The sequence below is a fragment of the Muscardinus avellanarius genome (assembly GCF_963383645.1).
Source record: "Muscardinus avellanarius genome assembly, chromosome: 1".
Taxonomy (NCBI): Eukaryota; Metazoa; Chordata; class Mammalia; order Rodentia; family Gliridae; genus Muscardinus; species Muscardinus avellanarius.
Genome location: NC_137786.1, coordinates 174,731,043 through 174,848,246, shown reverse-complemented (window position 1 = coordinate 174,848,246; position 117,204 = coordinate 174,731,043). Strand labels below are relative to the sequence as shown.

The 117,204-nt window shown below is 38.1% G+C and overlaps 1 protein-coding gene across 9 annotated transcripts; it reads left to right on the top strand.

Annotated features, from left to right (window-relative positions):
* Positions 1-12,402: 12,402 nt before the first annotated feature.
* Positions 12,403-90,782, top strand: EMSY (EMSY transcriptional repressor, BRCA2 interacting; the record flags this gene model as incomplete). 9 transcript variants are annotated; one of them, XM_080696635.1, is made up of 21 exons in its annotated part: positions 12,403-12,472; positions 20,398-20,497; positions 23,527-23,601; positions 24,885-24,926; positions 28,192-28,367; positions 29,983-30,135; positions 33,637-33,896; positions 43,920-44,196; positions 49,165-49,419; positions 53,640-53,789; positions 56,421-56,591; positions 63,142-63,278; positions 66,433-66,606; positions 68,457-68,655; positions 75,963-76,127; positions 78,030-78,185; positions 79,716-79,757; positions 82,780-82,931; positions 84,711-85,274; positions 86,222-86,722; positions 90,588-90,782. In XM_080696635.1, 21 exons carry the CDS (start codon positions 12,403-12,405, stop codon positions 90,780-90,782), a joined length of 4,014 nt encoding a protein of 1,337 aa, XP_080552761.1. The 9 variants fall into 9 exon arrangements, with proteins under 9 accessions (XP_080552761.1, XP_080552764.1, XP_080552762.1 ...); XM_080696638.1 differs by lacking the exon at positions 24,885-24,926 and having other exon boundaries at positions 29,986-30,135; XM_080696636.1 differs by lacking the exon at positions 24,885-24,926.
* Positions 90,783-117,204: the final 26,422 nt, after the last annotated feature.

Genomic DNA, 117,204 nt, shown 5'->3' with positions numbered 1-117,204 from the left:
AATGAGCGCCTGGAGTGCCTTTCTGCTCATTTTCCTACAGAAGCTGGAGATCCAGAATTTTATGTGAAATCTCTCAATGTTAAAATGGTAGCCAAACAACAACCACCAAAGTAAAAAAAAAAAAAAAAAAAAAAAAAAAGTCTGAAACAAAGTACTTTTCCGAGGCAATTTGTCTTGATAATTTGCAACCTCCTCTATTTTGCTGAGTCAGGCCTGAGCTCCTTAGTTTGGAACTGCAGTCATTCAAGACCTGCCACCTGATCACTTCCCAAGTCTGTCATCATGCGCTGCCCACCACACCAACCTGCCTGAAGTCTTCAAACTCTGGTCTCTCCTTTCTCCATGCCTCTATATTGCTGCTCTCTGTCTGCAAGGCATGTCCTCCCTTTCTCTGCCTGGGAACTTTCTATGCAATTTCTCAAGACTCAGGTCACACAGCACTTCTAAGGGCTACCCTTCTCTCTGCAAGGTCTAGTGCTCTTCATGTTCTCTATGCTTCTACAGTACTCTGGACATACTTTAACCAGACTTTTACACACTGTCCTGGAGCTTCTGGCCTCCTGGCCAGCTGCTCACCAGCCTGAAAACACCCTGAGGGCAGGGACTTTTATAGTCTGATCTGAGAACCTATGGTATGGGGTAGGAAATATGCCTGCAAAATAAAAATGGTTTATTGGAGATGAAGGGGAAAGAAAGTTCAAACAACTTAGAGAGCCAGGGGTCTGAATATCCCAATTAATAGGTCTAGGAGGTTAGGGTGCATCATAAACAGAAGATAAGCCCAGAAATCAGGAGTCAGGATGATTAAAATGGGTTGGGAAGTAAGATGCAGTGAATGGTTTAAGCTCTGGACGGGTGAGGCGTCTGGAGGCTGTTTTCACAGGGTGCTAAAGTGTGACAGGCACAGACAAAGGCCTTTATACCTTCATGTCTCCTTAATGGGTTCCACTACCAGCTCAATAGTCTGATGAGTTTCTCTTCTCAGTTTCAAGGACTCATTGTCCCTCATTGTCCCAGTAAACATCTATTTGGCATCTATTTGACATAAATGTGCCAGACACTGTTATGCACCATATCTTTGTGCTTGAACTTATTATGGTCTAGATGGGGAAATAGACACATAATGAATAATGACAATAAAGTAGAATAAATTCTACAACAGAGAGAAGCACAGGGACTAGGAGAACAAAATAAGGGCTCCTGATCCACTGAGGCCCAGAAATGGAATTTACCCATGTTTAAATTCCAATACTTGAGAGGCTGAGACAGGAGGATTGCAGGTTTGAGGACAGCCTCAGTAAGTAGTGAGACTCTCATCAACCTAGAGAGACCTTGTTTCAAAATAAAAGTGAAATAGGGCAGAGGAAGAATGCTCCTGGGTTCAATCCCCAGTAACACACACACACACACACACACACACACACACACACACACACACACACTCCAATCTATTTCCACTGTAGAAAACTGGACCTGGGCACGGTGGAACATGTCTGAGACTTAGGAGGCTGAGACAGAAGATTGCAGGTTTGAAGACAACCTCAGAAACTTAGTGAGATCCTGTTTCAAAAATAAAAAATGGTTGAGAGTGTAGCTCAGAGGTAGAATGCCTCTGGGTTCCATCCCCAGTATCAAAACAAAGAAGAAGAGAAAATTGGAGAAGACAGAAATAACTTTATGGTTTATGGAGGAAATTTATGTGTGGTCAGCTTGGGCAAGCTGCAACTGTCTGGTCCTTGGTTAAAGTTGGCTAAAAGCATTAGTTGCTTGAGATGTGGGAAGGAGAAGTGAATTGGCAACCACTGCTCTCTGATAATCTTGGGAGTTCCTAACAGCAACGGAAAGAAGGTGCAGGTTTCCGCTTGTCCTCACTCCCTTCCACTCACCCAGCTCTTCCAGATTACTGACCTGCTGACCAACAGCAGCCTCAAGCCCACCACCGGACACTTGGCTGTGGACCCAGAGACTTCTCTAGTTGTCTCCCTCAGCTCTTCTTTCACAGCCCCTTAACTGCAACGGGGAATGCTTGGCTTCTGTTAGGACTGCCTGGCTGGTGACTCCATTGAGTCTTGCTTCCCTCTACCTTCAGAGCAGGACCTCCCCAGCTACTCCCATAATTGCAAAAGTTCAAATCACTATAATAAGTCTCTTGTCCTCATAGTAGTTCTGCTTGTCTAGTTGAACACTGACTGAAAAACACTGCGCTTTTTCCCAATGAGTGGGTAATGTGTGCATGTATGTCTACACAAGTGTTTTACCCCATTATGATGTATGAATATAATGCACCAATAAAAATTTAAAAAAAAAGAAAGTAACTGAGTGCACAAAACAAAAGATTAAGGGTAGAAGTCCCTTTCCAACAAGTCCAGTGCCCTGAACGTAGCATTTCAGAAAATATTTGTGGAAATGAAATTTCAGATTACTTCCAGTTTAATAGTATAGAATGGCTTTTGAGAAAAATTTGGGTCTTTTATTTTGCTTGTTTCTTTTCTTAAAATCAATTCAAGGGCATATGGCTTAGGCACTAAAGCTTTGGCAAAGGACAATATCTATTGTATTGGCTATATATATGTTCTTCATCTCCTGGGGTATGACTGATTTTCTTCTATTTCTCACTTTCTATCTTTGATAAAAATATATAAAAAAAACTAAAAACTTTGCTCTTGTTCATTTTCTCCAAAGAAAGTATTTCACTGTATAATCAGATCAGGAAAAAAAAAAAGGTTAGATTGGGTTACTCTCTGGCCTGGCTAGGCTGAGGTGGGGGAAACAAAGACATCTGGAAATTGAGGGGCTCTGCTTACTTGGTCTAGATAGACAGCAATCAACTCTGAACCACTTAATTGCAGGAGAATTTCCTTCTTGCTACTTAGACCATTCAGCACTTATTGGGGAAAAACATGTTACATGTTCATGTGCCTCATGAAAGGCAGGATTAAATGTTATTTCAATTAAGCAACCATTTATGGAATGTCTGTCCTAAACTGGCCTCTATGTTAGTTGTTGGAGATACTGCCCTTGAGACATTTCTAGTCTACAGTGGAGGGAAACGCAGTGAGTTATGACATGTCAGCTTATAATAAGTGCTAGAAAAGAGGTATAAAAACAAGGCACTACGGAATGGTGGAGGGGGCAATTATATCTTATAAAGGAATGAAGTGGAGGGACCAAAGAAAGGAGTTAAAAATGTATAAATAGAGGGGACCTATACTTATTAAACACTGAGATGAGCTTCATAGAGGAAGATGAGCAAGGCTAACATTTATTCACTGGCAATCTATCCTGAACAAGTTACTAAATGAGATGTTTTACATACTTTATCATATGCAATCTGTCATTTAAAAAAGTAGCTGGGTACACATGCTTATAATCCCAGGATTTGGGAAGTTGAGGCAGGAGGACAGGGGGTATGAGGCCAGCTTCAGCAACATAGCAAGACCTTGTTTTAAAATAAAATAGGAGCCGGGCGTGGTGGTGCACACTTGTAATCCCAGCATTTGGGAGGCAGAGACTGGAGGATCCCAGTTTGCGGACAGCCTCAGCTACTTAATGAGGCTCTTTGCAACTCAGTGAGAGCCAGTTTCAAAATAAAGAATAAAAAATAGGGCTGGGGGTGTAGCTCAGAGGTATAATGCCCCTGGGTTTCATCCCTAGTACCACAAAAAATAAATGAATGAATGAATGAATGAATAAATAAATAAATAAAGGGCTGGGGGGGTAGCTCAGCGCTAGGACACCACTGGGTTCACACACACACACACACACACACACACACACACACACACACCCCACATACCCATCTGGAGGAAATTCAGGCACAAACAGGTGATGTAACTCATTAAAGAACTTGGAAGTGGTAGAACTGGGATTCAAATCCCAAGCTTTCTGACTTCCAAGGGCATTCCCTGCTCCTATTTGTGTTAAGAGAATTATTTTCTAAGGACAGTGAGCGAGACTATACAAAATGAAGGTTTTGATAGACTTCAAAAGGCTAAGAGGTAGACAAAGGGATGGGTAAAGTTATTTTAGGAAGAGAAAGGATGAAAGAGGTAGACACAGTAGGACATGAAGGTGGGAGGGCTTGTTTCAGGAACCTTGGGCAGGGGGAGGTGACTGGGAGAAAACATCAGCACATGCCAAATCATTGCCCTTTTAGATTAATTTAGTGCTGCTACAGATTCGGAGCTCAGAAAGTCTTGGTCTTTGCTTTTAAGGAGCCTCCAATTAATTATAATCTTGTGGTATAATTGCTATTACCACTGATTGCCTTGTATGCTTTAGTGCAGGATGTGTGTGTATGAGTGTGAGTGCGCATATGTACATGCTAAGCATTATTTGGACCACTTCCTTCCCACAATCACTTCTCAACACATTTACTCCCTGGGCTCTCTTGTAAGTGTGTGTTCCTTTATTACCGCTGCCTTTAGCAAGGCTTGGATTTGAACTGTTGGCCTTAAAGTGATAAGTTTAAGGCCCACAGCATCTCAACAATTGCCCTTTCAACCCAAGAAAGGTCTGACCTGATCTTCCACTAGCTTACTTAGAATATAATGATCAGCTCTAGGGTTGCAAGGGAAAGATTTTAATTGGAACTGACAAGAAAGTGGACACCTTCTACCATTTCTCTGCAGACTTCACAAGTGCTCAACACTTCTTGAAAGAGAATATGGCTCCAAGCCTTTCGTTCAGCTGGCTGGAGCAGAATTTTAAAAAATGCATTTCATCTTTGGCAAATCATAGCAGAACGTCATAAACAGCTGGAAACTCTCTAAGGTGAAGACAAGCTGGATATTATGTTTGGATTTATAGCCCCCTCCCCCATAATAGCTGATTTCCATTTCTGACAGGGTTATTATTTCCATCTTTATGAAATATCTTGGATCTCACCTTGGATAATTACCGATTATCATCAGGTCCTCACCTGAGGCATCTTAGCACTTGGGTGAACCTAACAAAAATGCTTCCTCCCCCCAAAAAAAGAAATTAACTAGGAGGAAACTGAATGTGTAAAAACTATGTCTTTATTTCTATTCTCACTTGCAGTTCTCTTTGGCTTTCTAATAATCATGCCATTAATCAGTGTCAAATCACTGTCCAGAGCACAGACAGGATTTTGCCACTTGGGTTCCAACATGGATAAATGGCAATCACTTGTATTATTATGTCTGGTGCTCTCTCATGAGGTATTGTGGAAATTACAGACCCAGAAACTCTTAGGGTAGACACTAGCTCAGTGGCCATCTAAAGTTTTCCTCCAAGGATGTCCATCACAATCTTCTGACGTTTAGTAGAGCCCCCCAAGTTATTCTAACAAGTATTCTGAATTGAAGACTACTGAGAATCTAACATCCCTCATTTTGCAGTTCGTTGGTTTGCTTTTGTGATACAATGTCTTGCCAACTTGACCACACTCGTCTCTAAGGCTCCTCTTGTCTTAGCCTCCGGAGTAGCTGGGATTTCAGGCACATGCCACTGCACCCAGCTTACTTTGTTTTTTGAAGTTACCATTCTGTGTGTCTTTTTTATGTCTCTGTGCCTTGTATCTCCTATTCCTTTGTCTTGAGACCCTTGCTATTTTCTCCTCACTTCTCTGCCTGTTAAAATCTGATAATCCCATGAGGCAGAGGGTTTCTTCTTGCTCTCATAGCTTTTCTTAAGCACCTTTATGAATATTGTTTCATTTTGCATTCCCATCTACAATGTTTGAGAGTGCCAGTGGCTCCACATCCTCACCAGTATTTGGCACTGTCAGAATATTTCATTTCAACCACTCTATTAGGTGAGTAGTGGCATCACATTGAGATTTTTAATTTGCATTTTAATAACTAATTATGCTCATCACATTTTCATGTGATTATCTGCCATCTCTATATCCTCCTTAGTCAAGTGATAATCTTCCCATTTTTAAATTTGGTTGTTTTTGTCAATTAGTGTTTTATAGGGCTGGGGGTGTTATTTCCATCAAGCCTTCTTGCATTGTACAAGTGCTTTAGGGATGTGTATTATATACATTTATAAAAACATACTTAAATTTTATTGTCTAGATTGCTGTGGTGGCACATGCCTATAATCCCAGTATTTGGCAGGTTGAGACAGGAGGATCACAGCTTTGAGACCAGCCTCAGCAATTTAGTGAGACTCTCAGCAATCTAGTGGGACTTTCTTTCTCTCTCTCTCTCTCTCTTTCTTTCTTTCTTTCTTTCTTTCTTTCTTTCTTTCTTTCTTTCTTTCTTGTGTGTGGTGCTGGGGATTGAACTCAGGGGCAAGAACCAACCAGCTAGGCTACTTTTTTATTTTTTTTTTCAGTACTGGGTATGGAACCCAGAGGCATTCTACTTCTGAGCTACACCCCCAGCCCTATTTTTTTATTTTTTAACAGGGTCTCAATGAGTTGCAAAGAGCCTTAATAAGTAGCTGAGACTGTCCACAAACAGCGATCTTGTCTCAGCCTTCCAAATGCTGGGATTACAAGTGTGCACCACCATGCCAGGCTCAGCTAGGCCACTTTTGATCCCAGTTGCAAAACTGTATGAAATAAAAAATTATTGTTTTGATCTACTAAAGTTTGGAATAACTTATGATGCACTAATGGTTAACTAATATTTTTACCAACATGGGAAAGAATGTAAGGGAGAAACTGATCTGTGATTGAGGGTTGTTTTAGGGTTGATGCAGAAGGACAAATATGGCTGATTGGATTTGAAAGAGCTGATAAGACTGAGTTTGAAATACATGACTGTAATGCCGGGCATGATGGTGCACACTTGTAATCCCCGTGCTTGGGAGGCGGAGACAGGAGGATCATGCAGGTTTGAAGCCAGCCTTGCTGGCTTAAGAGACCCTGTTTCCAAATAAAAAAATATAAAAAATAGGTCTGGGAGTGTAGCCCGGAGGTAGAAGGGTGTCCAGGAACCCCAGTACCACCAAAAAAAAAAAAAAAAAAAAAAAAAAAGAAAGAAATACCTGACTGTGGGGCCTTGGGTACAATGGGAAGGAAGCAAATTCAGCGAAAAGGAACAGACTTGGAGAATTGGGAGCCTGTAAACCTGCAGATCTCACTGAAGTTGGAGAGCAGGTTTGATGAGGGTATAAGGAATAAAAAATCTGAAATAAAATGTCTTGCTTAGAATGTGGAATATTTTGGTTACTGATTTTATATAGTAGAGCAGTTCAGGTGAACAAAATGCAGGATATGGTCACAGAAGTGGGTGGCTAAACAGCAGCAGTAATGAAAGGTTTTTATACTGGTGAGTGAAAGCGCAGAGTGAACAACAGGGCAACTTATGCTGATGACAGCAGATGGTCACAAATCTCCCCTAAAAGTGATGGGATAGAATGGAAATTGAATGGCTTGATGGTGAAAGCTTCAATGTAGAGATAGCTGATCTGGAAGTTACAGTGACAAGTTAGGAGAACACCAGCTTATACTGCTGGCTCAAGATACGGAAGGTAGGAAAGGAGGAAAAAGTCTCATAAGAATTTCAAGGGAAGGAGTGAACTTAAGGAAAAAAGATTCTAGGCAAGAAAGAGGTGGCACCAGTGCTTTAGCAAAGGTAAGATACTACTTGGCAAAGGTTTACTTGTGAAAAAGCTGGAACTTCAATCTGTTGGCAATGGGGAGCCACTAAAAAGTTTAAGGGCTATAATTGGCAGCTAAATCCAATTTTCTTTCTTCTTTTCTGTCTTCCAAATTTACTTATTTTGATCTACTATTTAATATTCCATCTTATTTTGGTTTTGCTATTCTTGTTTTTAGTGCCTACCTTGGCTATATCTGTGATGTAGTAAACCTCCTAAAGATAAGAATTTAAAGGAAATATCATACAGTGGAAAGAACAGTAGCTAAAAGGCCTACCCCCAGTCCTGCCATTAAATTCCCAAGTGACTCTGATTAAATCACTTGACTTCTTAGGACCTTTCGTTTTTTTTGTTTGTTGTTGCTTTTATTTTTATTTTTTTTGGTGTGGTCCTGGGGATTGAATCCAGGGGCATTCTACTGCTGATCTATACCGCCAGTTCTATTCTGTTTTGTTGTGGTACTGGAGACTGAACCCAGAGGCATTCCACCTCCCAGCTATACTCCCAGTCCTATTTTTTATTTTGAAAACAAGGTCTCACTAAGTTGTTAAGTCTGAATGTAAGCCTGCAATCCTCCTGTCTCAGCCTCCCAAGTACTTTAATTTTAAGTGTGTACCACCATGTCTATTGTTTCTAGTGTAGTATATGAATCCCTAAAGTCTCCTCCATTTCATTTTTCTTACCTATGAAATACCATGGGAACTTAACAGATATTTTCATGATAATGTTGAAATCTACTTTCACTAATATAGTATTGTAAGAATGGTAGTTACTAGGCATATTGAAATCTAAGACTAAGCTAACAGAGGAATAAACTTAGATAGGCTATTATACTCCCATAATTTTCCCAGACTGGAAGTAGTTATAATCATTCACATCTAGTAGGATAATTAAGTGTTGGGTTTTCTTCGAGAGTTAACTGTAGGATGACTCTCATTTTATTTATTTATTTATTTATTTATTATTTATTTTTGTGGTACTGGGGTTCCTGGAAGACCTTCTACCTTGGGCTACACTCCCAGACCCATTTTATATATTTTTTATTTGGAAACAGGGTCTCTTAGGCCAGCACGGCTGGCTTCGAACCTGCGCAATCCTGTCTCCGCCTCCCAAGTGCAGGGATTACAAGTGTGCGCCACCACGCCCGGTGTGACTCTCACTTTATTTACTACACATCTTCTGGAGCTAAAATGCCTTTATTTGAAATCATGGCTTTAGCAGTTACTAGCTGTTCTTTGGCACACTAATAGCTTCAATGCCTTTCTTTATCCATAAAATGGGGCTGGTATAAAATTATTACAGGGATTAAACAAACTAATGTAAGTAATATCATCTGGAACAGAGGAAGCACTGGTTAAGTTTTAGCTATGTGTTAGGCACAGGAGTGTGTAGACCTGGTTGGTCCCTCTTCTCAAAAAGAGCTTTTTGTCTGGTCAGGAATTTCCAAACAAATGACCTTAATTCCTTGTTCTGAGCTTTGTAACAAGGTGTGCAGTAATGGAATGGGAGCAGAGACGGGAATGCCTATCTCATCCTACAGAGAATGGTAGTAGTTTAAGTCAGATCCTTAAGGAAGAGATTGTTAGGAACATTTGAGACTATGAAGCAGTAAGAGGCAGGATGGAGTTTCTGGTTGAAAAAAATATATCTATCTCTCTCTATATATATGGTTAGGAAGAAAGGGAAGATGTAGTGGCCAGCAGCACCATCACTTGGGAGCCTTTCAAAAACATAGGATCTAGTACTTAACCAAATCTGGCAATCAAAATTTGCATTTTAATAGGATCCACAGGTGGCTCCTACTAAACTTTAAAGTTTGAGAGCATAGTCTCTGGAGCCAAAGTGCTCTAGTTTAAACCCTGGCTTTACTATTTATTTATGTATGACCTTAGGCAAGCTATTTAACCTCCTTCCTATACCTTATTGCTTTATTTGTAATTAGGGATAATATTTGTAATTAGGGATAATAATAGTTTCTACCTCATAAAGTTGTGGTAAAGGCTGAGTTAATATGTAAAATGCTTAGAGCAGTTGTTCGTACCTAGTAAAGACAGGATTAACCATAATTATCACCCAAATCTTACTTCTCCTGACCTTTTCTTCCCATTTCTCCTCTATTACTTGTTATTTTGATTTTCAAAATCAAAATAGCAGGGTCTCAAAACAGCCTGCACTGGAGGTCATGAAGGCAAACAAAAGCTGTTATTTTTCTCTTCCAAACCTACAGGTCTACTGAAAAACAAGAACAGCCTTCTGTATTTGTGTAGTGATTCAGAGTTTATAAAAAGCTCTGACCTCCGTTGTATATCACAGCATCCTTATAGGGTATTAGTTCTAGTTTTCTCCCTATTTTCATAAAGGAAACTTTGATATTAGTAGAATGCATATTAAAAACTCCTTTTTCCATCACATCCAATGCAGCCTCAAGTACAAAATCTGCTGGAATCTGCATCAACACTAGGCACTGGATTCGATATTGTGGCTGCAAATAACAATATACCGGGCCCCTTTTCTCATTCTTGAAATAGGGGTGACAAGGCCTCCACAAAATTGTTGTGTGATTAAATACGAACATAAGCTGAGGGTGAATCTACCACGTATTAGTGCCTCAAATAAAACCTTTCCCCTCTGATAGATATAGCACGCGATACCACTATTATTCCCACTCCTCATATGGAGGAACCCCAAGTCGAGGCCACTCAGGTTCCCTTCTCCTACGGAGACCAAGGTCGGGCATCGGCTACCCCGATGTCCACCGGGTCGGGTTTCGTAGCGCAGAAGAGCTCTCCTCGAATTGTCGTCTTGGTGGCTTTGAGGCTGCTGATACTTGCCCTCAACGATTCTGAGGAATCGATCCTAATCCTCGACCGCGCTTCAAGGGCGAAACTGCGTTCCTAGCACCCCTGCCCTCGCTGGAGTTAAGATCGCCACAAAGCCACGGCGCCAGCCTCCGGCGCCATCTTGGCGGCTACACGTGACGTCACTCACAGCCAAGCGCGCAGCCGATTGGCTGGGCCGCGGCAGCTGGCGCAGAGGCGCGAAGCCAGACAGGAGGTGTGGAGAAGCCCGAGCCAAGGGAACTACAATCCCAGCCTTCCTTGCGCGTCCGGCGGCGAACCCGGAGCGCGGGGGGCGGAGTTTGGGCTCGGACCACAATCCCCAGAAGCCTGTGCGGCGCCGGCCCTTTCCTTCCAATACGCGGCGGAAGAGCGGGAGAAAATGAACCACAGCCCTTCGGTGGCCTTTCTTCGAAAGGCGGGAAAGGAGAACTACACCTCCCGACCGGCAGCGCGCGGTTGCGCCTGCGCTGTAGCGCCTGTCGCCATCTTGCCCCTTCTGAGGCACAGCAAACAAACCCAATTCCTGGTGTCCCCTAGTCTTGGCGGAGGAGCCTTTTAGATGAGCCCCGAAAAGCCGGGCAGGTGGGTGACGCTCGGCGGCGTGCGGAGGAGAGCTGGCAGGCAGCCAGGGCCGGGAGCGCCGGAGGGAGCCCGGCTTGGGGCGCGCAGCCCCATCCTCCGTTGTCTCCTAACGGGATCGGGGGGCTCCCCGCGGGGCTGAGGGGCGCGGCGGCCCTGGCGGGACGCGGGCGCCGGCTCGGGAGCCCCCGCGTGGCCGCGCTTCCCGGGCTGCAGGGCGAGCGCGCTGCGGGGCGGCGGCGGGCTGGACGCCGGGGTCGGCGCGGGCGCGCGGGGGCTCGCCGCCCTGACACGCGCGGGGCGGGCTCTGGCGGCCCCGCGCCCCGGGTGGGCTCCGCCGGCGGGGGCCTGGGGATGCTGTGACGTGGGCCGGATCCCGGCGCGTGCCGCCGCTCGGATCCCACCGGGAGGCGGGAGCCCAGTCCTTTGGCTCTGCCCCTTCTTCCTCCTCCCCACCCCTTTCTTTATGTCATCTTGCCAGCTGGGCGCGCAGTTCAGCGCGGCTGGCTCTGGGTGGGTTCTGAGCTGAGAGGACTGTGGAATAGGGGGAGGGGGCCTCAACTCCAGCGTAGAGTTGGAGGCGAGCGCCTTGAACCAGGGTTTACAGCATTTATTTCGGTTCAGTGTTTAACTCCTACTCATCCATCCATTCATTCATTTTACTCTCTCCCTCCAAACATTCATTTATACATTTAACAAATGTTTGCAGGATTCGACTGTGCGCTAAGCAAGTATTGTGTAAACCTCCAGAGCTGTGTCTTTGTCTTCTGGACTAGGGAATTCACAATAGGAAGCAAGTTCTGACATCCAAATTTTAGTAAGTGGTGGATTAATGACTACAGAGTCTAAATATTTCATTGCTAAGACTTGAGGAGTTCCATTAACCCACGTGAAGGGCTAGGTGGTTTAACTTGTTCTTATCTCATTTAACTCAGAGAAGTGAAATAACTTGGCCAAGGTTGTACAGGTAGCAGTTTTTCAGTTACACACCAGACACCATGAAAGAATTTGACATGCACTGTTTTTTAATACTCAAACCCATTGGTATTATCCCTGTTTTAATAGATTTGTAAACTTAGGTTCAGAGCGGCCAATTTACCCAAGATCATACAACCAAGAACATGAAAAGCTGTAAACTAGAACCTAAAAGTGTCTGACTCAAAAGTTTGTACTCTGTCCACTGTCATAGGCTTAAATAGTTAACTCTCCAATGGTGATTTAATTTTTTATTTATCAGAAGTTGGAAAGTACTGGAAAATGATTGTGAGGTATCTAATGGTTTTACTTTTTAGCTTGTGGGTGGATCTCCAGGTGAGTGGCCTTTGGAATGTACTTTTGTAATTTGATTTTTTTTTTCTTCTGGTAGGGAGTACAAGCTCTTTGGGGCTACCAAACAGAAGCAGCAATGCCTGTTGTGTGGCCAACCCTTTTGGATCTCAGCAGAGATGAATGTAAAAGGATTCTTCGAAAACTGGGTATGATTTGTGAATTTCTTTTTTCCTTTTTTTTTTTTTTGTGGTGCTGGGGATTGAACTCAGGGGCATTCTGCCTCTGAGCTACACCCTCAGCCATATTTTTTATTCTTTATTTTGAAACAGGGTCTCACGAAGTTGTGGAGGGCCTAAGTAGCTAAAGCTGGCCATGAACCAGTGATCCTCCTTTTTCAGCTTCCCAAGTGCTGGTATTATAAGTGTGCACTGCCATGCCTGGCTATGATTTTCATTTTTGATGTTTTATGCCTCTCTATGTTTTCCCCTTCCTGTTTGGGTCATGATTGTGTGCACGGGTGTTATATCTCATGCTGCATTAGAAATTCTTCAGAGTATATCTCCCATCTTTCTCACTTTTGTTTCCCCAATGCCTAGCTAGTCATTTTACACAGTAGGTGCATGAATCATGATAATGCAAGTAGCCAAGACTCATTGAGAGCTACTTGACTGTCCTGACTCCTTTATACTGAGTATCTTACTTAATCCTCACTTAAGCCTAAAAGGTAGGATGGTGGGCAGGGAGATGGTCCCTCATTTACAGATGATGTTTAGAACCAAGATAATGCTGACAGTAAGTCAAAGAGTCAGTATCTGGCTCCAGGGAATATAATGTTCAGTCTCACTGAAGGTTAACATGCTATTAACCTTCATGAATGCATGTGTAAATTATGTACGTTTCTGAATTCTAAGTTAATACAAGCTATTTCTATCTTCCCAAATTACATTTACTATCAGTTTCCTTTACAACAGCCTTTCTCAACCAGCATCTAAGGAAAAAATTAAGCTGGAATGCCAAGGCATCCCTTATATGTAATGAGCTAACTTTGTTATGTGCATCTAGAGTGGTATTAGTTATATGCCATCCTTGGGATAATTGAGAAAGATTTACTCAAATCATTTTCTGTGTTCTTTGGTTCAAGTAAGAACCATGGTTGAGAAATACTGTCTTAGACACTAGGATCTTGTTTTATTTGCCACTGTAGCCTTAGAATAGTACAGTAAATAAAAATAATATTTTGAAAAGGGACATCAAATGTTGAGGCAGTAGGCATAAGTTAAATTGTTTAGATAAAGAATCTATCATAATGCCTGCAATCTGAGTATACAAAGTATTTAAAGCAGTTGCTTTCAGACATGTATTTATTTTCAGCTAAATCTTTGCTTTAAAGGAAATTTTTGTTGGAAATTCCTGTACGTAAACCAGATAGAATCATAGCTACTTTGGTAGTGCCTGATAATTATTATTATTATTTTTTGGTGTTATACTGGGGATTGAACTGAGGGGTGTTCTACTTCTGAGCTGCCCCCAGCCCTATTTTATTTTTTATTTTGAAACAGGGTCTCACTAAGTTGTGGAGGGCCTCACTGTGTTGCTGAGGCTGGCCATGGACGTTTGATCTTACTGTCTTAGCCTCCCAAGTGCTGGGATTACAAGTGTATGCCTCTATGAGCACTCTGCTAATAACTTTTGCCCTGCTTGTTTCTTCTCAGGCCACTAATCGGATTTCAAACCACCACTTAGCATTGTATTTTGACAAGTTGAGGAGTGTTATTTGGGGAGGGCATGGGAGGTGAAATTTATTTCATGTCTTTTTAAAATTTTTACCTTATCTGGCCGGGCATGGTGGCACACACTTGTAATCCCCACGCTTGGGAGGCGGAGACAGGAGGATCGAGCAGGTTTAAAGCCTGCCGTGCTGGCTTAAGAGACCCTGTTTCCAAATAAAAAAGTATAAAAATAGGTCTGGGAGTGTAGCCCTGAGGTAGAAGGGTTTCCAGGAACCCCAGTACCACCAAAACAAAAAACAAAAAACCTTATCCAAACTTTTTTTTTCTTTTTTTGGTACTAGGAATTGAGCCCAGGGGCATTTTATCTCAGAGCTACACCCTCAGCACTATTTTACTTTTGTTTTAAAACGGTCTTAATAGGTTGATGAGAGCCTCTATGTTTGCTAAGGTTGTCCTTGAACCTGTGATCCTCCTGTCTCAGCCTCACAAGTACTGGGATTATGGGTGTTGGCTACCATACTCAGCTTTATCCAAACCTTTTAGTTCCAATTTGAAGATAGTTTCTGCACACTTGGATTCAATTTATGTAATTTGCTAGCTGTTGATTATAAAGTTGGACTCATTTATTTCATAGCTGAAATAATTGCAGAGAAATTCAGAGTAGATTGGGTTGGGGTTTCTGGGTTTTGGGGGCTTGAATCAAGAGATTATTATTTGTAATCAAGAGATTACTTATCAAGAGATTATTTATGTGTAAAAATAGTAACATGATAACTTTTGTCTAAAATTATTCCTAAGTCGGGCATGGTGGCGCACGCTTGTAATACCAGCATTGACTGGAGGATCACGGTTCGGTTTGCGGACAGCCTCAGCTACTACTTAGTGAGGTTCTCTGCAACTTAGTGAGACCCTGTTTCAAAATAAAGAATAAAAAATAGGGCAGGGGGTGTAGCTCTGAGGTCTAATGCCCCTGGGTTCCATCCCCAGACCCGCAATTAAAAAAAAATTATTCCTAGCTCTTCCCATAAATGGCCTGAGGTGATCTAGGGAAATGGTTTGATATTCACTTGGCGATATTCACTTGACTCCGGAGACCTCACAAAATCATGCCAATCAAAATGTTAAAGTCTTTGTGTTTAAGAATATTGGTGAAGCTGTCAAGGCCATTATAAGGGCATGTATACCTGAACAGCCAACCAAGTATTTGAAAGATGTCACTTTACAGAAACAAAGCCTATCATTCTGTCATTACAATGGTGAGGTTAAATATGCCGGGGCCAAACAGTAGGTTGCACGCAGGTTCAGTAGCCCAAAAAGAATGCTGAATTTTTGCTGTACATTGTTTAAAATGCAAAAAGTAATGGTGAATTTTGGGGTTTTGATGAGATTTTCTGGTCATTGAGCATATCCAGTTGAACAAATCACCCAAGATGCATCATAGTACTTAAAGAGCTCAGGGTCAGATTAGTCCATATATGAGCTCTCCCTGCCACATTAATATGATTCTTACTTAGTGAAAAGGAACAAATTGTTTCTAAACCAGAAAGGAAGGTTGCATGGAAGAGAAAGGTATCACAGAAAAAATCTGAAGAAACAAAATATGGTGCAGAAATGAGTTTAGTAAAAACCCTGCAAATAAAAGTAAAAACATAAAGAATAAATTTATCTCTAATTTTAATTAGAGCTGTGAGGAGAACTGCTTCTATACTAGAGGAAATAGTTTTCCTACATTTTTTTTTTTTTTTTTTTTGGGTGGTACTGGGGTTCCTGGAAGCCCTTCTATCTCCGGACTACACTCCCAGACCTATTTTTACATTTTTATTTGGAAACAGGGTCTCCTAAGCCAGCGCGCGCGGCTGGCTTCGAACCTGCGCGATCCTCCTGTCTCTGCCTCCCAAGCGCGGGGATTACAAGCGTGCGCCACCACGCCCGGCGTTTTCCTACATTTTAATGTCATCTTCTATGACATTTTAGAAGGTGAGCCTGAACTTGCCAAGTACTTCCTCCCTACAAATTGGTTCCTTATCATGACAATGAACCTTTGAATTGCCTTCAAACAGTAGTATTGGTTCAAAGTTTATAAAGGAGACTGTATTTAAGAATTAGTTTTGCCCTTTTAAAATAGTTATAAATCATTATAATGTAAGATGGAAAACATTTTTTCTTACTTAAGGAATTGGGATAGAGAATTTTTTTATGATATATTGAATATACCAGTGATAGGAAATGTTTTTTACTCTGTCCTACTGCTTTCCTGCCCTATTTTTTTTAAATAAACAATCCTGAACTATGACTCTAATATGAGGCTTTATTGGACTGTAGTATAATTGAATGGCTGGTTTGTTTAAATGGAATGGGTTGAGGGCTTTATAAATATAGTTTGGCAAATCTCATTTTCTGACATGATTTTTTTTTTTTCGTTTTACTTATGTTATTAGAGTTAACATTATAGTAGAATGGCACCAAAAATAATTCTACCAGAAATTCAACCAAATTTAAGATATATTAGGATCTAAGAATAACCATAGACGTGATTGTCAACAAATGTCAAGGAAGTTGGGTAGCTAGCAGTACTTTTTTATGGTGAGCGAATTTCTAGAGGAAGTTTGTAGATTGTGTAGCTGTGAAATTGTTCAGAATCCCAGTTTTGTGTGCATGAGGTTACTACCTACTAGTTTTTTTTTTGGGGGGGGGGCAGGAGTACTGCTGGTTGAATCCAGGGTTTTTTTTTTTAACCTCAGAGTTACACTTTGAACCCTTTATTTTTTGTTTTGAAACAGGGAGTCTCACTAAGTTCCTGAGGCTATCCTTGAACCTGTGATCCTCAACTTCTCACTTAGACTTAAAATTGAGGCTTGAAATGTCAGAAATATTTGTCATATTTTTGTAGTTAATTTTTTCTTTGAAGTTTTGTTTTGTGTATGGTACTGGGGATTGAACCAGGGGTAATCTACCTCTGAGCTACACTCCCAGGCATTTTTATTTTTTGTTTTGAAATAGGGTCTCACTATGTTGTTGAGGCTTTAAACCTGCCATCCTCTTGTCTTGGCCTTCCAAATACTGGGATTACAAGTATATACCATCACACCCAGCTTGAGTTAGTATATTGATCACTGTTAAATTCCACAAAAAGAACTTCCTTTTTCTCAAACCATCTTCTCTGTCTGATTGCTCCATTTCTTTTTATGGCATAGCCATTCTCCTAAATGGTTTTTTTTTTTTTTTTTTTTGGTGGTATAGGGGTTCCTGGAAGCCCTTCTACCTCCGGGATACACTCCCACGTGCTACACTCTCAGACCTATTTTTTTTTTTTTAACTTTTTATGTGGGAACAGGGTCTCTTAAGCCAGCAAGGCTGGCTCCGAACCAGCGCGATCCTCCTGTCTCCGCCTCCCAAGCACGGGGATTATAAGCGTGTGCCACCACATGCGGCCTAAATGTTTTGCTTACTGTAAAACCTGGCTCCTTTTCTTCTATTACTTCCGCAATCAATTACTGAGTCTTATTGTATAAGAACTTTTTATACTGGCTTTTCTGTTTGCCCACAAACTACTTGTCTCTGTTTTCTTACATGTGTGAACTACAACCTTTTCTTTTCTTTTTTTTTTTTGCAGGTCTTGGGGTGGAACCCAGGGGCATTCAACCTCCGAGCTACACCTCCTGCCCTATTTTTTATCCTTTATTTTGAAACTGGGTCTCACTGAGTTGCAGAGGCCTCACTAAGTAGCTGAGGCTGTCCCCGAACCGTGATCCTCTGGTTTTAGCCTCCCGAATGCTGGGATTACAAGCGTGCGCCACCATGCCCAGCCAACCTTTTCAATAGTTATTTTTATGTGTTTATTAGTTTCTTGTTGGATTTTAGTCATCTTTAGGATAGGGACTTTATTTTGTTCCTACAGGTATTTCCTGTGGTACCTGATAGCACTTATATTCAGTTAGTAGTTTGAATTAGTGACTATCCAGATATAGACACTTATTTTCATTAGTGCAAAATTCTCAAATGTGGTCATTGAACGTTACTGGATGTTGCTGAAATAATATCTGCTCTTTTCCTCTCTGTTTTATTATGCATTTTTGCATTTTCCCCCTGCTTACCTGGACACAGTTCTTTTTCTGATAAAAGTTTATGCTTCCAGACTAAATGAGGCTTTTCTCCTTTATGCCTTTACCACAGTGTGTAAACTTTATAATTGCCAGATGATCTGTTTCACTGTGGCTGTATTATTCTTCAGTTAACTCCTTGAGGGCATGAATTAAAATACTATTTACCAAGCTAAACATGGTGGCCCATGCTTGTAATAATCCCAGTACTTGGGAGGCTGAGACTGGAGGATATTAGGTTCATGGCCAGCCTAAGCTATTTAGTGAGGCCCTGTCTCAAAGATTACAATAGGGCTGGGGTGTAGCTAGGAGTTAGAATGTCCCTGGCGTCAATTCCCAGTACTGCAAAACAAACAAACAAAAACAAAACAAAAACTTCACTATTTACCACGTGTATGTAATAGGACTCATTATTGATTTGCTGAATAAAATATTCTATAAGTGGAGACATACGCATTTAGAGTATAGTGAATTCTTAATTGGTTAACCTCAGTGCCTTTCTGTACTCAGTTTTTGGTCTGTTTCCTAGAACTAAGTATTTTCTTCATGTTTCCTGGAGCTAAGTATTTACTACGCCAGAGCAGCAGAGCCTTGTCCTTCAAGAGAAACTCTATGAAGTGTCCACACAGTATCCAGTACAGATCTAACATGTAGGGCAATTCAGTTGGATCACAAATTTCTGTCTAATGTAGTGAGTCTACACTTCTATATAAAGCTTTCTTTTGACAGTCAGAATTGTCAATAATATGAACTGAATGAAACTGCTAGTTTATCATTGGTGAAATTACTAGCCTGGAAGCATGCGTCTGTTCCTTTTTTTTTGGTGGTACTGGGGATGGCACCCTTCTACCTCCAGGCTACACTCCCAGACCTATTTTATATATTTTTAAAATTTCGAAACAGGTCTCTTAAGCCACCGAGGCTGGCTTTCAACCTGGGCGATCCTCCTGTCTCCGCCTCCCAAGTGCAGGAATTACAAGCCTGCGCCACTACGACCGGCATGTGTCTTATTCATTTGATGAACAATTTATTTTCTATTTTGTGTCAGGCACTGGCAAATTGAAAATACTTGTAGCAACTTGAGTATGAAAATAACTGAAGTCTGGATATTTATTTCCCACCATTCTATTTTCCTCATACATACTTATTTCATAATATTAATGGCTTAAAATAACTCTTTTAAGCATGCTTGCAATCCTAGTACTTGGGAGGCTGAGACTGGAGGATTACGGTTTGCATCCAGCCTCAGCTACTTAGTGAAGTCCTTTACAATTTAATGAGACTCTGTTTCAAAGTAAAGAATAAAGAAAAAAACTCATTTTTTCTTTTTTACATTCTGTGGGTTGTTGGTATTATCTGAACTCTATTATATGGCTCTATTCAACTGGTAGGGACGAAGCACAGCTGAGATGACTGGGCTTCTCTTTGTGTGTCTTGCTTCATAACTTGGTCATCTTAAGGTTCTAAGAGAACAAGGTCCCAAGTGCAAGTGCTTAGTAAATGTGTGGGTCCTTACAGATTTGGAGTATTATATTTTAACCAGTACTTGGGGCTGATAGTTTATTTCAAAATGGTTGTTTTTGTGGAGAGTGAAATGAAGTCTGGTATTAGGATTCAATATATTATGTCCTGGTTGTTGCAAAAATATTTCTAGTTTTCCTAACTAGTCATTTTGATGGTAGTTTTTGTAGATGCTGAGGATCTTATATCTGTAGGTTACCTACTAAGTACCTTTTAGATAAAGAATTAAGTTCAGAGATGAGAAAGGACTTGCTCAAGGTCATACAACTAGTAAGTGTCAGTGCTGGAGCCAGAATCTTTGTTCTTGTATTTTTTCAGTTGCACAATACTCACAGTACTCAGAACTACCCAGGAGGAAGATGGAATATAGTTTGACTTCTTAGGCAGGCCTAAGGAGTTATTTCAAGGGTTGATCAGTGAAGATACCTTCTAGTAATGCTAAAAACTTATCTGCCATATTATGTTGCATGAGCCCATTTCCCATTGTTGGGTAGCATCTGAATTAAATGTTCTGTAGTGATAATGCTTGAGACAAATTATCTTTTAGATTGTTTTACCTAAACATGTTACATATGACTTCTGTGAGGCAGTAGAAAACAAGTGAAATAAGTTATAAAAGCCACATTTTAATCTTTTATTTAAATAAAATTTTTGAAAGGATTTTAAGAAATACTTACACTTAATTTATTTTAGGTTTCTAGCTCTGAAGTTTTAACTATGCATAACCATAGTATTAAAATATTAAAGGCCTATCTTGATAAAATGATTTTCTTCTTTTAGAATTGGAGGCATATGCCGGAGTTATCAGTGCACTTCGGGCACAGGGGGATCTCACCAAGGAAAAGAAAGATCTTCTTGGAGAACTCTCAAAAGTTCTTAGGTAAATTATCAATAAAAGTTTGGGAGACATGACTCTAGGAATTTTATTTTGAGGGGTTCATTACTTTTCACTCTCAAAATAAGTTGAAGAACAGAGATGTTGAAATTGGTGCTTAAAGAGCCTATCTCAGTTGTGTGCTGTATGAACAGAAAATTATTCAACTTATCCATTTTTATTCTGTAATTTGGTCAGAAAGGATTTAAGGCAGGTTATTTTAGTTTTGGATTACTTGGGAAAGGGAGGTACCTTTTTTTTTTTTTTTTTTTTTTTTTTGGTGGTGGTGGTGGTGGGGTGGGTGAAACCCAGAGGCTTTCTGCCTCCGGGTTATACTCCCAGACCTATCTTTTTATTTGGAAACAGGGTCTCACTAAGTTGCTGAGACCCTCACTAAATAGCTGAGGCTGGCTTTGAACCTAGGCAATTCTTCTGTCTCAGCTTCCCAAACACAGAGATTATAAGTGTGTGCCACCACGCCCGGCTTGATAAGGGAGGTACTTTTTCTTTTCTTTCTTTTTTTTCTGGTGATACTGGGGTTCCTGGAAACCTTTCTACCACTGGGCTACACTCCCAGACTTATTTTCCTATTTTTTAAAATATTTTTTATTTGGGAACAGGGTCTCTTAAGCCAACTACTCTGGCTTCGAACCTGTGTGATCCTCCTGTCTCCGCCTTCCAAGCGCGGGGGTTTGCAAGTGTGCGCCACCACGCCTGGCAAAGGGAGGTACTTTTGAGATAGGTGAAGGAAAGAAGAGCTGGCAGTCACTGCATATGAAGATTTGGAGTGGCATTTGTTGGAGAGATAAAAGGGATACAGAGAAGATGCCTAATCTATTAGTGGGTGGTAATGATGTAGTCATGTCCTTAAGCCTGTCTCTTCAGCTGCACTAGAGTGCCACTTGAATTAAATAAAAAATTCTGCTGAGAAGAATCCCTTGATACTTTGTCATGATCCATTCTAACATCTTGAGCTTTCTCAGAAAGTGTTCTGTTTTAACTGAAGCTTACTGTCTACATTTAAAACCATTTTATCCTATTCTTTTTTAAAGTAAAAATATGGAAGATGCTTTTATTATTATTTAATTACAATTAAGTAAGATAGGAGAATTATTAAGCCAAATTCTTAGTCTTTGTTGCTTGTGGCTCCTCATATATTCTTTTTAGCCCTTTAAATGTTTTGATCCATGGTATAGATTTAGTTTATTTATTTATTTTGGTGGTACTGGGAATGGAACCCAGGGGCCTTCTACCTCTGGGCTACACTCCCAGAACTATTTTATATTTTATTTGGAAACAGGGTCTCTTAAGCCAGCTGAGGCTGGCTTTGAACCTGCGCGATCCTCCTGTCTCAGCCTCCCAAGCGCGGGGATTACAAGTGTGCGCCACCATGCCCGGCTGTATAGATTTAGTTTAAATAGTAAAGAATAAAATTGGAAGAGTGGTATTCTCCCTCTCTCTCTCTCTCTCTCCCTCCCTCCCTCCCTCCCTCCTCCCCCCCCTCTCTCTCTGTGTGTGTGTGTGTGTGTGTGTGTGTGTGTTACTGAGAATTGAAACCTGGGGCATTCTACCTCCATGCTAAACCCCTAGCTCATTGTATTTTTTATTTTTAAACAGGGTCTTGCAAATTGCTGAGGCTTTATGCTTCTCCTGTCTCAGCCTCCCAAGGACTGGGATTACAAGCATGTGCCACCATGTCCAATCTCAATATTTAGGAAATCAAGAAATGTAGTCATTTTTTAAAAAGTTATTTAGTATTAACTTTACATGCACTTTCTAATTATTATTATTATTATTTTTTGTGGTACTGGGGATGAAACCCAGAGGTTTTCTACCTCTGGGTTATACTCCCTGACCTCTTTTATATTTTATTTGGAAACAGAGTCTCACTAAGTTGCTGAGAGCCTCACTAAGTAGCTGAGGCTGGCTTTATATGATCCTCCTGTATCAGCCTCCCAAGCTCAGGGATTATAAGCGTGTGTTACCACGCCCGGCACTTTCTAATTTTTTTTTGTTTGTGGTACTGAGGATTGAACTCAGGGGTGCTCTACCTCTGAGCTACACCCCAGCCTTTTTTCTTTTTTGTGGTACAGGGGATAGAACCACCCAGGGTCATTTTTACCTCTGAGCTACTGAGCTACAGCCCCAGCCCTATTTTTTTATTTATTTTGAAACATGGCCTCACTAAGTAGCTAAGGCTGGCTGCAAACCTGCGGTCCTCATTTCTCAGTCTCCCAAGTACTAGGGTCACAAGAATGTGCCACCATGCTCGGCTATTTTTTGTTTTGAAACAGAGTCTCACTATGCTGAGGACCTTGTTAAATTGCTGCTCAGACCTGTGATCCTCCTTTTTAGCTTCCCAAGTACTGGGATTATAGGAGTATACCATCATGCCTGACTATTTGTGTTTAATATAAACACAGGATCATTTTTACCATTAGTGAGAGAATATAATGTAGAAGAATTATAGCTGAAGTATTGAATAATAAAAAACTATTACTCTGGTGTCATGTTTCATAGCACATAGCCACAGGAAACAGATCATCTTGACAGTCTTATTTCTTTATTGTATTGAATGTAAAATCCTAAGTGCTTAAACTTTAGAAAAGACTTAGAAGACTTAAAATGCCCAAATCCTCTTCTCATACAGCCAGTCAATCAGCAGTCACTCCACAGTCATGATGTGGAGGTCTTTGAGCACCTATTTGCATAGTTAGATAATAGGAAGCTCTGCTAATCTTATCCATGGCCTAACATTTCTGAGTTTTGGAAGTAATGCTTTGATAACAGGCTGAATTTGTCATTTTATGATTTCTGATTTGCAAAGTAATTATTTCTGCAGTTACTCAGAATCAGTTATGAATCCTTTAATGACTTTAAGGCATTTGACGATATTTTATCCTGTCTGTATCTTTTCATAAACCAATCTTACCCCAACCCCAATAAAATGTTGACTTAAACATTAATGAAAGAAAATATAAGAGAAAAGAGCTGCCTGCTTGGCAGAGTTCTATAATGGCTATTTTTTTTCATAGCATCTCAACAGAACGCCACCGTGCTGAAGTTCGGAGAGCAGTAAACGATGAACGGTTAACAACAATTGCACATAAGTAAGCCATTAGTCATACCACCCCTAATTTTTTATGACATAGTGTAAAGTAGTTTTGAAACAGACTTCTTATTTTGTAGCATATTCCTGAGGCTTTTATCTTAAATAACAATATCTCCATACTCAGGGATCCTGGCCATAGTGGTAACTGTTTATTCAATTGGTTATTTTTTTTTTTTCATTTTCAAATTCTGCTACAAAGTAATCTCTAACTAATGATCACCATAGTTTAATAGAAGATTCATTTACTTCAAGTAAAGTTCAATAACAAAATAGTATGCCTCCTCAAATTAAAAGTCACTTAAAGTAATGGTATTTGGTATGTATATTACTTTAGGCATTGTAACTTTTATGATATCTGGTTCTAATTATTTCATATATTTTGAGATTCATAAGATAAAACTAAAATATGTTCTACTTTTAAGAAATATGAATATATCTTAATTTGCCTTAAAAAGCTAGCCAAATAAGATGGTAAAGAACTCTTAATATAATTGTTTTTAGATTATTATAACTATTTGACTGATGGGCAGAGGGTGGTGGAGGACTGAGGGTAGGAATCAAGCATTAATTGAGCATGTATGGAGACAGTGCCTCCTAAAGAATAGAAAGGAATAAATTATTCTTGCAATGTTGATACAAGATGATAGGAACATTTCACAGAATGTAATAGTATTATAATTCATTTGGATTTTTGTTTGTTTTTATGTTTTAATGTAAGATAAAACTAAAGGAAAAAATTCAGTGTATTTTTATAATGTGATAACTTGTATATCTTACCTTAAAGATCCTTTAGTTTTGTATTGTGCTTCACTGCCCCTCATTTTACTTAGCACATAAAATGGGGTGCTATCTTTTTAACAGCATAGCTTCAAAGTTTAGCTGTTTATTCTGGAACTTTGAGATTCTTCAGTGGTAGGTGTGCACTATGGAAATTTGGAAATTTTTCCATTAGACACATTTACTATTTAGTTGTCAGGTTAATATGGTCGAAACATTCGCTTATTGTGTTCCTCCTTTAATTTGCCTCAAACTTTTGAATTGGGATGCTCTAAAAATAATGAAACAAACCCTAGATTCTAAATTCAGAATTGGATATAGGAAATTTATGTACTAGATAATAAGGTAGTAAACAATAGCTTGCATTCAGAGGCACTTATAAAAAATTACTACTTCAGAAGCATTGGAACAATATGTGGGCAACTAGTTGTAAGTTGATGCATCAGTGTCATACTTAAAGGATAACATTTATTTAGTCTCCTTTTCCTTTTTTCCCCTTTAAAGAATGAATTTATCCTTATATTTGGGTGAAAGACCAAGTTACAGGTATGCAAATAGGTTATTATTATTTCAGGCTTCTTCTTGTATTTATTTCCAAATTGAAGCTCTCAATTATTCAGGGGCACATTATTCTATTTATGAATTAACCATGCCCCTTGCTTTTCCTTTTCTTTCCCTCCTCCCCTTCCTATTACTACCCACCCTTTAGCCATTTTGCTGCTTGGGAGTACCTCTAGTCAGAGGGTGGGAAGGGAGAGGAGGTGAAAAATTTAATTAGTCATTTTACTACTTGTTGTTGTGGAAATATTTTATGGAAGAATTTACTAGTATTTAACAAAATACTTTTGGATAACATATGGTTTTCTTTAATCTATTTGACCTCTCCCTTTCCCTCCTCTCTCCATTAGTATGGATAATTGAGAGTTGGCTTTTATCTGCCTGTGTTTCTTTTTTTTTTTCTGTCTCCTTTCTTATTTCTTTAATATATAAATTTCATTTTTTTTAAAACAGTTTACTTCAGTGTATAATTTAAAGCTTCTTAGGTCTTCCTTCTGTTTTAATATTTTATAATGTGCTTTTAGTTTTGCCAGATGTTGTATTTATTTGTTGAGCCCAAAGGTCAGCATGTGGGGAGTTGGTGACTGCCTTCTTCCCCTCAGAAGTAGCAAGGGAACCTAGTTTCAAAGATTATAGGAGAGCTTCGTCCTCCCAGCCTGAAAAAACAGCTAGAGGAATGCATCTGAACTGACTGCATTCCCTTTCTCCTCTGGATTCCCTCCCCCACCCACAATAGCAGTTTAGGCCAGAAGGAATGTGGTTGAAAGGTGATGAGAAAATTGAGAAGAGATTGAGCACAAAGGGAGGGGAACAAAAGGAGTGGGGTGTTAGGATCTTGAAGCATGTTGTGTGTTTACTGTTTGGCACAGGCCACTTAAGTTTGATACTATAATTCAGTTTTGATTTATAAAGAATGTTAAAGCTTCAGATTTTTTAATTGGGCTACTCTTGCCCACATTGTTTCTAGAGTAAGAATTAAAATGGCTGTTTGGAATTTCTGTTCTCTTAACCCTTTCACCATAGACATTCACAGGATACTGTGTTTCTGTGTGAGGATGATTTCTTACTAGTACCCTGCACTCCAAAGGATGGATGTGAGGGCCAAGGTAGTGTCTTAGTTTTCTCAGAATAGCTGCTGGAGTAAAGTTTCCACTCTCCTTTGCCATAATTAATATAGAGGCATACATATGTCTAGACTGAGGTATCCTAGTGAAGCCCTTCAGTAAGATGTTTAAACTTTGTAAATTCAGTTTAGATGACTTATGCAACTAATGCATATTCACACCCTCATTACTAAGCCAGTAAGATTTTTGATCTCATTCTAACATGATATTTAATATTTCACTCCCTTAAGTTTGAGCATGTTTGCATGAGTGGAAATGTGGAAGATTTACAGATGTTTCTAAAAGTTGCAGTTGTGCCTTTTGCACTACAAGTCTGTCTTTCCAACAGCATATATTCATGTGCTTTAAATTATTAATCTTCCATAATTTCTGCCACCATCTAAACAATGCACCAGGTAAGTGTAGACATCACTTTATTTGGATGATAAACTCATACCATGCAAATTTATTAGAAATATTCTAAACCCGACCCAAATGCTGAGTAGCTTTTAGAATTTTTTCCTTTAACAGCTAGTTGTATCTCTTTTCTGTCTTTCTCATTCATACCATTCTTTGTTTCCCAATAGCATCAACATGGAGCTTTTGTAACAAACTTATGAGGGTATGGGGGGTGTCTTAGGAACTCCTTGTTTCCTTGTCTTAGATAGAACTGTTAAACTATGATGGAGTTTATAGATTTTCCACAGTAACCCAGTTGGATTTATCAGCTTCTATAAATTGTTTTCTGAACTGAGTTTAAGTCCTTCTGAAGCTGTAATTCATTCTATTCAGTGAAAATTAGTAGTAGACACCAGTGCCCAGTGAAAATTAGTAGTAGTTAGACACCAGTGCCCAATTGATATAAATCAAAGGCAAAGGTTAGACATAAAAGCCATTTGAAAAATTTTATATTTTCTACTTAAGTGGCAAATAATTACAGTAGTATGATGTATGCTTGTTAATTTTGTGACCTTAGGCAAGTTATTTTACTTCTCTGTGACTCAGTTTTCCCATCTGTAAAATGGAGATATAAGACTTAATCAACTTAATAAGGTTGTTGAAAGAACTATATGAGTACATGTAAAATGCTTAGAACAATGTCTGATATTAAGACCTTAATTGATTTTTACCTATCATCACCACCATTATCATCATCATTGTCATAAATCCACTGTTCACTAAGATGAGCTTTTATATAGTCTCTAAATATGAAGAATCAGTGGATACATAGAATTCTAAACTCTAGGTTGGGTTGGAGAATCTATGGTTTAAAAAAAGTGCAGAAATATTTCTGGTTTAGTGAAGAGATTGTTTCTGGATGAATTTTAAACATCAACAGTAATTATTAGTCAGGATCTTTCATGGAGAAGTGACAACTCTTGGTATTTCAGCCTCTGGTTGGGTTCCTGGGACAGTTTCCTTAAGAAACTTAAGAGCAGAGAGTGATGTCTACTTAGAGAGAAGCTTGTCTAATTGCCTCAAATCCCTCTTAGAGGGAAGGGTGGTATAAATAAATAAAAATAAAATAATGGCAGACTTCTTTAGTATCCTCAAATCTGGTCTGTTTTTAATAGGAAGGGCAATAATAAAATATAGAACATTGTCAAAGACACATGCTGTTATATATATAGTTCGCTTATGTCCTTTACTACTGTGGTTCCCCTCATTTACTGCCTTAGTTTCTGTCACTTGAAAGCCTTTAGAACCTCTGGCCATGCAGGCAATTAGATAATTTTGCAAAAGTTCAGTAAATTCCATCCTTACTTATTAAGGAAAACTGATTTTTAGTATTGTGAGTACTTTTTACTTTCTTGGCTTAATTATAAAATTACATTCTAAAAGTGAATAGAAATAATTTTCATTAGTGAAACCAGACTTAAACCACAACCAGTATTTATTTAGAAGGCATAGAAAAAATTTTTTTGAGTTCCAATTATGTTCATTATAAGATTCAGATTATAGAATAAAATGTATAAAAACCCAAGTGTGTGGCATTCCTTGAATTCTAATTATTCATGTTTGGTTTTGCTTGCTTAAAATAAAGTCTTTTCTATTCATTCAGGGTACTTTTTTTAAGTTTAAAATGTTATATTTGTTTGATTCATCTTTAGTAAGAGAACCCTTGTAGCAGCATTTTCTCTTTTGTTTAGTATGTCTGGACCTAATAGCTCTTCAGAATGGTCCATTGAAGGTCGTCGGTTGGTACCACTGATGCCCCGGCTAGTTCCCCAAACCGCCTTCACTGTAACAGCTAATGCTGTTGCAAATGCAGCTATCCAGCACAATGCATCTCTTCCAGTGCCTGCAGAAACAGGAAGCAAAGAAGGTGAGTAGAAAAATATTTCTGTGTTATTAAAAAGATCACTTTTCTCAGAAATTTCAAGAAAAGATATCTGATTTTTCATCTATTTTTATTCCAGTGTTTAAAGGTTATGAAATGTGAGCAACTAAAATTTTCTAACTAGAAACTGCCAAGTATTTAGTTTCAACTAAAATTAATTCTTTTGTTAAAATTAAATCCTTTGTTAAAAATGTGAGTTTTGTTAATCACAAAATTGCAAAAACCTTGGAGTGAATTTTTATCATCAGCATGTTTTGTGATGTCTTTAATGGATGATAATAGAGAATAAGATGACAGAAGTTACTTAGCTGGGGAAAAGATGCTAAACTGATAGATTTGGAAAATAAAGCTCTGATTTTGTCTTTGAGAATCAATGGTATATGCTGTTTCTCTGTTGTTCTAGTCAATGTGCTGAATCCATTTCCTATCACATGGAAAGACTTTCTTGTTATTTAATCTAGTAATTGACACATGCTATAAAAATCCATGGGTTCTCCTGAGGTCATTAGGAGTAATGTTAAATTGAGAATGTATTTGGGTTGACTACAGTAGCTTAGAGTGGTCTTGCATGATAATAATACTGAAAACAATGTATCAGATTACAAATCGGAGGAATTTCTTTTTCTTAACTAGCAATGGACTGTGGAGCAGAGTGAGACACTTCATATTTGCCAGGCTCTGTTTTAGGAAGCTGGAGGAAGCTATATTTGCAGAGAGGTAGTTATCAGTGTGCAAGCTTAGCTTCCATTCGGTTCTTGTTTTCTTTGTTGTTGGAGAGGCATCTTTTTTTTCCTACTTTTACCTTTCCGCCTACCAACTCTCTAGTAGAGTGGAAAGAATGTAGGGTTTCCAGTAGTCAAATCTATGCTTGAATCTTATTTTGTCATTTCTTAGCTTTGTGATCTTCACTGAGTCTTAGCATCTGTGAAGTTTGGGTTCCTCATCTTTGAAATGAGGATGTGGTATTGTGAGAATTATTGATAATGAATGGAAAGGATTTAGTATAGTGCATGGAACTCAAGTGGTGTCTGAGCGCTCTTCTTGCTGTTGTTGAGCTGTCTCTTCATTGAATGGTAGAGGCCAAAATTTGATGTCATTATTTTAGTTGAGTTATTGTTGGCACCATTTGGATGGCAAGGACTAGTGAGCTTGTTTGTATAAAAGAATATTCTCTTGGTTCTTCTCTGGTATCCATATTGGAAATTGTTCTGGTTAGGGAAGAGTTATTTATCACCCTATGTTTAATGCTATTGGTATTAAATGGTAATAAAAGTATGTATCTATTGTCCAACCTTTGCCATGAATGAAAAGGGTTTTCATTTTTTTCAGTATAGTTTTAAACTTGCTCTCTTTGTAACTATGTTCTCCATTGGCAAAGTCACCTGTAGACAAGCTACTAAACTTGAGAAAAACCCATTTAAGTGATAATTTTTAGGAAAGGTTATTAATACCTTTTAACCTGTGGACCTAATACCTAGTACTGGCCTCTAACTTCTGGTCACACAAAAATGATAAAATTGGCCTGCAATAAAAATATTCTTTCTGTATGCCTGGACAGTTATGGTGAAAGTTAACAGCAAACTTTTTTATCGTTCTTCAGTAGTGGTTTGCTATTCCTACACAAGTACTACGTCAACCCCAACCTCTACCCCTGTTCCAAGTGGCAGCATAGCAACGGTTAAGTCTCCAAGACCTGCCAGTCCTGCCTCCAATGTAGTTGTCTTGCCAAGTGGAAGTACTGTTTATGTCAAAAGTAAGTGATACTCTCAGCGTTATCAGGGCCATCTTGGCTAAATACTGCAATTTAGGCTCTGATTAGATCTGCCTTCCTGGAATAAATCATCTGGCCACTAACTGTTAGCAGTGGTTAGTTTTTGAAGGTTCTAAAGAATTCCTATCTACATGTGACTAGGTATATATTGCATTTTAATCAGTTCTGGGGTTTGAGAAATGACTTCTTTTTTGTTCTCTGTGGGGAATCTGCCTTGAACAGTGTTATCCTTCAAATATTCACTTGTTTTGATTGTCATGAAATAGAAATGTGAATAGAAACCAAAGGAATGTGCTTATGTGATTTATTCAATGTTTATCCTTATAATTGTAATCTCTCTAGTGTTTTCTTAAATTATTTTATATAGCATATCACCTATTAGATTCAGTGAAGCATTCTAGAGAGTCTGTTTTTATTTCTAGTTGGCTATAACTTTTGTTAAAAAGTTTTACTATTTGTGGTTTTTAACTCGTGGATTCTACCCTATGAATCAGTTTGATATCCAATTCTTTTTTTTTCTTTTTTTTCTTTTCTGTTAGGTTGGTGTTCCTTTATATTTTATTTTGTTTTTTACTTCTAGTTTTTCTTTGCTTTTGTTATCAACTGGAGGTCAGTAGTATTTGATTTTCATTTTGCTCGATATAGTTGTAAAGTTCTTTTTAACTTTTAGAGGAGGTGCTTGCTGTTTTAGACTGGGATAATTCTAGGTCATTGTCAGTCTTGTTAGAGACTAAAAATTAAGGTTATGAGGAGTTATATTTTATTAATTCATCAGTCATGCTGTTTAATTTTTGTCTACTTGAGAGATTTTCTATGTAGGATACTACATAGATTTCTCATTTGATTTTAAAAGTCTACAAAAATAATTGAGGTTTTAATACATAAATAAAAAACTAAGACTATTAAATAAGTTTACATCTGATTTTTGTGAATTTAGCCAAGGTGGTCTTGTAGAATAACTCTAGAAGTCTACTTTTTTGTTTGTTTGTTTATTCATTTATTTTTTTGTATTGGTTATTGAACCCAGAGGCATTCTACCTCCAAACTGTACCCCAGACTTCTGTGTGTGTGGGGGTAAGGGTGGGGATTTTTGCTGGGGATTGAACTTAGTGGTATTCTACCTCTGAGCTACACCCCTAGCTCTGTTTTTATTTTTTGTTTGGAAATAGGTTCTCACTAAGTTGCTGAGGCTGCTTTCAAACCAGTGGTCCCTCTTGTTTCAGCCTTCTAAGACTTGGAATTACAGGCATGTGCCACCATGCCTGGTGCCCCCAACCCTTTCTGTTTTTTACTTTGAAACAGTCTTGCTAAGTTTTGGAGGGTCTTGCTAAATTGTTGAGGCTGGATTGGAACCTGCGATCCTCCTGTTCAGCATCCTAAGTACTGTGAATATAGGTGTATGCCACTACACCTGGCTTTGATTTTTTTTTTTTTTTTTTTTTTGCTGGTACTGGGGGTTGGACCCAGGTGCATTCTACCTCCAAACTATACCCCCAGGCCTATTTTTATTTTATTTATTTATTTGTTGATTTAGGAATTAAACTCAGGGCCATTCTACCTCCAAGCTATCCCCAGCCCTATTTTTTAATTCTTTTATTTTGAAACAGGGACTAACTAAGTTGCTTTGAGGCTAGCTGTGAACCTTTGATCTTCTTGTCTCAGCCTCCCCAAGTACTGGGATTATAAGCATGTGCACCATGTCTGGCTCATATTTTTTTAAATTTTGAAACAGGGTCTTGTTAACTTGCTGAGGCTGGCCTTGAACCTGCTATTCTCTTGTCTCAGCCTTTCTGGGATTACAGGTATGTGCCACCATGTTTGGTATGATCATTTTTTTAAACATTGAAGGTGAATTCTAAACAAAACAAACAGTTTTAAATAACAAGCCGGGCGTGGTGGCGCATGCCTGTAATCCCCACACTTGAGAGGCTGAGACAGGAGGATCGCACAGGTTCGAAGCCAGCCTCAGTTACTTAGTGAGGCTCTCAGCAACTTAGTGAGACCCTGTTTCCAAATAAAATATAAAAAAGGTCTGGGAGTATAGCCCGGAGGTAGAAAGCCTCTGGGTTCCACCCCCAGTACCACCAAAAAAACAAAAACAAAAACCAAGAAGTATTTTATTTTATACTCAGCAGTTACACAAACATTAGGATATAAGCAATTATTCATTCATCTAACTTTGTATGTGCAAGCTACTATATCAGGGAAACAAACCAGCAAGACTTAGTCATTCACTTCTGAGAGCTTTTTAATAATGGGATATGTGCAGATTTGCATTACTGTGTGGTAAGTGGTACAGAAGAGAATGTACAAAGTGTTTATAAGCTCAGTGGTGACAAATTAGTTTTGTTTAGAGGAGTAAAGAAAAACTTCACTGAGGAGGTGGTTTGCAGGATGATGATTACAAGAAGATGAAAAGGTATTTGATGGTAGGTGAACACATTCTCCAAAGAACAATACTTTATAGAGACCCAGAGATAGAATGCGGTAAGGTGACTTAGAGGAATGGTTAGTAGTTTAGCATGCCAAGATTACAGGGATGCACAGATCAGGTGCAACAGAGTATTATGTGTTTTTTGAAAAAATATGGGATGCCACGTGTGGTGATGCAGTTTGTAATCCTAGTACTTGGGAGGCTGAGACAGGAGGATAGCAGGCTCACGGCCAGCCTCAGTTACTTAGTGAGACCTTGTTTGAAAATAAAAAATAAAATAAGGCTAGGGCTATAGCTTGGAAGTAGAATGCCCGTAGGTTCAATCCTCAATTATGACAAAAAAAAAAAAAAAAGAAGAAAGGAAGAAAGGAAGAAAGAAAGCAAGGATAAGATGGGGCCTTGAATGATATGGTAATGATTTTGTGCCTCGTTTTATAGTGGGATAAAAATGAATACAGATTATTTAGGCACTGCATTAATATGGTTAGATGTAAAACTTTATAACTGGTAGTAGGATTGAGGTAGAAAGACTGGAAGCACTCATGTTTTAGGAGGTGATTGCTAAAAATACAGGCAGCAGATGGCTTGACATGGAGTAGTGACTATAGATTTATTTGCTTGTTTGTTTATTTATTTATTTATTTATTTTTGTATGTCTGGTACTGGGGATGGAACCCAGAGGCCTTCTATTTCCAGGCTGTACTCCCAGACCTTTTTTTGAATATTTTGTTTAGAAACAGGGTCTTATTAAGTTGCTGAGAACCCAAGTTCCTAAGGCTGGCTTCAAACCTGCAATCCTCCTATCTCAGCCTCCAAAGTCCTGGGATTACAAGTGTGTACCACCATGCCCAACTGGTTATAGATTTAAAGTAAAGAAGAGAAGGTATTCAGAGATAACTCTTCTGAGAGAGGACTGATAGAACTTACTGGCTGTTTGGCTATAAGGTAAAGGGAGAGGATCACTTGATCATACATAGGTTTTTAAAAATGAAGTATGAAATACAATGTTACTTTGGCATAAATATAGCAATATTGTCATTGCCTTTCAGGTGTTAGCTGTTCAGATGAAGATGAAAAACCCAGGAAACGAAGGCGAACAAACTCTTCTAGCTCTTCTCCTGTTGTCCTAAAGGAAGTTCCAAAGGCTGTTGTTCCAGTCTCAAAGACTATTACTGTGCCTGTGAGTGGCAGTCCCAAAATGAGCAACATCATGCAGAGCATTGCAAACTCCTTACCACCCCACATGTCTCCTGTGAAAATAACCTTCACCAAACCCTCAACACAGACGACAAACACAACAACACAGAAGGTACGTGGTGGAGGGAATCTCTGCCTGCCAGTTGGTGGTTTCTCTTTCAGACAGATTAAAAAAATTCAGATAAAAAAAATGTACTGAGTGCTTACTATGTGCTTGGCATTATGCTGGGAATGTTTACGTCTCTAATTCTGCACATAAAACTTGAGGTAGTTATTTCACTTTACAGATAAGGCTTAGAGATGCTAATCGGTATATCTAAAAAGACAGAGCTAGCAAGCAGATCTACTTCTAAGACTTGTGCTCTATTTTATAATTATAATGCCATTTGAAAAAAATTAAAGCAAAAGTTTTTAAAAACTATACTTGAATGACTTTACCTTTAGGAACTCACTTTTTACTTTGTCAAGGTAACAAAGTAGTTGTTTCTTAGAAAAAAAGGAGGGACATAGGTAATTTTTTTTATTCTTTGTATATATATCATGAATTTCTTCTTAAGCTCTTTTCTAGGTTTATTCAAGTCATCAGTATTCTGTCAATTTGATGTTATTAAAATCCTCAGTCTTCCCCACACTAATCTAGACTCTGATGTCTTTCTAGGCTTGTTACACACAATATTTCTAGAATCTTCCCATTCTGTTATTCTGATCTTGTTAGGTTAATCATTTTACTAGAGTACCTGCTCCAGTAGTTTCCTGATGTATGAGTGGATGAAGTGTAAATTTTTTGAGACTTTGCATGATAGTTTGCAAATTTCTTCTGTTGTCTCACTTTCCTAATGGGTTAGTTAGGCAATACATTCTAGGTCAAAGTCTTTTTTTCTTATAAATTTTGAAGGTAACTGTTCTATGAACTAGCTTCCTCTGTTGCTTTTGGGAATCTCAGTGCCATCTTGTCATTATCTTTGAACACTCTTAGTTACTTTTAGATTTCTGGAATATCAAGGTAACATTTCTGATGGGAGTCTTCATTTTATCTATTAGGGTCCTTTCATTTTGGACACTTGTATCCTTTAATTCTTTGAAATTTCTTGAGTTATTTCTGTGATTTCCCCCCCCCCCCCAATTCCTTTTTGGATCATCTGTTATTCAGGATGTTGGATTATCTGAATTGATCCTTTAGTTCTTATTTTTTGTCACTTCTACTTTCCACTAGTTTGTTTCCCACCTTCCCCCTACTATAACATAATAGGTCACAGTTTGGATTTTGGAACTAGACTTTCTGGATTTGAATCCCAGATTTTACCACCTACTAGCTATGTAATTGTGGGAAAACTAAACTCTCTACCTAAGTTTCTAAGTCTGTGAGACAGAGAAAGCACACATTTTATAGGACTTTTGGATATAAATAATGAGAGAATATATGTGAAGCTGTTAAAATAGAGACTAGCATGTATTAAATGCTGTGTAAGTATTATTAGTATTTTCTTTGTGTGGTGGGGGATTGGAACTGAAGATGAACCCATGGAGCTTCTATCACTGAGCTATACTCAGTATAAATATATATTTAATATATTTCATATGTGTGTATTAATATAAATATATTTATATCAATATTAATAATTATATTAAACACAACTATAAACCAAATATTTATTAGACATATAAATATATATTAAGTACATTAAATATACAAATATATTATAATTGTTATATTAAATATATTAATATTTATGTTACATTAATATGAATATTTATGTTTTTATATAAAATATATATATATTTGCAGTACTAGGAATGGAACCCAGAGCCATTCTACCTCTGAGATACATCTCTGGCCCAATTTTTTTTTTTTTTATTCTTTATTTTGAAACAAGGTCTCACTGAATTGCAAAGGGCCCTCACTAAGTAGCTGAGGCTATCCTTGAACCGTGATCCTCCTGTCTCAGCCTCCCAAATGCTGAGATTACAAGTGTGCGCCACCACGCCTAGCTTACTCAGTATATTTTTACTTTTTTTCCCCTTTTCTTTCAGTGCTAGGGATTGAACCCAGGGGCATTCTACCCCAGAGGTACACCCTCAGCCCTATATTTTTATTTTTATAGTGAAACAAGGTCTCATTACGTTGCAGAGGGTCTCACTAAATAGCTGAGGCCAGCCTTGAACCTGTAATTCTTCTGTCTCAGCCTTCCAAGTACTGGGATTACAAGTGTGCACCACCATGCCCAGTTTGTTTATATTTTGAAACAAAGTCCCTAAATTGCTAAGGCCTCAAACTTCCAATCTTTCTGCCTCAGTGTCCCAAGTACTAGGATTATAGGCATACTTCACCATGCCTGGCTTGTATTACTTAATATTTTCTATATCCTTTAGCTTTATCTTGACTACATCTGTGGAATTTTTCATTTTTGTTATCTTAAGTTTCTAAGTAATTCTTTCTTGCTCTCTGAAAGTTTCTTCTTTTTCTTATTTATTTATTTATTTATTTATTGGTGGTACTGGGGTTTCTGGAAACCCTTCTACCTCCAGGCTATACTCCCAGACACCTATATGTTATATTTTTATTTGGAAACGGTCTCTTAAGCCAGGGAGGCCGGCTTCAAACCTGCGCGATCCTCCTGTCTCCGCCTCCCAAGTGCGGGGATTACAAGCATGTGCCACCACGTCTGGCATAACTTTTTTTAATAGCATCCTGCTCTCTCATAAAATCTGATAATATTTATGATAATGTTTTTTTTTGTTGGTGCTGGGGTAGAATTAAGGGGCATTCTACCTATGAGCTATACGCCCAGCCCTATTTTTTATTCTTTATTTTGAAACAGGATCTCACTAAGTTGCAGAGGGCGTCACTAAGTAGCTGAGGCTGTGAACCACAGTCTTCCTGTCTCAGTCTCCCAAGTATTGAGATTACAAGTATGTGCCACCACACCCAGCTATAATTTTTAAAATTTTTTTCATATTTATTTGTTTATTTATGTTTGTGGTACTGAGGATGGAACCCAGGGACCTTCTACCTCCGGGCTATACTCCCAGACCTGTTTTATTTTTATTTGGAAACAGGGTCTCACTAGTTGCTAAGAGCCTCACCAAGTAGCTGAGGTTGGCTTCGAACCTGCACGATCCTCCTGTCTCAGCCTCCTAACTATTGGGATAACAAGCGTGTGCCACCATGCTCGGCTTTTTGTTTTATTTTTTGGCTACTAGAAGTGGAACCTAGGGACATTCTATCTCTGAGCTATACCCACAGTCCTATTTTGGGGGGGGGAAGTCTCACTAAATTGCTTGGGCTGGCTTCAAGCCTGCAATTCTTATGTTTCAGCCTCCCAAGTACTGGGATTACAGACATGTGCCATTACAGCTAGCCTCTTGATCTATATCTTACCTGTAAGCCCCTTTTATATATTTGTTTGATCTCTGCCTTTCATTTCAGAATTTTCCTAAGTGGGAATTAAAAAGATGACAGAAATCTCTGTATCAGTGGGACATGTTGGCTCTTTACTTTCTTGTGGGTTTTCCAAAGCTAGGCTGTTTTGTTAAGAAATATTCACAGCCAGGCATGGTGGCGCATGCTTGTAATCCCTGCGCTTGGGAGGCTGAGACAGGAGGATCCCACAGGTTCGAAGCCAGCCTCAGGTACTTAGTGAGGCTCTCAGCAACTTAGTGAGATCCTGTTTCCAAATAAAGTATAAAATAGGTCTGGGAGTATAGCCTGGAGGAAGAAACACTCCTGGGTTCCACCCCCAGTTCCACCGAAAAGAAAAAGAAAAGAAAAAAAAAGAAAAGAAAAGAAATATGCACTACCCTTTTACCCCCACCACTTGTCCTAGACTGTCAAATTCCTCAGCGAAGCTATATGCCTCTCTGCTTTTTATTTTAACTTTGTTTCTGTGCCTTTTTCTACTTGAAAAAACGATCCCTTCAGTTAGTCACGTTGGTGTACACCTTTAATTCCAATACTCGGGAGGCTGAGATAAGAGGATTGCAGATTGGAGGCTAGCCTCAGCAACTTAACAAGACCTAGTCGCAAAAAATAAAATGGGTCCGGGGATGTGGCTTGGAGTTAAAACAGACCTGTGTTGAATTCAATCTTAGAAGATTACTGTGAGATTCAGTTGTGGTGATGCATGCTTGTAATCCCAGCATTTGGGAGGCTGAAATAGGAGGATCTTGGTTCAAGGACAGCCTCAGCTAGTTCAAGGACAGCCTCAGTTAGTGAGGCCCTTTGCAACTCAGTGAGACCCTGTTTCAAAATAAAGAATAATAATTAAAAAAAAGAAGCCAGGCGTGTTGGTGAACGCTTGTAATCCCAGTACTTGGGAGGTTGAGACAGGAGGATCACGCAGGTTCGAAGTCAGACTCAGCTACTTAGTGAGGCTCTTAGCAGGTTAGTGAGACCCTGCTTTTATATAAAATATAAAATAGGTCTGGGAGTGTAGCCTGGAGGTAGAAAGCCTCTGGGTTCTATCCCCAGAACCCCCACCCCCACCCCCACTTCCACCACACACACACCCAAAATGGGGCTGGGTGTGTAGCTCAAAGGTAGAATACCCCTGGGTTCCATCCCCAGTACCGCAAATTTAAAAAAAAAAAAAAAAAGTTATTGTGAGGATTAAATGAGATTGCATTTTATTCCCTTTTTTTGTGTGGCACTGGGGATGGAACCCAGGGGGATTCTACCTCCAAGCTACATCCCAGTCCTACTCTTTCTTTTTTTTTCTTTTTTTTTTTTTGGCAGTACTGAGGATTGAATCTGGGGGCATTCTGCCTCTGAGCTACACCCTCAGCCCTGTGTAATTTATTTTGAAACAGGGTGTCACTAGGTTGTAGAGGGCCTAAGTAGCTGAGGCTGGCCAGGAACCTTTGAACCTCCTGTCTTAGCCTCTCAAGTGCTGGGACTACCAGCGTGCACCGTCATGCCGAACTCCCCAGCTCTATATTTTATTCTTTATTTGGAAATGATCTCACTCAGTTGTAGAGGGTCTACTAAGTAGCTGAGGCTGGCAATGAACTTGCAATCCTCCTGTCTCAGTTTCCTAAGTACTAGAATTCCCTTTTAGGTATTTCATGGAAAGTAATGTTTGCTTACACTGTTGGTTATGAGTTGTTCCAAATAAGTGAATTCATCAGTTCTCTGAAGCTTATCTTTTAATATGTTGAAATTAAATATTATGGATGATTCTTTAAATGTTATAATTAATAAACACATTTCTGCATTTTTGATGTCTATGATAATCTTTCTGAATATTACTTTTCATATAGTACTGTGCTTCTTATTTTCAGAGCTGGCCCTAGGTTATGTGGTATCAACCTGCTGTACTTTGATTTGCTCTGTCCACTTCTAGGTTGTTTTTACTGCCTTCATTCCTGAATCTTATTTTATCAGTAATTCTTTTCTTTTTCTGCCTTCTCTATTTTTACTTTTATTTTGTATATGAGAAATGAGATAGCAAAGCTATAGCTAAAAGAGTACCTACCTCTCATCCATATCCTCCTCTTCCCTTCATGTGTTTTATTCTTAGTCTTTATAACTAGTTTTCATTATATTGCATACCTATTTCATTTCTCCCATAGACCATTTGCTGCTGAGGGTAGAGATTTTATCTTATTCATCACTGTATTCCTCAGTGTTTAGAACAGTATGTGATATGTACTAGATGCTAATATCTGTTAAATGAATGAATCGATTCATTTATGAATAAATAGGTCTGGTTGTAGTACTAGCTCTGCTACTTCTCTTGAGCTTTAGTTTCCTTATAAAATAAAGATAATAATGTTGCTTTTAGAATTACAGGGAGAATTAAAAGGAATGATTCACAGAAAATAAGATAGTACACATATGGAATGGTCAGTAAATGTCATCTAACATTTTTAACTTTCCAATCTTTTTTGGTAAACTTACATAAAAATGTATATAATAGATGGGGGTTTACCTCTAAGTGATGTCTGTGAACGTTTTTTTAAATTGACTTTATCAAATCTTTTTTTCTTCTGAATTTTTAGTAAGAATAGATAGTTGAGGTTGTCAGACTAGTGTAGTGCTTTTAAGAGGGCATAGTTATCTCCAAAATTATTTACAAGCTATACCCTAAGATTTCAGATTCAGAGTCTTATATTTGTTTTATTGTGTTTTAAAAAACAAATTAACTTAAAAATAAGACTCATTTATTCCTTAAATAATTATTGAGCATACTATGTTCCAGATATAAAACTTCTACTTTATATTTACTCAGTGCCATCAGTTTATTATTTCTCAGACAAGTTGAGTATGGGCAGAACTATAAATATTCGTTGGGTCTTTTATTTATTTGTTTTCCTTTTGCTGGGTAATTGGATTTTCTTAAAATCTATCCAAGGCTGTTACCATTACTGCATTTACCTTGGATTTTTCACAGATCCTGTGTAAGACAATTTAGAAATTACTTTAGGTAAAGTGGCTTTTACAAAATTAAGTACAATTATTAAGTTGTGGACTTTATTCAAATTTAAATAGGTTGTACATATTCAGGGTTTATGTATTTTCACCTATGTTAATATAGTAACTTCATTTTAAATATAACATTGGTACAGCACTGATATAAACAAAGCAACAGAATATAGCTTTATGCTTTCGTGTGCTTGATTGATATTTTTCATTTTGTCCTTAGGGTGCAAGTCCCAGCACTCTTAAGGAGTTTTTGTGAGTGCTAGAAGGTCAGTAATTTGAATTATGGCCTGAATAAACACTGTTTGGTTCTCTTGGTTTCAAAACTCCTTTATTTCCCCTGTTGTAATAAGTAACTAAAGTACAAGTAGATTTCTTCAAGATGGATCTCTAATTGCAGGTAGCCCCTTTACCGATCAGAAATCATCTTATACACTGAAACCTCAAAATACACATTATCATTTCTATCTAAACATGCTCTTAGAGACCAGATTTATTTGGCTGGAATTTTGTTGTCTTAATGTTAGAAGCCTATATGCATACTCTTATTCTAAAATTGCAAATATTTGACACAAGCATAATCACTCCTTTTCCTTTGCCCATGGCAGACATTGCTAATTAGCTGAGGCATAATTTCCTGCCAAGACTTGGTAAATCCTCTTCTGTTCTACAGGGTCACTATAAGCATTCTGCCTATAAGAAGCTACTGCTCTTGGTTCAGAGTTGGCAAAGTGAAACCTAATTGCCATTACTCCTTTAATTAGCTTGGTTATGGCAGTAGCTGTGAGTTCTTTGGATTTTTAAGAGATCGAATTTGGAGTGAAGAGTAAAAAAAAGGGTTTTAGTGAAACAAAAATCAAGTACACTAAAATACATTTCCAGATTGACATGATCTATAATGCCTTTACTGATATCCCTTTAACATTTATTAAGTAGAGAGAAGCTACTAATCGGTACCATGTATTTATTGCCAAGTATTGACCACCTGCTATGTGCCTAGTAGATCCTTCATATGATTATCTCATCTAATCCTTGTAAAGATTTTGCAAGGTAGTTATTATTATCCCCATTTTATAGATGAAAATTGGAACCCAGAGATTTTATCATGTCCAAGGGCCTGCTATTTGTAAGTGGCAGAGATAGGTTCTAAGTACAGGTTTGACTCTAAGCTTGTACTCCTATCACCATATTGGTCTGCTTCTCTGTTTGATGGTTTGTTTCTTGGTTGTTTTCTGATAATACTATGTGTTTGCTGATTAATTCTATATGTAAGTTTCCTTGTCAAGATATATATCTTTTATGACTTTTTAAATAAGCTCCTTAAAGTAATGGATACATACATATATTTTGGAATTCTGTATAACACTGAAAATAAATAACAATATTATAGTCAAAAGCTTCTTTGAGATGTAGGTACCAGATATAAGCATATTCAGGACATTTTGACTGATTTAAATTTAGGCTTTCTTTAGAACCATTATAAAAATGGAAAGTAATTTCTTCTTTAAATTCTTTAGATTCTTCAAAAATAATTTTTCTGTCCTACACAGGTACAAATTCAGTGAATTAGAAGATACTCTATTCCGTCTTGAGTATCATTAAAACATCATTAGAGCACTCAGAGTAAAACTATAATACTATAGATTTATAAATAATTTTTGTCTTCAACTATAAAATGGGGATAATAATAGAATCTGTGTCATAGGCTTGTTGGCAGATTGAAATAAGCCAGTATATATGAGCTCTAGGAACTATTCTTGGTTCTGTTCTTTTTCTAACCCTGCCATTTCCATTCATTAACAAGTTTTATTTTCTTGGCCTTTTAAAATAAACTGAATGTCATCATTTCTGTTTATTTCTAATACCCTCATTGAATCAGCCTGTCATTTTTAGCCTGGTCAACTACAATAGCTTCTTAACTGGTCTCACTCTTTCATTCTTGCCTCTTGACACATAGCAGATAGAGTGGTCTTTTAAATATAAATCACATTTTGTTGTCTGCTTTAAATCCTTCCCTAACTTCTCATCACTTTTAGTATAAAATCAAAATGTTTTACAAATTTGACCTGGCCTCTCCTTACTTTTCTAACCCCTCCTTGCCCTCTATGCTTTTGCTACACTGTCTTTCTGTTTTTAAGTATATCAAGCTAATCTTTTAATCAGTACTGTTCACTTTGTTTGAAATGCCTTGCCCCTAAACCACCTGCAGTGTTCTAGGCATACAGGCTAAACTTACATATCTGTTTCCTGCATCTTTTTCCTTTTTTATATCAACTCATGAAGCAAATTCTATGGTCTTTACTATTAACATATATTCAGAATCTGTTTACTTTTTGTCACTTCTACAACAAACACTTCGGTCATTATTATCTCTGCTTGGTTTATTATAAGAGCTTCCTAATTTGTCTGTTTTTACCTTTACTGCCCTACTCTATTGTCCACCTAGCAGATGGAGTAGTGTTTTTAAAAATATACTTTATTTTTAAAAATAGCTTTAGATTTACAGAAAAAAAATAAGACAGTGCAGAGTTCTTATATCCCCTATACTTGGCATCCCTGTTCTTAATATTTTTCATTAATATGACACAATTTAATTATTGAATAATGCTAATTAGTATTAACTAAAGTCCATGGTTGATTTAGATATCCTTGGTTTTTACTTACTGTATTTTTCTGTTCTAGGATCCTATCTAGAATACTATATACTTACTAACCCTAACCCTCCTAAACTCCTCTTGCCTGAAAGTTTCTTATATTTTCTGACCATTTTGAAGAGTACTAAACAGGTATTTCGTAGGGTCTTCAACTGTCAGGATTTGTCTGATGTTTTTCTCATGATTAGACTAGGCTTTTGAGTTTTAGGGAGAAAGATCAAGAAAAAGTACCATTTTTGTCTCATATTAAAGGTATAAATTGTAATTGTGATCTTACGTGATCGAATTCCCATTACTTCCCTGCAGTTATCTCCTACTGCTCTCTACCTTATAATTTTCCATCATGTTTATTAGACCCTTTAAGTTTCTTGAACATTACCAAACTTACTTCTGTCTTAGGGACTCCTGTGTCATTGGATGTTCTTCAAACTTACTTCTGTCTTAGGGATTCCTGTGTCATTGGCAGGTTTATACCCCTGCCTTCTCCTGTTTCTGCTCAAATATCATCTTGCAGAGAGAGTTCTACTGAATACCTTATATAAAATCATACAGCAGTCTGATCGTGCCTTTAATTCTGTGCCGTGCTTTATAGTCTCTTCCATTTGTCTCTATGTGACATATATTTGCTTTTTGTTTGTTTTTTTCTACCCACTAGAATGTAAACTCCATGAAAGTATAGACTTTGTTTTGTTACATTTTTCTATCCCCAGCATCTCGAACCATGCCTGGCACATAGTAGATGCTCAATAAATATTTATAAATGAACAAGTATCCAAATTGCTTTCTAGAGTGTGCCAATTTATACTCTCTAAGCAGTATATTGAAATTTTTACTTGCTAGCAACATCTTGCACAGCACTGAATATTGCCTGTTAAAATATTTGATTGGTATAATTGTTGCTTTTAAATATTTTGATGATCCTTAGTAAATCTTTCATGTATTTTTAGTTATACATTTCTCTTTTTAAACTTATGTTTCATAAACTTTTTGAGTTCTATATAACCAATTTTAAATACACTAACCGTATAATAGATACATGAAATGACTTATTTTTCTTCTTTAGGTTATTATAGTGACCACATCACCAAGTTCAACCTTCGTGCCCAACATTCTCTCCAAATCCCATAATTATGCAGCAGTCACTAAGCTTGTACCAACATCAGTCATTGCTTCCACAACTCAGAAGCCACCGGTTGTTATAACTGCTTCACAATCCTCCCTGGTCAGTAGTAGCAGCAGTGGCAGCAGCAGTTCTACACCATCACCTATTCCTAATACAGTTGCAGTAACGGCTGTGGTATCCTCAACACCATCTGTGGTCATGTCAACAGTAGCACAAGGTTAGTGGTGATTCACCTCTTCCTATCAGTGTATGGGAATTTTGAAAAAAACAATGTAGATGTTTTTCTGCTTTGTGTAGGAAAGTCTCTAGTGTTAGAACAGTTATTAATTGCCCCTCCATTCTCCTCAGTTTGAGAATGTCAAACTTGTGGATTACTCAGTTTCCTCATTTCTTTCTTTTTTTTTTATTGGTGGTACTGGGGGTAGAACCCAGAGGCTTTCTACTTCCGGGCTATACTCCCAGACCCATTTTATACTTTATTTGGAAACAGGGTCTCACTAAGTTGCTGAGAGCCTCACTAAGTAGCTGAGGCTAGCTTCGAACCTGCACGATCCTCCTGTCTCAGCCTCCCAAGCGCGGGGATTACAAGCGTGCACTTCCACGCCCCGCTTAGTTTCCTCATTTCTATCACTCCCATACTCCTCTGTTCGTTACTGGTAATCTTTTTCTTTTAATTAGTTTTTAATGAATCCTTTCATTTTTAAACATATAAGTATGTATGTATTATATTTTGCCTTTACCTTAGATAAAAGTTAACAACGTATTATGCATATTGTTATACTCCTTAATGTTTTGAAGAGTAGTTTTTGTAGTTTTTAATTTGGTGGTTATAAATCTCGTGCTAGTGGCGGGACTTGTTGGCGCACGTTTGTAATCCCAGCATTTGAGAGGCTGAGACAGGAAGATCACAGTTCGCAGACAGCCTCAGCTACTTAGTGAGACCCAGTTTTAAAATAAAGAATAAAAAAATAGAGCTGGGGATGTAGCTCAGGGGTAGAATGCCCCTGGGTTCCATCCCAGGTACTGGGGGAAAAAAAAATCTGGTGCTAGTAATACAGAAAAAGGTTAACTTGAAAAATGTACTTTATATGTATGTAGAAGTACATAGTTTATTTTTAGATCTTCATATTTGATCCTCTGTTTGCATATTTATCAGTCTAGATGCTATAGTAGTTGTTTTTGGTTTTGGTTATTTCTCAAGTCTATTCTCTATCCACTATTAAGCAAAGAATGGGCTATTGCTTATTATTTATAATGAATCCACTTTCTATTTTGCCTGTTTCTCAGATACATTCTATAACCACTGTCTTTTATTTGGTGAGAGAAATTTTCTTTATCTTTTTTTTTTCATATTCTTTTGTGGGCTTGATAAATTATTTACCCAATACCGTGACAATCTTCTGCTGACCTTTTATTTTCTCAACTTGACTCTCCTTCAACTTAAATAAGTATTGCTTCCAATTACATTTTAATTATTAATACATTGTATCAACTAATATGACTATTTTCTTTAGGCTGGCTCTGAAGAATTTTGTTGTACATTTTTTAGTTCATGAAATCTTGTTTTTGTGAAATTCTTTAATCTCATCAATTTGAATATAATTCCCACTTAACATTTAAACGTATTTTAAGGTTTTGTTTTTGTTGTTATGTTTCCATTCTTATTTTTTAAAGGGGTTTTAAAACCTAAAGTTATTTTTGGCTTAAATAATTTTAGAATATAGTTGAGGATAAAAGCCCACCAATAATCTGAAAATATGTCATGATATTACTTTCCATTTTACCTATTACTGCCTTTTTTTAAACCCATGTTAGTAATATTTTTCACACTTCTGGAATAAAAAGTTCATGTTCTATTTGGTAGTATGCTGATACCTAAATTTACTTGCAAAATTTGGTAAGTAATTGAGTTTTTATTTTTCATATAAATCTTCATTGACTGGTTTTTTTGTTTTGTGGTACTGGGGGGATGGAATCCAGGGGCCTTCTACCTCAGAGCTACACCTCCAGACCTATTTTATGTTTTATTTGGAAATAGGATCTCACTAAGTTGCTGACGGCCTCATAAGCTGCTGAGCTTGGCTTTGAACCTGTGATTCTCTTGTCTCAGCCTCTTAAGTACTTGGATTACAAAAGTATGCCACCATGCCCGGCTGATTGACTGGTTTTCAAACCAGAAGTCTAGGAAGGCTTCAGTTAGGTTAGCAGTAGCTCATTGGAGCCATCAGGGAGTTTCTTTTCACTTTTCTGGTTTCCTTGATGTATCAGCTTTTTTCTCAGGTAACTCCTGTCATGAGCAAGATGAGTACATATCTATCTATGAAAACATCCCGAAAGAAAGAAGAGACAATCCCCTTCTGTGACTGTTTCTTATGAAACAAAAAACTTTCTCAAAAATTGACTAGAAGATTCCCTTTATGTTTGTATTGTCCACAGCTAGCTTAACCTCATCCCTGACAAAAGTAATTGGGCCATCATGACTGTCTTCTATCAGTTAGAAACTGCCCTCTAAGACTGGGCGAGGGCCAGCCTCCTCCTAACATATGTCATTGCCCAAGACAGTGGATCCTGATGGGGGAAGAAAGCAGGATTCTGTTAGAAAGGAGAAAGGGCAAAGGAGAATGGAAATTTGATTGACAACCAAGAATGTGTACTATATTAGATTATTTAATAAATGGTCTTAGACCAATTGACTTTTCATTTGGTCCTTTGTATCTCCAAGAGATTAAATCAGTTGATAGAATTGTTGAAATCTTCCATGTTTTGACTTTATTTTTGTGTGGTACTGGAGGTGGAACCCAGAGATTTCTACATCCAGGCTATACTCCCAGACCTATTTTATATTTTATTTGGAAACAGGGTGTCACAAAGTAGCTGAGGCTGGCTTCAAACTTTTGTGATCCTCCTGTCTCAGCCTCCCAAGCACTGGGATTACAAGTGTGCACCACCACACCTGGCTCTGACTTTTTTTTTTTTTGATCCATTTATTTATGTATTTATTTTGTTGGGTAGTTAGAGAGAGAGAGAGAGAGAGAGAGAGAGAGAGAGAGAGAGAGAGAGAGAGAGAGAGAGAGAGAGAGAACGAGAGATATCTCTAGCTATCGTTGTGGATTTTGTATATTCCTCCCTTTAATTCTGTCAGTTTTTTTTTTCCATGTATTTTGAACTGTTTTTAGGTACATACCTTTAGGATGAGTTGAATTGATACTTTTTTCATAATGAATTGCTTTTTTTTTTTTTATCACTGGTAACCCTTGATGTTAACATCGATGTTTCAATGTCTGCTTTTTCTGATATTAATGTGGCTACTGCAACTTTATCTGGTTAATGCTTGTTTAACATTATCTTTTTTCATCCTGTTAGTTTTAACCCACCTGTATCTTTTATTTAAAATGCAGCTCTTATGAATATTACATAGTTCGGTCTTGCTTTTTAACACATTCTTGCCATCTCTGACTTTAGTTGGAATGTTTAGTCCATTTGCATTAATATTACGTTAATTATCAATATTATTTAGTTTAAGTTTGTCGTTTTTTTACTGGGAATGGAACCCAAGAGGGCATTTTACCTCCAAGCCACACCCCAGCCCTATTTTTTATTCTTTATTTTGAAACAAAGTCTCACTGAGTTGCCAAGGGTCTTACTAAGTAGCTGAGGCTGCCTGCAAACCACAATCCTCCTGCCTCAGCCTCCCAAATGCTAGGATTGTGTGTGCCACAATGCCCTGCTTAAATTGATCATTTTGACAATTGTTTTTATTTGCTCATCTGTTCTTTGTTTCTTTTTTCCACCTTTTCAGTCTTTTTGTAGGTTTATTATGGTGTTTTTGTTTTTGGCACTGTGGATTGAACCCAGGGGCATTCTACCTCTGAGCTATCCCCCAGCCCTATTTTATTCTTTATTTTTTTATTTTTTTGTGGTGCTGGGATTGAATTGAGGGCATTCTACCTCTGAGCTATACCCCCAGCCCTATTTTTATTTTTTATTTTGAACCAGGTTCTTGCTAAGTTGCAGAAGGCCTCACTAAGTAGCTGGGACTGTCCATGCACCTGTGATCCTCCTGTCTCAGCCTCCCAAGTACTGGAATTACAAGTATGCACCACCATGCCCAGCTCTTTATTCGTTATTTTGAAACAGGGTCTCACTAAGTTGTGGGGGTCCTCAGAAGTTGCTGAGGCTGGCCACAAACCTGAGATCTTCCTGACCTAGCCTCCCCAAGTACTGCGATTACTAGCATGCACCACCACTCCTGGCTCTGTTTTCTTTTTTAAAAAAGAAAACGAATTTTCATTTTATCTCTATTGATTTATTAGCTATATATGTTTTTATTTTTTATTAGTTGCTCTAGAGTCAATTTTTCAACTTCCATATTATTGACATTTTAGACCAGGTAATTGTTTGTTATGAGGGCTGACTTGTGCATTGTAGATACCAGTAGCATACCTGCTGTCATGATAATCAGAATTATCATGTAGTGATTGACAAGTATTGGAATGGGAGTAGTGGTCGCAAACTTGCCCTTGCTTGAGAACCCAGCTTTAGGGCTTAAGTATGCATTTTTTAATTTAGCAGTCTATTTTCGAAGCTAGATGTGGCAGAACATGCCTATAATTCTAGTACTTGGAGGCCGAGACAGGAGGCTTGCAGGTTTGAGTCCAGCCTCAGCAATTTAGCAAGACTTGTTTCCTAAAAAAAGAGAGCAAAAGAGAAGGACCTTCAAATAGTATGACACATCATGTATTATGTTAGAATCATAAGTATATTTTCATTTTTTCTCTCATCTTTGTACTAACCTAACCCTTGTCCTAAACATTTGTTTAAATATATAACTGTGTTATGTTATCTGATGCTATGTTTAAAACATAGCATCATGGCTGATGAAAAACGTGAAAAGTAATAAAAATATGTTAAAATGCATTTCTTTTCTTTTGAGAAGTCTATAAGTTAATACTATTTCTTTCTAATTCTTCACCATGGGAAAATAAGTTCTTTTTTTTTTCTTTTGTCTGAAAGCAAAAGTTTGAGGACTAGACTAGGCACTATGTATTATATCTGCCGCTTACTAGGTGTTCAGTAAATCACAGTTTTGAGAATATTTACCTGGACTTTAAACTAAGATCTACAATAGTTACCCAAGATAATTTTAACTATGCTTTCCTATCAAATTCTCTTTACTCTTCTACAGGTGTGTCTACATCAGCAATCAAAATGGCAACAACAAGACTGCCTTCCCCCAAAAGCCTAGTGAGTGCCCCAACGCAGATTCTTACACAGTTTCCTAAACAGCATCAACAGCCTCCCAAGCAACAGTTACATCAAGTGCAACAACAGACACAGCAACAAGTAGTCCAGCCTTCTCCTGTATCTCATCAGCAACAGCCTCAGCAGTCTCCTTTGCCACCTGGTATCAAACCTACGATCCAAATCAAACAGGAATCAGGTAACTGGGAAATGTTTACAGCCTGTGCTACCTCTTCCCCTAATCACCAGTTTTCTGAGTCCTCCAGTTCATGAAAATGGTATGTCTCTTTCTTCATTTAGGTCTTATTTGACTTCTTTCATCAATTTTATAGTTTTCAGGATACACGTGTGCTATACATGTTTTGTTAGATTTATACCTAAGTATTTCATTTTCTTGAAGTGTTAATACATGATGTGATTTCAATTTTAGTTTTTACATGTTTGTTGTTGATGTATAAAAATGATATTCCATTTGTATTCTTTGACTTCACTGAACTCACTTATTATTTCTAGTTTATAGAGATTCTCTGGGATTTTGAATGTGCAGAGAATAATTTTTTAATATGTTATCTGTAAATATGGACAGCTTTTTTCCTTCCTTTTAGTCAGTATGCCTTTGCTCCTTCTTCCCTCCCTCCTTTCCTGTCTTATTCAATAAGATTGGAGAAACAGACACCTTGCCTTGTTTGTAATCGTAAGGAGAAAGTATTGAATCATTCACTGTTAAGTATGATGCCAATTGTAGTTTTTTTGAAGATGCTCTTTATCAAGTTGAGGAAGTTCCCATCTATTTCTACTTTTCTGGGACTTTTTATCATGAATAGGTGTTGGATTTTATCAAGTGCTTTTTCTTTGTTCTACTTATATGATCATATGTCTTCTCTTGTTTAGTTTGTTGATATGCTGGAGTACATTTATACGCTTTCTTTTGAACCAGTCTTGCTTATCTGAAATAAACTCCACTTGGTTAGGGTGTATAATTCTTTTTTATACATTGCTGGATTCAGTTTTTGTGTCTGTTCATCATCAGATAGTGATCTATAGTTTTTTACTTCTGTATTGTCTTTGGTTTTGGTGTCAAGGTAATACTGGCCTTATAAATGAGTTTGGGAGTGTTCCTTTCTTTTCTATTTTCCAGAAGAGATTGTATAAGATTAGTGTTAATTCTTTAAATATTTAATATACCCCTCCAATGAAACCATTTGAGACTGGAGAATTCTGTTTTGGGAGTTTTTAAATTATGAATTCAGTTTCCTTAATGATTAGAAGATTATTTCAAATATTTATTTTTTCTTGGTTGAGTCTGAGGAATCTATGGTTTTTAAGGAATTGGTCTTTTTCTAAATTTCCAAATGTATGAGTTTATGCTTGTTAGTAGTTTATTTATTATATTTTTAAAAGCTATAGGATCTATAATGTTGAAAGCCTTCTTAGTCGACAGCTCTAAGGTCATCTCAGTCTTGCTTGGAAGGGGCACAACTGCCCACCTGAGTGGAACTTTGTTTGCATGCAAACAAGTTTCCAGGGACCAGATGGAACCTATAAGCAGGAACTGTGATGATTTCCTTTTGTTCAGAATTGTTTACCCTTTCTCTTCCTGACTCAGCTGTGATTGCCTTACTGTCTTTCCCTGATTCATCCTGACTTGTCTTGTTTTTCCGGCTCACCTCATGACTACTTTACTAGCTCCTGTGATTAATCATTTTTACAATGTTTTGGTTAAAACTCCCAATAAAAGAAAGACCCTGGTTGAAGGAGAGCAGATCTCTATTTTCTCCCTGGCCACCCTGTACCTCCCCAAATCATTCTAACTTCAAGTTATTCATGTGAGACTTCCAATCTCATCTCATCAAAACCATTCCATAATACTATATTGATGTTTTTGTTTTATTTCTGATATTGGTGGCTTTGTTTCTTCTCTTTCTTTGTCAAACTTACTAGCTTACTAGCTTATCTCACCCTGTCCCCAGTTACCTGCTGCTAAGGCTAAATTCTAAGCAAGTACAGTAGAGAGGTGTGTGTTTCCTTCTGTTCAGGAATTTTTATTGAGGGTTTTTTGTTTTTATTTTTCTTCTCAGGTTTTGCAGTGCTGGGGATTAAGCCCAGGACCTTATATGTTCTAGGCAAGTGATCTACCACTAAGTCTGAGGATTTTTTTTATTATATCCTGCCTTCTTTCTTTGGCGTTACTTTCTTGAGATTGGAGTGTTGATTATTGATTCAAGACTTCTCTCTCTTTTCTAAGCATTTAGCATTTATGTCTGTCAATAGAAATCTTATTTGTGATAAATTTCAGCTCCATTTTAGTTGTATACCACATATTTGATATGTTGTATTTTTATTTTCTTCTTTTGTATGTCATTTTTCTTATTTTGTATGTCATTAAATTTTCTCTGAGACTTCCTCTTTGGCCCATGGATTGTTTAAATTTTATTTTTTTATTTCCAAAAGTTTATAGAGGTTTTTTTTTTGTAGTATTTTTGGTATTGATTTCTAGCTTGATTTGTGTGGGGGGGTACTGGGGTTCCTGGAAGCCCTTCTATCTCTGGGCTACACTCTCAGACCTATTTTATATGTTTTTATTTTTGGAAACAGGGTCTTTTAAGCCAGCAAGGCTGGCTTCGAACCTGTGCGATCCTCCTGTCTCCACCTCCCAAGCACGGGAATTACAAGCATGCACCACTACGCCCAGCTCTAGTTTGATTTTATTATGGTCTGAGAATATACTCTTTTTTTTTTTTTTTTTTGGTGGTGGTGGTACTGGGGTTCCTGGAAGCCCTTCTACCTCCGGGCTACGCTCCCAGACCTATTTTATATTTTTGAAACAGGGTCTCCTACGCCAGCGCGGCTGGCTTCGAACCTGCGCGATCCTCCTGTCTCCGCCTCCCAAGCGCAGGGATTACAAGCGTGTGTGCCACCACACCCAGCGTTGAGAATATACTCTTATCTCTCTTATCTTTTCAGTCCTTTTAAATTTGTAGTTTTTTTTTTTTTTTTTTTTTTTTTGCCAAAGTAATGTTCTACATTGGGTGCTGAACAGAGAGGTGAAGCACACACCTCTCTACTGTACTTGCTTAGAATTTAGCCTTAGCAGCAGGTAACTGGGGACAGGGTGAGATAAGCTAGAATTCTGCTCTCCTGAGTAGAATTCCCTCCAGCTGGGACCCAGGGATAGAAGGGACCCCATGTCTTTGACTGCAAAATTCTGGGTGGAATCTCTACTTTGATGGCCTGGAAGGGGGGAGAAGAAGAGACTCAGTTCAGGTATCACGTATTGTGACTTTCTTACCAGCTATAGATTTTCATGAGTAGGTATTTTTTGACTTGCTGTTTGTTGAAGGGACCATTTCTAGAGCCTTTCAATAATCAGTTTTATAGTATATCTATTGGTGCTGTCATGCCAGAAGTGTGTCTTTAGGACAGTTTTTAGTGTATTGAAATTATCTCTTAAAGGATTATTTTAAAGGTCCAGTGCACTTCTTTCTGGCAAAGGAATGTAGTTCTTAAATTTTTTTCTCTATAGATTTGTCTATTTATACTTTCTCTCTTTTTCAGGGCCAATTTTTATAAAACTATTTTTCTAGAATATTTTCTGATCTATATTTTTCAACTTATTTGCATAGGGTTGAGCAGAATGGTCTCTTATGATTATCTAATTTTTTTTCTATATTCTGGTTATTCCTCTAGAGGCTTCCTTTTATATGTGTTTTAAGTATTATTATTTATTAATAGACTAATACTACAAGTCATTTTTTATGGTCTCACTATTACTACTTATCATAATCAGAATTTATATTCACAATAATAATTATGTCATGTAATGGGTACTTTTACAATTTTACTTAATCCTTGTAATAGCCCTATGAATTGTATGCTATTATTTTTATTTGATAGAGGAGAAAATTGAGTCATATAGATTAAGTAATATGCCATATTATATTTAGAGATCATAATTTTAACTTTTTTATTTACTATAAAAAGTTTATAATCATTTAAGGCTATTAAGTACATAAATCTCTTTTCTTCCAAATGTTTCAACTTTAATCACCATTCAAAAAAGTAGTAATCTTAGTTGTCAAAGCTAGAATGTAGCTCTCTTCCCCTCCTCATTCTTTTCCACTATTCTACTGATCTCTCTCCTCTTTTATCTGAAGTCCCTTTCTTTCCTATTTGCTCTCTAGATAGATTTGTTTTTCTTTAAAAAACTTTGTTAATGTAATGTTTTAGTTGTGTTTCTGAAATAAGAGAAATTAGGCTGGAGGAATTTAACGGTTAAAAGTTTAAAAAGTTTCATCAATATGAAAAAAGCATCTCTAGGTAAGACTGAGTAAATGTGTATAACTGTTGTTCCTTTAGGTTGGTATGTGGAACATGTTTTTAAAATAATTTGTACTAAGATTTATCTTTCTTCTTTTAAAGGTGTGAAAATCATTACACAACAGGTTCAACCAAGTAAAATTTTACCCAAACCAGTGACTGCAACTCTACCCACCAGTAGCAATTCCCCTATTATGGTGGTTAGCAGCAATGGTGCAATTATGACAACTAAACTAGTAACCACTCCTACTGGTAAGTTCAGAGATCTTTCTTGATTCTCTTCTACCCTCTTCCCTGAAATAGCTCTCTCATTATTCTTTCTCATGGTCCTGTTGATTGCACTTACCATAATTTCTAATTATTTTGCTAGTAGTTTATTGATTTTTTTTCTCTTTATTATACCATAAGCTCCTTGAGGGTAAGGGATCATATCTGTTCACCATATATAGAGAGAGCTAGCCTGTGAGCAGGTTCTTGGTTAGGATTTGTTGAGCAAATACAAGCAGTGCCAGCCTAGAAGGATCTTACTCTGATGAGGTCAGAGTCTATGCTGCATTACAGGGTAGTAAGTGCTCCTGAGACTGAGGCAAGCACAGGATGCCATAGTACGTATATAGGAGGGCAATCAGCTTATGCTTGCGGTGTAACTGTGTAGGACATTTTAAATAGTACCAGCCTTGTGACCTTTAGCAGGTTACTTATTTTTCTAAATATTCTCCTTTGTCTATTTAAATGGATCAGGAATATCAAAGTCATAGATTATTGTAAGTATTAAATAAAACCAGGAATGTGAACACATCTCTAGTGTAGTTAGTGCTCAATAGCCATTACTATTAATATTAAAATTAGCCACACATGTCTGTAATCCCAGTACTTGGGAAACTGAAAGAGAAAGATCCAAGGTTCAAGACCAGTCTCAGAAGCTTAGCAAATTAAAAGTGCTGGCGGTATAGCTCAGAGGTATAATATTTGTGGGTTCAATCCCCAGCACCAAAAAGAAAGAAAGAAAGAAAGAAAGAAAGAAAGAAAGAAAGAAAGAAAGAGAAAGAGAGGAAGAAAGAAAGACCGGCCATTACTTTTATTTTAAATGTTTATAATTTCTTTTTCTTTTCTTTTCTTTTCTTTTTTTTTTTTCCATTGCATTGCTGGGAACAAACCCAGGGCCTTGTGCATGCTAGTTAAGTGCTATACCACTGAACTACCTTTTCAGCCCAATATATACTCTTAACCACACTTTTTGAGGAAATAGTATAAAATGATACCTATCTCAGGTATCATTTACTAGCCAGTGTGTAGAAGTCTGTACATTTTGCATTTAATCTCATTTGAGCCTTATTTACATTTTCAGTGCTTGCTTTAAACAATTTGCCCAATGTCATATAGCCAATAGGAGGCAAAACTGAGATTTGAACCTATATCTGTTTGACTGCAAAACCTTGCTTTCTTCACTTTTTTAAAAAAGAATAACATGAAAGTTTCCACTTTCAAATATACATTGGCATTATGTACATGCACATTGTAGTGCATTTATCAGCACCATCTATCTCCAGAACTTTTTCTCCTTCCCACATTGAATTTCTGTACCCATTGGTTAGTAGATCTCCATTTTCCAATTTCTTTTATCCTTTTTTTCTATTTTAAACACTGTTACTCTTATATTAAATATGTCATATTCCAAATTTTTTCCATGTAGCTCAAGGATAATAGTATTATGTGTGTGATTCCTTATACTAAGGAAAGATAGTAAAAGTAATTTTGTGTGTATTTATGATCTGCATTAGAATAAGTGATTCCTTTTTTAAAACAAAAGTTGAAGTTGAATTTTTTAAGTTACAGTTCAAAATATTCAAACTTTGTATTCCTGTTGCATATTACTTTGTACCATTTTTTTCTGCTTCAGATGTATGCTTTTAACTAATTTAAGCAAATTCTTCTGCTACTTGACTCCTCCCTCTTTTGAGCAGTGGTTATATTTTTAAAAGGTGAATAACTACTAAAAGCATTTTTTTAGATTGGGGCCTACCAGAGTGGCTTCTAAATATAATTATTGTGATTTTTCTTTTTCCAGTTGAAGAAAGTGTTATCTTAGTAATTTTTCTCATTTTCTCAAAGACTTATAGTTCTTTTAGGAATAGTCTTTCTGAGTTACTGGATTTTTAAGAAAAGATGACAAGGTTCATCTGGTTACTTTTTAATTCTTGTTTGGGAAAGAGAAAAGTACTAGAAATAATGGGACAAGAGTATAAAATCTTTTGAGAGACATCAAGAAGAATATTCTAACAGGTCAATTAAAGTCGAGAAAATAGAGAAAATTAAATTAAAGAGAAATATTACTGGCAAATTTTGGCAGCTTCAATTTTAATCTAGTAAAATGAAGAAATAACCCTTTAAAAGATGGTAATGCATTTAGAGGGCAGCAGAGTACAAAACAGTAAAAGTTTATACAATTTTAGGCAAATACTACCTTATTTGCTGAGTGCTGACATGGGGTTTGGCACTGAGATACCATAAAACAGATGCAGAGACTTTAAAATGTGTAACAGAAATATCTAAAATTCTCTGGCAGGAAAGATGATTAAATTTAAGTTGCTTTTGGCATAAAAGTAGTGGAAGAAGGGAACAGGGTTAGCTCTACTTTTCTTGGGTAATTTGATGCAACACATCACAAAACTTTATGTGTAAAATGGATTCAAATGCACTTGGCATTGGTTCTTGCTATATACATTGAAAACTGGCTATAAAATTGTAAATTAATGTGGCACCTTGAAATTCTATTTTCAAGTCAAAGCAGTATAGATTACTTTGATTTATAGTTAAACTGTATAAATTATGATTCTTCTGTAAGTAACGGTAAGTTTTTCTTTTGGCTTTTCCTTTTTATAGGCACACAGGCAACCTATACCCGGCCAACAGTGAGCCCATCCATAGGTCGCGTGGCTGCAACGCCTGGAGCTGCCACCTATGTGAAAACTACCAGTGGTAGCATCATTACAGTAGTACCCAAATCATTAGCTACTTTGGGGGGCAAGATAATTAGCAGTAATATAGTTTCTGGTAGGTATATCTGAGATATGTGAAAAGTATAGGTGACCTTCAGGGAGAGGAAAAAAATTTTCACTATTAAAGGATTGTTTGAGTTCGTTTTCAGCCTTTATTTAGTGATACAGCTTTTACTTTTAGTATTAAATATTCATATATAAAGTTTTGTTTTGTCTTGTTTATGGTGCTGGGGGTGGAACCCAGGGTAATTCTGTCTCTGAGTTACACCCCCAGCCCTTTTTGTATTTTTTATATCTTGAAATAGTGTCTCACTAAGTTGTTGAGGCTGGCCATCAAACCTTCGATTCTGCTGGCTCAGCCTCCCAAATACTGGGATTATAGCATATGCCACTATCATAGCCATAGAAAACTTTTGATAGTTCTAAAATTGAAAGAATATATAGTTGTTTTTAGTTACATACAAATATTTTGGTCTATAATTGCGTAGAGATTTTTAATTTACAAAATATTCTCCCATTTGTCAACTCATTCAGACTTCATTAGCAACTCTTTAGGTAGTTGGTAATTTTATGACACTTTACAAATGAAGACAAATTTGGTTTTAGAGAGGTCAAATTGACTTACCCCAGGCTGCACATGGTAAGAGTAGTGGAAGAACTAGGATTTGTACATCTAACTATATTGAAGGAACTTACTTATAATTTCAATTACTGTTATCACTTTAACTTACTAAAAATAAAAATATTTGATTATCTTTGTTTTTTACCATTTGCATTAGCTATTTCTTTTTAAAAAGCACTCAAATACTGAAGGCTAACCATCTGTCTATCGGTGTATTGGAAACTTTACCTGTTTTTTTGTTTTTGTCGTTTGTTTTTTGTTTTGTAGTACTGGGGATGGAACCCAGGGGCATTCTACCTACGAGCTACACCCCCAGCCCTATTTTTTAGTTCTTTTTATGTTTGAAACAGGGTCTCACTGAGTTGCGAAGGACCTCACTAAGTAGTAGCTGAGGCTGTCTGCAAACCGCAGTCCTCTGTTATGTATCTTCCAGATGCTGGGATTACAAGAGTGGGCCGTCATGCCCAGCCCTTTACCTGATTTTTATTGGCCTGCAGTATTTGGATTATAGGCCCTGAAGTGGAATGTTAACATGGCATCTGTTTCCACTGATTATTATTTTTTAATTAAAATGATGTAAATAATCTCTGATTAAGCAAGACTTGTGGATTTTAACTGCTACCATTTTTGTAGACTAGTCATATTTGTATGCCCCAGGTGAGTTGTTCTAACATTTTAAAGTCAAGAAATTGAAATTCCTGGCAGTAACTTGATGTTGCTGATAACTCAAGGAATGAAAAAAAAAAAAAAAAAAGCAGGGCATGGTATTGGCGTAAAGCATATATTTAAAGCTGTTAATTTTGGCTCTACTTTTAAGTGTAAGTGAGAAAATTCTATGTTTGCCAAACCTAGGCAGCTGAAACGAGTAGGGAAAGAATCATTGTACTCCAGCTTTTACAAGGATATTTTAAATCACACAGTTAAAATTCAAATTATAATTTATTACTTGACAATATCTTCAAATAATATAGAACATTAACTGAATTAAACATTTTCAGAAAATGATCATATTTTTCATTTGTAGGTAACTTTTTATGACTTGGAGTTTTTATACTTATGTATGAATTTATAGTACCATATAACTTGAAGGAATGTCTAGATGTCTTGAGGCCTCTATTTGAGGCCTTATGATGTAGCTACTTTGTACTAGGTTAGAGCAATATAAGCAAGCATATTTTCCTAGAAGCAGAGATTTGATCTGAGCTATATAAACTTATACATACTATTCACCTTTGTATTAAATTTAAAAACCACTCATTATTAGTTGCTATTTCAGGTGGATAGATATACATGGAGAAAATTCTTTAAACTTTTTTAGCACTATAGGATATACTTGGCATACAGTTGAAACAACTTTGTTTCTTGGAGATTATGTCCCTGCGTCTCTTCCACTGTTTATTCCAAAAAGCATCTCTTTCCAAGTTGTTCTAAACTGATCCTTATGTTATACTATTCTTTATAATGACAGTCCTCTTATAATATTCTTGTTGTCCCATGATATTAGGAGTATAGGTTAGTTTATTAGTAGTTTTTAAATCTCCATTGTCTATTCATAGTAAACTGGTGACCTGGTTCAATGAATTTAGATAATTTCTTTTTTGCTTTTGTCCATGAGCAAATGGTAGGTTTTAGAGTTCACTATCCCCAACAAGTATTTTTCCTAAAATACACTTAAACATCTAGCTGTAAGAATATAGGGTTTAAGCCAGGCATGGTGGCACATGCCTGTAATCACAGTACTTGGGAGGCTGAGACTGGTGGAGGACAGGTTCAAGGACAGCCTTAGCAAAATAATGAGACTCTGAGCAATCTAGTGAGACCTTGTTTCAAACAAAAAATAAAAAGGGTTGGGAGTGTAGCTTAAAGGTAGAATGCCCCTGAGTTCAGTCTCTAGTACCACATATACACAAAAAAGCCTTTAGTTGGGTGTGGTGGCATATGCCTGTAATTCCTCCATTCCTTTTTAAAATCCATTTGTTTGTATAAACATTTGTGTAAATATATGTATACTTTAAAATTATTCTAGAAAAAATTTTTATCCTTGTTTCATATATTAATGTAGATTATTTTTCCCTGCTAGTAAATGTATTTTGACATTCCAATGGCTACATAATATTCTCTCATATGATGTACTATAACTTAACCATTTTCTTATTGTTGAATGGTTTAAGTTGTTTACAAGTGGTGGTGGTGGTTGTTTTTGTTGTTGTATAAGTAATCCTGAGATGACCATTATTATACATAAATTATTTGTGAAGTTTTTACTTCCTTTGTGTAATACCCTACAAGGCAAGTTAATGCTTTTCTAGTACTTTCTAGAAAGGTCATGCTTTTCTTTTCATTAGAATGAGCAACTAAATGGAAGCTATGACTATCCTTACAGTTATTTAATTTATTATATAGTCAAATGTGTGTGTGTGTGTGTGTGTGTGTGTGTGTGTGTACTTATATCTGAGATACCTATCAGAATTGGAAGTTTCTTCATGAACCTCATTAAATGTTGATGAAACATTCATTTTATGCATAAGTTTAGATCCTTCAGAGATTAATTAATTTTCTTGACTCTGAGGGCATTATGAGAACCTATAAAAATGGCAAAACTTGATTTTGATTCTTAGTCTTTAGTACATTTTTCTGGCAAGATATCACCTATACACTTCTTCATTCATTCATTGTCTCATTCTTTGAGCAAAGCAACATATAACATTGCCCAAGAAAAAAACTGAAACATTATCCAAGAGACTAAGATTGTCTAGGTGGTTTAAGAATTAGTGAATAGTTAAATCTGATCCAATAAATTTGTGTTCTTTAAGCAACCTACCATATTGTTCAAACTTTTCCAAGTGTCTTTTAAAAATAAGATCCCTAGAATATATCAAAATCATAGCTTAGTATTACCCAAATCATATTCACAGTTATTTGTTCCCATCATGTCTTTACCCTTAAGTAAAGACTGTATAGGTGGATTTTCTGAAATGCTTTGAAACTATAGACTCATTACTATGAAAGTATAGAAGATGATCATTTTTTTGTAATTAGTAATGTTTCTTTCTTTAATACAGTATAGATATTCCATGAGATATAGAAACATGCTTCCTGAGCCAAGTGTGGCAGCACATGCTTTAATCCCAATACCTGGGAGGCTGAAACAGGAGAATTTCAAGTCCAAGGCCAACCTCAGCAACTTAGACTGTTTCAAAATAAAAAATAGAGTAAGACTGGGGCTGTAGCTCAGTGGTAGAGTGCCCTTGTGTTCATTCCCCAGTACCACCAAAATGGAAGAAAGAGCAGGAGAAAGAATGAAAGAGCTTACTGGAATTTCAGACAGTTATAATTGAGCATTCTAGAAAAATACGTTCTATTTTAATATAGTGTTGTACTTGCTTTTCCTTATGCTATTACTTTTTCTTTGATTTTCTAACATTCTTTCCACCTTCCCCATTTTTTTGAGAAGGTAGGCTTGGTGTGCAACTATTTCATAAACTGACAAAACTTTGAAATGAATGAGTTAAGCATAAATAAAATTTACTCTGCCGGACATGGTGGTGCATGCTTGTAGTCCTAGTAATTGGGAGATTAAGACAGGAGGATCACAGGTTGGCAGCCAACCTCAACTACTTAGTGAGGCCCTTTATAACTTAGTGAGACCCTGTTTAAAAATAAAGAATAAAAAAATAGGGCTGAGGGTGTAGCTCAGAGACAGAATGCCCCTTGGTTCAATCACCAGTACTGTAAAAATAAAATAAAAATTCACTTGTTAACAAGCAGGTGTTTGGTGTAGGGTTAAACACATGGGTTACATTTTCTTGAGATTATTTTTAGTGCTTTTTTTTTTGGGGGGGGTTGGGGATGGAACCCAGAGGCATTTGACCTCCAAGCTATACCCCCTGCCCAATTTTTTATTCTTCATTTTGAAACAGGGTCTCACTGAGTTGCAGAGGGCCTCACTAAGTAGCTGAGGCTGTCTGCGAACCATGATCCTCGGGTCTCAGCCTCCTGTGCGTCATGACACCCAGCTTTTAATGCTTTTTATCAAATATTTGGTAAGATTGTAGTATCCAAAGAAGTCCACACAACACTTAAGAGGGAGTAGAGTTAGTTAAGCGTGTAAGTTAGCTTAAGTAAATGATGAACAGCTAAATTTTTTGGGGGGGCTTATAGCAATTCACTTATTCATAGACTACAGATAAAACTAAACAGTTGTAAAGCTAGTCTGTAGACAGAAGTACTTTTTGCCTTTTTACTTTTTATTTTATTATTTTGTGGTTCTGGGGATGGAACCCAGGGCCTCTACCTCCGGGCTACTCCCCTGACGTATTTAAATTTTATTTTGAAACAGGGTTTCACTAAGTTGCTGAGAGCCTCACTAAGTAGCTGAGGCTGACTTCGAACCTGTGCGATCCTCCTGTCTCAGCCTCCCAAGACTTTTTGATTTTTTTATATAACCTTTGAATGTGTTATCTTGATGAAATGGTGGATAATGGCAAGTAGAGATTTTTATATCAATCTTGCCAAAAGTAACAACATTAATAATTCTTAATAAAATTAACTAGATTATTCTTATTCATAATGTAACCTTACTTCTAGAACTCTAGTAAGGGATGCTAATATTTTCCAGTGGAAAAAATAAAATTATGTTTAATTTTTCCTTTTGAGAATATGTGAGTCATGTTTTTATTAAATTCCTATTCTGTACTGAGTCACCTGATAAGTAATAGAGAGGCCTTTAGAAGAATATTACAAGTCTGCTTTCTTAAAGGAAATTACAAAAATAGCATTGAGACTGTGATAGGCATATTATAGAAACAACCAACACACTGCAGGAGATGTGTATGTTAGATCATGTTGATCAGATTAAAATCTGACAGAACCTTGAAAGTTGGACAGAAGAGTTTGGGGCTTTGTGTTTTAGTTAATGGGAACTTAATGAATAGTTGTTACAAAGTAATTGCTACCAACTGTGCTGAGCACTGAAGGAATCTGTGACATAAAGATTGTGAAGTTCAAGGGATATCCAGAGACCAGACAAGGCATGAGTCAAAGATTAGCAATAGGAGTCCCAGTTTGGACAATTAGAATATAGAGCATAGATTGATAGGTAAAAGAGAAGCAGATTATAGAAGGATGTAGGGGAGAGAGAAAAATAATATTATGGTTATATCAGTAAGTACAAACCCATGAAATAGATCTTAATGGTTAAAATACAAATTTACATACACATACATAAATCAGAATTTCATCCTCACATTCTCTAGAGTTCTGCAGACTACAAAAACACAGATCAAATCTCTAAATTTCATTGGTGTATCTGTTTACTTTGTCTTTTTAATTACAAAGTACATGGCTTATTTTCATACATTTTCTTTAGAGTCTAGTGTTTTGTGAGTTTCATGTTATTTTTTGAAGAATTTTTCCATCATACTAGTCACATAGATATAATACTGGGCTTGAGGGAAATATAAGTCATGGAATTGAACTGTTGATTTGTTTCATTTAACTAGTGGGAATATTGATGGGGAAGCAGTGATTTTTTTTGTTTTTTGGGTTTTTTTTTTTTTTTGGTGGTGGTACTGGGGATGGAACCCAGGGGCCTTCTACCTACGGGCTATACTCCCAGACCTATTTTATATTTTATTTGGAAATAGGGTCTCTTAAGCCCTTCGAACCTGTGCGATCCTCCTGTCTCAGCCTCACAAACGAGGGGATTACAAGCGTGCGCCCTGCCTGGCAAGCAGTGATAATTTTAGATTCTGAGTTTGGTATATAGGTCTTTAGATTTTAAAAAGATGGCTGCTTTAGTAGATTCTGAAATATTCTTTCATTCTGAGATGACTTCCAAACTTTTATTTTCATTCTTTTGAAAATGTTCACATCATCTAGGGATGACATTGACAACATGTATTGATTGTATACAACATAAACAGAAATAACCAAGTATCACTAGTCCTTAACTCAGGCCTCCTTTTCTTCCCCCTTCTTTAAGGAACAACTACCAAAATCACTACAATCCCAATGACTTCCAAGCCCAATGTGATTGTTGTGCAAAAGACTACAGGAAAAGGAACGACCATTCAAGGCCTCCCTGGCAAAAACGTTGTTACAACATTGCTAAATGCTGGAGTAAGTAAGAACTTGAACTGCAGACTCAGAAATCCACTGAGGATTTTTAAGACCAGCTATACAAATATTTACCTAAGGACTCTTGAGTCTTACACTGGCCAGAGTGGCTTGATTTACCACTGCTGTGATATAATAACTCTTAAAAGTACCACCAACTGATGCCAGTTTTCACAATACTTTCTAAAGCGTGCTGCTTATAGTTGCTCATAGCTAGGTTGCTTGTTACTGTGATTTAGATGCTTATCTTGGTCTAAATGGAGAACTGCATTGGCTGAACTACAGGAGGACTCTGGTCAAGCAAATTTTATTTCTGCTTATGGCAGTAGATATTGGCTTAGTATTTAATGTAGGGTGGGCAAAAAATATTTGGATTTAATATGAAATTAATTTATGAGTACCTAGTTACTTTAGGTTTTTTCTTTTTTCATTTTTATCTCTTTAAGCTAGCTAAAAAAATTAAATAACTGATTGACTTACAATTCTAAAGGAAGTTGTTAAGAGGTTTAGAGTTAGACACACCTGGGGTTTATGTGTCAGTATTATAGTTTTTTGACATTAGGTGATTATGCAACTTCTCTAATCCTTCATTTCCTCATTTGTACATTGGTGATAATGGTAGCTCTTCTGAAACTGCTTAGAACAGTGTCTAGCACATAGAAAATTATCAATCATTGGCTTTCTTCTTAATGCTATTATTCTTGGTATTTAACTGTTTGGGTTTGGTAGTTTTCTAATCTCTCTGGACTTTACTACAAAACAGAATGCTGTCCTTCATTCAAGTAAAAGCTTTGGTATCACAGTCATAGAGTGCTAGAAGGGGTCCAGCCTTATTTGTGTGTGTGTGTATGTGGCACTAGAGATTAAGCCCAGGGCAATTCTACCTCTGAGCTATACCACCAACCGTATTTTATTTTTATTTGTAAATCATCTCCCTAGGTTGCTCTAAGTCTTAATACTTGCTGAAGCTGTCCTCAAACCTGTAATCTTCCTGTCTCAGCCTCCCAAGTACTGGAATTACAAGTGTGCACCAGCATGCACAGCTAGGAGTAAACTTTTCAACATGTGGGAAATCAGATTGTTTTTACTTGAATTCAAATAGTAATCAAAAAATAAAGCGAGGATTGTAATTCAGATTTCCAGGGGACCCCCACTGGTTTTTTTTTTTTTTTTTTAACCTCCAAGCTAAACCTTCAGCTCTATTTTTTATTTCTGAAACAGGTTCTCACTAAGTTGTGGAAGGCCTCACCAAGTAGTTGAGGCTGGCTGTAAACCTGTGGTCCTCCTGTCTCAGCCTCCTAAGTACTGGGATTACGAGCATGCGCCACTATGCCCTGCTCCAGAACCTTTTTAAAAATGATTTGCAGTTCCATAGTACTTGATATGTGAGAGGCAATGCCATATCTCTAAGTCCTATGTGGTCAGAGAGGTATTAGAGCCATGTGTGAATCATATCTATTTGATATATCTGAGCAACAGTTTAACCTAGGCAATGGTAGTAAAACAAGCAGATCAACATTTAAGAACATCCTCTTTACCATAGAGACATGCAGTTGTACTTACCAATTGCTCACTTGTTGTTCATGACCACAACACACAACACACACACACACACACACACACACACACACACACACACACACACACACTGGGGATTGAATCTAGGTAGGGGTGTTCTACCTCTGAGGTACAGCCCAGCCATATTTTATTTTGAAACAGGATCTCACTAAATTTTGGAGAGCCTCACTAAATCGCTGAAGCTGGTTTTGAGCCTGCAATCCTCCTGTCTCAGCCTTCCAAGTATTGGGATTACAAGCATGTATCACCACATAGCACAGGAGATCTTTTAAAAAACAGTCTGCTATTTGATTTGACTTGAGCCAGCATACTTAGATCTGCTTAATAGATAGTTATGCTCACTAGCAAACTAGTGGCTGTTGGCAAATAACTAGAGCTCTTTCTAGAGATGCTGCTGTACAGGTTTTTGTGTGGTGAAATAAGTAATTACACAATTGGCAGATATGTACACTTAGAAAATTGCAGCCGATAGTTAAACTTACCATTTTTGTAACCATATTTAGCTGTAAATTCATGGTGTGATTGCTTTTTAGCCAGCTTGTGTGCTTTGTTTTTACTCACTACTGAGTTTGTAAGGCCAAATATCTAGATGATGGTGGTTAAAAATTAAGAAAAATTGATAAGGTGAAAATTGTCAGATTCTTTCATTTTCTTTTACCTTATGGGTTTTAATATTAAATTTTGGAGGGTTTTTGTTTGTTTGTTGGAGAGGGGAATCTCACTATATTACTTAAACTGGTCTCAAACTCAAGTGTTCAAGTGATCTTCCCACCACAACATGGCATATAGTTAGGACTACAGACAGGTACTACCATGCCCATGTTAATTTTTAAAATTTTAATATCTTAGCAAAACCACTGTATTTGAACTTAAGTTACTTAAGTTCAAGTTAAAGGTGTTGAGATTATGAACTGTCAGAAATGGCATTTAAGAATAAAGCAGATGCTATATTAACAAATTAATAATGAAACATAGGAAATGCCTTAAGTTTTTCCTTCTTTTTTTACTATATAACCTTAGAATATTAATATCTTTGCTTTTTAAATTTTTTGCTCATACTTTTTCACATAGACATTCTGCTATGTAATTTTTCGTATATGAAGAACTTAGGGGGATTTGTTTTACATATGTACATTTAGCTGTGGTACATTGCACATTAATTTTATTTCACAGATACTCATTTCAGATACATTGGAAAGAAAAAATGAAAGTGATAGGTTAGCCTTATAATTCCTACTCTTAGATATTACCATTTTAGTATATATTCTTTCAGAATTTTCTGACTCTTATTTTAACATGCATTACATGGATGGAATAGTGAAAAAATATTCTTATATGTGGTAATTTAAAAAAATTTATTCATTAGTAAATTATTTCTTTGAAAAGAAAGTTGTTCAGATGACTTCTAAGATTATTTCAACTATTTCTGGAATTTGTAATCATTTAGAAACATTGTTCATAATCTGCAGTCTTTTTTATATCATCCTGGTAAAAAACCTTTCTATGCTTTTTCATAAGAGGATAGTTTTATCATTTAAATGTATATAAATCTCATATGTAATCATTGACTTTAATTCAGGGAGAAAAGACTATTCAGACTGTGCCAACAGGAGCAAAGCCAGCTATCATCACTGCTACAAGACCCATCACGAAAATGATTGTAACTCAGCCAAAAGGAATAGGTTCCACAGTTCAACCAGCAGCTAAAATCATCCCAACAAAGATTGTTTATGGACAACAAGGAAAAACACAGGTATGTTAGAAGACATTATGATTTTCTTTTTCTTTTGGCTCTTGTATACTTAAAATTCCTAGACTTCTGAGGTAGAAATTGGAAATAAAATATCAGTAATTTAAAAAAAATTAAGCCAGGCTTGGTGGCGCAGGCTCGTAATCCCCGTACTTGGGAGGCGGAGACAGGAGGATTGTGCAGGTTCGAAGTCAGCCTCGCTGGCTTAAGAGACCCTGTTTCCAAATAAAATATAAAATAGGTCTGAGAGTGTAGCCCAGAGGTAGAAGGGTTTCCAGGAACCCCAGTACCACCAAAAAAAAAAAAAAAAATTAAAAGTTAGAAATGTGTGTTTTTAATTATTAATCTGTTCTCAAAACCTGTGGTTTTTTTTCTCTTCAGTACTTTTAGATATCTACATATTTCTGTCATGTCATGAGCAAAGACTGAGAGAAAGAATCCCCTAGTAATAAAATTTACTTAAAATGTATATTATGATGTGAGAGGTGGTTAGTTGAGGATGATAGCTATGCAGAATTTCTCAAAGAATTTTTATATACTAGTTTGGCCTTTGGAAATACTTTACCTATAAAATTTGCTTTATTTGAACCTTCCATAACACGGATGCTGTTCATTTTTCAACTGGTAGAAGATGAGGGAACTTCTGAAAATTTGCCTAGAAATTTTAGGCTTAGGATATAATCTTATGTTATTAGATTACTGTTTACTTTCTAGATACTTTAAAAAAAAAAGAACTTTTCTGAGCATTTTAAAAAAGTATTAACAGCTTTGAGAAATGCTATATACCAGAAATTATAAAAAGAAATGAATTTACCTATAAATTGATCATTTGTGTTTAGAATTTGTTCCCTCTGAATTGTAGCCATATAGATTTACATATCTAAAAATTAGTTTTTGATTAATTTGTGAAAAGTTTAAATTGCTTACTGTGTTCAACAGTAACAATTCATCACCTAAGGCATAATTTAAACCGTGTTTCCATTCTGAACTCTTAGGACGAATGGCTAAATCTAGTCTGAAAGGATTTAGAATCTCAACAATGATAGAAATAAAAATAACAGTGATTAGTTAATATTTTTGTTTTATGAACTCAATTGAAGTCAATTTCTACAGTACAAATTTTGAAGTATAATGGCTCAGTTTGAAATTTTTCTTCCATTTCTCTTAGTATCTGTGTTTTTTATTTTTGCTAAGAGTTGACCCACCACATATCCCATATCCTATATTATAGATTATAAGACTACTAGTTGTAAAATTACTTTTGAGCTGGGCATGGTGGTGCACACTTGTAATCCCAGCATTCAGGAGGCTGAGACCGGAGGATCGCAGTTCGTGGACAGCCTCAGCTACTTAGTGAGGCCCTCCACAACTTAGTGAGACCCTATTTCAAAATAAAGAATAAAAAATAGATCGGGGGGTATAGTTTGAAGGTCGAATACCCCTGGGTTCCATCCCCAGACCTATTTTAAAAAAATTACTTTTGAGGTCATTATAGACAAGAAAAAACAGATACACAAGCTCTTATCAAAATCATGGCTGTTGTAGACTAGCATCTACCAATTAGATGTAGTCACTTGTACCTGGTTTAACTGTAATTTGTAAGATTACAGTTAAATTTGTAAAAATTATAATTTTACAAATTACATTTAAGTAAATGTAGCCACTTGCACTTGATTTAACTATAATTTGTCTATAGACTGAATTAGTCTTTGATGAGCAATGCTGTGCCCAAAGCATAATAAATGTATAGAATGCTGTCTTCCATATCAGAAAAATGTAAATTCATGACCTAAAAGTTTAACTTTTTAACTATTGCTCTAAATCTCATCTGGAGATTTCTGCTTATGTTCTAGGTTCTTATTAAACCCAAACCAGTAACATTTCAAGCCACAGTTGTTAGCGAGCAAACAAGGCAGCTGGTAACAGAAACATTACAGCAAGCATCCAGAGTAGCAGAGGCTGGTAATTCATCTATTCAGGAAGGAAAAGAAGAACCACAGAGTTACACAGATAATAGTTCCTCTTCCACAGAGTCCTCTCAAAGTTCCCAAGGTAAGACCCATTTTACTTCTAATTTGTATGAATACTGCTTGACATAGTACCCTAGTTCTAAATCAAAGTTACTTTTAGGGATTTCAAACCAAATTTGTATGCCTTTCGGGATTTCAACCCAAACCTATATGCTTTGTGAGTGTTTTTTGTTCTTCTTGTTAATGTTTAAGCAATGAGCTGAAATTTTAGTTTTGGTAAAGCCTACATAGCATGTGTTTATCAAATAATTGGTAAACTTTAGATGATGATTTTAGCAGGCAGATAAAGTTAAGATGAGTAGAGCTATGACTCCCAGATGTTAGTTTCCACATTCTTCCTGTTGGGGTAAGAAGAGGGAAGAAATTTGCAAGAAATAAATATACCCTTTGAAATGGTTATTGCCAAACCTTTGAGGAAGAATCAAGGTGACCAATGGTAAGCTATAGGTGGAGTAATGGATATTTCAGTTTTTATGGGAAAAGTCCTAGTTTACTTCTGTTCTAACATAATTCTCAATAATGCTTCCGTTCACTCCCAGAACTATTCCAAATGGTAGTACTGTGGTTGGCCTAATTATAAGGAAGGAACTATGAAGCTAGACTCCACAGCAGGGAGGTTCTTTGTCCTCGGTGCTGTTTATTTTTATTTATTTATTTATTTTGGTGGTACTTGGGTTCCTGGAAGCCCTTCTACCTCCGAGCTACACTCCCAGAGGCTACACTCCCAGACCTGTTTTATACTTTTTATTTGGAAACAGGGTCTCTTAAGCCAGCGCGGCTGACTTCGAACCTGCGCGATCCTCCTGTCTCCTCCTCCCAAGTGCAGGGATTACAAGCGTGCGCCACCACGCCCGGCCTCAGTGCTGTTTAAATGACTTGATTTTCCTGAGAAGTTTCTTGAAATGAAGACATGACTATGAGTTCATTTCAAAGAAAACTTTGAGACTTTCCACAAATCTGGTACTCATGAGACTCATTTAACTTAACTCCTCTTATTATCAGGTGGTAAAGATTGAGTAGTTCTTATTCAAAATGCTTGGGATCAGAGGTGTTTTTGTTTTAAAATTTTCAGACGTCAGATCTGAAAAATTTTGGATTTGCCTATACATAATGATATATCTTGAAGATGGAACCTGAGTCTAATCCCAGAATTAATTTGTTTCATATATACTTTATACGCTTAGCCTTAGGATAATTTTATGTAGTATTTTTAGTGTACTTGTGTTTTGACTTTTACCCATTCCTCACTCACTCCATTTCTTCACCCTGCATCCCCAGTAGCCTGCAAGAGTACTTTCTTAGTACTATCACTTTTCTAATTCACAGTCTACATATTGTATAGACACTTCATTATAACCATTATCATCATCATCATGGTTATTATTTTGAGTCAGTTTGTGTCACCCAAGCTGGGCTCAAACTTGTAATCCTCCAGCCTTAGCCTCCCGAGTAGCTGGATTTGTAGACATGTACCACCATCCCTGGCATTGCTTCTATATCTTAACTCTTTATTAGAGTTTTTACAAATTAATTTTATATGGTTCACATTGCTGAATATGCTGTTAATTCAATTTGACAATCATTATTAGTTCGTACTATGTACTAAAAATTGTACAATACTCTATGGAGAGTGTGTAAAATATAGTTCTTGCCCTTCATGAGCTTAAAATCTACAATGGGAGGTAAGAAACAAAAAAATATGAGCACAACTCCAGTGTAATGGTTTTATTAATAACAAACAGAAATGCAAACGGCTAGAAGTTCATACTCCATTGAAGAGAGGATGAGAAAGCCTCATAAAAGAGGTAGCATTGAAATGGTCTTTAAAAACTCACCAATTAAAAATAAGTTCAAATGTTGATATAATGAACACAACATAAAATTCTTTAGAAAAGTGAATAGTTTCCTTCAGCATAATATCAAGGGTAGTAATAGTTTGTGAGTCCATTTTCTATGATTAACTTTATCTAAAATTCTGTACTGATTATGAGTCAGTATATATACTAGTTAAAGTGGAGTGATGCCTATTGTTGAATCATTTCTTCTAGGTTTACTGATTTGATATTTATAGATTCTGGTCTTTCTTTTTGGTGGTTGTAGCGGGGATTGAATCCAGGGCATTCTACCTCAGCTACAATCCTAAACCTTATTTTACTTTTATTTTTAAGCAGGGTCTCATTAAGTTGCGGAGGCTGTCATCAAACCTGTAATCTCCTGTAATCTCCCAAGTACTGGGATTACAGGCATGAGACACCACTCCTAGCTGTATTACTTTTTAAAAAATATTTTATATAGTAAAATTTCATAATCTATTTTTCCCCTTCCCTATCTCCTTATATAGATTTGTAGTACATTCTCAGCAAGGAATATATATGCTGTGATTTAAAGAGAAAGGGATTAGGAGTCCTGTAATTCCAGTATTTAGGAGGCTAAGACAGGAGAATAACAGGTTCAAAGCCAGCCTCAGCAACTTAGTGAGGCTCTCAGCAATTCAGTGAGATCTTGTTCCCAAATATAATCGGGCCGGGAGTGTAGCTTGGAGGTAGAATGCTCCTGGGCTCAATCCCTACCATGACAAAGAGAGAAAGAGGTGGACAGACAGAAAGGGATTACAGAATCATGCTATTCTGAAAGTATAGGAGAGCCACATTTGCTGCAAATTGTTAGCCACCTTTTTTTTTAAAGTAATTTTGATGTAATTTCAAATTTATAGAAAAGCTACAAAGATAGTAAAAAGGACTGTGTACTCTTTTTTTGTTTTGTTTTGTTTTGTATTGGGGGTCAAACCTAAGGCTTTATGCGTGCTAAGTACACACTCTATCACTGCACTGTATTTCCAGCCCTGCTTTGTTTTCGTTTTCACTTTTAAATTTCTTAATTATTTGTAAGTTGTAGATATCATGTTCTTTTACCCCTAAACACATTTTTATTTTCTACAAATATAGGTCTACAAATTTGCATTTCTTAGGGATTATTCTCTTTATAACAAAGATATAATTACCAAAATCAAGAAATTGATTTTGTTGTTACAGTAATATTGTCTTATTTATTTATTTGTGTGTGTGTGTGTGGTACTGGGGGTGGAACCCAGGGGCTTTTCTACCTCCAGGCTATACTCCCAGACCTATTTTTATATTTTATTTGGAAACAGGGTCTCACTAAGTTGCTAAGAGCTTCACTAAATAGCTTAGGCTGGCTTCAAACCTGTGTGATCCTCCTGTCTCAGCCTCCCAAGCGCTGGGATTACAAGTGTGCGCCACCATGCCCGGCTTACTAATATTGTCTGATTTATAATTCATATCCAAATATTATTGTCCAGTAATATTTGTTTGCTTATTTACTTATTTTGGTACTGGTGATTGGACTCAGGGACATTCTACCTCTGAGCTATACTCCCAGCCCTTCTTATTTTTTATTTTTGAATCAGGATCATGCTAAATTTTCTGAGGCTGGCCTCAAATCCATGATCCTCTTTTGTTAGCCTTCCAAGTACTTGGATTACAGGTATGTGTCACCACGCCCAGCTCAGTAATGTTCTTTATAGCTTCCCCGCCCCTATCCACATTCCAGAATCATATGTTGTATTTAGCTGCTTATAACTGTCAGTGTTCTGTATTCTTCTTTAGTGTGGAATAATCTGTCAACCTCTTTGTATTTCTTAAAGGGTATATGTCAGTTATTATGTAGGATATTCTCTTTTTTTGTGTGTGGTACTGGGGTTCCTGGAAACCCTTCTACCTGCGGGCTACATTCCCAGACCTATTTTTATATTTTTATTTGGAAACAGGGTCTCTTAAGCCAGTGTGCGGCTGGCTTCGAACCTGCGCGATCCTCCTGTCTCTGCTTCCCAAGCGCGGGGATTACAAGCGTGCGCCACCACGCCCGGCTCTTATGTAGGATATTAAGTGCAGTTTTGTCTGATGTTTCCTCATGATTAGATTCAGCAAGAATTTTACACATGGATGTTATATCTTCAGTTTTATCTTATCAGGAGATGTGATGTCAATTTGTCATAGTACTAATGATGTTAATATTGATCACTTGGTTAAGATGATTTCTCATATGAATGAAGTTAACATGTTTCCTTTGATATTAATAGTAATTTGTAGGAAGGTACTTTGAGACTATGTAAATATCATGTTCTTCATCAAACACTTAATGACTAGTTTTAGCATCTATAGATAATTTTCTAAGGCCCATTATTTGGACATTTAAGAGTTACCATTCTACTCTAAGGGAGAATCAATCTTTTCTTGACTTTTTAATGGGAATTTCCCTATACAAATCCTGAAATAAAATGATTATGCCAAGGAAATACCTTGATTCCACTTATAGCTTCCTAATATAAACTTTTGCTACTATTCCCTCCGTCAAGGAGAAGTTAGACCCTGTTTCAAAATTTAAACAAACAAAAGAATAAAATGGGTCTGGATGTGTAGCCCAGGTAGAATGCCCCTGGGTTCCATCCCCATTACCCTCTCCCCCACCAAAAAGAAAAAGAAAATAAAACTTTGATTGTCATAGCTGTGTCAAAATGAAAGGAAACTTAGAAGTATCACGTTCTTGGTTGCTGAAGTTCCAAACTGTGAAGGTTGATTATAGCATTAAACAAATTTTAAGATTCTTTCTAACTTAAAGATCTTAAGATTATATGAAAATTTATATAGCCCTTTTGTAGTAAATACATAGGTGATATTCTTCCAGACTGGTGCCTGTGTCTGCCTTTGGATACAATATTAAAGTATTTCCACTATCTCACATGTTGTTGCATGTATAATAAATATTTGCTAAATGACCTATGGGACAAGAATCTGAGGGGCAGTAGGGAAACGGCCTCAAGAGAAGCAAGGAAATCTAGATTTATGGATACATGCTGCATAAATAGAAGGTGCTGTTGAAATCAGGCTCCTGGTGTCCCAGACAATGTGTTCTCACTTTAGCGTCAGACTAGAGAGGTAGGAGGTTTATCAAGGTCTAAATGTACGTTAAAAGGAGTAGAATCATTCAAGGAATAGTTTTTACTTGTGTTTACTCTCAGCACTCTCATTTTGTATCACATCTGTTGAGGCTGCTGCAGCGATACCAGAGTGGTAGTCAGCTATTGTTTTTGAGGATGACCAGGAGAGAAAGCAACACCCTAGTCTCTATGGGAGATAATACTTGGGTGGTGGTCTCTGTTGCTCCATGTGGAAACTAGTTATTCTTTTTCTACCTCTTTCTGCCTTACCTGTAGGAATGCAATACCTGCTTTTTATCTGGGTATGCAATTTGTCTGATAGAGTTGGGTTGCCAAGTCATTCTGCCTATATCTTCATGGGAATGTCTTTGGGAGCTTAAGTTATAAAAGTAATGATTCCCTAATATAATCAGTTCTCTTAGGTTTAAATTCTACATGCCTGCTTAGATTGTATAAAACACAAAACTGTTCCAAGCTTCACACAGCATTTAGTATTGCAAGATAGTGTCTTTTGGTCTTCTAGGGCTTTTTTCTATTAAAAGTTTAATAGGAATTATACATATCCCTGGTTTGACATATATTGTACTCAGTGTTTTGGGGGAAAATACTGTTCGTTAATGGTAATTAAAATTCTAGCTGGGTGTAGTGGCATACACTTGTAATTCCAGTCCTTAGGAGGCCGAGATAGAAGGATTGCAGATTCAAAGCCAGCCTTGGCAACAAAGCTCCCAGGAACCTGTTTCCAAATAAATAAAATAAGGCTGGGGATGCAGCTTGGAGATAGACTGCCTATGAGTTCAATCCCTAATACCCCCCAAAAATCTAGATCTGTTTCATATTGATTTTGTTTTCTTCAGGAAGGTTCTTTTTGTTAGAGGAGTTACCTTGACTCAACATTTTTGGACAACTTTGTGACTTTAAAAACTATAACATTCATAGAGGGTTGAGCATTTGTTTATTTTTATCTTATTTTACCATTTGGGTTCTTTTTTTTCTATGGTGCTTTCACTTTACCATCCCAATTCAGAGTAGTCTCTTATTTTCTATACATTTATCTTACTTGCCCCTCCCAAATTTTATATTTATCCCAAGAAACAATGCTACATATCTTTATTTTCTATTTTCTTCATTATAATCTAATTTGAGATTAGGAATGACATCATTATATCCTCTACAGTTTCCTATGTAATGTGTTGGACAAAGGAGTTTAGGAAGTAATAGTCTAGTCCAACTTCCTTATTTAATAGGTGAAAACTCAGTAATTTGTTGCTTGATTTGATGCATATTTTGTGTTTACATGAGTAACAATATGCCATGAATAGAATAAGCCTTGGAATTAGGATGGTAATTTTATTTTGAAACTAACAGAGTCTTAAAATTGAGAACTTTCAAGCCACAGTGACAGCATTTCAGTTGTCTTTCATAATTTATAAAGCTCATTTACATACAGTCATGCTCCACATAATGACTACATATGTAGTGATGGAGAAATAGACTATCCAAAATAGCCTATGTATGTAGCAATCTATACCATCTAAATTTGTGTAAGTATACTCTCTGATGTTTGCCCAATACAGGATTGCCTAATATGGCTTCTCTCAGAATATATTCCTGTTTGTTAAGCAACACATGACTGTATATCATTTCATTGTGTCCTTAGAAATCCCGAGGTAGAGAGGTAATTTTATTGTTCCTATTTTAGAAATAGTAAAGTTAAGACCCAAAGATTCAGTTTGCTTATAATTGATTGAGTTGGAGCTATAACCCAACTTTCACCTCTAAATGTTGGAATTGTCCTATTACCATTATGCTGCTCTAGATCATCTGTGTTTTCTTGGTATCAATGGACAGGATTTCCTTTCAGTAATTCATCCCTCCAGCAAGTGTTGACTGAATGGTTAGGCTATAAAGCAAAATACTTTTCAGGTGCATTGGGGAAAATAAGACTCCTACATTTTCTCAAGACTCCTACATTTTCTCCTTATTATATACAAACATGCACTCACCTATACAAATGCACACCTGTTTAATAGCAATTATCACATTGAATTGTATCTTGTCTTTACATGTTCAGCTCCCCAATCAGATTGTACACTTGAGTATTTTCTATTCTGTGAGTTTCTTTGTATTCTCAATGCCAAATGTAGATTCTGACACATAGGTGTGCAAAATGTAAAATGAACAAATGAATGAATAAGTGAATTCAGAAATAAAAGACAGTATTCCCCTGGGGGCTTACAGTCTTCTTGGGGAGATAAAGCATACCGTTTACAATAAATACAAAGATAAAAACAAAAAAAGAAACAGATTGTTTTATTTTGAAGAGAAACTTTGTTTATAGGGTTTGTTTTTTTTTAACTAATATAAAACAGATTCCCAGCCTGTAGTTCATGTAATTGCTTCCCGGCATCAGGATTGGTCAGAACATGAGATTGCAATGGAGACTAGCCCCACCATAATATATCAGGATGTATCCAGTGAATCACAATCAGCTACTTCAACAATCAAAGCTCTGTTAGAACTCCAACAGACAACAGGTATGAATTCACATGCTCAATTGTGAAGCATGTTTTCTCTAGAGATGAGTTGTGCTAAAATACTGTCACTGGTTATATATATTTTTGCTATTACTTGAGCACATTATCCCCCTCTGAACTTGTCTATAATCATTGATATAGTCTTGTTTACTTGTTCAGTTCTTTATATGTAGGAGTACAGAAGAAGAGATGGACTAAAGTTAAGAAAGGAGAAAAGGTTGGGGGAGCTATCTTCTCTGTCTCCTGCTTAAAATGGACAGTCCTCCTGCCATCAGAAAGGAGTTGGTCTATCTTTTAAGCAAAAAATATATAAATACACTTCCCAGTTAGAGTAGTAGGAGAGAGATTGAAGTGCCTCTACTATCCTCTTTGATATTGGCAGAGCAACTTTGCAGTCATAAAACTTCATTAGTAGCTCTTGCTAGTATTCTAATTTGTTTTAATTTTATTTTCAGATTTATTTTTTGTATAGGTTAATCCACTTGGGCTTCCATGCAAAACTATATTCATATAAAAAGATCCGTATCATTAGTCTTTAACAGAATTCTTATCATTATTTCTAGTTACTAAGTATCTTTGATAAACTCTAGTATATACCTGTATAAAATCATGCTGAGTTTTCTATCATAAGAGATCAAAGATTATCAGAGTACTTAAGGTACCATAGCAATAATCTCATCCAGCCCTTTCATTTCGTAGACAACTAAGCTGAGGTCTAGAGAGGCTACCCTATTGGTTAGTGGCAGAATGAGGCTGCACATCTTGCCAGGCGTGGTGGTGCATGCTTGTAATCCCAGTACTTGGGAGGCTGAGACAGGAGGATCACACAGTTTCAAAGCCAGCCTCAGTGGGGCTCTCAGCAACTAAGTGAGACTCTGTTTCCAAATAAAATATAAAATAGGTCTGGGAGTGTAGTCCGGAGGTAGAGGGCCCCTGTATTCCATCCCCAGTACCACATACACACACACAAAGATGCTGTACATCTTCTCAGATTCCTCTCTACTTGGATTGACTTTATTTATTTTGTTTTGCTTTCTTTGTTTAAAATGCTTGTTTTAATTTTGTTACATTATGTCCTTGGGGGGAATGATCTTTCAGTGGATTTAGTTACTGGTTATTGTTTATTGTAACTTCTCTATACTTCCTAAAAATATTAGCATTTAATATAAATATTAGGTTAATCCTTCTATTAGCATTATTTTTGGCCTTAGGCATTTTCTTAGCTACCTGTCTTTGACAAATTCAGCCATTTCCATTAATGCTATATAGAGGTAGGAATTTTTAATGAATAGATTTTGTAGAAAGCTGAGAAAATAAAAGGTGAATCTGTACTCAGAAACTATTTTTTATTCCAGACCTTTTGGGAGTCATTTTTGCAGAACAGCCTATATTTTTTCCTAACAATAATTTTTTTATCTTTTAAAAGCTATTGGAGACCTTGTGACATTTCTTTGGAGACATCTTTAATTTTTAATAGTTGAAATTAAACTAGTCATTGGGTGTGTTCTTTGTAGATGGGCCCTAGAGCAAATCATGATATATACTGTTTATTTACCCTTTGTTTTTAGGTTGGTGAGCTGCGGGGACTACCTTGAGGGGTAAAAGATATACCTAAGGGAGGTATATACAGAGAAACAACCAACTGTTTGACCTCCAGATAAAAGGGGGAATGTTAGTGTGATTGCATGACATTTCAGGGGTCCTTGCCGGCCTGCTCGGTAGGGCTCTGCAAGTTGTACAGACTACAGCCACATGTCACAGTCAGCTCTTTTCAATTCATTGTCTCTGTAGTCACTGCCAGTGTGGCACCCCAGAGGTCTGGTTCAATATTCCAATGGACAACTCTGGTTTTAATACTTGTTTGTAATAAAAGTTAACTTTCCCCCTGACTTTTTTATGCAGTAAAGGAAAAATTGGAATCTAAACCAAGACAACCCACTATTGACTTGAGTCAAATGGCAGTGCCTATTCAGATGACCCAGGAAAAGAGACATTCTCCTGAGAGTCCATCAATTGCTGTGGTAGAGTCAGAACTAGTTGCTGAATACATCACTACTGGTAGGTGTCCTCTTAAAATATAGTACTAAGGTAGGAAAGCTACCTTTTTGGATTTCACGGAATGGTTGTTTAGGGGAGAATATAATTCATTATATTTCTAGCCCTTTTTCTGTTTGTTTTCAGAGCAAATTTACATCATCCTTGGGATTTACCCTCCCTTTAATGTCTAGAAAATCATATCTATAAAATCATATCGATAAATGTTAAAAAGATTGCAAGTTCTGGGCATGGTGACACACGCTTGTAATCCCAGCATTTAGGAGGCTGAGACAGGAGGATCACGGTTCAAGGACAGCCTCAGCTACTTAGTGTGGCCCTTTGCAGTTCAGTGAGACCCAATTTCAAAATAAAAAATAAAAAAATAGGGCTGGGGGTGTAGCTCGGAGGTAAAATGACCCTGGGTCCCATCCACAGTACCGAGAGAGAGAGAGAGAGAGAGAGAGAGAGAGAGAGAGAGAGAGAGAGAGAGAGAGAGAGAGAGATTGATTACAAGTAATATAAAACTGCAAGTTGGCCATAAGTAGTGTCTTTTAGTATAGAGCAATAGTGGTAGGGAGAAGGAAGATAAGTATCTTTTCTCTAAGAATAAGTATTTTTTATACATCTGGTTTTTTGTTTTTTTTTTTCCAGTTTGGGGGAGTCTAGTCAAGAGAGAAAGAAAGTCTAAAATCCACCCCTGCCACTACCCTTGAACGTAAAGAGAGAGAAAAAAAAGTGTAAAAATCCCTGTAAATACTTGGGAGTTCTGGTGGAAAGCAGATTAGATATTTGCTTAAAATGTGGTCTGGTAGCAAAATACTAGTAAGGTACTTTTGAATGCACATATGGAGAAATTAAGTAGGAAGGATAATAGATTCTTTTTCTCATCTTCTGGCAAGACCACACCTGAATTACTGCTTTCTGTTCTTAGCACTTCATTACCTTAAGATTTGAAATAGTTTAGAGTAGTGATATGAATAATTAAGGGGGTTAGGAGAGATGGCTTATGAGGCAATATGTAGAGAACTCTTTATCTTAAATTTTCTTAAGCAATAATGAAAGGAGAACATAAAATTACAAGAATTTGAAGGATATAAAAGCTATAGAGGAAAATGGTTCTTTAGCATCATTTTAGGAGATTAATAGGACCAATGGAATAAAATTACCCAAATGGGAAATCCAGTTACTAGGGAAAGCCAACTGGACATGGTGGCACATGCTTGTAATCCCCAGTACTTGAGAGACTGAGACAGGAAGATTGCAAGTTTGAGGCTACCCTGTGCAACCTAGCAAGACCCTGTCTTAAAATAGAAAAAAGTTAACAAAAAAGTCTGGGAGTATATCTTAGTGTGGAACACTCCTAGACCCCCCCCCCCAAAAAAAAATGGAAAGCAATCTAGAATCTTTCTTTAGAGTTATTTAGCAGAAAGCTAATTAAAGCAGAGGCCAGTGTGTTGGGAAACTGAGTATTAACCTTTGGGGTAGACTAGATTGTCAAATGGTAAATAGATGAAAAGACCTATGATTTCTTCCCTTACTTATCCTTTTCAGAACGCACTGATGAGGGGACAGAGGTTGCTTTTCCCCTTCTAGGTAAGTGGTGTGCATCCATTTGTAGTATAATTGAAGATAAAAGATTATTGTTCTGGGGGGAACCACTTAAATGGATGCGCTCTGCTCTGGTAGAGGAAAGGTAAGCTCTACTTAGTAAAAGGGAGGAAAAAATGTCCTTTTACAGAGAAGTGGGTTTTTGTTTTCAGAAATAGACAATTTGATGCTGGAAAAAAATGTATTGTTTAAAGAAATAAATTGTTTTCTGGTGTTTGCTGTCCTTTTGTCTGTTTTTCAAATGTCTACTCTGTGACCTCAGTCTACAATCTCTACTTATTGTATAAGCAGCCATATTGGACATTTGCTTTGACTTCAAAGCCAGCTAGCTGCCCTGGCCTCTTGTATCATTCCACAGTGAATATTAGTTTTCTCTAACTTTCCTAAACTAGTTTTCTAGTCTCTGGAAATTTGCTATGAAGATATCTACTGTATCTCACAGGAGAATTATTTTTAAATACTGTTAGTTGGTATTCCATTAAATCTATTTTATTTTTTAAAATTCAGTGTAACAATTATGAAGATTAGCATGAGCAACAGAAATGCTTCATATAATCTGATAAATTCATCAAAAGCTTACAGTTTTTCAGATGTCACTCATTTCCAATGATGCTTTCAGTAAAAATCTTCATTAATTTGCTAGCCCATTTTAATATTACCATAACTTATTTTTCTCCTATTCAGTCTTACTGTATATTTCAGGGTTTTTTTGTTTGTTTGTTTTTTGGGGTGGTACTGGGGATAGAACCCTTCTACCTCCGGGCTATACTCCCAGACCTATTCTTTATATTTTATTTGGAAACAGGGTCTCTTAAGCCAGGAAGGCTGGCTTGAAATCCTCGCAATCCTCCTGTCTCTGCCTCCCAAGTGCGGGGATTACAAGCGTGCACCACCACGTCTAGCTCAGTAGTTATTTTAATACAAACTCTGACTCCTTTTTTTCCAATTCAGTTGAGCACAAATAGAAGATTTTAACTCAATTCAAAATGTACATATAAAGCATAGTGTGAAATTCAATAAGATTCTATAGTATTTTTATAAAATACTGGTGATACTATTTATAATCTCATATAGCACATAGACATATGTATAGTAACAAGAAAAACAAACTGCATTTGTTAATACAGATTAAAAATGTCATAAATAATAAATCATTTTATATTTCACTGGACAGTTTTAAAATTATCTTCATAATACATAAATGGCATATTTACATCGATTTCTTTAGTGACGAGCTTATTCTTAGATACCCCTCTATTTTTTAAGCAAGGAACTGGAGCTAATCGAAATTGTAGATCAAGATAAATGAACATTAGAAGCCAGGCGTGGTGGTGCACGCTTGTAATCCCAGCATTTGGGAGGCTGAGACAGGAGGATTGTGGTTCGGGGACAGCCTCAGCTACTTAGTGAGGCCCTTTGCAACTCAGTAAGACCGTGTTTCAAAATAAAGAATAAAAAACAAAAATAGGGCTGGGGGTATAACTCGGAGGTAGAATGCCTCTGGGTTCCATCCCCAGTCATGCAAAAAAAGAACATTAGAATCATGGATTTAGTGTTCTGATGATGTCAAAATCCTTAGCTAATTTACAGATTTGTTTTATCTGCTCCTAATTCAAAGAGTTGTTCCCAATAATTCTAAGTGTTTTTAAAGCTCTGTAGCCACAGAAGTAGTATTTATACTATTTAAAAAGTTGATATTTAAGCTGGTAAAAGATGATATATTGGCATCTATTAAGATGTATAGTTTTAATTATTCCATGGGACCTTCATAGCAAGAGAATAAGAAGTGGAGTGGAGTGGCTTTCTACACTGCACTCTTACTTATTTCTGACAAATAAGCAAAATCTGAAATGACAGACCAGATTTTTTTGTTCTTTTGTAACCTCATATTCATCTAGTCCTTTATAATTTAAGGGCCATTTTTCAATTCATTATTTCATTTGGTTTTATTCAAAGTAGAAACAGCAAGAATTTATTATTATTATTATTTTTTTTTTTAATCAAATAGGGCTGGGTGTGGTGGTGCACGCTTATAATCCCAGTACTTGGGAGACTGAGACAGGAGGATCAGGAGATTGGAGGCCAGCCTCAGATGCTTAGTGAGGCCCTCCACAACTCAGTGAGACCTTGTTTCAAAATAATAAAAAGTAGGGCTGGGGGTATAGCTTGGAGGTAGAATGCCTCTGGGTTCAGTCCCTAATACCACACACAGAAGAAAAATCAAATAGGGCTGGGCATATTATTCAGTGGTAGAGCACTGTTGCCTAGCATGTGTGAGTGAGGTCCTGTGTTTGATTTCTAGCATTGCACACCCCACCCTAAACAAAAAGAAAGTCAATCAAAACAAAACCTTTTAAGTTACAGAGCTTAGTAGAGGATAAGTGGCTACTTCAGTTCACATAGCTGGTTTGTGGCAGAGTGGAACAGAATCCAATGTACCCTGGGTCTACTTTTCTTTCTGCAATGTCTGCTGACCACTTATATAGTAGCAACTCTAAGTCTGTCAGAGAATGTTACATCATATAAAGAAGTGGATGCTTCTAATGTTTGAATTGCATTTGAGACTGGAACCAAGAGATTAAAGAGTTTATGTTGCCTTACTCTATGATATGTCTGGAATTACTGAAACTCATTATTTGTTGCCTTAATGAGTTAAAAATCTTTGGGAGAAAGTGGGACAATTCACAGGAGGATATAACTTTAAGGGGTTTGTTCCTCCTCTGTGATAATAGTATTCACAGCATTTCTGTATACATTTCTCCTCTCATCCTTATAATAGCTCTGTTATTCCCGTTTTACAGATGAGGAAACAGAGTCTCAGAGAAGATAAGAGACTTTCTTAGAGTTACACAGCTCATAGATGGGCAAATTCTGCTCTTCTGCCTCTTAGTTCACAATACCACACTCTCTCTGTGATGCAAGCTCACAGACATTTGTTTAAAATGACTACTGGTTACAGATGCTGTGGTGATTTCTGGAGAAATATCATCACCTCCTCTATTTTCAGTCAGCCATCGTTCCCAGCCCCAACAGCCCTCCCAGCCCCAGCGGACCCTGCTCCAGCATGTGGCTCAGTCACAGACCGCAACGCAGACGTCGGTGGTGGTGAAGTCCATCCCAGCATCTTCCCCTGGAGCAATCACCCACATCATGCAGCAGGTTGTATCTCTTCTTTTCCTTTCTTACTTCTGTAACTGCCTCATTTCTAAACTCAGGTTTGGTTTTATCTACAGTTTTAAAAGCAGTAACTACCTTGTAGATAGAGTATTATGTAATTCTTTCATGTGTGAGGAGTAAGCAGAGGAAATGAATTGAGGGACTTAACACCAAAAAGTAATTAAGAAACAGTATTCTTGAACCTTCTGAAACTCTTAGCTTTTCAAAAGGGTGGGGCTTTCCAGATGAGTTGATCACTATTTCAGTGTATCTGATTATTATGGAAAACTTTATCATCAATATAAATATGATTTTTAATGAAATGGCATTTGGCTTATTTAGCTGTTTGCTGTTTTTTCATTTGTACTGTTTTATACTTGTATAACAAATCATCATGGACATATTATTAATAAGTAGGAAAATATTTTACTTCTTTAAGTGTGGCCAAAAGGAAGAGAGTCCACAGAAAGGAGAATGAACTAATATAATGGAAACATCTTATGGTAGGGGTAGTGATGAAAAGGAAACATAGTTGATCTTGTGTCAGGCACTGTGCTTTGAGCTTTAAGTACCTTAATTTGTTTTATTCCCACTCCTATGCTATATGCTGAGTGTATTATCCCTCTTTACAAGTGAGGAAACTCACCATCATGGAAGTTGACTTTTGGACAAGTTAACTTGCCCCAGGTTGTAAAGCCAGGATTTAAACCCAAAGTAAATTGCCTGTGTTATATAGTTATATTATGAATATCATATTTGAGCATGACTTTTCTAGAGTAGTCACATAAATCACTCACTTAGGTGGTAGCAGTTGAACCTAATTGTAGGCAAACTCCTCAAAAGGCAAAGAAGAAATTTTTATTTTTAAAATTCATTTTAAAATGAAAACTTGTGTCAAGTCATTATGATATAGGGAAGAGTTCCATTTGAATCTCACAGTTTCAGAGTTTGGAGTGGCATTGTAGTGCATGACAAGGCAGTGGGAAGGAAGGGAGATCTTGTGTATGGATCTTGTGTCCCAGAGGGAAGCTAGCTGATCAGAGGTCTTGCTGGGTGGCAGGTCTGACATGACCTTTCTCAAGGCACTGAGAGGTTGGGCAGGCTGGCCCTGACCGTTCACTCGAGATGGTGCCTGCCCTCAGTGCAGTTATAACCAGGCAGTCTCCGGCTTCACCAACAGGAATGCTCCTATCCCTTTCCCTAGCCTCCCATCCTATGGGAGCCAGGTGTCTAGGAAGCTATTGCCTAGTAGGCCTGGAACCTTAACACACACAGACTGATGAAACCTGGTGAGCCATCCCCACCTACCTCAGAGAGGCCCTCTTTGGGGACTGGGGACAGTACTCCCGACCCGAATAGTACTGGACATGGACACGGCCAAAGTGGGCTTCTTAGAACCTTGGCTTTTCTCTGGGCACCTCACTCCTAGGTTGCTTTATATTTTCTTTAGACAAGTGGGCATCTCATGGACAGGCTACAGAGCTGTTTTGGGGCTGTGCTTGCAGGGTCACTCTAATTTTTTACTGTGCTTCCTCTAATTTTTAAGTTCTTATCCCTCTAGACCTTTTTCTACAGTAGTAAGCAGACCAGATTTTTAGGTACTTAATGTCCAAGAGTTCCACAAGAGTTCTGATCTAAAGCCCCTTTGAGGTTTCGTGTTTATTTCAGCTCTTTGGAAAAATTTTTGGATGACTATCATAAAAAGTCTTTTTCAGTTAAGGAAAATGTAACAATGTAGGTGTTTTCCTTATTTCATTCTTACCTTGTGCCTCTTTTACTTAGGCATTAAGCAGTCACACTGCTTTTACCAAACACAGCGAGGAACTTGGAACTGAGGAGGGTGAGGTTGAAGAGATGGACACTTTAGACCCTCAGACAGGTCTGTTTTACCGATCTGCCCTGACTCAGTCACAGTCAGCTAAACAACAGAAACTAAGCCAGCCCCAGCTGGAACAGACTCAGCTGCAAGTGAAAACTCTGCAGTGCTTCCAGACTAAACAGAAGCAGACCATCCACCTGCAGGCAGACCAGCTCCAGCACAAACTCCCGCAAATGCCCCAGCTTTCCATCAGGCATCAAAAACTCAGCCCTCTTCAGCAGGAACAAGCACAGCCCAAGCCAGATGTACAGCACACACAGCATCCCATGGTGGCCAAAGACAGGCAGCTTCCTACTTTAATGGCACAGCCCCCGCAAACTGTAGTACAGGTGCTTGCAGTGAAAACTACGCAGCAGCTCCCTAAACTGCAGCAGGCTCCGAACCAACCAAAAATCTACGTGCAACCCCAAACCCCCCAGAGCCAAATGTCGCTCCCTGCCTCGTCAGAGAAACAGCCGGCAAGCCAGGTAACGGAATATTGATAGCATGCAAAGTTAAACTTCTGTGTTCACCGAAAAAAAATGAGAACATCACGACCCTATCATGGTATCAGTGCTTTCTCCTGGCAAGAGGAAACCAAAAGCCTCATTACGCTGGTATTACTTTGCCCCATCAGAAGGTTCACACTAGGGAAGAAGTGCACACATTAATATAGGAAGAAAAAAAGCATAGCACTCAACTTGATTTTACAGGCAGTGTTGAATGAAATCACACCAGCATTGACCAACAGTGCATAGAAGTGGTATCCCCAAATTCCTTTTATTTTTTAGAAATAAAACTCATTTCTGTGGCATTAATGCTAAGTAAATGGCAGTCTTTTAAGCAACTTTACCTTAAACTGAACATCTTCCTTTGTAGTTTACATCATTGCCATCTAGCTAATAATTTTATCTTCTAGATTTATACTTTAGATTGCTGTGGAATTGTGGAAAATCAAAAATCTTATTAGAAAAATCAGTGGCTCTGGAGTGATATATATGAGTGTATGTGTATATTATAAATACATATATAGAGAATATGTTTTTATAAGTGTTTTTTGAAGCAAATGATTGAAATACTCCACTTCTTTTTATTTTAAAAAGCTGAAGATAGATGAAATAATTTGAGCCAGGTTGAAGGCATACTTGTTTAGGGATATAAATCCCAAAGGCAAACTAGGCTGCTGTGACTTTTTTCCTTTACTACTATAAACTTTGGCTGCTGAACAAAAAGTTCTTTTGACAGCTCTTTTTTCCTAGGTTCCTTAAAAGTAACGAGATCTTTCCCATCATCCCTCTTACTAAAAAACTGAGCTTCAAAATGTCTTCCTAGTATACCACACGAATGTTTCTTTTGCCATACTGTCTTGGGGTGTTTGATTAGTTTTTCTCAAAGAAATGTAGCTGTAACACACACAACCCCAATTTATTTTCAGGTGGAGCAGCCTATTATAACCCAAGGATCCTCTGTTACAAAGATAACTTTTGAGGGGCGCCAGCCTCCCACAGTTACAAAGATAACTGGTGGCAGTTCTGTTCCTAAGCTGACATCACCAGTTACAAGCATATCTCCCATTCAGGCCTCTGAGAAGACAGCATTGTCAGACATTTTGAAAATGTCTTTGATGGAAGCTCAGATTGATACAAATGTAGAACATATGGTAGTGGATCCCCCAAAGAAGGCTCTTGCCACTAGTATGCTCACTGGTGAAGCAGGATCATTACCTTCCACCCACATGGTGGTGGCAGGGATGACGAATTCCACTCCCCAGCAACAGAAATGTAGAGAGTCCTGTTCAAGTCCATCTGCTGTTGGCCCTCCCCTAACGGCCAGGAAAATCGATGCACCAGGAGTGCCTACAACAGGCCAGTTCATGCGTATTCAGAATGTAGGCCAAAAGAAAGCTGAAGAGAGCCCAGCAGAAATTATCATCCAGGTAAGAACTGGAAGGAAAATGAACAATCTTGGGCAGATGGGAGGTTGTGGGCTTGGCACATTTGGGAATGTCATAGGAAGACTGAAACCAATTTGGCAAGAAGGGCATGAAGATTATCTTTGAGGTGGTGTTTGACAAATTTCAGTACTGCTATTATAGATGTACAAATTTATATCTATTTTCTGGAAGAGAGTCACAGAAAGTTGTTGGATATTCTCACAGTATACTGTAGAGGCAGTAAAGGGCCACAGGCCTGTAGGTTAGCTTGACTTTATTAGTTACCAGTTGTTAACTTAGCAAATCAGTTCCAAATATCAGCCAATTTTCTGGGTTCCAGATTTGGAATCCAATCATTGCTCAAAAAATCCTGGACTGTAACTAGACTATATTTCTATTTAAGTCCATTTCAGCAACTATTTTTCCTTAAAGAAATGGTTCTTATTCCTCATCTATATCTTCAGTTCTTAGGATAATCAAATCTCAATTAATTGAATGTTTGGAGAAACATGTTCTACAGGGATGTTTCTAAAATGCTATTGTATTTAATTTGGATCAACTATAAACTTTGCTTTTATTTTGATCATTGTTGTAACAATCTTGTTATGGTTATTGTCTTGCATTTGATAAGAATGGCATTATTCATTGACAGTGTATCTTCCTATGCTTCATATTCTCTTCATTCTAAAACTCTTCCATCTGTCATCCTGCATAATAGATCAAGAATGAAGAATCACTTAGTTCAGACTATTTAGCCCTTAGGAGTTGTGTTTTATTTCCCTCTCTCCTTGCAAGGTATTAGGTTATTTTCTTGACATTGTCATTTTTTGCTACTTTGGCATATAGTTCAAAAGATTTCAGAGTAGCACATTTTACTTAATTGGGAATTTGGGTGTATTGACATGTGGCTAATTTAGGAATTAGCATAGATTCACTGCTATATATTTTTGAAGTTCTTGTAGTAAACTTTCCTTTTGCCATGATTCTAAGCTATAAGAAAATCTGATATTAAGCCAATGAAGACATAGGTATAAGGGCTTAATAGTAAGTATAGGGGCTTAATAATAGCCATTGAATAGTCAAATAATTTGTTTCCATTTATAAAAACAAACTTGGCGAATTAAATAATTTTTGACAAACTGGGCATACTGGTACACACTGTAATCCCAGTACTTGGGAGGCAGAGACAGGTTTGAGATCAACCTCGACAACTTAGCAAGACTCTCAGCAACCTGGAGAGACTCTTTCAAGACAGACAGACAGACAGACATAAATGGAGGAAGGGAAGATGGAAGGACGGACAGACGGATGGACTGGGGTGTAGAATGCCCCTGGGTTCAATACCCAGTACCACATGAGGTTTATAGTAATGTTTAAATTTTTTCACTGAAGAAAATAGGGTATCATGAAAAAGGGATAGTTCCTGACTTTGCCTTTCACTATTTGGATGATGCTGTTTACTCTCACTTTGCCTTAGTTTCCTAATCAGTAAGAATAAGTAATGGCTACTTTATAGGATCAGTGTAAGGATTACACAAAATTGAGTACCTAGAGTAGTACCTGGCTCATAGTAATTGTCCAACAAGTAGTAACTGTCATTAATTTTACTGTTTACTATACCTACTGGAGGTTTAGATTGATGTACTCACCACGTAAAAATAATTTTAGATATCTTATTTGGAAATTATTGTACTATATGAACAGGAGTGAAAATGTCACTGGCTTTAAATTGAGGATGATAGCATGTCCCTTGTGCCAGGTGTACCAGGTCAGGGGGACTGGCCGTAGTGTTTTAAGAACCAGGCTTTTGGAGCCAGAGTGCACTAGATTTGATTCCCACCTGTACTCATTACACATCCACATAGTGGGTTGGGGTAAATGAGTTAACCTCTACCGCAGTTTCTTTACCTATGAAATAGGGACAGCAAGACCTACCTCACAGGATTGTTTTAATGATTAAATGAGAAAATTATGTAAAGCTCTTGGTCACATATAATGTTTGAATAAAAAGCATTGTTTATTGTAGACAGATGATCTGGTTTCATTCATTGGTTCATTCTCTTGCATTCATTGGTTTGTTCTCCATGTATTATTTAACCACTGTTTCCCAGGCCTTGTGCTAAGTGCTAAGGGTAGGGTAGTCAATACAATGGATATGTCTTCTGTCTCAAAGGACTCTGTATATGTGGAATTCATAGACTTTTAGAACTACAAGGATCTTTAGAAAGTATATCTTCCAACTATTATATTTTATACAAGATTAAGGCTCAAAGAAGTGGAGTGAATTACTGCGAGTCACACAGCAAATCAGAGCCAAGCTGAATTAAATGAAATCTTTTTACAGTGATTACCTATATAGAAGGGAGAACACAACAAAATTCTACCACCCTGGAACTAATGCCTAGCCATCTTGCATTATTTTCTTGATAGTATAGAATTAAATTTATATATTCCCTCAGTAGAAGGTTATTTTAGTCAGGCATTTTTGCAGAGTGCTGGCAGTCAACTTTGTGCTTTGGGTTTTTTTGTTTTGTTTTGTTTTGGGGTTTTTTTGGTGGTGGTACTGGGGTTCCTGGAAACCCTTCTATCTCCAGGCTACACTCTCAGACCTATTTTTTTATATATATTTTTATGTGGAAACAGGGTCTCTTAAGCCAGCGAGACTGTTTTCGAACCTGCACAATCCTCCTGTCTCCACCTTACAAGTGCGGGGATTACGAGCGTGTGCCACCACGCCTGGATGCTCTGGGTTTTTTAATGTTAAAAATGTAGTTTTTACTTGTCAAATATTTACTAAACGAGTGCCAGTCCTTGTTCAAAGTTCTGGGCGTATAGCAATGAATAAGATAGTCAAGATCTGTGCTCTGTTCATGCTCTCACTGAATGTACATTCAAGCATGAGGAACAGTTTAACAAACAGATTACAAATGCAATAAAGAAAATGTTAACAGTATAATAGAGGAGGAGAGTGGACCAACATGCTACTTTTGGCTTTGTGTTCATGGAAGGCAGGCTTCTCTCAGCCTTTGACTAAGCATTTGAGCTAAGATGCAGATGTCAGAATAGAGGCAACCTTGTGAAGTTTTAGAGGAAAAGGATTCCAAGAAGAGGGGAAGAACTAGTACAAAAGCCCTAAGGTAACATGAATTTGGTGTGAGACTGGAGCCATGGTAAGAAATAATTTCAGTTTTAGGCAGGGTATGATGTGAACTGGTAATTGGTTTTTTTTTTTTTAATGTAATAAAAGTGAGGAAAAAGAATCTGATTAGACAATATGCCTATAATATTTACTTACCCAGAGAACAGTAGCCAGAGTTTCTCTACTGATATTTTTATTGCTTAGAAAGCAAATTTTGACCTCTTTGGCATTTAAACACTTTCACTACTCTCATTTTCAATAAAGATCATTACCTGTGTCCCAAACAAATTACTCCTCCTTTGAGCCATAAAGAGACTTAAAATATATTACAGGTCAGCAAATTTATTCATCTTTTGGGTAATATAGAGCAAAGTATCCTTTAAAGTCTGACTCCTAAATTTAGTAGTAGACTGCAGCCTCCTTTTTTAGAAGAGGTGCCATAAAGGAGGGGAAAGAATTACACTGACTTAGATTTGAATCTTGGCATTAACTCTGACAGCTGTGTGACCTTGATTAAGTCTCTTACCCTCTCAATTTCCTCATTTGTAAAATGGGAATACTAATTTCCTTAGTATTGTGACAGGGATCAGTAGAATATGTAAAAGCACCTAGCACAGTGCCTGGCTTTATAGCAGCTGTCAGTTTTTCTTTTTGTCTTCCTTAGTGTTGGGGAATCCTTAAGATACTTTTTCTTACCATAAAGATTCTCTCCTGTGTCTTCTCTTCCAGGCCATTCCCCAGTATGCTATTCCTTGTCACGCCAGCTCCAATGTGGTCGTGGAGCCCAGTGGACTGCTTGAGCTCAACAACTTCACCAGTCAGCAGCTGGATGATGAGGAGACAGCAATGGAGCAGGACATAGACAGTAGCACGGAGGATGGAACTGAGCCCAGCCCCTCTCAGAGTTCTGCCGAACGGTCCTAGTGTTTTGGACACAGGAGTGCACTTTAAAACCTGCTTGGTTACCAAGTGTCCAGGGAAATTCTTGTATTTTGATGTCTAAAAAAGCACTTTGCCTGTACTTAGGCTGTGGACCCTGAAACAGCAGTGTTTCAACAAGATATTGCTGCAGGAGCAGCATTTTAACAAGATAAAACTCACAGGGGAATGTACTTTTTTTAAAAAAAAACATGAGAAAAGAAAAAAAAAGAAAGAAAAGATGCACATCTACAAAGACTTAAGACCTAATATTCTTTTTCTATTGGACCATGACCAATGGAAAAGTTTTATCTTGCAGTGGAAGGAGACTTTTCCTGTGAATGTTTCTCAACTGGTTTCCACTGAGCAAAATGCCATAGAAAAAAATACCATCAAAACAGGAGAATGTGAATAGTTTGTATTTTGAAATGACGTATCAGGAACAATTTTTTAAAAATCCGGTATACTTTTGCAAATCCATGAAGTATTGAATTGGTTAACATACATTTGCTCAGTCCAAAATTAGTTTATAAATATCTAGGAAAATACTGGCATTAAAAAGTCCTTGTTGGATAATAGAAATCAGATCCCTAACCAGTGAGAAGTGCTTTTTGGGTGGCTTATACATTCTTATCAGTTGTATGCTAATTTATTGTGTTGCTTCTTTGTGCCCTGAGTGGGCACACTTGCCTGGTATTTATTTAAGTGTAAACATTTCAAAACAGACCATATTCCTTCTGACACGTTTCTTGTAAACCAAGATTGCCTACCCTTTCCACCTCCCTCAACTCCCCATCTAAGAAACTTATTGAAAATGCTTCATTGTGAATCAGAGGGGAAAACTTTTTTTCTAACCCAAAGGAAATGTTCAGTTCTACTAAAGAAAACAAATTATTCATTCATATAATTTGAAATTGCACATTCATGTTGGACTTAGACTTTGAAAATAGTTTTTTACATGCTTTTGTTTTAACCCCTTTGGAAATGTATAAAAAGTTTATTTACAGTTCTAAATGTAATGCTTTCAAGCATTTTACCCTTTTAGGGCACAGTTTGTTTAAGCAATATTTTTTGGTCTTGTGATTGCTGTCTGTCACAAGTAGAGTGAAAGGGAAAAGGTGTAGAAGGTAAGAATCAGTTTTGACAAGTTGTGGCAAAGGAAACTATACTTTTCATTTTTAAAAAATGTAAATAGAAAACTTTTTAACGGTTTTATATAGATTTCACTATAAATAAGCATTTTAAGACTGACATATTGAGCTGTACATACATATATCAGCATAACTGCCCAATTTTTTGGTGCTGAAGTACTGTAAGTAGAATTCATCAACAGTCTCCTAATTTTTGCATCTACATCAGGCAAAAAAAAAAAAGAAAGAAAGAAAGAAAGAAAGAAAGAAAGAAAGAAAGAAAGAAAGAAAGAAACTGTGATACTATAGTTAATAAATTCCCATTAGAGTGACACTGAAGATTTCAACACAAGCATTCATAAAGATGCAGTGGTCTCTGGTGGTTGTCAGTATGTCTACTAGGGGATAATGACTTACCCATAGATGGAGCTCTTGGATATCATTTCATTGTATAAATTCATGTTCAAAAAAAAAATGTGTGATTCTGTTTCTAGTTAAGTAATTTTTTTAACCCCTCTTGGAACATAGACTCCTTTGAAATTTTGAACTCTCCCACCAAAAAGATACACAAGCCAATATACTTGTTAGATTTCACATAAAATTTTAGGGGTTCATGGGCTCCTAACCCTATCCATGTATTCCAGGTTAAGCCCTCTGTCAGTCCGTTACTTACAGATGCAAGTTTTTATAAAATAAAGTATCTTTTAAATATTCATGGATCAGGTAACAAGAGTAAACTTGAATAAAGTTATGTTCTGCGTATTCTACAGTATAGCATACCTGTGTCCTTTGGAGAATTTAGCCTTAATATGTTTCAGCAACTGGAGTGACAAATGAAACTTTTATACTCTATGTTCTCAAATTTTAATTTTTTTTTCTTTTGAAGGTGCTTATTCTAAGTAGGCCAGGATTTACTTATTAACAAATACTAATTAGGCCTCTTCTGTATGCCTGATACTGTTTTAAGCACAGGGATACCATAGTGAACAAATAGAAAATCCTGCCCTTGTAGAAGTTTATAAATAGGGCTTTCTACTGATAAAATGGATGTGAGGGACAATGGATGTGAGGGTTGTGAAAGGAGAAAACAAGACTGATTCTTACGTTCATTGATTAAAAATGTATTGAAAACATTAGCATTTTATCTTTAGTATTTCGTGTTTAAGCCCATAAATTAATAGTAATTTTAAGACATCTCTATGAAGAATATTTAGCAATTGTGATGCAATTCTTAAAATTGTTAGAATTTTAACAGCTGTAGACAGTGATAAGAAAAGCCCATTTGTTTTCATGTAAACTTTAATAAGTACCTAGTTTTACAGATGGTCTTTATAGGGAATTTAGAGAACTTTTTTTTTAAGTAACAGCTTTTTTTTAAAAAGATATTCACTTGCCATAGACATATCCATTTAAAGTGTACAGTTCAGTGTCTTTCGGTATATTTAGAGTTGGGAAATCTATTATCATAATTAATTTTAGAATATTTTCATCAACCCCCAAAGAAACTACCTCTGAACACACCATCACCACCACTACTACAGCCCTAGGTGACCACTATTATACTTTCTGTCTCTATGGATTTGCCTCTTACAGACATTTCCTGTCCATAAAACCATATAATATCTTGTCTTCTGTGACTTCTTTCACTTTGCATAATATTTTCAAGTCTTATCCATGTAGCATGTATCATTACTGCCTTCCTTTTTGTGACCACTCCAGATTGCAAGGATACATCACTTTTTAAAAATTCATTCAGCAGTGGAGGACACTTGCATCATTTCCACTTTTTGGCTACTCTGAGTAATATTGCTGTACAGATTTTATGTACATATTTTACTTGTTTTTAATTATATGGCTATGTACCTAGGAGTGAACTTGCTGGGTCAGACAGAGTGTGTGTGTGTGTGTGTGTGTGTGTGTGTGTGTGTGTGTGTGTGTGTGTGTGTGTTTAAGGAACTAGAGATTGAACCCAGGAGCATTCTACCTCCGAGCGGTACACCCAGCCCTATTTTTTATTCTTTATTTTGAAACAGGGTCTCAATAAGTTGTGGAGGACCTCACTAAGTAGCTGAGGCTGGCTGCGAATTTGTGATTCTCCTATCTTAGCCTCCCAAGTACTGGGATTACAAGCGTGCGCCACCATGCACGGCTGACAGTAACTGTTTATCCTTTTGAGGACTGTGAGACTTTTCCTTAGAGACTGCCTGTTCTACATTTTCACCAGCAGTATATAGAGCTCTGGTTTCTCCACATTCTTTCCAATACTTGCTGCCATTTGTCTTTTTTGTAAATGCATTTCTTTTTGTGAGTTTCTTACTACCTGCTGGTATGGGAGGTAGTACAAAGGAAATAGTGGCCAGGTAGTTTGGATTTGAGACCCAGGTTCCTCTGATTATTGCTCAGGTGAACTTGAGCAAGTCACATGCCCTCTCGAAGTTAGTTTGCCCAAACACTAAGTATTTCTAACCACATGGGATTATTGTGAAGACTAGGTGAATAATAAATACACCCTACTGGGAAGGCTGAGGCAAGAAGAGAGCAAGTTTGAGGTAAGGCTGGGCAACTGAGCAAGACCCTATCTCAAAATATAAAGGGCTAGGGCTAAAACTTAGAGGGCTAAAATACATGCGTAGCTTGTTTGAGGCTCTGCTTTTGATACCCAGTATTGCCCCCCCCAAAAAAAAATGACAGGCACAGTTTGGTGCTCAGTAGTTTTTGGAGATTTCTATACATCCTGTTATGAAATGGGAGTAGTTATACTATCTTAAAATAGAAAAGGAGTGCTCAGAGAAATTAAAGTATGGACCAGAACTCAGATTAAATGCAAAAAGTATAATGCTGAGCAGTGAGTTGGGGCCATCTCTGAAAGATGTATTTATGCCACCAAACACAACTGGCCGTTGGAAGGACAGAGGGGCCTGTGTGGAACTGTATAACATGTTTATCATCAGCCTTAAGTACCTTCACATTGAAGTTCTCAATTCAGATTAATTTTTTTCTTTTCAGTTCAATTATGTGTCACAAATTCCATATAAGAGGAAGTGGAGTGAAAAAGCATATAAGCCAGGCCTTTCCCAGAAAGGATAGTGAAAATAGTCTGCTTCCTCTGCTTGAAGGTTTGCAAGCCTTTAAGCAATACTTGTCAGCCTATGTATTGAAAAAGAAAAAACATCATAGGATCAGGTCTGTATTTGCCAGAAGGCTCACTCTGCCTTCTCTCTTCTCATAAATACACTAACTGAAAACACATACTTACTGTTTATTTTGTGTGCGTGGCACTGGGGATTGAACCCAGGGACATTCTACCACTGAGCTACATCCCCAGCCCTATTTTTTACTATTTTGAAAAAGGGTCTTACTAAGTTGCAGAGGGCCTCACTAAGTTGCTGGGGCTGGCTTTGAACCTGTGATCCTCCTCTCTCCGCCTCCTAAGTACTGAGATTACAAGCATGCACCACACCCAGCTATTATATTTATTATTATTATTATTATTATTATTATTATTATTATTATTATTACTTTGCAGTACTGGAGATGAAACCCAGGGGTATTCTACCTCCAAGGTATGCCCCAGCCCTAATTTTGATTTTTTATTTTGAAACGGTCTCACTGAGTTGCAAAGGGCCGTACTAAAGTAGCTGAGGCTGTCTGTCAACCGTGATCCTCCATCTCAGCCTCTCAAATGCTGGAATTACAAGCCTGTGCCACCACATCAAGCTTATTACTTTTTAACCAGACAGACATCTATAGCATTACATTATCTGATTCGTTAAAAAAAAAAAAAAAAAGAAAGGGAGTTTACCCAGAAATAGTTTTGTCCTGCATCCCGACTTTTTCTCTTCCTTTGTACTCTCTATGTGCAGACATAGGGGACACAGTTGTCAGGGGGGCACAGGAAAGCCTTATCTTCACTCCTGACATTTCAGGCCTACTAAGGAGACATACTAGTCAAAGAAGTGACTGTATTACATGGAAAGTGCTGTGATGGAGAAGCACTTGCTACCCTGATGGCATGTAATGGGGTTAGGAGTGTCCTCTGGGAAGAATGCAGGAATTGATCTGGAGGAACTGGCAGACCTAGGATGTAAGGAGGCACAGTGGAGGGGAAAGCTGCCCATTCACAGGCACCGTCCTTGTGGGAGGGGAATTTCAAGTAGGCCTGTATGGCTGCAGAAGAGCAAGGGCAGCATGGTAGAAACAGAAAGCAGAGACAACTATATGAAGTTTGCAGGTTACAATAAATGTATGTCTTTATTCTAAGAAAAATGGGAAGCTGGTGAAATATTTAAGTCCCTGGAGCTGCCAAAGTGAACTGATACAAAACATTTAGAGTCATGTTGGTTTGTTAGGGGAAAAATATGGCTGCTTTTTTTTTTTTTTTTTCAGTACTGGGGATGAAACCCAGGGGCATTGTATCTCTGAGTTGCACCCCCAGCCCTATTTTTTATTTTTTATTTTGAAACAGGATCTCACTGAGTTGCAGAGGGCCTCACTAAGTAGCTTAGGCTGTCCCCGAACCCGGATCCTCCTGTCTCAGCTTCCTGAATGCTGGGATTACAAACCTGGCTTAAACATAGGGCATTTTTAGCCGGGCGTGGTGGCGCACGCTTGTAATCCTCGTGCTTGGGGGCAGAGACAGGAGGATCGCTCAGGTTCAAAGCTAGCCTTGCTGGCTTAAGAGACTCTGTTTCCAAATAAAATATTAAACATAGGTGTCTGGGAGTTTAGCCAGGAGGTAGAAGGGTTTCCAGGAGCCCCAGTACCACCTTAAAAAAAAGAAAGAAAGAAAGAAAAACACACATAGGGCATTTTATGTCAGTCTCATTCTCTTGTCATCTTTTTTTTTTTTTTTTTAACTTCAGGTTCTCTTAATGGTATGAATCTGGGCTTTAAAAGTCCTTAGCCAAAGGCTCACCCTGCTTTTAAGATTCATATCCCATTTGACTACCTCCACCACTGCACACATGCTTTATGCTCTGCCCTCGAAAGTCTTATTCATTCATTCCACACAGTTCAGCTTGAAGTATCCCTCCTTTAGCAGCCTTCTCTTCAGGGCAGAATCGTTCCTCCCCACTGCTGGGTTACGTTGGCATTTGAGTAGGAACATGTGACTACTTAGCATTACCATTGGTTACTTTCTGTGAATCACTTGTAGTGCAAAATGATCCTCTATATGGGGAAGGATTCACGTATTTATTTTTTGAAATTACCAAATTCCTTCTATGATACCTGATAAGAATTCTGGGTGGGCACCATCACGCAATGTTGGATTCCTTTGTAACCTTACAGTGTGCCTTTCAGAGTCCTCCAAATGCAATATTCTAGGGCGTCATTCTATAAAAATTCGGCTTAAGTGACATGCACTGGGGTTTCTCGGTTCACTTTTTTCCTATGTCAATGACCAGTTGTCAGATCATTAATCATCTTGGTAAGATTCACTCTCACATTTAGCTCAGTAGCATCCCTGTGTACCCCTCCACAGAAGTACCTATTTCCTTGCATGGTGTTGCTCATCAGGGTTTGTGTTCCACAGTTCTCTGTACAGTCTTCTGGGACATATGGGTTAATTATTTCCTTGAATACATGTATTTATTAAGCCCTTGTGTCTCAGGCACTGTTCTAGTCCCCAGGGATATAGTAGTGGACAAGAATAAAAAGTCAGGTTTTTTTTTTTTTTTTTTTTTTTTTTTTGTGGTACTGGGGTTCCTGGAAGCCCTTCTACCTTCGGGCTATACTCCCAGACCTACTATATATACATATATATATATATATATATATATATTTTTTTTTTTTTTTTTTTTTTTTTGGAACAGGGTCTCTTAAACCAGCAGCGCGGCTGGCTTCAAACCTGCGCGATCCTCCTGTCTCCGCCTCCCCAAGCGCGGGGATTACAAGCGTGTGCCACCACGCCCGGCCTCGGATATCTTGGTGCATGCCTATAATTCCAGTTCTTGGGAGGCTGAGACAGGAGGATCACAGGTTCAAAACCAGCCTTGGCAACTTAGCAAGGTCCTCAGCAACTTAAACCCTGTTTCAAAATAAAATATTAAAACACGGCTAATCAGGCAATAAGTATTAGTTAAAATGCAAAGTTTTACCCTAGCTATAGAAAAAAAGAATAAGAAAAAAAAGGAGAGGAGAATGTGAAACCTCATAACATGTGTAAATTTATATAGGGTAGACAGGGAAAGACTCACTGAGAAGGTAAGAGATCAGGCCAGGCAGTGTCTGTGAAGAGTGTCCCAAGTGGAGGCAGCAGCAAGTATGAGGTCCTGAGGTATGTGCCTGGTATGTTCAAAGAACAGTAAAACTGAGATAGGATTACAGAGAACAGAGAGGGGGAGAGCAGTATGCTGTAAGGGAAGGAGAGAACTGGTTTCTAGCATTTGAAGTGTTTTCATCATGAATGTGTGTTGGATTTTGTCAAGTGCCTTTTTTAGCATGTCTTGAAATGATCTTGTGAGATGTTCCCTTAGTTCTGTTAACGTGTATTATGTTGTTTTTCTTATGCTGGATGATCCTCAAGTTCCTGGGATAAATCCCACTTGGTTATGGTGCATAATCCTTTTAATATGTTGTTGGATTTAAATTGCTAGTATTAGTATTTTTGAGGATTTTTTTGCATCTCTATTTATAAGAGATAGTGGTCTGTAACTTTCTTGTCATGTGATGTTCTTATCTGGTGTTGGAATCAATGACATGAGCCACATAGCCTGAAGTGGGAAGTGTTCCCTCTAGTATTTTTTAGAATAGTTTGAGAAGGATTGGTGTTAATTCTTTAAATATGATAGAATTCACCAGTGATGCTTTCTGGATTTTTCTTTCAGGGAGGTTTTTGAATACTGATTCAATTTCTTCTTCTCACAAGTCTTATTTCTTTTTTTAAATTTTTAAAAAATTTTGTGCCGGGCTTGGTGGCACACACTTGTAATCCCTGCGCTTGGGAGGGAGATAGGAGGATCACACACGTTCAAAGCCAGCCTTGCTGGCTTAAGAGACCCTATTTCCAAATAAAAATATAAAAAATAGGTGTCTGGGAGTGTAGCCTGGAGGTAGAAGGGTTTCCAGGAACCCCAGTACCACCAAAAAAAAAATAAAAAAATTTTGTATTTGTGCATTGTAGTCATACATCTAAATGGAGTACAAGATCGTGGAGGCATACATGCACACATCACCCAATTAGGGTCAATTTCTTTCAATTAGGTAAGTTGTGTGTTTCTCAGAATTTGTCAATTTTATTTAGGTAATCCGATTTGTTCATGCACAGTTGCTCATGGTATTTTTGTGGGTGGGGGAGTCAGGGGATGGAACCAAGGGGCATTCTACCTCGGAGCTACACCCCCTGCCCTATTTTTTAGTCTTTATTTTGAGACAGAGTCTCACTGAGTTACAGAGGGCCTCACCAAGTAGCTGGAGCTGGCCGTGAACCCCGATCCTCATGTCTCAGCCTCCAAATGCTGGGATTACAAGCTTGCCACCACGCCCAGCACAAGTCCTGTTTCTTTACGGATCTTCTATATATATAAATCTGCTATCCAATATTAAAAGTTATTTTTAAATCTTCATAAAGCTTTATTATCATGGAACCATTTAACTCCTTGGTTCTATTAATTAATATTTGCCTCGTATATTTTGAGGCTTTGTTGTTTGGTGCATATACACTTGTAATTGATATGTCTTCCAAGGCATGATGGCACACACTTATACTCCCAATACTTGGGAGGCTGAGACATTAGGACTGCAGGTTTGAGACCAGCCTCAGCAACTTAGGCCTTTTACAATTAAATGAGACCCTGTTTCAAAATAAAATATAAAAAGGACTGGGGGTATAGCTCAGAGGTAGAATGTCACTGGATTCAATCCCTAGTACAATAAATAAATAAATAAATAAGTAAATAAATAATTATGTCTTCTTGATGAACTAACCCTCTTATTAGTATATATTGTATATATTACTTTGTCTCTCGAAATAGGTTTTTTTGTTTGTTTGTTTGTTTTTTGGTGGTACTGGGATTCCTGGAAACCCTTCTACCTCCGGGCTGTACTCCCAGACCTATTTTATATTTTGTTTTATTTGGAAACAGGGTCTCTTAAGCCAGCAAGGCTGGCTTCGAACCTGCACGATCCTCCTGTCTCAGCCTCCCAAGCGTGGGTATTACAAGCGTGCACCACTACGCCTGGCCTCGGAATAGTTTTTTACTTAAAATTCTATCTTGCCTTATATTCGTATAGCCATTCCAGCTTTCTTGTGGTTACAATTTGTATCTTTTTCATCCTTTCATTTCCAAGCCATTTATATCTTTAGACCTAAAGGGAACCTATTATGTGAACAATATATTAGATCTTGACTTTAAAATTTATTCTGCTATATCTGCTTTTGGTTTGGAGATTTAAGTTTATTTCCATTTAGTGTATTACTGATAAGGAAAGACTTTTACAATTTCATATTTGTTTTCCATGTGTCATATGCCTTTTTTAATTCCTTATTACCTCCATTATTGCCTTTTATGTGTGTGTGTATGTGAAGTATTTTGATTCCCTTCTCATTTCCTTTGTGTATATTTTTAAGATATTTAGATATTTCCTTTGTAGTTACAATGGGGATTGTAATGAATGTAATTTAATTAATTTATAATGAAATAAATTTATGGCAATCTAGTTTGAACTGATACTAATAACTTCAGAAGTGTACTAAAACTCTGCTCCTAAACAGCTCTGTCCCCCTTTATATTGTTGTCACAAATTTCTTGAGGAGAAGAATATCAAGGTTTTTATGATTTTTTGTTTAGGAGTGTGTGGGGGGTTAACCCAAAGACATTTTACCTTCAAGCTAAACCTCCAGTCCCATTTTTAATTTTTTTTTAATTTGGAAACAAGGGTCTCATTAAGTTGCTCACAGCCTCTAAATTGCTGAGGCTTGCTTCAACCCATGATCCTCCTGTCTCCCTCCCACAGAGATTACAGGTGTATGGCACCACGCCCAAGTAGTTTTGTTACTTGAAACGCCTACTAGACATCAAATGGAGAAGTCAAGTAGAGAAGAAAAGAGGCCCAAGGACTGAACCCTGGGTCCATATAGCACATTAGGTCAGGAAAATGAGACAGAACTAGAAAAGAGACTGACAAAAAGTGGCTAGAAGAATGGGAGGTGAAGCTGGAGGTTGTGATGTCTTGGACACAGAAATAACATATATATATATACATATATATATGTATATATATGTGTGTGTATGTATATGTATGTATGTATATGTATACATATATATATATGTATATATACTTTTTTTTTTTTTGGTGAGTCTGGGGATGGAACCCAGGGGTATTTGACCTCCGAGCCACACCCCCTACCCTATTTTATTCTTTATTTTGAAACAGTCTCACTAAGTTGTGGAGGGCCTTACTAAGTAGCTGAGGCTGTCTGCGAACCTCAATCCTCTGGTTTCAGCCTCCCAAATGCTGGGATTACAAGCCCAAATGCTGGGATTACAAGCGTGCGCCACCACACCCAGGTTGCTTTATAATTATTTTTAATACATTTGTCTTTGTCTTTGAGAGGGTCCTGGGGGTTGAGTCCAGGGACATTCTACCTCTGAGCTATGCCCCCAGCCATATATATATATATAATTTTTTTTAATGGTTCTGGGGTTCCTGGAAGCCCTTTTCTCTCTGGGCTATACTCCCAGACCTATTTTTACATTTTTATTTACAAACAGGGTTTCCTAAGCTAGCACGCACGGCTGACTTCGAACCTGCGCAATCCTCCTGTCTCTGCCTCCCAAGCGCAGGGATTACAAGCGTGCGCCACCACGCCCAGCTTTATATTTTATTTTGAAATAGGATTCCCCTTAGTTGCTGAGACTGGCCTCCAAACTGCTATCCTTCTGTCTCAGCCTCCCAAGTACTGGGATTACAGGCCTGCACTACCATGCATGACACATTTGTCTTTTAAATCATGTAAATCATAATATTTTAAACTCTGGGCTAGGTTTCTTTGGTTTTTGTGTTTGATATGGTTTGGTTGGTTGGTTGGTTGCTTACTGAAGGCTATAGTAATAATCCATTTGTCTAGTCACCCTTCCTTCCTTCCTTCCTTTCTTCCTTCCCTCCTTTGTCCTAAGGATTGAACCCAGGGCCCTTCTACCTCTAAGATAGACCTCTAGCACTCTTTTATTTTGTATTTTGAAACAGCCTCATAAGTTGCTGAGGGTATTGCTAAATTGCTAAGACTGGCCTCAAACCTGTAATCCTCATGTCTTGACCGCCCCAGTTCGAGGTTTACAGGCATGCATCATCACACTCAGTTTAGTGACTTTTCTAATTGCTCCCCCACCACAGATTATATCTTCTTTCACGTGTGGTTACCAAAGTCTGTTCCTTAGCTTGAGTTCAGCTGGTGTTTGACAGATTTTCTTGAATATTAAGAGCAAAACAGACAAATGAACAAACACACCTCTCCCACCCTTTGTAGATTACCTCCACACTCTGCCCTTCTTTCAACCTTGCCCAGATTTCTGCTAAGCCTAGGGTCCAATCAGAGTAGAAAGTATGAGGTTTCTGGAATGAGACTTTTAAAATTCCCTCTTAAACAGGCTGCTTTTGAATGTCCTTATTTCCCAAGGAAACTCCCTGCCTTTTCCTCCCTGGCCTTCCGTGGTCTATTATATTTCTCAAGTTCTTTTCCTCCAGCTACGTGAGGTTGTTCACCAGCATCAGGACACTCTGTGCATCAGGATACTCTGTGCTGCAAAACACAAATGAGCATCTTGCATCCATTCTTCAAATAGCTCTGAAATAGGTTCAAACAGACCTACATCATAATTTGTGAATCAAGTCTGCTCCGCTCCTTCCAGAACTGGGATCAAGTCCCACTAGGCTAATGTCTCCAGGATTGTTACTAAGCCAGGAAGTAGAGCAAAGGTATAAAAGTTTCTCAGTCTCTCTCTCTCTCTCTCTCTCTCTCTCTCTCTCTCTCTCTCTCTCTCTCTCTCTCCATGGTAAAATATATGTAACATAAATTACCAGTTTAACTTTTGTGTGGTAGTGGGGCTCAAACCCAAGGGTGCTCTCCCACTGTCTTTCCTCAGTGCTACAGGTTTATTCAACACTTCAAGGTTATAGCACACAGAAACTTATCAGGAAATTAAGTAAAGCCAAATTCTAAGTTTGGATGCTGGGTAGCTGCTTTGCCAAAGCCATTTAAGAATGAATGATGATCAAACAGTGCACTTTACACTAGCAAATCTAACAATTTAGGTCAAACAATTATATTAATATACAAATCCTAAAACTTAAGAGCATGTCAAATAATCAACAAATAATACAATACAAACAAGCAGGGATTAGAGAATACGAAAAAAATAAAATAAAACAGGTTGTTATTTATTAGTTTCTAAAAATTATTTTAGCCGGGTGTGGTGGTGCATGCTTGTAATCCCAGCATTCAGGAGGCTGAGACTGGAGGATCGCGATTCGCGGACAGCCTCAGCTATTTAAGCCCTCTGCAACTCAGTGAGACCTAGTTTCAAGATAAAGAATAAAAAATAAGGCAGGGGGTGTAGCTCGGAGGTCGAATGCCCCTGGGTTCCATCCCCAGACCCGCAAAAAAATAAAATAAAAATTATTTTATATCCTATGCTCTATATAGGGCGGGAGGGTTGAAGCTGCCTACCCTGTTTTGCTGAGTGTGCTCAACACCAAGGCTTTTGTCCTGAGCACCTTGGAAGAGTAGAATGAACTAAAATGAGAAAGACCGCAGAATGACTGATTTAGGAGAAGAAGATCAAGTGTTTCATTTGGGGTACATGAAATTCAAGATGCTTACTAGACATCAAATGGGAAACAAAGTAGGGAGAAAAGAGGTCCAGGGACTGAGCTTCTTTTTCCTAGTACAGCACATGGGGTCAGGAAAGTGAGGCAACTAGAAAAGAGAAAGAAATGGCCAGAAGGATGGGAGTTAAAGATGGAGGTTGAGATGTCTGGGATGTAGTTTCTGCAGCTGAGTCAAATAAGACGTGGATCCATGAAGTTGACCTCCCATGGAAGTCAGCGACCTTGGGAGGGGACAGAAACTATAGGAGAATGAGAAGAGAGAATTGGAGACTAAGAGCACAGATAATTCAATAGTCACTGTCAACAGGAATAGAGCATGAGGCAGTTCTGGAAGGCCACATGGGGCCAAGAGGTCTTTTTAAGTTTTTTGGTGGTTGGTTGGTTGGTTGGTTGGTTGCTTGCTTGCTTTTTGCAGCACTGAGGATGGAACCCAGTGGCATTCTACCTCCAAGCTTTACCCCCAACCAGTTTTTTTATTCTTTATTTTGAAACAGGGTCTCACTGATTTGCAAAAGGCCTCACTATGTAGCTGAGGCTGTCCGTGAGCTGCAATCCTCCTGTCGCAGCCTCTCAAATGCTGGGATTACAAGCATGCGCCACCATGCCCAGCTCTTAAGGTGTGTGTGTGTGTGTGTGTGTGTGGTACTGGGGTTCCTGAAACCCTTCTACCTCCGGGCTACACTTCCAGTCCTATTTTTTTTTAATAGACTTTTTTATTTGGAAACAGGGTCTCTTAAGCCAGTGCAGCTGGCTTCAAACCTGCGCAATCCTGTCTCCGCCTCCCAAGCGCAGGAATTACAAGTGTGCGCCACCACACCCTGCTTAAGTTTTTATTTTAAATTTGTTTATTCACTTTGAGGCCGAGTCTCCTTATGTTGCCCAGGCTGGTCTTGAACTCCTGAACTCCTGTGATTCTCCAGCTTCAGCCTCCTAAGTACCTGAGGCGACAGGTGGGTCTCATTGCACCTGGCTTTTAAGAGGTTTTGTTTTTGTTTTTGTTTTGTGGTACTGGGGGAGGAACCCAGGGGCTTTTCTACCTCTGGGCTATACTCCCAGACCTATTTTATACTTTATTTGGAAACAGGGTCTCAGTAAGTTGCTGAGAGCCTCACTAAGTACCTGAGGCTGGCTTCGAACCTGTGGGATCCTCCTATCTCAGCCTTCCCAAGCACAGATTACAAGTGTGCTCCATCAAGCCCGGCTGAGTTTTGTTTTGTTTTAATGTGAGAAACGCAATCCTGAAACTGGACTGATCTGATGGAGAGGAACAAGTTTATAATGTAGGAGAGAGGAGAATTGCTGGTGTCTGTCCTTGAATAATGAGGTGGGATAAGGTCTAGTAGGGGTGCGGGATTCATCCATTATAACAGAAAAAGATGCGTAGGGGACAGAAACAGGTTGGTGGGGAGATACGTTTGCTCCCATTTTCTGGTGACTTGTATTCATGTCCACAGTCATTGTCTCTTCTTTGAGTCAAGACCCACCACCTCAGGACATCCACGACTGGATTTCCTAAGAGCACTTTAGCCTTAAGTTGCCCCAAAACAAGATCAACTCCCTGCCTCCTGGCTCACTCGGCTGCCCCCACCTATCCATGGCATCCTGTCCTTGCCGAGGAGCAGGAGGGGCAGTGTTTCAGGTGGGGCAGAAGCCTCAAGAAAAAAGACAACCCCTGAGCTGAGGCTGGAAGGTGAGGAGATGTTCACCTCGTGGGTTCAGATATGAAGACAGAGGCAGACAGCGCAGCAGAGGTGAGGCTGGAAATGGGCTGGGTGCAGGGGCCTGGGGAGCAGCAGACTCTGCAGGCACCTGAGGCTGTCCCTCTTGCACATGTCAGCAAAGCACTGCCAGGATCTGTAGTGCTCGTTGTTTGTTACAGGACTCAAAGGGCTATTTGTCTTGACTTTTCCCCCCATAACATTCGATTGCCGTCTTGCTGGAAGCAGAATTCTGACAAGACCCTTCTCCCCTGGACCTTGCACAGCACAGGCTGTTTCTTCCTTGTGTGGTGCATTTACCTGTAATTGCTCACCAAACCCTGTCCTCACCCTTCATCTCCAAAATCAACTCCAGAGGCACCTCCAGCTTCTCCCCCTTACCCTTCTCCTCATCTATATCTCCTTTATGGCTCTTCTCACCTGGAATCTCAATTTTTACTTCATAAGGATTTTGCTCTGAGAGTTGAATTCATCTTCATGTTTTTAGAACAGGACTCTGCATGGAGTTAGCTAGTATCAACAAGTTTGTTGATTGACTGTGCAACTCCCCCCCCCCCAAAGACCATCCTGGTTTTAGGTCTGCACACAGGTGCACAAATGCTTACTAACTTGAAATGCACAAGCAAATCACAGAAATAACATCCTTATTTCAAGTTGTTTTTAGATGAGGATGTTATTGTTGTGAGATGTTTGTGTATCATCCATTCTGGACCCAGGGGACAGTGCCCATCTCTGCTGTCATTTGTTCTGTTACTTCAAAGTACAGGAAAACCAGGGGTGATGACTTTAGAATCTTGTTCAGAACCTGCAGTGAATGAGTCATTTTGCTTTGACGACTTTTCCGGATTGCTACAGTTCAAGTAAATTAAGCAACAGGACATTGTTGTTGTTATTGTTGTTGTTAATTTTAACCATCTTAGATAGTAAATTCCAGAAACGCATTATCATAATTTCTGGCCATGATTCTACTAGTTCTGACTTCTTCAGATTCATTATGGTGAACATAGTTCTAGTAATTTTCCAGCTCAGCAATGGAAACAGACTTGCTAGAGGAGGAGGAGGAGAGATAAGCTGGTGCTGACATCTTGAAGGCAGGTGCAACCTCTGCCTGGAGCAGATCTACCAGGTCCAAAATCCAAGGTGGAGGCAACCGAGCTGCTCTAGAAATCAGAGGAGCCAGAGGGGAAGAGGCTGTCCCTGAGCACAAGCACAAAGCCAGTGAGTCCTCGCTTCTGTGGGCCTTCGGGCCCCCTGGGGCTCTTGTTATAATGCAGATCCTGACCTAGTAAAATTCAGATTCAAGCCAGGCTTGGCAGACCATGCTTGTAAGGCTGAGATAGGAGGATCACAGGTTTGCAGCCAGCCTCAGCTACTTAGGCCCGCTGCAACTTAGTGAGATGCTGTTTCAAAATGAAGAATAAAAAATAGGGCTGGGGAGCCAGGTGTGGTGGCGCATGCTTGTAATTATAGCATTCGGGAGGCTGAGACAGGAGGATCGTGGTTCACGGACAGCCTCAGCTACTACTTAGTGAGGCCCTCTGCAACTCAGTGAAACTCTTTTTCGAAACAAAGAATAAAAAATAGGACTGGGGGGTGTAGCTCGGAGGTAGAATGCCCCTAGGTCCCATCCCTGGTACCAAAAAAAAAAAAAAAAAAAAATAGGCTGGGAGTGTAGCTCAGAGGTAGAATGTCCCTGAGTTCAATCTCCAGTACCAAAAAATAAAATAAAAAATATTCAGATTCAGATTCAATTCTGGGCTGAATTTAGATTTGATTAAGTCTGGAGATTTGGAAATTCTGAGACTTCAATCTGGGTTTGATTTCTGCATTTTAAACAAGATCCTGTCCACTGCTGGACCACACTTTTTGTGTCATCTTCAGTTAACCTCCAGAAGTTTCCCTCTGACCCTGGAAAGATTTCACTGGGAAGCTGATTTTTAGAGGGTTTGCTCTGGGGCATCTGACTCATCTCTGCACATGTACCTACTCTCGAGTTTATAAAGTGCTCTAGCGGCCCCTGTCTCTCTTCATTCTCATGATGCTCCTGGGAGGTAAGTTAGTGGCATCCTACCAACTGGGAAACTTCCCTGCTCAGTGCTGTTCCTCTGCTTTCTGTGACTTGCTGGCGTATCTGTGCTGGGTGCCGTAGACAGCCTGTGGACTCTGACCGTGGGAATGTGGGGAAGTGGTTACATGTGTACACATATGTGCGCCTGTGTTAAAATGGAAGCCTGATCAGCCGGTCATGGTGGCATATGTTTGTAATCTCAGCTAGTTGAGAGGTTGAGACAGGAGGATCATAGGCTTGAGGCCAGCCTCAGCAATTTAGCAAAGCCCTATTTCAAAATTACACACACACACACACACACACACACACACACACACACACACACGAAGGGCTGGGGGTGTAGCTCAGAGGTAGAATACCCCTGGGTTCAATCCTCAGGACCAATAAAATAAAATAAAATAAAATAAAATAAAATAAAGAAATCCTGCTCACCAACAGCAGTAGCACATAGGGCCCTCGCAGTTCCACTTGGGGTGTCCTGAGAATGACATTTTCTCTCTGCTCCCATCTCCACCTCAGATGGTGCTCCCGCCTCACAGTTGCCACAAGCAGCAATGACCGCCGGCCACATGTGCTGAGATGCTGTTGGTGTCCAGCTCATAAAGACTTCTACTCAGCAGCGGCTGATCAGCTTTGTCCTGCCAGCATCTGCTTCTCAGCCTTAGGGCCTTCTCTGGCCAGTAGGGCCAGTTTGCCCTGTGCAAGGCACTCAAGTGCTAGGAGAATTAATGCGCCTTATTCAACCAAGGGATAAAGGAAGCTGATTGTATAGCTACATCAGATATATTCAAAAGTTAATTGGAAGTAGGGTATAGAGGTACACACCTCAAATTCTAGTACTTGGGAAGCTGAGATAGGAGGATCATAGGTTTGAAGCCAGCTTTGGTAACTTAGCAAAGACTCCCAACAACTTAGTAAGACCCTGTTTCAAGATATAAAAGATAAAATGGGTATAGCTTAGAGGTAGAAACCCCTGGGTTCAATCCCCAGGACTGGAAAAAAAATTAATTGGATACATGGGTAACTTAAAAAAAACTCAATTTTCTAGAGACTAAAACTATAGTTGTTGTTGTTGTTTTGTTGTTGTTTTGGTGGTACTGGGGATATAACCCTTCTACCTCCGGGCTATACTCCCAGACCTATTTTATATTTTATTTGGAAACAGGGTCTCTTAAGCCAGCAAGGCTGGCCTCGAACCTGCGCGATCCTCCTGACTCTGCCTCCCAAGAGCAGGGATTACAAGCGTGCGCCACCACGCCTGGCTAAAACTATAGTTTCTAAGCTATAAAAATATATTTTGAATAAGATTAATAGAAGATTGGTGAACTTAATGACAAATAACAAAACTATCCCAAATAAGACAGAATATCTCTATATTATATATATATATCTATAGTCTGTCTTATTTATTCTCTATTCTATATCCTCTCTATATATTCTCTATTCTCTCTCTCTCCATACACACACACACACACACACACACACACACACACACACACACACGTGTGCTTTTTAAATTTTGTTTTGTTTTTAATGGTACTAGGGATTGAACCCAGGGGCATACCACTTCTGAGCTACATCCTCAGCCCTACTCCTGTCTCAGCCTCCCAAGAATTGGGATTACAGGCAAGTGCCACTGCAGCCAGCTAAGAATAATTTTTAAAATGAATAGAACATCATTTAACTGGGAGACAACTTTGAGCAGTTAAATATGCATGTAGTTAGATACTGTGGCAAAATAAAGGATATAGGAGACAAAAAGAATACTTGAAACTAATGACTGTAATTTTGATGAAAACTATAAATCCATGTATCTCAGAAGCTCAATAAACTCCAAACACAAGAAACATGAAATAAACTAAACCATGATACTTCATAGTTGAATCGCTAAAACCAATGATAGAGAAAATCTTAAAAGCACAGGGCTAGCTGGATGTAGTGGCGCACGCTTGTAATCCCAGCATTTGGGAGTCTGAGACTGGAGGGTCATGTTTCACAAACAGCATCAGCTACTTAGGCCCTCTGCAACTTAGTGAGACCTTGTTTCAAAATAAAGAATAAGACGCCGGGCGTGGTGGCGCACGCTTGTAATCCCCGCGCTTGGAGGAGGAGACAGGAGGATCGCGCTGGTTCGGAGCCAGCCTCGCTGGCTTAAGAGACTCTGTTTCCACATAAAAATGTTAAAAAATAGGTCTGGGAGTGTAGCCCGTGGGAGTGTATACTGGAGGTAGAAGGGCTTCCAGGAACCCCAGTACCACCAAAAAAAAAAAAAAAAAAAAAAGAATAAAAAATAGGGCAGGGCATGTAGCTTGGAGGATGAATGTCCCTGGGCTCCATCCCAGGTACTGCAAAAAAAAAAAAAAAAAAAAAAAAAAATCTGGTGCTAGTAATACAGAAAAAGGTAAATTGAAAAATGTACTTTATATGTATATAGAAGTACATAGTTTATTTTTAGATGATTGTTTCTCACTTTTGATCCTCTTTTTTCAAAAGATTGTATATTTGTCAGTCTAGAAGCTATATATATTATTTCTTTTTTTTTTCAAAAGATTGTATATTTATCAGTCTAGAAGCTATATATATTATTTCTTTTTTTTTTGCAGGTCTGGGGATGGAACCCAGGGGCATTCAACCTCCGAGCTATACCCCCTGCCCTATTTTTTATTCTTTATTTTGAAACAGGGTCTCACTGAGGTGCAAAGGGCCTCACTAAGTAGTAGCTGAGGCTGTCCTTGAACTGCGTCTCAGCCTCCCAAATGCTGGGATTACAAGCGTGCGCCACCACGCCCGGCTTATATATATTATTTCATAGCAAGAAAAGGTCAGTTTATCAATAAATAGGACATGATCCTAAAACCACATGAACCTAATAACAATTTCAAACTCTAAGGAAAATTTTCTAGGACTGCATGGAGAAATGGACAAACTGAATTTGTAGTTTGAAACTTTCACACATAGATTATGCCAGGCCCAAATTACCTTAGTGGTGAATTCTATCAAACATTCTAGAGAAATAAGGCAAATTCTATGCAAATTCTTGCACAAAGTGAAACAGTACTTTCTTAATAACAGAATCAGACAAAAACATGACAACAAAGAAAACCACAATTTAATAACTCATAAACATAGATGCAAAAATTCTAAACAAAAATTTAGTAAATTAAATCTAAATAAGGATATATGTCATAACCACTTATCTCAAGAATATAAGATTCACTTAATATTTGAGAACCAATCAATGCAATTCATAAATAAAAACATGACTATCTAAATACAGAGAAAAATATTTGACAAAAATCTGACATGAATGTCCATAAAACCTCTGAGAAAACTGCAAACAGAAGGGAAATTCCTATGCCTATTAAAGAGTGTGTTTAAAAAACCCTACAGATAGCCTCATACTTAATGCTGAAAGACTGCATTGTCTCCCCTAAGATCAGGAGCAAATCAACGGTGTTTATTCTTGTTGCTTTTTTGGTCAATACTCTACTGAAAGTTATAGACAATGCATTAAGTCAAGAAAAAGAAATAAAATGCATCTCAATTTTAAAAATAGAACTGTCTTTATAAATGACATAAACATCTATGTAGAAAATCCATTGTAAACTACAAAAAATTATAAGAACTAATATACGAGTCTACTGAGGTTGTAAGGTACAAGATTAATAATACAAAATCAACTTCTCAACACATTATAGTACAATAACTGGATCCCCATATGCAGAAGAATGGATTTGAACCACTACCTCACTCCATATACAAAAATTAACTTAAACTGGATTAAATAACAACCAAAAAAAGCTAAAACTGGGGGGGGGGTGTGTACAAAAAAGTTAAAACCATGAAATACTTTTTTTTTTTTTTTTTTTTGGTGGTGGTACTGGTATTGGAAATTGAACCTAGGGATGTTTTATCTCTGAAATATACTTCCAGTCCTATTTATTTATTTATTTATTTATTTATTTATTTTTATTTATTTATTTAAAACAGGTATTGCTGTGTTGCTAAGGGCCTCCTAAACTGTAGAGGCTGGCTTTCAGCCTGTGATCCTCCTGTCTCAGCCTCCCAAGTACTAGGATTATAGATGTGTACCACCAGGCCTGGCTTCAAACCATGAAACTCTTAAAACATGTGTTAAAGCACTCTGGCTTTGAATTAGGTGGTAAAAACAAAAACATGATAGAAAAGAAAGAATTTGATAAACTGGAAATCAAAACTAAGAAACTTGTGCATTGATGAACACTCTCAAGATCCAAGTACTTGAGAGGCAGACAGGAGGATTGCAGGTTCAAGGCCAGCCTCAGCAATGTCATGAGACCTTCAGCAATTTAGCGAGACCTTGTCTCAAAATAAAAAAGAATATCCTTGGAAGAAGATAACAAATTATACCCCACACATTTGTGATGGAAGGAGATTCTGCTCCACTTCTGGAGATGGGAAAATCTTTATAAATTATTTGGAATTTTTCTCTATGAGAGGTTTGTCTCTTCTCCCCATTTTTAATTGCATTCAATACTTTATATCAACATGACATATTTATTTTATACTTTGAGTATAAATATAATAAATACTACATTATTTATTTTGTTGCTGGAATTGTTTCAGCTTCAATCATTAGAGTTTCTTTCGGACGGACTAATTTGTCCTTTGGCGTGACCCCATCCTTTTGTTTTTATAATGCTTCCCTTTTTTCTGGCACTGTGATATTGTCCAAGCTCATTTCCCATTTTTTCTGTCCCTGCTTTTGCAACAACCACTTTTTCTATGTAGCTCTTGTTCCTTTTAATGAAGCAGAGAAACCAAGATCAGAGAGTTGGTTGTGGTCATTGCTACTGGGGTATCATTGCTTCTAGGCCCCCCAGAGGAAGAAGTTGGGAAATAAATGTGTATATACTAATCCAAGGATATACCCTATCTCTAATTTCTGTATATATCCATGTATGTATATATTGAGTTGACTCTGCTGACATCCCTGACTCTAATCTAGTATCACATTGTTCATTCTAGCTTCCAGCCTCCTCCAACAGTGAGAAACATGCCCCCATCACCCACCATCCATTTATTTATTTGTTCAGCCTCAGCATACATGCACAGCAGCTTCAGAATTGTGAGGCCATAGCCGTACGTGGTGGTGCACGCTTGTAATCCCCACGCTTGGGAGGCCGAGACAGGAGGATCCCACAGGTTCGAAGTCAGCCTCAGCTACTTAGTGAGGCCCTGTTTCCAAATAAGATATAAAATAGGTCTGGGAGTATAGCCCGGAGGTAGAAAAGCCCCTGGGTTCCACCCCAAGTACCACAAAAAAAAAAAGAAAGAAAGAAAGAAAGAAAGAAAGAAAGAAAGAAAGAAAGAAAGAAAAAGAAAAAAGAATTGTGAACCCATGTCCCTGTGAGGAGTAACTCACCAAAAGAGTACAGTGCTTGGTACCATTTCTTTTGACTTTAGTCTTAGTTTTGGCCAAAACACTTTTTTCACAGTACTTAGGCCAGTTCCTTTTTTCTCTACCTTCTTCAAATGTTTCATCTATTTGTAATAAAGTTAGTTTTTGGTCACAGTTTGCATTCCATCCTGGGGGCCCTTGACATTCTGGGTGATTGATTTTCAAAACTTGCATGCATTTAAGTTTACTTTGTGTGCTGTAAATGTTGATAGGTTTGATAACCGCGTAGTTTCCTGTATGCACCACTCCAGAAACAGAGAGAATAAAGCAATCACTAAAAATTCCCCTAAGCAGAGGGCATGGTGGTGCACACCTGTAATTCCAGTACTTGGAGACAAGAGGATCACAGTTTCGAGACCAGCCTCAGCAATTTAGCAAGACCCTGTTTCCAAATAAAAAATAAAATAGGGCTGGGTTTATAGATTTGAGGTAGAATGCCCTGGGTTTAATCCCCCGAACCATTAAGAAAATTCCCCTATGCTTTTCCTTAGCAGTCAGTTTCCCTCCCCAAACTTCTGTCAACCACTGATTTGTTTTCCGTCTCTATAATTTTTCTTCTTCTGGAATGTCATATATATGTGTACAATCATATGATATGTAGCCTCCTTGATCTGGCTCATTTCACTTAACGGAAGGCATTTCAGGGTCACTCAAAATGTTTCCATGAATTAATAGCTTGCACCTTTTTTTTTATCACTGAATAGTACTCCGTTGTTCCACGGTGTAATGGTTAATTTTGTGTATCAGCTTGGTTAGGCTATAGACCCAGTTATTTAATCAAGCATTAATTTATGTCGCTGTGAAAGTATCCTGTAGATTATGGTCAGTTGACTTCGAATCACTTTCTGATGTGGGTGGTCTCACCCAATCACTTGGAAACTATAAACATTCATGTACAGGATTTTATATTTACTTAAATGTTCAGTTCACACCTATCTTTATAAGAAAGCGCCAAACTGTCTTCCAAAGCAGATATACTATTTACATTCCTGCAAGAAGTGAATGAATGAATGTTCCTGTTCCTCCACATCCTCTTCAACATGTTTTTGTCATGTTTTTCTATTTTAGCCCTTCTAATAAGAATGTAGTTGAATTTAATTGTTTTATTTGCATTTCCCCTAATGGCAAATGATTTGAAGTATAATTGTACCTTTAGTTTTTTTTTTTTTTTTTCAGTACTGGGGATGGAATCCAGGAGCATTCTACCTCAGAGCTACACTCCCAGCCTTATTCTTTATTCTTTATTTTTGAAACAGGGTCTCACTGAGTTGCAAAGGGCCTTACTAAGTAGCTGAGGCTGTCCACAAACTGCGCTCCTCCTGTCTCAGCCTTCCAAATGCTGGGATTACAAGTGTGTGCCACCATGCCCAGTTTACCTTTAATTTTAATGTTTCTAATTACTATTAGGGTTGAGTTTTTCTCATATATTTATTGGCTATTTTGTTTTACATCTTATAAAACAACTATTCAAAGTCCTGTCCATTTTCCCATTTGATTTTTATCTTTTTTATCTTTTTTTTTTTTTTTTTTTTTTTGGCCGGTCTAGGGATAGAACCCAGGGACATTCAACCTCTGAACTACACCCCCTGCCCTATTTTTTATTCTTTATTTTGAAATCGGGTCTCACTGAGTTGCAGAGGGCCTCACTAAGTAGCTGAGGCTGTCCGTGAACCACGACCCTTGGGTCTCAGCCTCCCGAATGCTGGGATTACAAGTGTGTGCCACCGCGTCCAGCTTTTATCTTTTTTCTTCTTGTTTCTTAGAATAGTGTTGTGTATTCTGGGTGTTAGTGCTTTTTTGATGTTGTGCATTGCAACTGTTTTTACTTATTTTATGACTTGCTTTTCACTCTTTTTAATGTGTGTGTGTGTGTGTGTGTGTGTGTGTGTGTGTGTGTGTGTGTTACTGGGCATTGAACCCAAGGGCTCTGAGCAACACCCACAGCCCTACTTTATTTCTTATTTTAAAACAGTGTCTCACTGTTTTAAGTTGTGGAGGGCCCACTAAGTTTCTGAAACTGGCCTTGAACCTGGGATCCTCCTGTCTCCGCCTCCCAAGTACTGGGATTACAAGTGTGTTACCATGCCCGGCTTTTTAAATGCCTTTTGATGAACATAAAACCCGTCTTTGAACTAGAGCACCTGCTCTACTTACGTTTATTTAAATGTGGACGTATTAGATTTACAGCTCACTTTATGCTGCAAAGCCCTGATGGCGAGAAGAGCAGGCATAGTGGGTGGAAAGGGCTGAAGAGATTAGGGTTGGAGCTTTTCAGATGGGTGAGAAGAGAAACAACCAAGGACCAGATAGAAGTGGATGGAGAAGAAAGCAGACCTTGAGTGTTGCTGGGGCAGCTGGGGCAGCCTGGCTTTTCAAGAGAAGCAAGTGAGCTGGGCAGGGCAGCACACGCTTGTAATCCCAGTATTGGGAGGCTGAAACAGGAGGCCCTCTGCAACTCAGTGAGACCCTGTTTCAAAATAAAGAATAAAAAATAGGGCTGGGGTGTGGCTTGGAGGTAGAATGACCTTTGGGTTTCATCCCTAGAACCGCAAAAAGAAAAAAGAAAAAGAACCAAGAGGAGAATGGATCATTCTCTGTTTAGGTGTTTTTAAATACAAAACCGCTTGGAGACCTGCCTGTGTGTGTAACCACTGCGGCCTCAGAAAGGTCACCCTGCAGGCTTCCTGGGGACATTGCAGGACCATGGGGAGTTTTATAGATAAAGAATCTGAGGTCAGAGATGTAATAGACCCCAGATAATTAGTGACAGAGCTTGGAGAAAAACCCAGCCAGGTCCGACCTTCTAGCCTGTAGTCCTTCAATCTTGCTGTTCATACCGTTGACATCTGGTCGCCAGGGACCCCAGCCCATCCCTGCCTCTTTCCCTCCCTGCTCCCCAGTACCGGGGCAGGCTTGCCTCAGGGCCTGGCAGAATCTGCCCCCATTCAGCCCAGCCACACCAGCAACTGCAGGCACCCCCTCCCCTGTCAGAGAGGAGAGAAAGTTCTTTGCTTCCTGACATTCCCCAGACAGCCAGGTCCCAGGGCTTGCAGCCAAACGGATCCCCTCTGGGTGCCCCCAGGCTGGGCCCTGGTGTACACCCGTCACAGCGCAGGAATGTGGGCATCCAAGCACCAGCAGCAGACACGCTCACTGGCTGCCAGCCGAGCGGGGGCCCTGATAACTGACAGGAGCCAACAGAGCGTTAGAGAGGAAGGCTGGGCTGAGGGGACAAACTGCAGAGTCATCTGGAGTGTGCAGAGCAGTGTACAGCAGCTGGGGCTGGAGACATCAGGCAAACCACTGCCTGACAGGCCTCAGTTTCCTCCCCTGTGGGATATGGATGATATTTCTTGGCTGCTCACCTTGCCAGGCAGCTGTGAGAAAATAAATGCAATCGATTGCACTGCCTTCTTGCATTGCTTATCACAGTCCATCTCAGAGAACCACGGGGGAAACTGAGGTACCCAAAGCACAGATTATACCTCCAGTTGGCAATAGAGCCGGACCAGCCTACAGGCCTCCTGCCTTCCCAACCAGGATCCTTCAACCCCAGTTTCAGCGCCTCGACGGCTGAACACACTCAGGAAGGGAGGATGGCTTCCTGCCTGGGGCCAGGCTTAGCGCCATCCCTGACTCACTGAGGGAAACTGAACAGAGGATTTCCCTCTCAGAGCCTTGGTTCCTTCATGTAGTATTCACTGAGAACACTGCTTCTCAGACTGGAACATGTTTGTGAATCCCAGGAACCTTTTCCACAGGCAGATTCTGACTTGAGGGCCCCGGGGTGGGGCCTGAGAATCTGCATTCCCAACAAGCTTCCAGAACCTGCTGATACGGCCGGCCCTTGGGCCACATGTTAAGAGCAAGGGACTGGAGGAGCACTAAAGGCGTCCACGTTGGGTATCTGATGGGCTGCTGCTCCAAGATGCCTCCCTCCCACACCCCAGCCCCACTGGGGTGTCCGGAGGTTCCTGAAATCCCTCACAGGGAGCACATCTTCTATTCTCTGAGACCCCCCCTCCCCGCCTCACCTTCAGGATCTGGAAGTCCCTGGCTGCCCCCTCCCTATCTTTGGGAGGACTCTCCTCCTGCTCTCTTCTACACAGAGACAGAGCCCCGTCTCTATGGGGGATGTGGGCAGCTCAGCCTGTGGCTTCCTGGCCACCATGCGGGGAGGGCTGAGAGAGCCCCTCATCCACAAGGTCCAGGGGCCTTGCTCACTCCGCTTTCCTGCCCCTCC